The 131,785-nt window shown below is 37.4% G+C and overlaps 4 protein-coding genes and 1 long non-coding RNA gene across 5 annotated transcripts; 3 read left to right on the top strand and 2 right to left on the bottom strand.

Moving 5' to 3' along the window:
* Window positions 1–17,882: 17,882 nt before the first annotated feature.
* On the bottom strand, window positions 17,883–38,205 carry LOC106540727 (cytosolic phospholipase A2 gamma). The gene is made up of 17 exons (XM_087714470.1): window positions 38,188–38,205; window positions 35,619–35,653; window positions 34,640–34,748; window positions 33,407–33,549; window positions 32,579–32,786; window positions 31,531–31,651; window positions 30,564–30,704; window positions 27,963–28,040; window positions 27,159–27,197; window positions 26,011–26,160; window positions 24,947–25,072; window positions 24,537–24,578; window positions 23,174–23,245; window positions 22,617–22,709; window positions 21,243–21,397; window positions 18,690–18,861; window positions 17,883–18,091 (listed from the first exon to the last, which is right to left on the bottom strand). The coding sequence occupies exons 1-17, from the start codon at window positions 38,203–38,205 to the stop codon at window positions 17,937–17,939; spliced, it is 1,857 nt and encodes a 618-aa protein (XP_087570596.1). The 3' UTR covers window positions 17,883–17,936.
* A 15,641-nt stretch (window positions 38,206–53,846) lies between these two features.
* On the bottom strand, window positions 53,847–54,818 carry LOC106540728 (olfactory receptor 6B1-like). The gene has a single exon (XM_014055958.2). It carries the CDS (start codon window positions 54,816–54,818, stop codon window positions 53,847–53,849), a length of 972 nt encoding a protein of 323 aa, XP_013911433.2.
* A 5,058-nt stretch (window positions 54,819–59,876) lies between these two features.
* LOC106540733 (albumin) lies at window positions 59,877–79,350 on the top strand. Its single transcript, XM_087713713.1, has 15 exons — window positions 59,877–60,003; window positions 60,930–60,990; window positions 61,880–62,015; window positions 63,060–63,262; window positions 64,519–64,651; window positions 67,319–67,416; window positions 70,379–70,508; window positions 71,800–72,014; window positions 73,636–73,768; window positions 74,774–74,871; window positions 75,469–75,607; window positions 76,666–76,889; window positions 77,271–77,403; window positions 78,545–78,601; window positions 79,179–79,350. The coding sequence occupies exons 1-14, from the start codon at window positions 59,919–59,921 to the stop codon at window positions 78,590–78,592; spliced, it is 1,836 nt and encodes a 611-aa protein (XP_087569839.1). The 5' UTR covers window positions 59,877–59,918; the 3' UTR covers window positions 78,593–78,601; window positions 79,179–79,350.
* A 4,699-nt stretch (window positions 79,351–84,049) lies between these two features.
* LOC148046062 (serum albumin-like) lies at window positions 84,050–90,116 on the top strand. Its single transcript, XM_087714469.1, has 5 exons — window positions 84,050–84,089; window positions 84,698–84,776; window positions 86,385–86,517; window positions 89,205–89,302; window positions 89,900–90,116. The coding sequence occupies exons 1-5, from the start codon at window positions 84,050–84,052 to the stop codon at window positions 90,099–90,101; spliced, it is 552 nt and encodes a 183-aa protein (XP_087570595.1). The 3' UTR covers window positions 90,102–90,116.
* A 1,815-nt stretch (window positions 90,117–91,931) lies between these two features.
* LOC148046061 (uncharacterized) lies at window positions 91,932–93,329 on the top strand. The gene is made up of 2 exons (XR_015696267.1): window positions 91,932–92,577; window positions 93,158–93,329. It is a non-coding gene; the product is annotated as an uncharacterized LOC148046061 (long non-coding RNA).
* The last annotated feature ends 38,456 nt before the right edge of the window (window positions 93,330–131,785 follow it).

Below are 131,785 nucleotides of genomic sequence, written 5' to 3'. Positions count from 1 at the left end.
GGCTTGCTTTAGAGCTACAGAAAGGTCAAAAACTGATTCTCATGTTCAGCAATCATGATTACAGGAAACTCTGGAAGTTGCAAGAGGAAGTTACACACTTCACTTTCATTGTTCCATGCTGAAATTTACTTAGTTCTGTTATTGTTAACATCTTTTATTTCATTTTCATTTTCCCTTATACAATCACTTAAATAATGTGCAGTTAAAAAAAAGCAATAAGCACAACTCATAACACTTCTATCCTTCATACACTCTTTCTTCTACCCCTCCAACTTTCATTTCTCCCCTCCAACCATCCCCTCTTCTACTTCCCCTCCCCCTCAACCATTCATTTCTCCCCTTCCCACCATCTCACCCTCCTTACATTCCCTTCTCACTCCATCTTAATTCCTCCCTCTTCTTTCCCTCTACTCCTCACTTTGGTGTATTTTTACTATACATTGGTCTATTCGTTTTGTAATTTACACTAAAATTATAAGAAAAAATAATTTAAGGGAAAGGAAAAAAAAAGAAAGAAAAAAAAAGCAACAGTATCCAAGTGCATTCATTGTTTTAAAAATTGAATCTATATTTCCACCCTCCCTCCTCCCCCCCATGAACCCCCCTCCCAGACCCCCTTCCGACTTCCCAGATCCCATTCCCGACATCGTTCCTTATCAAGCAAAGTCTGGAGTATATTGAAACCAAATAGATTAGAAACTAAACAAAAAATAAAAAATAAAAAAATAGAAAAAATAAAAATAAAAAAAAGAAAGGGGAAAAGGACCCCTCCAAAAAGAGAAATCCATAAACTCTCTACCTTAAACTCAGCTTCCCATCATTATTAACACTTAAGCAATGTGCATCATTCCTAGTCTCAATTAATTTATTACTTGCAGGATTTCAAACTATGTTGAAACCAAGTGAGTTAATCAAATAAAATTCTACTCTAGCTAGGGACCTTATCTCTTTATCTAAATATGTATCCATTTCCAAACCTTTAATATATCCATTTTACCTCTTTCTCTATAAAGCAACTTAAACACCTCAAATATTTATCTCGGTTTCTGTTCCAACTCCTCTCATGCTGCCTCTACCCGTGTCCATATATATATATTATTATCATCCGTACACCTCCCCTATTTGCTCCGCCTTCCTTCAAGCTCCCTGAGTATGTTCTTCCAAACATTATGTTCAAATAAAAATTACTATAAAAGTCAACGTACTTTCTGGCTCATAATAAGCTCTAATTAAACCTTCACTACCCTCCCATCTGCGCCACCCTTCCCAACTCGATTCAACCTAAACCACAATCCGAAAGCATCACAATCTCCGCCTTCCTCACCCTAGAGAATAAAACATAAGCAGTTTATGTAAAAGTTCCAAGTTGTCCATCAAGTCTTTTTTTTAAAGTCCCATACAATATAATTTCCGAGGCGATCAGCATCATTTCTTACAACCTTAATGTCTCTTGATCGGTATATCGCTATGCCATTTTCTACAAGACATAGTCACAGAGTGTTATTCAAGTTGAGATTAAGCAAATATTTTGGAAGCATAACTAAACCCTTGTTCTCCACTCTGCTGCCCTTCCGAAGGGGAAAAACGATAGCTCCCGCCTTGTAGTTGTGTGATTGGTTGTTTCTCTTGTACTTCTCCTTGTATTTGTCCAAGTCCAGGTAATTCAGGAAGTCCCGCCTTTAAAATCTTATGATAAAAGTCTCGGGCTTCACAAGCTGAGTTGAGGCGATGTTTCTGATCGTCAAGTGTGACTGTAATACCAAATGGCGCCTCCCATCTGTACTGTATCTGATTATCTCTAAATTCTTTAGTTAAAAAAGCATAGTCTCTCCTGGCTTTTAACATCTGGGGTGGCACCTCTTTAAAAACGATCAAATCCTGTCCATCAATTCGCAGCCTGTTGTTGTAGAACTCTTGTAGTATCGCGTTTCTGGATTATTTTGTAGCAAAATATATAACCACATCTCTCGGAAGCTGTCTCTGTTTTGCTGTCCACGAATTATGGCGGTAAATTTTTTGAATCTGCCAATCAAAGTTGAGTCCCGGACCTCCCACCACACGACTGAAAGCCTCAAAAAAGGTCTGCCTCAAATTCTCCTGTTCGTTTTCACGCAATCCCCTAACTCTTATTGCAAACGCAGTCTTTTTATAATTTGTCATAACAAGTTGTCTCTCTGCCGTTTCAACTTCCTGTTGCAACTTTTCGATTTTAGATGTCAGATTAAAATTGTCTTGTTCCAAAAGTTCCAATTTATCCTCCATTCCTGCCATGTAATCTGTCATCACGGTTATAACTCTGATGGTATCCTCCCTTGTTTGGGCAATCTTGGCATCAAGTTTATCACATAGTTCTGAAATAAATTGCATTATTTCCTCTCTGAATTCTCTGAGAGTTTCAAAAAGAAATTCTTTCGTTAACAGATCTCCAGTAGGGGGCGTAGAAGGCAAAGACTGTGGCTTTATAGCAATTACTTGGGATGTATTGTTAAGCAAACGCTTAGAATTTTTTTGACTTGGGAGCCATTATAAAAGAACAAAAGCGAACAAACAAAGTCTCTGCACACCTTGATTTGCAATAAAATACTTTGAGTAAACTTTGGCAATTAGTAAAGAGAAGTCTTTAGAAAAACAGGGCTGATTAAATATATCAACTGCGAAGGCTATAAAATCGCCATATTGAAAAACAGTTAAACAAAGGAGTTTTTTGTAAACTTGAAGCTGGTATTTTAAATAATAATAAACAAAAAAGGTTTTCAGGAATGGTCGCTGCCCGGACCGATTTTAAATAGCTTAGATTTGTGCTGGGGGGGAGGACAACCTGCCTTGAGCTGAAAAAAAAACAGCTGAGAAGATCTGGCTGGAGTAAAAAAAAAAAAAGCTCAGCTTTGTGTTGAACCTCTTCTCCGTTCACAGCGAAAGACAAAAGGCTGTGAACTTCAAAGAGATTCTAACAACTGAGTTCCTCCCTGCCCCTTTCTGCCTAAAAGGGGAGATATCTATAGATCTTTTAGATATACAGACCAGAACTCTGAGGGGACTCCGTTGAGCCCCCGACGATGATAGGCTCCTCCCCCGGAAGTGTCGAAATTTACTTAGTTCTAACCAAGTAAACAATAACATATTTCCAGATAGAGAAATAAATCACACATGTTCTTACCATTTTTCTTCAACTAATCACAAAAAAAAATCATTATAATAGTAACAAAATGCCCTATGAATATCATTGTACCACAAATTCTTTATTCAAACTGTACTGAGACACTGATGAATGTATAATAATATTTGTTAGTGTGCCTAAATGTATTGTATGAACCAAATGTTATGCTTTGTAAACTATGGTTTATAGTTTAGCATGCTGTCTGAAACGAGCTATTATTACATCATCAACAAACTAATATGAAACAAGTCATGATATATTACCATATATGAATTCAGCACAAAAATACACTTTTCTCAAAGCTGCTGTTGAAATGGATTTCACATTAATTCAAATATTTTTCATTGTCTCCTATTTTTCCAATTCATTCTTCCTTCCAATCTCTCACATGGATCCATTTATTTGTACCCCACTATGGTCTATCTTCTTTCTTAGCTCTTTTCTTTTTTTTTAACCAGTTTTACTAAACCTTAATTCAACCAATAGCAGATTACCTCTCTTTTCCCTGGGCAGGTTATAGGTAAACACTGCTAGAAATTTCATTAACAATGGAGCCATTGCTTTCCTGCTTTCCCTAACAAAGAACCATCAAGTGTCGTAAATGCAAAAAGATACAATTGTATGGAAATAGAAGTTGGTTAGTTTTTTTCTTCTCTTGTATATTATCTTATTAAAAATTTAGAAACAAAGATTATATTTTTATTTTTTTTCTAAATGATTATATCTGCAATTTAAATTTAAAATTTTCAGAAAGCATATGTCAAGTCCATACAAAAATTTATATTGAAGCCTGGGAAAATTGAGGTTATTAGAACAATGTGTGAGAACATAGTGGTTTGTAAATTAAAAAGAAGAGGAAATATAATTGACAAATATCCTCTTTGGTCATCATCAAGAGCAGGTGTCAGCCAAGTAACAGAAGACAATATTAATTCTCACATGTTTGAAACAGGCATTAATATATCATGATACCGATTAATCAAAATTAATACAAATTATATTAATAAAATGTCAGTGACACTTTGTGAACATATTTTACTGAAACCAAAAGTTAAACTAATGGATAGAACTGCTTCTTATCTGACCAACCATATAAAAGCTAAATCTACTTTAGCAGATTCCTCTGAAATCTGGCTTGCTCCAGGATCAGCATTTACTGTGAATGACAGAGTTGTTCATTGTGAGTTAATTATGAAATTTTTATTCTTCCTTCTTGGCAAAATATTGATGTGATTGGATATATAATTCAAATGTTAGTAAGTTTAGGATTGCCACTTTGATGGGGCAAATTAGCATTAAGATTTATACCTACCATTTCAATGATTATAAATCAAGAAAGAAGATTATAGTATGTTCTTTACCTGGAAGCAGAAGCTGGCAGTTTAGAAAATCTGTCCATTATTGAAAGAAAGAGACAGCAACATCGTCAATATCATTCAATATGAAAAAGCAGAGGCTAAGTATCATTGAGTGGTCAGTCACACTGTCTAAATGTAAAGGTTTGACATTTGCATGAGGCCTCTTGGAATTCCTTTTTCCTTTGTAATATGCTTGCTTTAGAGCTACAGAAAGGTCAAAAACTGATTCTTCATGTTCAATTAAAATGGAAGATAAGCTTAGAGATCATAGAGAGGAGATAAAACAGGAGAGAAAAGAGGAAATGAAAGAAATGAAAGAAGAAATAAAAGATGAAATAAAAGGACTTAAACAGGAGTTGTATGAGAAAATCGATGCCAGGGTTGTTAAATTTAAAGATGAAATGCTGAGACTTGTAACTGTATTGACAGAACATGTTTCTGGAATTGAAGATAGTCTAGAGGATCTTAAGGATGCCAATACCAACTTGACATTGAAAACAGAGGCGGTGGAACAAAAAATGGAAAATGCTGAAAAAGAAATTATTATGATACAGTATCGACAAATGGAGTTTGCATTAAGAGTAAGGGGGCTGCGTGAGGAGAAACAGGAGAACCTGAAACAGATCCTATCAGAAGCTTTTGACCGCCTGATGGGAAGACCAGGGACCAATCTTGACTGGCAAATCAACAAAGCTTATCGTGTTAACTCTTGGCTGTCAAAGCAGAAGCAGCTTCCTCGAGAAAGATGAGTCACATACCTCTGCTTTACATTCTCGCCCTAACAGTTTCATATTTGTCCATATTCCATATATTTTAACCTTTATTTAATTATCTATCCATTATCATATTCAATTTAACTGATTTTATTAACAGATTATTTATTAGCAACTCAATTTTATTATCATGTATAGGAGGAAGCCACATATCTCAGCTTTATATTTCCCCATATAACAATTTCTAATTGTCTGATTTTTCCTAGTAAGTCTATTGTCCTACTTCTCTATCCCCCTCTTCAGTTTTCCCTATGCCACTGTTAACTTCAGTAAGATCTTTTGTCTGCCTTACTGAAGGAAGGAAAAGTAACGACTAGCACCTTGAAGCGTGTCCGGAGACCAATAGGCAGCCAGTGCAGCTCGCGGAGGATAGGTGTAATGTGGGTGTACTGAGGTGCACCCACAATCACTCACACGGCTGCGTTCTGGACAAGCTGAAGTCTCCGAATACTCTTCAAGGGCAGCCCCATGTAGAGCGCGTTACAGTATATACATAAAGATGTTTTATAAGAAGTAAGAGTATACAAACCTGAAATCACTCTCATCAGATGCTACAAGAGAAAGAAATAAAAATGTATACTCATACTTCTGTGTGTGTGTGTGTGTGTGTGTGTGTGTGTGTGTGTGTGTGTGTTTATTTTACTTAGTGATTCTTTGAATTATTATAATTCAGCTTTATTCAATTGGAAGATGAAGCAACAGAATGAAAGACAATGGAAGACAATGGTGCTGACTACAATGTCTGGAGCCTTACTGCTCTATTGCAAGGACTTTTCCTGCCTATGCAAAAGTAATTAAGTATTCAAGATTGTTAATGTACTTTTTCTATTTCCTATACAATCATTTGTCAATCAATTTTTGGAGTTCTCCATTAGCTGGCAACTAATATTTTATCATGTTTAGTGGCTGTGTGAAAAAGCTAGAAATTCCTACATTCAAAGGCAGGCACTGATTCAGAGCATAAATATGAATATACAATTGAATCCAGATGTTTTTCTTTTGGGATTGACAGGCAAACATTTGGAAAAAAAGGTCACAGAGCATACTTTGTAAATATGATAACTTCAGAAAAATTATGGAATGCATAAAGATGGATGGATTTAGTATGACTAATTGTGGAGGAATGGATAATGAAGATGATGTAAATTCCTGAGATGGTTAATTTACTTTTTTTATCAGCAAAAAGACATCTACTGCTGTTTGAAAAAGTTCTACATGCTTTCAGTTTTAAGCTGTATTTACATGTTTAATCAACTTTTCACTCATAGAAACCATGCAAAATTGCTACTTTAATGACATTTTCTGCAGTCGGATTGAGATGCATAATTTTTATTAATATAACCAAAGTCTTCTTAAGGTTTTGAGTGAGTTTATGTGCTAAAACACATGCGTGGGTTGTGTCGTGAACCTAGCTTTATGGGTATGGCATGCTGGTGCATGTCACCCCACCCCCTATGCTCCCTTTCCACTTTTGGCATGGCAGCAAAAAAAGGTTCACCATCACTGGTCTATGCCAAAGCGATGCCACCTGGTGATAAGCAATAAGGGCTGGCCAATTTCATATTAGTAACCATGTTTGGTTACCTAAACAGTCCTTTTCAGGGCCACAAAAAATAAAAATGTTAACAAAACACTAGCATCAGCTTTAGTAATTGCAGCACATACGCCATTGGTATGCATCAGTTAATCTGTTTCATAGTGATTGTAAGCATGCATTGTAAGCATGCAAGAAAATTCACAATCCCCATCCAAACAGCACCAAATTGCAAAAAAGCTTATGCTTTTCATTTAGAAACCACCAGTATTTATTTAAATATAATATTATTTGCAAAGCGCTTAGCATAAAATCAATGGCCTATCCAAAAAATGTCATAAACCGTAAACAGTAAACCATGCAGGACTTTTTCATACAGCTGTACACGTATTGATGACTAGAAATCTCTCACATATACTCTGCATGATAAAAATAGAAATAAACTTATGGTTTATGTTTTTGTTACTTTTACAGAATAGATTTTAGAAAAAGTAAATTGTTAAAATTAACAAGTAAGAACTAAATTTATAATTGTAGTTATAACTGTTGTAAAGAAGATCAGAAGTTACTTCATCATAGCTTTTTTCTTTCTTTTCAAGTTTGTTTGTGCTTTTAGTTTTTTCTTAACTTTGATTTTTCTTTTCTTTTTCTCCCTTTATATCAGCTTGCATCATGTCTTCCATTTGAAAAACTCTTTCAGTAAAATTATGTATGTATGTTATTAAACTAATATATGCTAATATTACTTATTCATTTATTTCATTAAATTTATTTGCTGCCAATCCATGGGGCTATTCTAGGTGACTTGCAACAGTAGATGGTAAAACTATAAACAATGCAAATAAAACAATGGTAAACAATGAAACAATAAAGATTGAATAATAAAAATATCTCAATATGAATTAATAGATGGGTGAGGACAGAACAAGATCTACAAAGGGGGAAACGGCATTTGCAATTACTTTAATAGACATCTCCAATGTGATACTCTTCCATTGGGCCCTGAGGCCAATCAGCAGAGCTAGGTCTGCAGGCCCTTATGATAGGACAAAAGAATAGGGACATGATGTTTCAGAGAAACAATGCTAAGCACAGAATCCACAAGTCAGAATTCCTTGACTGACAGGATCTGTATCAAGACTCCTTTGCCAGCACAAGTGGGACAAGCCAGTTCTAGCAACACGAGATGGTTCATCAAATAACCTGGACCCATGTTATGAATAGCAATAGCAGTTAGACTTATATACCACTTCATAGGGCGTTCAGCCCTCTCTAAGCGGTTTACAGAGTCAGCATATTGCCCCCAACAATCCGGGTACTCATTTTACCCACCTCGGAAGGATGGAAGGCTGAGTCAACCCTGAGCCGGTGAGATTTGAACAGCCGAACTGCAGAACTGCAGTCAGCTGAAGTAGCCTGCAGTGCTGCATTTAACCATTGTGCCACCTCGGCACAGGAGAGCTTCAAGGGTCATAACCAACATACTGATCTGCACCCAGAAACAAACCAGCACCCAGTGCAGCTCATGGAACAACAGAGTAACATGGGCCATTGAAGGAGACTGCTCATGCTGCCATACTGTACACAACTTGAAGTTTCCAAATGCATTTCAGAGGTAGTCCCATATAGCTTCCTATTACCTTTATCTTTCTGAGAATTGTGGTCCAGCGGATCCCAATGTGTACTTGTTAACTTGAACAGAGACCAGTCACAAATGATGTAACACAAGACTAGAGTTTTTCCTGTTTTCTGTGTTTGTAAGTGATACAACAGAAGGATTGCTAGGTAAAGTTTGTGTTTTTACTGATGATACAAAGGTGTGTAACATAATTGATGCTCCTGGGGCAATTTGTAACATGGAAAATGATGTGGCATTGCTGGAAAATGGGTCACAAATGTGAAAACTGCACTTCAATCTTTCTAAATGTAATATCATGCACTTAGGGGAAAAAAACTCTCTTGCAGTGTACACTATCTGGTGTACAGAGTTAGACAGAACAAAAGAAGAATTGAAGTGTATTCATAGCAGATGACTGCAAAATGAGTAAACAGTGTGGAAAGGCAGCTGTGAAGGAAAACAAATTTCTGGGGACACATCCATTGAGGGATAATCAGTTTGAAAAAGGAATTCCTAATCCGTGTGTGTGTGTGTGTGTGTGTGTGTGTGTGTGTGTGTGTGTGTGTACATGTATATACTTATATTTATATTTACTTAAAGTCACAACCCCTGGTATGCCCAAGTGTGGGAGGAAGGTCACACTTCCACTCTCTGTCATTAGGCTCGTCACAAGAGTCCATCCAGACAGAAACCCAATATTTTTACTGTTGCCTTTGTTATATTTGTGTTTTTATTTATATTATATACATATTTATATGTAGGGACACAGTGGCTCAGTGGCTAAGATGTTGAGCTTGTTGTTTGAAAGGTCAGCAGTTCAGTGGTATGAATCCCTAGTACCACATAACAGAGTTAGCTCCCATTACTTGTCCCAGCTTCTGCCAATTTAGCAGTTTGAAAGCATGTAAAACATGCAAGTAGAAAAATAGAAACCACCTTTGGCGGGAAGATAACAGCATTCTGTGTGCCTTTGACATTTAGTCAAAGGCACACATGACCACAGAGATGTCTTCGGACAGTGCTGGCTCTTTGGCTTTGAAATGGAGATGAGCACTGCCCCCTAGAGTCGGGAATGAGTAGGACATGTGTGCAAGGGGAACATTTATCTTTACCTAAGACTCCTATGTTGAATAATGTGCCCAGTTCTGGAGACATCACTTAAAAAATATTGATAAGTGTGAGAATTCAGAGATGGTTCAAAGTATGAAGGATATTTGGGTTGATTGGAGGAACTGATAGATATAGTTTACAATAGTGAATGGAGGCATGATTGAATTCTTTAAATATATTAAGGGTGGGAAAAAATTTCTAGAAGACAGTATTTTCAACATTAAGCAGAAATCTAGAACATGGATGAAAAACCTCTAATTGACAAGATGGAAGTTCAAAAATAATGTTACAAAGTTTTACTTCACAAAAAGAATAGTGGAAGTTTGGAAACAACTTCCAGCAGAGGTAGTGGATCAATCATCAGGAACTGAGTTTAAATATGATTGGAATAAACACATTTCTATCATCTTATAAAAATAATAAATAAAAATATAATAAATCATAATGAAATAAATCATAATAAATTAATTAAAAATAAAATAAAATAAAAACAAAAAAAATCAGTAAAACAATTAAGAGCTGAATTCTCATTTTGTCACATGTCAGTTGTATCCAGTCATTATAGTCAGGTACTAAAACCTTGAGATTTTATTTCTGAAAAAAACTTCACTTCTATTATGGTCCTTGCATGTTTGTGGGTAAATAAAATTTGAAATACTTTAAGTTGCCTTTTAGCTGTCCTGGCTGAAGAGATAAAAAAAATATTTTATTTTATTTTATGGTTTGGTTTATAATTACAAATTTGGTTTGGAATACATTTGAATTTCATTGTGGTTTTAATTATTTTCTTAGCTAACTCAACTTCATCTTTTACTGGAAACCTGGAAATTAACTCCATCAAATAAATAAAGGTTGCTTTAGGCTCACTATATTACACATGTAATAACTCTGCATATTTACCTGGAAGTAAAATTCTCTTCACAATCTCTTACTTCAAGAATGCATTAAATATATTTTCAATGACTGTGAAAGAAGCTTCTTGCTTATTTCTCTGAGAGGAGCATTTAAAGTGGCAGTTCTCTGCTGATTGACCAGTTATACTACAATAACTTGAAAACATACGGGCCAGGAAGAAATGACTTGGAAAACATATGGTTGGAATATAGGAACAAAGTAAGGAAGATTTGGTAACCCAAGGAATTTTTAGATGATTTGAGCAATGAAGATAGAAACCAAGAAGGGACAAGGAGCTTCCCAAATCTCAATCAGGAAAAAGTCCAAAAGCAGCCATGGACAGGTAAAGCCTTGGGCAATAAGAAGAAAGTAGAGCAATTGTGACAACAGGAGGAAGGGAAGGGGGAGGAAGGAAGGAGGAAAGGACAGGAAAGATAAATGTTTTAAATAAATGCCTCTAAATTAACCTTCAAAGATTACCAGATTAATTTTAACAAATGTCAAGGGATATTTTTCTACCTTTGGGCACAATATAACCAAACTTTTTATGGAGAAATAAAATTATACAGAATTGTTTTCTATTAGTACAGTACTATTAGTATTATTTTTAATAATACAGTGAATATTAAATTAACAAAAAAGCTTCAAAAGAACATTTCTAGGCATCATTTTCTAAGGAAATTAAATTGAATATTGAATTAAAATATTTTGAGAAAAGTACTTTTGTTCTGGTCAAATTTGAGCAGTTTCAAAAAAATTCTGCAACAGGAGTTTATACAGTTTATGACTTCTATGTTTGAAATAGAAAAGGGACTGTGCTGTTCTATCTACTAAGTTTTTTATCAGACTTCTGATCTTTACTTATGAAAAGAGTGTTTGAAATTGGAAGGAAAGTATCATAATTAAAGAGATTATTCAGGAGAAAAATAATTTTTCAGCAATGCGTAAATTATGTACCTCCCAGACTAAAATTAGGAAATCTTTTTGCTTCTTTCTCTTTCTTTCTTTCTTTCTTTCTTTCTTTCTTTCTTTCTTTCTTTCTTCATTCCTTCCTTCCTTCCTTCCTTCCTTTTTTTCTTTCTCTTTCTCTATTTCTGGATTTTTTGAAAAGACATGTTGACATGTTGACCAAACAATGAGGCTGTGAGGCTAAGGTCTTTGTCATTCTTTTATTTGGAGGAGGAAGCTTTTAGAGGGTTCCAGATGACATAGAAATTTGTAGGAGGGATACTGTGGATACAAAGAAAAAAAACCACTTCTGAGTAACCTGAGGACACATAAAAAATAAAAAGAACTGACTTTTTAAGTCACTGTAAGATATGTTGGGTAGCAAACAGCAGTAACACCTCCTCCCAAAGAATTGAATAAATGAAATAATAGGACATCATGAAATTGCTTTTTCTGGAGCCATATCTTTGAACTTCAGTTCAGTGCACAAATTTATATTTACATATTGGAATCTTTTTGGGTGACTAATAGTGGTTTTTGAAATTGACATCAATGGTGGAAGGAGTATGGGCAACACCGGATGTGACAAAAACTGTTCTAATTTCTACTTCTATGCAGTTCTCCAAAGAATGGATGAATCTTCACCATCTTTACAGACCATAAACCTCTGCTTGGTTTTTTCACAGCTGACAAACAGACACCGCAGATCCTGTCGCTGTGAACAATGGTCCATGGCTGCCTACTTATATCAGCTAGTCCACAAGCTGGGCAAGGAAATGGACAATGATGATGCTCTCAGCCAACTGCCTCTACCTTAGACTGAGCTGGATCCGGCTCTAGATTATCATATCCTGGCGCTCCAGGACCTGCCTGAAGCACCTCTACATGCAGGAGACATTGCAGCTGAAACCACCACAGACAGAACACTTAGCTGCATTCTCAACTGGGTGTTCAGGGGATTGCCAGGTCCTGAGTTCCAATACTACACTTCTCGAAAAAAATGAACTGTTGGTCCACAAGAGATGCGTGCTGTGGGGCAGCAGGTTCATCATTCCATCCTGTCTTTATCCCGAGGTGCTGGATCCGTACATGAGGAGCACCCAGGAATTGTTTGGATGAAAGCTCAAGCCAGGAGCTAATTGTGGTGGCGAGGCCTGGACAAAGACACTGGGAATCAAGTAAAGAGTTGCCAGGTCTGCCAAGAAACCTGGCCGAAGATTCCACAAGCACCAGTGCACTGCTTGGAGACCACACAGACACACCATGGTCTTGCATGCACATTGACAGGGGCAGGTGTTCCTGAAAGTAGTGGTCAGTTATTCCAAATTTTTGGAAGTGGCACCAGGGTTTCATGAATGACAACAACCAGGGTCATCTGAGAGTTGTGCCAGCTGTTTGCCATACATGGTCTGCCAGATATAATTGTGTCCAACAATGAGGCACAACTCATGGCAGAAGAGCTTCAGTCATTCCTCAACTCCAACATGATTCAGCATGTAACATCTGTTCCATTCCACCCCATGGCTGTTTGGCCAATGGTCAGGTCAAATGAGTGGTCAGGATCATGAAGAAGGTGCTCAAACAAATGACAAATGGGGACTGGAATCACTGCCTGATGAACTTCATCCTGGGCCAGCCCACAACTCCCAGTACAGCAACAGGTCACAGCCCAGCAGAACTGAGGTAGGGCTGCTGGTTTACAATGAAGCTTGATGAACCTGACCCAGACAAAGTAGCAGCAGACATGGCTCAGCCAACCCCCTCCCCAGAACTTGCAACTGGGTGAATTGGTCTGGGCCAGGAACTATCATAGTGAAGAACCTTGGGTGGCTGGTAGGGTAACTAAGGTAACAGGCCCATATCATATGAGGTTTCTCTGGGGAATAATTGTACAATCAGATGCCACATTGATCAGTTATGGTGTCGGTAGGCTGGGCCAGTTCCAGATGAGGATCCCAAGGCTTTATCAGGCCCACTAGAGAACTGTTTTCCTCCAGGTTTGCCTACATCACTTATGGCCGCCTCTGGATGTACCAAGGGCAGTAGAGCCACCTTCACTCATGGGTGACCAAAACGGCTATCATGACTCTGTCTAATTGGAGATGAACAATACTCCACTTAAATAGGACTCTCCAGTAACATTACGGTGGCCTGCCAGGATCCATGGACCCCCAGCCTATCTCAAAGTCTATGAGATGGGTAAGAACTATCCTGGGGGAGGGGTGTAAGACTGAGGGTAAGAACTATCCTTGGGGGGAGTGGTATTTTTTATTGAGGGGTAATAGATAGATAGATAGATAGATAGATAGATAGATAGATAGATAGATAGATAGATAGATAGATAGATAGATAGATAGATAGATAGATAGTTGTTTTAAGCCTGGCTAAAGTGAAACTAACTTTTAGATGACTCGAACTGCAACTGTTTTGGAAGGAAACTTAAAAGATTCATATTTGGGTGGGCTTTTTCAAATATTGTGATTGGTTAAAGCCCCGTGGGCCCTGAGTATAAATTACAGGGATTTGCCTGTTGTTTCACAGTTCCAGTTTTGAGTCAATAAATGCTGGCCTGTTCTTGCCTACTGTACCCACTACAGAATAGGTGAAATTCTGCTAATACCACCAAAATTAGCACAATACAAAGCAGAACATTTTACCTTTGACCACATATTCTTCGAAGATTGTGCCACCCCAAATCATCCTATTGTCTTCTACTGACATGAAGATGCTTCCCCATGATTGTCTTCATTACATCTATGATGCCAAACTACCCCACCCAACCTGAGCAACATATCCCTCACAAATCCAGACTTTAAACTTTTTGCAGATCAAGAAATACTTACTATGAAAATGTTTTTACATAAAATGATTTACAATCATAACTAGGATTAGAATTTATGTTTCTAAGCAAGGTGGCTGTTAAGTGAGTCACTGTAGTTGTCAGGTGAATCACACAGTCATTAATCAAATTTAACTTCTGTCATTGACTTTGCTTGCAAAGATCACACATTGTGAACATATGATGCTGAAATGCTGCAATAATCATAAATACATGGCTCTTACCAAGCACCCAAATTTTGATCTCAAGATCCCAGTGGCACTGAGCTTGACTTAAGTGTGAAGAACAGTTGTAAGTCAGTTTTTCAACTTTGAATAGTCACTAAACAAACAGTTGTAAATCTATACTATCTGTGTAACATTTATATTTTCAACTCGTTTAGAACCAATAAAATATTTTTTGAGTTTAAAAATAGAAAGAGTATTCCTAAATTAGGAAAAGAAAATGGGAGCAGTGGTCCAGGTGTTTCACTATTTTTTCAGCATGATTTATCATCCTTAAAGGGAAAGTAGATCCTTTTGAATTTGCTTGCTATTTTTTCTTCTTCTAGAACATTGTCAGATGTATTACTAAATAATAATAGTAATAGTGTACTGAAATATAATTATCATACTGGTTGTGACTTCAGACTCCCAAGTACATTTTCCTAGCAAACCTGGCTTTTATGGAAGCCTGCTGCAGCTCAACAGTTATATCTAAAATGTTAAAAGGAGATAATTGTATACTTTAAATCCTGTTTCATACAATTTTTATATATGCCTGTCTAGGAGCTGCAAAATGTTATCTGCTAGCAATGATGTCTTATGACAGATACCTAGCCATATGCAAGCCACTCCATTACGTCACTCTCATGAACTACAGATAAGTTTCTGCTTAGCATCTGTGTCTTGGTCAAATGGTTTGATGGTGAGCATAATCTTAACCTGGAATATGATATTGTTATCTTTTTTTGTTATGTTTTTTATGACATAAGAGAAATCTCCTGCAGTGACACCTACCTCACAGAACTATTTTCATTTATATTTACCTATATACTTACTCTGCCTCCATTTGTTCTCATTGTGACCTCTTACATTTCCATTCTTGTCACTAACCTGAGAATGACATTTGTTATTGGAAGGTGAAAAGCTTTCTCCACCTGTTCTTCTCATTACATAGTAATTGGCTTGTATTACGGAACACTGATGCTTGTCTTCTTCCAAGAAATTACATGTGTAAAGAAATTCTTCTCTCTTCTATACTACTTTGAGTCCCATGATTAAACCTCTTATATACAGTCTTAGAAATAGTGAAGTAAAGGATGCCTTGAGAAATGGGTTGGAAAGACTTTTACTGTATATCACACATCATAATGCCAATTATTAGCTAACTGGAAAGATACCGCAAACATCTTATCTTTGAAAGCTGAGATACATATAAATATACTACTCTTGTTTTTTAATGAATCTCTTTTTTGACATTGGTTTCAGAAGAATATAAGTTTTGGAAGGTGATTCCATAAGGACATATTGTTATTTGATGCTTATCTCTGTTTATATTCACACACAAATAATAGATCTCTATGTCTAGATCTAAAATGCATTTTATTATTTTGTCCTCCCTCTGCTTTTTGAAATACTAAACACTATAATTGGCTTGCATATGTGCTATAAATTAATATGCAAATATTTGTTTATTTCAATGTTTATTACTATTTTGTAAAAATTGTTCAATAGTATTACCATTATCATTGTTGAAATATGTGTCTATCATTTAGTATGTTTATCTAAATAATAATAATTGGATACACAAACAAGCTTCTATAGATACAGGAAAGTGGATAGATTGATGGGGAGATATGGGGAGGTAGAGAGAGAAAAAGAGGGAGAGATTGCAAGTGCATTTTTCCAAAGGATATTCTTTTCTGTTGTCCAATCTGCATAAAAATAAATTATTGTTATACTTCAGGGAACCTCTAAGTCAGTGATGGTGAACCTTTTCAGCATTAAGTGCCAAAAAGTTCACACAGAAACATCAAACACACATGTGCACACTCTTCAGGGCACCAGAAAAGCCAAACTTTCAGATTCTAGCGTGCATGTGCATTGTGCAACGGAAAATCATCTGGCTCGCATATATGCACAGGCCAGCTTTCAACACTGTTGTGCACACAAAGGAATCGTGCTCCAGAAAAGCCAAACTTCTGAGTTCTGACATGCATGCACACGTAACAATCAGATGGCTGGCGCACAAACGCACATTGGTTTTTGGAACTGCCGCCCACGTGAAGGACAGCTGATCGTTGCATGCCAGAAACACAGAAGACAAATAGGCAAGGCCGCACATGCCAGGCGACATGGTTTCCTGTGCCACTTTGGAAAACTCTGCCATAGGTTTGCCATCCTGTCTCTAAGTAGTAGGAGTAGTTAGACCAATAAATTCATTTAAGAATGAAGTATAAAAAGCAACAGTATACACCCTTTAATCTACATCTCCAAAATAGCTTTCCTACAGTAAATTCCACTTAAGTTTAACCAAAGGGGAGTTTTCCTGTTTTAATAGTACAAAGATATGTTTATTTATAAGATAGGAGATATATGTTTCTAGTAAATTTTATATTCTTTGGATCCTGTAGAAGAATATTTTTTGCAAAAAGAAATGAGCAAAATGTGTTAGTCACTTGTGAGTTTTATTTTGATCATTAACTAGCATAGAATAATAGTAGATGACAATTTAAAACCATCCTAATATGAACAGTTTTATGTACATGTTGTGGAAAAAGTAATTAAAATTTAAAATTACTGACACAAATGTATATGCAGATGTAAAAAGTGCAAGATCTTCTGATTATTGCTTTACCTAAAATAACCACTGATAAAAAAAACTAAGATTACAATGCATTTAGCCTAGCTAAATCAGGATTTTTTTTTGTATAAAGTAATTCCATATAATTGAAAATCCATTATTGATTATTTGATAATTCAATTCAATTACTGCTGCATTTTCTGTTTCATCAATTTCATAAAATAGATAACACAAAATAATTTGTTATAAGTTGCATGTACTACTGATATTGGAAATTATGCTAAATTATAAAATTGCTAAAGAGTATTAATGTATAAAAATAACAATTCAAATAATTTTTAAAGCATTTCACAATATATAGTTTCATTTATCAATGTATGCACCTATCTTGTCATTCGGATGGAAATAATACAATGATATACATTTTATTTTGTTGCATTCTGGTGAACTTTATTTTGTAACTTTGGAAGCAGACATTATATACTGATCCCCCCCCCCCCATGCTCTAGAATACTTTAGATGGGAGATGGCAAAAAACAAGCATTCTTCTAGTGATGAACACTCACAGCCTTTGTAAAAACAATAATCAAGTGAGAATTAATAATAATTTGATAATTCTGAGAATAGTTATTTTTTGCCAACCTATTATATCTACGGCACCCTCCAGCTACCTATGATAAAAATGAGTGTATAAATGCAAACTATATATTATAATAAGAAACATAATTTTAGTGATCCATATTCAGCATTTTTACCTAGAAAAGTATTTGCAAAATAAAAACAAACAAAGTAAAATATACTAATTATTAAACTACAAATTATAAGATTTCAATAAAACTATCCTTTAATTCTAGGATTCCTCAAGTTTTTTGCTTTTAAGATAAAGAGAATATCAACATTCACATCCACAATGTAGAGTTGTTAAGGATTTGCTACAGATTTCAATGTTTGCAGGATTTTTTCAGCATTATTTCGCACATTTATTTTTGCTGCTTCAAGAAGATTTTGGATGTCTTGCTTTGGGTAAGATGTCTTGTTGAAGGTTGTATACCTATTACACCAGTCCGATACGTGACCTTGGAAAACAAAAAGGACCAAATTCAGTAAGCAAACAAACATTTCCTATAATAACATGCTTTCAACTTAGAAGTAAATCTATACCTGTATTTTGTTTGGTACCCTTCAACATAAATTCAATAAAATATAAAAGGAGATTTAAAAAATCCTTTTAAACAATTAGGGCTTCTTTAAATACTTAGAAAAAAGTATTTTCTAAGCATTAGAAAACAATCTTTTCATACCAAAAAAACATAATATTGATTATATAAAATAGCAACATTTTAATGACTGAATTAAAATTATATCCATAATGCAATCCAATCCAATTTGTCAGTCCAGTTTGGGGAATTTATCTGAATGGGAAATTATCCACAACCAATCATGTTATAAGGCACAGAAATTAGAGGAAAGCTTTTCTAAGTTCAATGTTGCAAACAAAACTCAATGAAAAGGTATTAATTTTAATCTTCCTGCTCAGAAGGAATCAACTATCTGTCATGTCAAACTTATCCCAGAATATAGGAAATGAATATTTACAAAGTGTACTCCTTGTTTTGTCTATGAAAGACTGACTCCTATTCACTTTGAACTATTTATTAAGAACACGTGATATACCTTCACAGTTCACTTTGTTGAAAAGTGGAAAGTGCATGACAGTTGGACAACCATTGCTTCTGAAGATGTAACAGTCTTCAGGGTTGTCTTTATCCTTGTCTAAATTACGGACATCAATTTCAGGAAAGGGAAGCTTGTTTTCCTTACAGTATTGACTTGCTTCCTTGATAGTCTGTGGGAATAGAAGATGGAAAAGTGATACTTAATAAAATAAATTCAAACTGCAAACTCTATACTACAGATGAGGTGTCTACACTGAGAGGGATTGTATCTACATAGCAAATAATTAATTATGCTATGAATCAGTAAAAGTAAGATATCAATCAATCAAGTCGAAGTAAAGTAGATCAAAAGAGAAAATTGACATTTGAACTGGATTGAGCTGAAATAATGTCATATTTTAAATCATATATTAACTATGACACACTCAATAATCACATTGCAGTTTAATATATTATGTAAAACAAACTATTATGAAGTACTGCATCCTCATAAAAATATTGATCTCTGGCTAGTCTGTAAGAACACATATTGGTTTGTTTCACAGTTTTTGTATACCAGCCCTAATTTAGAATTCTGCATTGTACACTACAAAAACAAAACAAGACACTATTATTGAGAAGGCCTAACAGCTTGTCTATGTCTCCTGCACCTTGGGGAAGAGTCAATATACAGAATAAGCAAAAAGAGTCATGCATTGTGAGGTGTTTGTGATGTATTCCACCAAATAAGGCTTTATGATAATGGCTAGCATTTTGAATTAAAGCCAAAAGTCTATTGAAATTGATTATATAGAAATGTAATTGTACAACAGTGGGTTTTACTAGCTAACTTCTACCAGTTTCCACACCAGCTGCATATTATAAATTGTCTTCACAAGCAGCACCATGTATTTATTTGCAATACTTCAATCATAATAAAATCTTCCATTGCAGTCCAAGTATATACACACAATAGGTAGACTGACCATTCTCTATGCTCTTCCCCAAATATCTGATATCAAAAACCTCACAACTCAAACAGCAGCATGTCACTTTTTTAGACCCTTTCTCACTTACGACAAACTTGGAATAAGACTAATTTAGCAATAGCAATAGTACTTAGACTTATATACTACTTCACAGTGCTTTACAGCCCTCTCTAAGCAGTTTACAGAGTCAGCAAATTGCCCCCAATAATCTGGGTCCCCATTTTACAAATCTTGGAAGGATGGAAGACTGAGTCAATCTTGAGCCTGGTGAGTTCTGAACTGCAAAACTGCTGGCAGTTGGCAGTCAGCAGAATTAGCCTGTAATACTGCATTTTAAGAACTGCACCATCATGACTCTTTTAATTAAATTAACATTTAATTGTTAAACAGTTGAGCTAAAATACATGAAAATGTATACAAATTTCTCACCTAATTTCATTGCTATCAGCAACTTATCAGTGCAACAATATACTGTACAATTATGGATCCTATAAGTAAGACCTATTCCAGTTTCTTTTATTCCAATAACAGCAGTATATATGTATATATTTTCTTAGCACTATATTCTATGTACTTGATCCTCATACTATATTCTATGTACTATGATCCTCATGCAGTGGCGCAGTGGTTAAATGCAGCACTGCAGTCTACTGCTAGATCAGCAGTTCAGCGGTTCAAATCCCACCGGCTCAGGGTTGACTCAGCCTTCCATCCTTCCGAGGTGGGTAAAATGAGGACCCAGATTGTTGGGGCAATATGCTGACTCTCTGTAAACCGCTTAGAGAGGGCTGAAAGCCCTATGAAGCGGTATATAAGTCTACTGCTATTGCTATTGCTATAATACTCAAAAGTTTATGTCAAAATAAATTGCTCAGATATTCAGGAGTCATGGGACCTTTTTGTTTTTGTTTTTGCTATAAAAGACTAAATACAGTTAGCTTTTCATGTCTATTTTAGAATGGCCTTTGATCTATTTTTGTAATTTTTTAAAGGTGATTTGTTGTATTTCTATGTTTCCTATTACTTAACACAGACATGTTGAATGTACTTTTCAGTTCTCAGTTGCATCATGACATTTTGAAAAGTATAAATCTGGATATGGCTAAGAGGTCAATTCTACCAATAGGAATGGTATTCATACATTAGATAAATTTGTGTAAAGAGGAAGCCTTAACTGGTGTCCTTTCTATGATATGAAGAACTCGGACTGGGTGATTCATTTCATTCATCAGTCAAGTGATCTGCTGCTGATTTGAAATAGCTCTTGAAAACAATTATGTGCCCTGCTTTTAATTAGCAAGAGAGACAGGTTATGTCTTATCTAGCAATAACACAGGCATGATTCATATAAAGAAAGTACTGATCACAACTTGGGATGACCCTTCAAAGAAGATTGGCTATATCTTTTTCTATCAAGAAGTACTGGACTGTTACAAGAAATAATTTATGAAACTGAATTGCATGCCATGTGACAATTATTACGACTAACTCCTAAAATGTATCAATAAATTTCAGCTTGAACAATATGAGTATCTCAAAGTACATATATTTATTATTAAAAAATACCAATATGAAAAACCTACTTCAAAAGGATCTCCTTCACTAAAATCAAAAGACAGAATGAATTCCACTTTTCTTTCTGGACGCAAGATAAGCGGGTAAGCAGAATTTGTGACTAAGCCAGCATCTGCCAACTGAATATTTGTTTTATCAGTCAGGTTTTTGTCTTTCAGGTCAACTAAGGGGAGAAAACAAAATATTTTCTTCATTACTTAGCTGTATAAATCACTTTGAATGATGCATTTACACAATACAAACCTAATCTGGAGCTGTGAAAATGTCTTATGCTCCCATCTATCTAAATTCTTAGCTCTGATAAGCATTATCCTTTCTTCTCTGGGATAGAAAACAAAGTGATTCAAAATGATAGAGAAGTTATCATAATATTATTCTAGTATTGTCTTTACAATCACTTCAAAATATATTGTACCATATCCTAAGGCATCAAATGTCTACAATGAAATTTTTCTGGTTTTTAAGGTCACCTAATGAGCTCCTTTAGATAATTCAGGATAACTATCTAATCTAACTCAATGTTAGAAAGCACATAAAGCACAGATTTACCTCATTGCTACTGTTAGTAATTGACTTTTTAAGTACATCTTTGCTCTTGGCAGTAGAACACAGTTATCCAGTAGCCATTTTGTTAAAATTACTTCTTTTATCTGGCCTATACTTTAGGTGTCAGGGAACTATTAATCAGCATTTTAAACATGTTCTTCGAGTATTATGTTGCCAGTAGTTTGGTGTAGTTGTTAAGATGCTAGCCTAGAAACCAAGAAATTGTGAATTCTGTCCTGTTTTAGGCATAAAAACTAGCTGAGTGACTCTTGTCACTTTCTCTCAGCACAAGTAACTTCACATATTTGTTTAGTGGTGGGGAGGAGGAGTATGTTTACCACCTTGAATTACTAATAAAGCAATCAAATCAAATCAAATCAAATCAAATAAATAATAAATAAATAAATAAATAAATAAATAAGTAAATAAATAAATAAATAAATAAATAATAAATAAATAAATAAATAAGTAAATAAATAAATAAATATGATAGATAACATTTAATTTTGCTTGGCTTGCTGAGAAAGGTAAACATATACATTCACCTCCCAAATGTGGTAGCAATTTAAAGGATCTAAGTATTCTTGCTTGATTTTGCAAACTTATCAGGCTTAGGCATGTTTAGTATTTGGATGAGAACCATATAGAAATTACTAGGTTTCATAGGTAAGGCAACCATTTCTGTAACCCTGCCAAGAAATCTATATCGGTGTAATTAATAGGATTTAACTTAAAGATATATTTGTCCATTTTATTCTGATCATAAAAGACTATCACAACTGAAGAGAAATAAATGTAAATTCATATGCATTCATATATACTTAAGTTATCCTTACTGTATTTGTAAGTATAGTTAGAAATGTTTCCCCATTTCCATGTAAGGATGCAAGCAAGAGATTTGTGCATAAATGTAACGATGTCCCATATATCTGCAAAATAATAACAATATTACAATATTAATAATATGAAAATGTTTTTTTTTTCATTTAGTACTGATATCCTATATACATGATCATAATTTTCTAGGGAACTTGTGAAAAGCAGTCTTTCTATTGTGGCTTCACAAATAACAAGCCTGAAACCATGGTAAAAAATGTAAAATCAAAATTTGGTAAATACTTTGCATGTAAAAGAAAGGTGAAAGTATTAAAGTTATGTATTGAAAATAATAGTATTGAACATGTATTACTTATAAAAGGAAAATAATTTAGTTGTCCTGGTCTAATTCACTATTTTTTTGTGTCTGGCCTTTGACACATAATTCACATTAAATCACAGTCTTAGTTTAGAAAAAGCTATCACATCCCATAACTTGTTCATCCCATAAATTGGTAAACTTGATGGTTAAAGCTGAAGCTATTTATCATCCTAGAATATTAAATGGTGAACTCACCATGTACTAGGAACTCCCAATTTGACTCTTGCATAGTAATCTTCTCTGTATTCATTTTCAATTCACTTATGACTAATAGCAGAAGTTTGGAAACAAAGCAATGAGTGTTGTTTTAATGAACAGTTTTTTAACATTATAAAATGGTTAGTTCTGAAATACTGGTAATAACAACACTGAGGTTCATGTAACTTTTTCTGAAGTGAAGATTGCAGAAAAAGTAGTTTATTATTCTTGAGTTCAGTGGTGCCCCCAAAGGAAATGATGATAACCATACAATCTGATTTGATTTAATGTATATTTTAACTACATTTTAATTGCACACCAAATATGCAATGTATTTCCTTGTCTAGCTGTTCTGCAAAATGCAATTTAATAAAAAATATCAATAGTCTTTTTAAGGCTATAAATGTTTTGCAAATGAAAAGAAAAAACCTGTTTCAATAATTTATTTTCACAGCAGAATAAAACTGTAGATTAGAGGTTGAAGTTACATTTTATGAATTTATTTTAGCAGCTGAATGTGGTAAGGTCATCAGAATGGCAGAGCTGTGAATAATATTTTAAAAGAATAATTGGGATGTCTGAGATGGCGATGTTCTGTTTTTATTTTTATTTTCTTTAAACAAAGAAAAGAAATGATGCTTTCAATTTTAAATTTTGTTTATGTATTCTAGTAGTTCAATTATGGAAATACTAGAGGAACAGTGATCTGCAAGGAGGGGCAGGTAATAAATGTGCCTAGAAAGTAGCAAATTATAGAGCAGTGGTTGTGCATGTATATCTCTTGGAATTTATCTATTTATCTATTAAAGTTCTATATATCACTAAACAACCATGGGACTGTGCAAGAGTTTAATTTAAAGATTGAATCATGTCATTCAGATAGATTATTTAATATGATTTTAGATTGATTGGAGAGGGAAAAAAAACCTTGTACATCTAAAGGAAAATTCAAATGAATTCACTTTGGTTAATTAAACTAAATAGAGAATAGAATTAGATCTTCCCTGATCCATCCTAATAATTTTAACTCTCTTTTTCCAGATTTTCCAAGAAGATGTAGTTTTCACACATAAGCTATTCAGGCAGAAATCTTTATGAAAGTCTTTTCCGGACTTAAGGTGAATAGCTTACAGCTGTTATCTACAGTAGATATGGATTTAGAGAGTTCCAAGTTACTTTTTTTCTCATAATTTAAAACAAAGAATGAAAAATTTAAGGACACATACTCAAATAACAAATATCCAAATCACTGTGGCAAAAAAGCAAACAATATATATCTTAGAACTTCATTTTCATATTTCTAAATTTATTTCTAATAAAATAACAATGAGGATGACATTAATGTGCATATGATACTTACTTGTTGTAATTTCTTTGTGACCGATGAGTACTTTTTTTTCAGCTGTGCAAATACACATATAATTTTTAAAAATGTCAGTGATATGCAGTAAAATGATTTTGCAAGAAAACAATTTACCATAGTTCTTGTACAAAGAAAATATTCTAAGTATGTATAGTATATATGTATTGTGAACCACCCAAAAAAACTGGCTAGTTAAATGAGCAAGTCTCTCTGTCAGCCTAATTTTGCAGCTTTGTTTAAAAAGCAGTATTAGGTATTTCCATCATTTTGAGTTATTTATAAAGGGGAGAAAATATTATTACAATAATAACAACAGCAGTAAGAAGAACTTAAGAACCATCAAATAAAATGGAAGGAACTGGTCTATAGGAGAGTTTAAAAATATATACATTGTTAATCAAACTTACCTGTAAATTCTAACTGTAAGGTCTCCACCAATTTCAAAATGTGTTTTCCATTTTCAGTTAGGTCTAAAGAATAATCAATTTCCTTCAGGGTACAACAAAAGTTGTAGGTATCACTGGGCCCTTTGTCTTTTTAATATAATTGGAGATGGGAAGAATTCATTAAAACATTAAACTTAATATGCCATCAGTTCAAATCTTTGGAATATCTGCTATTCATATTTCTTAAATTGCACACTAGATTATATTTCCAAACATTCTTCCAAACTGAATTTAGTGAAATCTTAATGTATAAAACAGACTAGAACTAAAATAGGAAGGAACAATGCTAGCAGATTATTAGCTGGAGGATAGTGAGACTTATAAATCCAATAAAGATAACAACCAAATATGCAAGGCTTAAAGGTATCTGTGAGGAAAGTCCAAAAAGTCATGATTCCATCCATGATCAAAATCTCACTGGTTTTTTATAAGTTTATGAAATGGACCAACATCTTGCCTTTTGGGGATCTCCCCCACCCCAATACTTTGCAAGGGTTCAAACATATATAGTGAATGGTATTGGTGTTAGTCTGTTAGTCTGAACCATATTTTATTTTCTTCTTATCATGTGGATTTAATTTTTTGGATTACTATTTTTCTTCTGTTTTTCTATATAGAAAAACAACACACTGCACTTTGCACATTGCATAATGTTGCCTATTTCAAAAGAGAGAAACAGAATAGATAGGATTGTGGACATGTACATGTATACTTTAATTGCCAATTACTTTGGGTTTTATTTAGTAAAAACAGCTGGATTTTGAAAATCTAATAGGTATTCTGACCCAAAGCTCAATCTAAAGCTAAATGAAATGGACAAGAAAACTCCTTCTCTTAGATACAATTAGATACCCATGTCTAATTCTACAAGATAATTCACTACTGTATTCTTGCTAGTGGAATTTGTCTTCAGGCTATGAATCAGAAGAAGAAGCCACTAGTGAAATCATGATGAATTTCACAAAAACAGAAAAAAGCTAAAACATACCATTCTTTAATGTCAACTTGCTTTTTAGGAAACTTACTTTCTAGGATTTCTGTAATGGTTATGATATGCTTCTTAACATCTGCATGTGTTTTATTTTCCATCATACATGTTTGGCTTTCCATAGCATCTAGGAAGAACTTTATTATCGCTAAAGCAACTTTACAGTAGACACAGGAGCATCTGTATTCTTCAAAAATAGAATGACATTGTTAAATAATTTTTATATCTACAAAGTGAGTGCCCATTTCTTATGATACAGCATAAAAAAAAATCTTGCCCAATTCCACCCAGATTTTAAGCTACAGTTCAGTCACTCACAGAACATTCTTTTCTTAACAAGTTGTCCCTTGTTTGTTTTTAAGTATTATCATAGCACTATAATTGCCAGGTCATATTAGGCTATCACTTGAAGCAAAAAGAGAAGCTTTGCTTCTTGTGGAAAGAACAATTTGAAGTGTCATTAGTGAATTAAAGACTACTTGTATAGCCATCCTATGCCTAGCAGCTGTATGGTTCCTTGACAAGGTGCTTAAACCCTAACAATATGCCTATCTGTAAGGTAATGAGGCAAAATATTTGAACTTAACATGACATTGACATCATTTTGGAATCTTCTCCAGTGTTTGATTAACTGGATGAGATTTTTGTGCATGTAGAGCCGAGGTGGCACAGTGGTTAGAGTGCTGTACTGCAGCCACTTCAGCTGACTGTTATCTGCAGTTTGGCTGTTCAAATCTCACCGGCTCAGGGTTGACTCAGCCTTCCATCCTTTCGAGGTGGGTAAAATGAGGACCCAGACTGTGGGGGCGATATGCTGACTCTGTAAACCGCTTAGAGAGGGCTGAAAGCCCTATGAAGCGGTATATAAGTCTAACTGCTATTGCTATTGCTATCTCTTTTCTAGCATCTCCAGGTGGTGATAAAAAGTGGAGTTTGGAGAACATGTACTGAAAAAATCCTGTATCTTTTTGTTTTCTGTTGTCCTTACCAAACTTTTCTGGTAATATCATAGTATTCTAATTTTGGACTTGTGCTTTTTCACAAGCTGACATTTCTATTCTTTTGACAAAAAAGCTACTATCAATATTGCACAGTGCAAATACAGGGGTTTAGACGATAAAAAGAGAGTGGTTTTCTTTTGAAGAGATCTGATATTGTGTACTTCTAACAAGTTGGGGAACTTACCTGATGCTTCATAATGAAAAATCAACTTCTTAAGGATATCTAGAAATATAATAGAGTCAAACAGTTTCAGTTTATAAATATGTTCACAACCTCTTTAAAAACATGTCACATTTCAAAGAAAAACTTTGTCTATATATAAACCTTTCAATTATTTAACATCTTTTTAAGTTCATCTGGTCATATAAACACCTGAAAGTTATTATCTCCAAATTAAAGACTTGAAAATGTCTTCTTTGATCAATTGTCAAGTCATCCAGGACTGTTTTATTTGACAGTTTTAATTTTTTAATTAATTATATGTAAGTATACTTTTCTGAACTACCTTTATTTTCTGGGCAGTTTTAACATTTTTTTTCAATCTATTATATGGCCAGTTCTAAAATCTTTTAATCTAACAAATCTTAATTAGCAATCAAAATTCAATCCGATTTTATAGCTCAATGCTAAAGTATATGTTCTAACATTAAATGAAACAAAAATAAACAGCTGTGCTGTTATAGCTATCTCAGCATTTTCTAAACAATATTTATCTGGGAAAACAATCTGACTTTACATCAGCTAAAATTTCCATATAAGAGGTCATAAGAGTACATAAGTTTGAAATTCATTTATTCACTGGAAAGTAATTTTCTTCACTTTGCATGTGGCAAAATTTGTCCCACCAGTGCACATATCTTTTAAGGAATAATTTTTTTAAGATAAATATCTTTTTTTATCTAGCTTTTCTGGAATGCTGACGCTTTCTTTGCTCAATTGGGTCACAGTCCAATCTTGGATAACTTTTTGGGTCAATATGAAACATACCTTTTAAAATACCTATTAAAATACCCATTGAAGCTTTAATGTCTTTTTTCAAATCTGCAACAGCACTTCCCCATAATCCTGAAAGAAAAGGAATAGTTTTCTAGAAACTTAGTAAAATGAGCAAGCATATTTATTTAATAATTTGGCCCCTTGATCATATTGAAAATAACAATTTGGTCATTATTTGGAGAAACCTCAGGTGAGATATAGACTTGTATGTATCACCTCCATTATTTGTTATTTTGATCTTTCCCATCACCTCAAGACAACTGTTTTCCCTAAAAGCATTATGGGAACCACTCATAAAGATAGCGTCTTTCTTTGAAATCACAATATCTTATTTTCTCACTTTAAAAAGCACTGTGTGTGCTCATAGAAAATAAAAATCATAACAAATAAACAGGTATTTTGGATTTCTTATCCTAAAAAAGTTAAACTATCATTTTTAAATTACACAGTACTGTATTCTAGATCATGCAATAAATCATAGCTATAAATGTAAGATATTAGAGATAAAAACTATGTGTGTGTATAAAAATTGCAAAGGGAAGGGGTTTGTCACATTTAGACACCACATGCCTCAATGTTATAAATCTGGAAACATGTATAACATCTGTTCAGTGACGTGCAGTGAATTTTTTTAGACTTGTGGACTTCAACTCCCAGAATTCCACAGCCAGGCATGCTCAGTTCCGATTTAAAGTGACAACATTTGTTTTTCTCCTTTGCTAAATAAGCTTCCTTCTTTCTTTTTCTTTTTCTTCTCCCTTCCCCTCCTTCCTCCCTCTCTCCCGCCCTCTCCCCTCTCTCAAACTCAACCCCCCACACACAAACAAAGTTGCACCAGGAGGATGAAGTTTGAATTCCTCCTCCTCCCTCCGACCCACACGTGCCTTTTCCAACTGTTTCAGAGATGATTTCAACTCTGCTCTTGCCTGACATCATGAAAAGAAAAAAAAATGTAAAAGGAAAAAGGCAAGAGCTGAGGTCAGGCTGGACTAGTTGCTGCCAGAGTCACCGTGGATGGCTGTGCTTAACTGTTTAAAAAAGCCTCTAAAAAAGCACCCTCTACAGGAGGAGGCAGGAGAATGACATGCCTCATCTACGTCAGGAATTTTTTGGCTTTTAACCCTTGCTTAACTCTGCTTGAGTGATCATAAAAAGTCAGACTAGATAATGCACGTCGTTCTCCTGCCGTCTCCTGTAGAGGGCACTGTTTTAGAGGCTTTTTTAAACAGTTAAGCACTAAGCAGATGGCGCTCTGGCAGCAACTAGCTCAGCCTGACCTCAGCTCTTGCCTTTTTCCTTTTTTTTTTTTTTAATGATGACAGTGGTGAGGCTCTGCCTTCCCTGCCTGTCTTGACTGCACATCCCTGCATCTGTTATACCTCTGTTGATGCTGCAACAATAATGTATTTCATTATGGTTCATCATACGGTTGTTTGGATGTTTATCCACCTTTCAAATCCTTCTCTAACTGTGGGATAGACAGTTTTTGTTACTTAATAATATGTACTGTCCCAGGACTTTCCAAGTAAAGCTGCCTTTTGCAATTGATTAATGGACATTTTGTCAATGCTGAGAGTGTTTAAATGTTTTAAATGGTGCTCCAGATGTTGTGGAATTGTACCCAAATACCCATTACCACATTTACTCCTTTTTTCCACAGTCACTTTCCTTCTATTTGAAGATCTTTGTATTTTGTGATTTTTTTCCCTTTATCTTCTATTCTGCTGTCTACAAATATATTATTACCCAACAGAATCAGTAGGGTATGAGTGTTCCATGCAACAGAGTACAGATTAGGAAAGAGACCATTTCCCTTTGAACGTAGGTGATGGCAGCAGGTACGGTACTACCACATCACTACTTTAGATTCAGAGTGTGAAGAATGTAATATTTTATAGCAGATTATTGTGATTACTACCTGGCTAGCCTATAGGGGCAACCCTGCTCACTACAGTCACATATCTGGTTTTATATTTTACCTGTGCACTTGTAAACATATTACAGAATGTTAAAATAGGAGAAAAAAGAAAGAGAATAATAAAGTTGGTGACCTTATCTAATCCCTTAATGCTGTCATTCCCCATCCTTTAAATTTATAAAATTTGGGAGTTTTAGTGCAATTCTAGAAATATGTACTGCAAAGAAAATTTCTATGAGTCCATTATCACCCTAATTTATTCTCAGATATGTGCATATTGAATTGCAGACTTATTGCACTACAACTGCACAATAGTATGCCTTCTCTTGTATGAACCATTACATTCATTCCAGTGATGGGATTCATTTTATTTTACTATCAGTTCTGTGTGTGTGGCTTTGTGGTCATGATGTGGCTTTGTGGGTGTGTGAAAATTAGCTGGGAGGCAGCAGGAGCGGGGCCAGCCTATTTGCCAGTTCTCTGAACTATTCAAAATTTCCACTACTAGTTCTCCCAAAGATACTAACATGGCTGCAAACATATCAGTAACCTTGTACAATGTATGTATAGTAGTCTGTCCAATATTCCAATTGGAGTAAAGATTCTATGTAATTAAAAAACCCTGCCAGACTGCATATTCTATATCAGTATATGTCTATCAAAAGCAATGATACCTCTCAGATAAGTCATTTTCTTTTCATTCTTCTTTTCCTTCAGTTTGCCATTGTTGAACTTGCTTCCCAAATAAGTCACATCGACAAATGCTCCAGGGTTAAAGAATCCACTCTCATGTGGTGTAAATTCAAACCAGATATCTTTAAAGAGATTGAAAAATTACAGTTTGAACATGTAAGTACTACTGTTGCAAAGCAGGGTATTTCTTTTAATATCCTGCTATTGCATGAAGAGTGCCTCAAAGTTTGAAGTCATTTCTTACTGGTTATCTTCCTTTTCCAAAAATTCATTTAGCAACCAATTAAAACCAACCCTCAGGCTTATGACTCTCAGTAGATCCCTATGATTACATGATCAAAATTTGGGTGCTTGGCAACCAGCATTTATTTACAATAGTTGCAGCATCTCATGTGATCCACTCTTTGTTAACTTCTCAGCCAGCTTCTGACAAGAAAATGCAATAGTGGAAGCTGGATTTGCTTACTAACAGCATGATTCCCTTAATAACTGCAGTGATTCCCTTAACAACTATGGCAACTAGATCATAAAATTGGGCATGACTTATTTAGCAACCATAAATTGATGAGTATCTGTACCTGTATTAATGATATTGTTATACATAATATTATCAGAAAAAATATGCCTCAAAAGTGCAGATTAAAAAGATAATATATATTTGTGACTTCCCCAAACAATATCTATCTATCTATCTATCTATCTATCTATCTATCTATCTATCTATCTATCTATCTATCTATCTATCTATCGTATGTGTGTATACAGTGTGTGTGTGTGTGTGTGTGTGTGTGTGTGTGTGTGTGTGTGTGTATGGATAGATAGATAAATAGATAGAGAGAAAGAGAGAGAGAGACAGACAGACAGACAGACAGACAGACAGACAGAATCCAGCATGTGTTGATTTCAAAATGAAAGTTGTGATAAACATAGATAGATTTTAGTGTTTACCTGAGTGGAATCGATTTGCATCATCTAATTTGGTTGCATCCACTGCTGCATAGATTGGGTAAGGAACTATCCCATTCTTACAAATTGTCTGTTCATCAGACAGATGATGATCATCATCCAGCTGTTGAGAAAGAAACTCATAAGCAAATAATCCAAGCCAAGTTACATATCGTATATAAACTATATGGGTTTAATTAGCACTTGAATATATGTGAGTTCTGGGACACTGTGAGTCCTAATCCCGCTTTAGGAAGAAAGCCAGGTGGATAATTTCTCTTAGCCCTGGGAAGCAAGAGCAAACCATTTCCAAAATCTTGCCAACTTCAGGGCTTGTTAAATTACTTTAATATGGATACTTAGAAAATGTCATGACAAAATCTCTTCCACACAAAAATGAAGCACAGTCTGAAGGATACATTAGCTTTCCTATTAATATAAAAGTCTACTTCAGACAAAGGATTTTAATCAAGTGTACATCCATGTAGGTAAGTGTTACGTTTTATAAATGCTATTTTCCACTAATTAGTCCCCACAATTGAAGCTACTGTCTTAAAATAAGAAAAGGAAAAATTCTCTTTTATTTCATGTAACTTTACAAACAAATGATTTCTTTCTGAGAGTCCAATGAAAATTTCATATGCTTAAGGATACTCACTACTGATACTACTGAGGGGGAAAAATGCTGAGAAATTGGAATGGAATACAGTAGAGTGGAATGGAAGAGAATGAGTTGGAACATTCCACTCCTCAATATTAAATACAATCTCATGTGTTGTATTTTTACAATAATAATTTCCATTTTGTTTTTCTTCCATAAGAAAGTAGTTATCCATTATTCTCCTTTCCTCTCTCCCTTCCTATCTCCCTCCTTTTCTTCCTTCCTAAAGCAGTTGTGGCAGGGTAGAGTGAAAAAGTGCAAAAGATATAGCATTATTGTTTCGTGAGAACATTTGCATGTTTGTTTCTTAAATCACTTAAAACAGTTACAGCATCCATCATATTCTAGGGAACAATAAAATATTTATTAAAAGGAATTCTTTATACTCACTTCATTCAGTATTATGTAAGCTACAAAATAACCCCAGAAATCAGTCAAGGAGTATGTGTCATCTTTACTTGGCTCAATCAGGTTTTTTAATATTTTTAATATTTTCTTCCAGTCCTGGTGTGGATCTACCAGTCTTTCACACAACTTATCTTCCAAACTCTTTAGTTGTTTTCCCCATTCTTCATTTTCATAAATGTATGACATACACCTTGAAAATAGGTAAATGTTGGCACAGCAATAGTGGAGGATTACCCCAAACCTGAAAACTAAGGGTTAAAAAATGCACATTTCCCAACTTTTCTATTTTGCCTGAGATAGTAGCAGTCATGTTCCTGTCCATAAAATATGTCCCAGCAAATCCCAATAATTATTTTTAGTTCCTAATTCAGGAACAAAAAGTAGTGGTTGTCAGAATTCTGTGCAAAAAGCTAAAAAGAATGGCATGTGTGCTTTATTTATGACTCCTTGGAGAAAATAGGTCATGAAAGAGGGTTTTTCCCTATCTGGATGGCTGTGGGAGTGATTAATATATACATATAAAACTACTGGACAAATGTTTAAGGTTGACTTACTCGGAAGACTTGTTTAGTGAAAAAGCTATTTATTTTCAAGAATTGACATGTGATTTTAAATATCAAGACTTTTAAAACTCCTCTCTCCTTCCAGCTATGTCTCTATTCTTTCAAATGCCATCCCCATGTCATAGACTCATCCACCTACAGCCTGAAGAATTGATAGAGGTAATTTTATCAGATGTCTTGCCTTTTGTTCAGGTGCTATGTCTATAAATGTATAAGTCATCCACCAATATAGTTTGTTGCCACTTACCATGTTGAACCTGATACTCCACAAAGATACATCACTGTATCCAGCATATCATGTTCCTGCAGCTCTCTCAGGGTTCCCTGCAGTGCAATTAAAGCCCTCAGTCCCCCACCTGAACCCAGTACAGCAACAGTGGGGAAATTGTCCTGGGGGCAGAAAAAATAATTATTATTTTTGATAATATCCACTGGTCAAGTTGAACACTGAACTCTTAAATATTTGATGAATGGCGGGTGTGTGTTCGGAAATGTCATTTATCATAGCATTAAAAATCTGTCAATTAGAACCTTATTTTACACCTAAACTCGTAACATATAATGTGTCTTTTAAAATTTAGCATGTAATTCTCCCATGACTTCTTCTCTTCTGTTTCCAATTATGAACTTATCCTGTTCATGTACAATTAATTACAAAAACTTAAAATTTTCATTATAATAGTAACAAAATGCCCTATGAATATGATTGCTTTTTTGTACCACAAATTCTTTACTCATGTACTCAGGCATTTGTTAATATATAATAATATTTGTTAGTGTGGCTAAATGTATTGCATGAACCCAAATGTTATACTTTGTAAACTATGGTTTATAGCTTAGCATGCTGTGTGAAACCAGCTATTATTATATCATCAACAAACTACTATGAAACAAGTTATGATTTAGTACCATATATGAATTCAACACAAAAATACACTTTTCTTAATTATCAAGCTGCTGTTGAAATGAATTTGACATTCATTCAAATATTTTTCATTGTCTCCTATTTTTCCAATTCATTCTTCCTTCCAATCTCTCATGCAGATCCATTTATTTCTACCCCACTATGGTCTATCTTCTTTCTTAGATCTTTTCTTTTTTAAAAAATCAGCTTTACTAAACCTTAATTCAACCAATAGCAGATTACCCCTCTTTTTCCTGGGCAGGTTATAGGTAAACCACTGCTAGAAATTTCATCAACAATGGAGCCATTACTTTTCTGCTTTCCCTAAGAAAGAGCCATCTGCTGTATAGATCCACTCATGCCTTGAACCCTAGTTGTATCTCATAAGCCCCTTCAAATTTGCTTTTGTTTGAATGTGAAAAAGGGGTATCAATGATTTACTATATAGTATGTTATTATGCTGCTTATTAAGTTGTTTAATTTAAATTAAAGCAACCTTAAATTAAAGCAAATTCTGACTCTTCCCCTCCCCCAACACTCTTAACATGTTTTCCAATGTTATGTATGAATTTTTACCTTGGGACATTCAATGTGAAACTTCTGAAGACATTTTTGCACTATGCGTTTTCTTGCCTCTACATGCTGTTTTTCATGATTTGATAGATCTCTTGAAATCCTGATGTCACTATTTGGAAAGAAATGCAGAAAGGTAGAAATCACTCATCATTCAAACACTCCCTATCTACAATGCTTGAAATATTGAAGTAACCTGGTCACTTAATGATTTCAAGTGTAGATGCAAAAAGATACAATTGTATGCAAATAGAAGGTGGTTAGTTTTTTTTTCTTCTCTTGTATATTATGTTATTAAAAATTTAGAACCAAAGATTATATTTTTAATTTTTTTCTAAATGATTATATCTGCAATTTAAATTTAAAATTTTCAGAAAGCATACGTCAAGTCCATACAAAAATGTATACTGTAGCCTGGGGAAATTAAGGTTATTAGAACAATGTGTGAGTATATAGTGGTTTGTAAATTAAAAGGAAGAGGAAATATAATTGACAAATATCCTCTTTGCTCATCATCAAGAGTAGGTGTCAGCCAAGTAGCAGAAGACAATATTAATTTTTATATGTTTGATAACAGGCATCAATATATCATAATACTGATTACTCAAAATTAATACATATTATATTAATAAAATGTCAGTGACACTTTGTGAACATATTTTACTGAAACCAAAAGTTAAACTAATGGATAGAACTGCTTCTTATCTGACCAACCATATAAAAGCTAAATCTACTTTAGCAGATTCCTCTGAAATCTGGCTTGCTCCAGGATCAGCATTTACTGTGAATGACAGAGTTGTTCATTGTGAGTTATGAAATTTTTATTCTTCCTCCTTGGCAAAATATTGATGTGATTGGATATATAATTCAAATGTTAGTAAGTTTAGGATTGCCACTTTGATGGGGCAAATTAGCATTAAGATTTATACCTACCATTTCAATGACTATAAATCAAGAAAGAAGATTATAGTATGTTCTTTACCTGGAAGCAGAAGCTGGCAGTTTAGAAAATTTGTCCTTTATTGAAAGAAAGAAAGAGATTTTATAAATTTTGCATAGGCAACAAATTCGGTGAAATGAATTCAGTCAAATTTTATTCTGTTCAATTTAACTCTTGGCAGTGTACTTTTGGAAGACAGAAACATCTTCAATATCGTTCAACATGAAGAAGCAGATGCTAAGTATCACTGAGTGGTCAGTCACACTGTCTAAATGTAAAGGTTTGACATTTGCATAAGACCTTTTGGTGTTCCTTTTTCCTTTGTAATATGCTTGCTATAGGGCTACAGAAAGGTCAAAAACTGATTCTCATTTTCAGCAATCATGATTATAGGAAACTCTAGAAGTTGCAAAAAAAAAATCACACATGTCACTTTCATTGTTCCATGCTGAAATTTATTTAGTTCTAAAGGCAGTAAACAATGACATATTTCCAGTTATAGAGAAATAAATTACATATGTTCTTACCATTTTTCTTCTGTTTTTTTTTCTTTGAATAACCTAAAGATTTCAGATATTTCTGTGGGAAAGAAACATTTTCAGAAAATATCCCACTATCCCATTACACAATTGTTTGTTGCTGTTGTTATATTATTATTGTTTGTTGCACAATCAGCTACATTGTTAGAATGGATTTAATATTTTTAGCTACCTATTGAGTCCTTCCCTCGGATAGGGAGATGTTGTTCTATGAACTTAAAATATCAGTATGTAAGCTATCCATGTAAAGCTGCCTTTTGCAACTGGCTGGTTATGATTGTGTCAATGTGGATGGTGTTCAAGGAATGCCCCAGATATTTTGGGATTGTATCTAAGGTGGCTATTACTATTGGCACTATCTTTGTTTTATTTTGCCACAGATATTCCATCATTATCAGCAAAATACATTATATATTTTTTTATTTTTCTTCAGTTCTTTTTCTTCTATTTTGCCACAAGGAATTAATGTAGTCTAGTCCCTCACTATCTGGGAGCTAGAATAATAAAAAGAAAACTTTAAACCTAAAAGAAATGCAAATGAAGACATAAAATAAATAGCTGAATATTTGCTATTATTACTGATCAAAAATTTTTTCAATTAAAGGTTAATTAAATTAAACACTTTTCAAGTGGACATAAACTTTTATGATGTCCCTAGTACTCTTCCAACAGATTGGCTCAAGCAACCTAGTTAATTTGAAATTTGGGGAAATGAGAATTTTTCTCTTTCACAAAAGAAAAAGAAAAGTATGAAAGAAATTATTACAAGGAATGAAAACCTGTAGATCCAAGACTAGATTTATCTGTCATGTTCATATAAATTAATGTCTTCTAAAGTCATCAAGACAAAGGTTAAATATCTATCTAGTGTTGTATCACAGATGATACAGCTACAAATATGTGTGTATCTCTGATACTCCACTACTGTTCTGGTTGTATATGGTTTTATTTTTGCCAATGGCAAAGAATCCAATTAAATCCTATCTAGTGTGAGTCTTCTGAGTACGTTAGGTTCTCAATAATGAGGTAGTTATTTAAGGGATGAAAAATAAAGACATGCATGATAAAAATATTTTTATACATTATAAATTTATTCAAGGCCTTTGGAAAATAAATGTGCTTTGGAATTTTAGTATGCTACTTTTTTCTTTGCACATCTAAAAAGGTCAGCCTTCCTTTTGTACAAAACCTCAATGTAAGAATTAAACATATACATGTGCACGCTTGCATCTATGATTTATATGTGAAATATACATATGTACATAGCACAAGTTATGTCTTAGTATGTAGTTTCATATCCAGACACAAAATAAATTATGTAATTAGACTGAACTATAAACCCATCCAGTTATGGTAGCACATGATACACATGTCATGATTATACTCTAATTCTTTTTCTGTCATACATGTTTCTTTCAAGTACAATAAAGTCAGATTATCTATAGAACCATCTTCATCTCACTACTTTGGCCTGTCCCACTCAGTTAGTAAGGGAAGGTGTGTTGTGGCAATATCAGCTAAAGAATTCTGAATGGCAGAGTCCAAAAAGAAACCCTTCTTTGCCATTGCCCCTTGCTTTTTGGAACCTTCACCTCTCCCCAGTAGTTAAGTTGGTTCCGACTCTCCTGACTTTCAGGAGATGTATAAAGAACTGGCAAAGCTGAAGAAGCTGAAGAAGCTTCTTGAATCAAAAGTGAAATATCTTCAAAGAAAAACCAGAAAATCCAGTTTCTTCTTGAAAAACCTTTGGGACCTGACAAAGATGTATAAAGTCCTAGTATAAAGATCAGGATGACTAGCTTCCTGAAATCCCTCTGCCTTTTAATTAATTTTTAATGTTAAATTTTAACTATATTGTCTCTATTTAAAATTTTTATATTCAATTTTATGGCTTTCCATGTATTATAGGTACACCACCATTTTCCTGCTGTGAAGGAAATGGTCAGTTTCTAAATCTAATAAATAAAATAAAAATATAATCATCTTTATTATGTTATTTCTACCTCACATTCTTAGCCTTAAAACCCAATATAAGTAGAGAGTCTGGGAAAAAGCAAAAACCTTCAGCCTACCTTTTCAGGAACAAGCATAAGGTTAACTGAGTATACAGTCCTAATTCCTCTTTGAAAAGAAAATATTCGTAAAGAAAAATATTCTCCAAATAACCATACTCACATTAAGCTGAAAGAAATCACATTCATCTATTCAGTGAAAACTGAATTCAGTGGAAACTCTGCTTGTCTAGAATTGATGGAGGATAAAATATATAAGTAGGCTATATATACAGAGATATACAGGAACTGCATCATAAACCAATATCATTTTTCCTGATAATCAGGTGCATTTCGAAATCTTTTCAGAAGAAGTATGAGCTAATTCATTTACGATGCAAATTTCTGAAGAAAAACCACAGGGCATACAAACAATAAATGATAAATGATTATTAAAATGATAAAATACAGGAGGAAAGGGTAAATCTTGCCAAGAAAACTACAAGAACTAATCCAGGCAATCACAATCAGTCAATACTAACTCAAAAGCATATCTTGTCCTCCCCAAAAGGTAAACATAGCTATCATATATAATAAGACTGTTGAATAATCAAACCATATTTACTATTTGCAAATATGAACTGACAGTCCATATGGTGAACTTGATTACAGAGGCGAATAGTATAGCTGTGATATTTAATTGTATTCAGTTTTCAATTCTTCGGTGTATTGTTCTTATCACCATAAATATGTAAATATATGCATGGATATTTTCCAAACACACACATTTTTCTTTACAAATATTTTTAATCTATGAAATATCTGCAATTATTTTTTACCAAGAACAATGTATTCTCTATACATATATCCTGAACATGTGCTCCTTTTATGTACATTTAACATACAAATTGATTTTTTGGGGGTTAATTTGCACAATATATGGCCATAGATTGTTCTGGGGGGGGGGGGGGGGCGTTTGCCTTGGGATATTTCAGTGTAAAAATATTGAGGAATGTGGAATGAAATGACAATGCTACAATGACTTGCTTTTCTAGTACTATGGACAATAATATTATGAAATTGTTCTTTAAAAAGAGTTATAAGAGGAAAAAGAAATAAACTGAGAGTTTTTTTCTATGTTCATTTGGCAAAAATATTATGCTCAGTGTAGAAAAGATGTATCCTCTGTTATTTCATAACATGGTATCTTATGATGCTTTGTAAGTGTATATGAAATGCTGTTTTATTTATTTAAATATATTTCTTTAAAAAATTTCATATAATAAAAGATAAACAAAAGCAAAGAAAAATAAAATAAAAAGTAGAATAGAAAATGTTAATTTAATATTCTTAGCATGAATTCGTATCCAAAATTTCTTAGCTTTTTAACAAATCCACCATGCGTGAGAAACACATCCCTTCATGCTTTTTACATTTCCAACACTGTTTTGAAATATCTTCATATGTTGTTTCCTTATAGTTCCCTATACTATGCATCCAATGACATCCATTTTATAAAAGTTATAATTATGATACAGTGTAAATTTAATACCAATACTCACACTCTCTCCCACATGTCCATGTCTACATTATATCCAAACTTAGTAGCTCAATCTGTCATGCAATCTTTAACCTTTTCTTATTTTGTTTCACATCTTAACAAAAGTTTATTAGCATATGTACATCATTTGTACATAATTAAACCTTATATTCCATTTGGTGTTTTTCTATTCCCATGTTCTTTTAATATTCATTAAAACTTTCTTTTAACTAAGATATGAAAACCAATTATTTCTTAAATACTTTATGAGTAATAAACTATTTAAGAATATATTAGAGTATATCTCATCAATAGTATATGTGGAAGATAGATAGGTTGATAGGTAGGTAGATAGATAGATAAATAAGATAGATAAATAGATAGAAAATCATACATACATATGTACATACATACTGTGCTGACTGCATCAAAAGTAAGTCCTGTAACCCATCTTCTAATATCCAACCCCCCATCATCCAATGCTAGATATGCAGGCCCCTAACTTCCTCAATACCAACCATTACTGACCTTAAATTCAAGCTAATTAACACAAGAAGCCTCTTAAACAAAATGCTTGAATTTTGAATTCCTCTTACTACATACAGTTATATTTGACATGATATTTATCTGTGAAACATGGCTGAACGCATCCCTTCCTGACTCCATTATCACTACTGTGACTACTGTGATCGTGAAATCTGTAGAGGAGGAGGAGTTGCTATTTTCTATTAAAAATATCTAATCTAAAAAATCCAAATCTAAAAAATATTCAAGTTACACATGAATTCACTCTTCCTGAGACCATCATCTGTGAGCTGTCCTTAAACACCACACTTTGTATCTTACTTTGTTACAGAGCCCCTGATTACAACATTGTACATGCAAACAAATTAACTTCACTATTTATGTGTGCTGCCTCCTGCCCACGCCCTCTTACCTTTCTTTGATGACCTCAACCTACCTCTTATTAATTGGATCCTAAACGAATGTACAACTTAATCCATACATGAAACCATGTACAATGCTGTTACTAATCTGGGACTAGATCAACTAGTAACTAACAACACTAGACCCAACAACTGCTTTGATCTCATCTTCTGCAACAGTTTGAACTCCATGTATGTACTACAAATAAAAGAACCCTTTTCCAATAGTGACCGCAGCATGATTGACTTTTGTCTCAATATAAGTCCTTACAAAAATAATAATAATAATAATAGTATACCCAATTATAACTTTAAAAAAGCTAACTATGATGTCATAGACACCGACCTCTCACCTCTTGATTGGCACATTCTATTCACTGGCTGTAATATGCCGAAGACCATTATAATGGTCAAAAGAGCCATTGAACTATATATACCAGTAATAACCCCCAAAACCAGGAGAAACAAATTACCCATAACAATAAGAAAGCTCAAATCCTCCCCCCCCCCACAAATCTCTCTGACAAACAAAACAAAACTGCTAACTTTAAAAGCCACTACAAAAACCTATGCCACCGGATAAAGATTGAATGCACCAATTATCACATCAAACAAGAGGAAAACCTTCTGCACATGAAATCCAACCACACCTTTAAATTTTATTAACAACCAACTTAAAGACTCAAGATCCATCCCACCCCTGAAAGGACCTAACACAAAGACTGCAGCAATGAAGCTGTTAAAGCCAACCTCTCTTTAACACAATTTTTGGCTCTGTCTTAGTAAACAACAATGGCTCATGCCCAATAGTTCCTAGTAACACAAATCAATTTTACAGAAGATAATATTAAAAAGGCATTACGCAACCTAAAACCATCCCTATCTAATTGGACCTTATGGAGTATATGCTACTTCTTAAAAAAGCTTTCCATTGCCATAGCAGATCCTTTAAGCATAATCTTTGAAAAAGCTTTCAGAACAAGCTCCTTCCCCAGCCTATAGTCTCTAGCCACTGTCATCCCTATCTTCAAAAAGAGAGGCCCCAACCTAGTTGAAAAATACAGACCAATCTCTTTATGTTGCGTTACCTAAAAAGTCATGGAATCAATCATAAACCAATCCATTACCCTCCACTTAGAAATGAACCTACTCTCTAACAAAGAATTTAGTTTCAAGAAAAATGTATCCTGTAATCTACAACTCCTACACTGCAAAAACATATGGATATACCTCAATCAAGGCAAAGCAATTTACACAGGGTTCTGTAAAGCTTTTGATTCAGTGGTACACAATAAACTACTTCTAAAACCAAAATCTTATGGCATCTGGACCCCTCTGGACCACTCCATAATTGGATTGCTGTGTTCCTGTGAAACAGGCAACAAGTCATCAACATGGGGAGCCCCATATCAAATCCTGAACCTGTTAACAGCGGTGTCCCCCAAGGCAGTGCATTAGGACCAACATTCATTATACTTTACATAATTGACCTTTGTGATCATATTATCTCTTTGCTGATGATATAAAACTATTTAATACCACGACAATTCTGCTATCCTTCAAAAAGACCTTGACTATGTGTCAAAGTGGTCAAACAATTGGCAACTTCAAATCTCCACCAACAAATGATCTGTCTTAAACACTGGCCAAAAAAAATCAGAACACAAAATACAAGCTGGGTGGACACCACCTTGTATCCGGTTCCTATCAAGGGCTTTGGAGTACTCATATCTAATGATCTAAGTGGCAGAGCCCACTGTAATAACATTGCCAAAAAGGCATTGAGAGTTGTTAACCTAACCTTGCATAGTTTCTTCTCTGGTAACCAGAGTATATGAAACATTTGCTAGACCAAGTCTCAAATACACCTCATCTGTCTGGAACCTGCACTGCATATCTTACACATTAATATAATCAAGTGAGTTCAGAGATACTTCATGAGAAGAGTCCTCTGCTCCTCTGCTCACAACAGAATACCTCATGCCACTAGACTTGAAATTTTGAGCTTGGACAAGTTAGAATTACATCACCTTCGGTCTCACCTAAGCATAGTGCATAAAATTATCTGCTACAATGTCCTACCTTGAAGTTTCAACTTCAACCATAACAATACATGAGCACACAATAGATATAAAGTTAAGAAAAACCACTTCAAAATCGACTGCAGAAAATACGACTTTTGCAACAGAATGGTCAAGGCCAGAAATGCACTACCTGACTATATGGGTTTTTCCCCAAACCCCCATAACTTTAACCTTAGTCTACTGTCGATCTCACCCCATTCCTAAGAGGTCTGTAAGGGGTGTGCATAAGTGCACCAACATGCCTATCTATAAATAAATAAATAAATAAATAAATAAATAAATAAATAAATAAATAAATAAATAAATAAATAAATAAATAAATAAATAAATAAATAAATAAATAAATAAATAAATAAATAAATAAATAAATAAATAAATAAATAAATAAATAAATAAATAAATAAATAAATAAATAAATAAATAAATAAATAAATAGGTAAGTAAATAAGTAGGTAAGTAAATAAATAAATAAATAAGTAAATAAATAAGTAAATAAACAAACAAACAAACAAATAAAACACACCACATACATACAAGCAGACCTCTTTACAGTTACAATGTGAAAGCAATTTGAGATTCAGTATTAAATAGTGAAAGAACAGAAAACAATGTTGTAAAAGTCCAGTTTAAAAGTTATTAAATAGGTCAGAAGTCAGTTAGTCATAAATCAAGAAATTGTGAAGCTTTAAAAAAGCTTAAGGACACATAAAGCCCATGTGTCCTTAAGATTTCTCTCCCAAGATGGTGTCCTGAATGACAGGTGATTCTCTTTCTCCCACTGACAAACAGGTGATTTTGCAACTAAAGTTGGTTATTTAGTGGCTCCACTCCCTGGTTTTTGAAGGGCACACCAGGAAGAATCCAAGATGACATTTGGATGATCAGGCACCTATGAAAAAGAGGAGCTCTTGAGGGCTGCAATTCTTGATAATTGAAAGGTCTTGTCTCTTGCCACCTGCTGGTTTTTCTTAAGCATACCTGGATCATAGTATTTGTGATTTCTATTTGCACCCAATGATTGATCTAAATATGTAGTGGAATACAGGAGTAGATATTTCTCAGTACCAAATAGAAAACTATGCAAGGTAATTGTAGTCTCAACTAGGGGTTGAAAAAAGAGCTCTTTAAGAATCTTGTATGTTTTCTGATGTGGAAGCTTTCTCCAATTTTAATTGCCTTTTACAAAAGAAAATAAGGTTAAGAACACTTTTTCCCCAACTGTTTGTCATTTGCCAATTCAGATTGCAAATTGGATAAATAGTTTAGCATAATAAAACCAGAAACAAAAACAAACAAAACAACAATTCCTATTCATACATCTATATGTATAAGCATTTAGCTATCCTCTAATATGAATTTAGCATTTGTTATATTTTCAGTTTGTTTGCTTGTTTGTTTGTTTATGTTCTATGCACTGGAGCAATTGAGAAGTATTTTATATTTATTCATTTATTTATTTATTGCAATGAAGCACTGTAATATGTTTCTCTTTATCATTTCAAATGTTAAAAATGTTAGTACATATTTTTTTCTTGGATTGTACTTCCTGGAATATTGTGAATAACATATGTTTATTTCCAACACAGAATTTTTGTTCAATTATAACTTGTCTCAGCAACTTCTCTGCCTGTTCACTTACGCTAATACAGATAGTCCTCGACTTACAACCACAATTGAACCCAAAGTTTATGTTGTTAATTCAGACATTTGTTAAGTGAATTTTGCCCCATTTTTTACCTTTCTTGCCACAGTTGTTAAATTAATCACTGCAGTTGATAAGTTAGTATTCTGGCTGTTCAGTGAATATGGCTTCCCTATTGATTTTGCTTGTCAGAAGTTCACAAAAGGTGATTGCATGGCCTTGGGACACAGCAAGAGCCATAAGTGTGCCATAAGTCCCAAATTTGATCACATGATCACAGGGATTCTGCAAATATTGTAATTATGAAAAACAGTCATAAGTGACTTTTTTCATTTCTGTTGTAAATTTGAATTGTCACTAAATAAACTTTTGTTCAATGAACTGAGGACTACCTGTATATTATCACAATATGCAAAATTAACTGAAGAAGCCATTTAGACATGAGACAGAAAGAAAAGAGGAGAGGAGAGGAGAGAAGAGGAGAGGAGAGAGGAAAAAGAAAAGAAAACCCTCTAAAATCAAGACTGCCAAGATTCCAGAAGTATATGTAAAACTCAGAAAGGATATGTAGGGACTCAGTGTTCTCTCCCACCATCAGATCTAGCTTTGTACTGTGTGTGTGTGTGTGTGTGTGTGTGTGTGTGTGTGTGTGTGTATTTTCTTCAGCCAGGCCACATCTATTCCTGGTTCACAAAATTAACTTCCAGAGATGCTTAATCAGGAGAAGTCTATCAAACTTCCTAACACCAGTCTATTCTTGGCTTATAAGAATATCAGAAAGAGGATTTTCAAATGCTCTTTCCAGTGGTATTTTCAGTTGGAAATATGATTAGCAGGAAACAAATGTATAGAAGCTCTACTCTACACTAACATGAATGTAATCTGTTTCAAAGTTTCACCAGTTTCAAAAAGGCTTTAGATGTTTGAAAGAAAAATACCAAAAGTCTATTTACTCTGTTGTAAAATAAACTGAAGATTTGTAAATAGGTCCAGAGAGAGGTCAAGCCCCTGATACTTTTGTAACATCTGTAGGATACTTTCTCTCTCCTTATCTTTCTATTCACACAAATCTTTGTACCATCAAACATTCTTTCCCAATGGTGCTTTGACCTGTTCTTCAGCATATTAGGAAAAGCAGATTACATAGAGCCTACAGTACTTTTCCATTTCCTCGACAATTTGTATGTGATTACAGAATGGAAAATGAACCTGTAATAATATTTGAGCCTGAATTCTCTGAATATAATTCTGCAATTAATTCAGGAAAAGTCATTCTGAACATTTATGCTCTCAGGAATTCCAAATTAAACACATACAAATGATATAGAGTAACTTTCAATTTAAGATGTTCCTTTAGGGAATATTAGAACATAAAATCATAGGGCTAGAAAGAACCTTGGAGTTTTTCTAGGCCAACTCCCAGCTCAAGGTGGAAGTCTTATACCATTCCATAAAATGGTTGTCCAATCTATATCTTGAAAACTTCCAAGGATGGAGCACCATAATTCTGGAGGCAAGCTATTCCATTGATTAATAATTCTTATTGTCAGAAAATTTCTCCTTACTTTTAGGTAGGATTTCTCTTTAACAAACTTCCACCCATTACCTCTTTTCCTGTGCTCTGATACTTTCATGAATAAGTCAATCTCCTTTTCTGTACCGGAAGACAGTTTTGTCCCTTCCCCCAATCCTTCTCTTTTATAGGCTAGACATACTTAGCTCACTCATCTATTCATCAAACAATTTAATTCTAGATCATTTATCATCTTTGTTGCAACTTATATTTAAGTGGTTGTAAACTAGAATGCTTAGATATTTTCATAGTTATTACTGTTGAACCAGATACTGCCTATTCTAGAGGTAGGTTGCCAATTTATTTGCTACTGGTTTGGGTGCGCTCCTGTGCGGGTGTGGGTACGATGCTTCTGAGCATGCATGGAAGCTTCTGGGTGGGTGGGCAGAGCCTCCCATTGCCACTACTATTGCTTCGGCTGATCCAGGCTATACTGGCAGCAACCCAACTCTGGCCTATTCTATACCTATGCAAACTCCACTTTAAAAAAACTATGCTTTGTTTTTCTAGTTCTTTCCTCTGTTTAATTGAAGCAATGTTATTCATTTAACTTATATAAATTGCTTGTATAAAAATTTCAGTGATTAACAAGAAGTGAAAGAAAAAAATATATATTTTGTTCGATTTGCAAATTTTTCTCTAAAAAGCTACTCGGATAAGCAACAAAATATTTCAAAGAAAAAAAGATCCATTTGCCTTCCAGACAACTTCCAAACAACTCTACCTAGATGACTAAAAATCTTCATCAATATATTGCCATTTTCTGTTTTTTGTTTAGATTCTCCAAAAAGAATTGGATGAGCAATATGGTTAAAATATTAAAATATTTTAATACTTTACATTGTCCAGGGGAGATGGACAGTTTTAAATTTTGATAAATGAAAGGAAATGATCAGGGTAATTGAAAATGTTTCCTGATAGAGGAATGTTCCTTTGAAACATTGAAAGGATCAACTGATTCTGGCTGACTTGCAGTGGCAGTACTGAACCAGCCAGAAGTTCCCCAAAATTAATTCCCTCAGGAATGAAGGTTTGAGACAGTGCCACAACAACCAAGACTAAAGATGAAATTCTTCACAGATCCAAACACCCAAAGTCAATTAGTCTTTATAAAGCTATTGCTGTTACTGAGACTGAAATTTTAATTTAAAATTTAATTAAAACAATAATTTTACACATAGCATTTAAAATGTAATTAAAATAATTTTAATTTTATCATTGAAACTTTTAGATCCATGATGGTGAACCTATGGCATGCATGCCTCAGGTGACATATGGAGGCCTCTCTGCTGGCATGTGAGCTGGCACCCCAGCTGAACTCCACTGCGCATGCGCGCATGCCTCCTCTTCAAGAATAGAACTATATACTCCCAACAGGAACAGAAAGTGCCTTAGAGGAGCAGATAAAGGTAAATCCTAGAGATGCAGGAAATGCATCACTGAACAATGGAGATGAATGCTAGAGAACAATAAAGCTGCATACCAGGGGGACATAACACCCATAACAGCATAGGCATGCACCTTGATTTTTGGTCCCAGGAAGTTTCAGGGAGGCCTGCTAGGCCCAAAACGGGACACGGGGGGATCGCATGTGCATACATGGGGGAAGCATAGGGGGTTGTGTGCACATGCACAGGGGGCACATAGCAGGTTGCACACACATTGTATTGTGTGTGAGCACATGCACTATTGTGTGCACATGCACTTTCGGCAGGCAAGGACAAAAAGGTTAGCCATCACTGTTTTAGAGGAAGGCAGAATTTTAGAATGTTAGTTGTTTATTTTTCATATATATTGTAAATTCAAAAAAAGCTAGGCAGGTGAATTTTATATTGTAAACCACATTCGTACCATCTTCTATTATATTTTCTTTTCTAAAATAAATTTCCTAACATCTAAAAAAAAAAAAGATTTTTGGCAATCTACATACGAGGAGGAGATTGATGGAGGGATGCATTGGTTCCCCAAATACCAAAAAAGGAAGAGAAATCTAAAGACTACAAATGAATAAAATTTCTATAAAAAATGGGAGCAAGATTTTGTTTAAATACATAATCTGTTCCTGGATTGTTTGCTTTTCTTAGAAAACAGAGAGGATGATAATCTTGCAATATTTCTAAATGGAAATTTTAAGAGAGAAAAAATGTGCAGTTGACTTACTTTTTCTAGTATTTTGATAATCACATTGAAAACTTGTAGTTAAAAAAAAGATTAACATCCTTGGAGTAGGAAGGAATATTAATAAAATGAGAGTCTGCATCTATATTTATTTTCAAAACTTTTGTTCAGGACAAAATATTTTCTATTTCTTTGGCTTTTTGAAACAAAGGAAATAATTCTAAACCTAAATCCTTGAAAATCTCTGAGGGTTTTTGCTTTGACAAAAGTTGGTATGATGTACTGATGTATAGAAAGCACTGGCTTTCCTGCTCTTTAACAGAATAACAGAATTGGAAGGGATCTGGGAGGTCTTCCAGTTCAACCCCCAACAAAACAGGAGACCATATACTATTTCAGATAAGTGGCTGTCCAATCTCTTCTTAAAAGCCTTCAGTGATGGAGCACCCACAACTTCTGAAGACAAGCTATTCCACTAATTAATTGTCCTCACTATTGTAAAAGTTCTTCTTAGTTCTAGGTTGCTTCTCTCCTTGATTTGTTTCCAACCATTGATTTTTGTCTTGCCTTCTGGTGCTTTGGAAAATAGTACACTATCACTACAAATAAGTCAATATGGTTTCAGTTGATGTATCCTCAAGATAGTGTTTTCCTTCTCATCCTAGTTCAAACTCTTTCATTGTAAAACTCTACAAGTTGCATGAAAGAGAATCGAGGTGACATAGTTAGAAGTAGCAATATGCTGGCTCCCAGTTGGTTTGGTTCATCTACTATAACATCTTCCCTTCTTCCTGTAACTTGAATTGCACTGATTTGACTGTTAAAGAGATAGTAAGCCTGGTTTCCAGACAGCCTTAAACCCCCCTCCCCCCTTTAAACTAGTTGGTTGGTGGTTGATCTATGAAATTCAACAGTGCCTAAATACATGAAAATAAAAGTCCAGAGAGCTTAGCTCTTGTATTTCTGGAATCCATGCAGTATGGAATTCCCTTTCTAATGTCAGCTATGCGGAGAAAATCCCTAACTCACTCTTTTTCTCCGCAAGGTATAGAATTTCTCCAACAAAACCTTCTGAAATTTCAGCTCAACAATCAAGTAAGTGTGTCTTAGTTGGACAAATCCACACAACTGACAGGCAGCATCTTAGAGGTACCAAAAGCTCAATTAAGTGAACTAAAAATTATAAGAAAACAAAAGTAAAGCAATGATACAAGAAGGAAGAAGAAAGAATAACCTATTTCTTACATTGTCCATAGTGAAAGAAAAATGAATTACTGATTTTTTTAAAAAAAAAATGTTTAATTTAAATGACAATTATTTGTATATGCTGTCTTCCTCTGGTCAGACATGTCATACTCAATTTCATTGAAGGTTGTGTTGACCATGGGCAGCCAAGGTGGGCTTCTCCGGGGTGGGTGTGACCAGCTTGACATCACACATGTTGGAGGCGCCCATGGTGGCGAAGTGCTAAGGCAGAACTTCCCCCAGACCTTCCCTCACTCTCATTATAATCTCCTTCCTTCATTCCTTCCTTCTCTTATTTTTTTTCTTCCATCTTCATTCTCCTTTCTTCTTCCTTCCCATTTTTCCTTCCTTGATTTCTTCCCATCTTTCCTTTCTTTTCTTTATTTTCCCTCTTTTCCTTTCTCCTTCCCTGTCCCTTCTTGGATGCTCAAATTTGAAAGGGGAAACATTTCTCCTTTTGTTTTGTTTTGCTTTTAGTTTATTTTGCTAGCCCTCTGCCAGTGAAAACAACCCAGGGGGGCTCCTCAGTCCCCCTGGGCCCTGTTTTCAACTATGACAGCCTCCTTCATCCCTTTGCCAGAAAAAATGAAACCCATGGACCCACATGTGGACCCCCGGGCTCTGTTTCTGCTGGCAGAGGCACCATGGGGCAGTCCTTCACTGTTTCCAGGGTGGCCCATGTCCCAGAACTAAGCACCCTGCAGGGCTGGATCTGGCCCAGGGGTATTTCAAGAGTGTCAATATGTTCCTTAGTGCTCATGAATTCCTACACATATCTAATTATCTGTCAACTTTTTAATTATTTATTTTTAAATAATTTTTTTTCAATTTTGTTATTTTTTTCATATTATTTAATTAAAGAAAATGAATGGAAAGCTTGGATCCCTGCAAAACCAAGTGCTAGCTTCAATAGAATTCATGTTTCCTTCCTTATTTCTAATGAATATATCTACTGTGCCAAACATCATATAAGTATCTGTCTAATGGTCTCAACATTTTAAATTTGTTCATAGTCCAAAATTGTATAGAAAGCAGTCTTGCCATTTTGCATTATGGAAAACAATAGTCAAGTATAGGTAGTGTGGTTACATTTGTGAATATGTCACCTGTTCACCTTCCCTAATTTTAACTGTACTCAAGGTAGGTAACAGTGATAAAATAACAAAATACACACTCAACATGAAATCAAATATAATTCAATGAAAACATATAAATATAATAAAAATTAACACAAAATGAAAAGCTATGTCTCAAATTGATGTATTCTAATGTAGCAGAATTTATTAGTTCTTTTGTAATTTGTTAACCCTATCAAACAATAGTATAGACAAAATGATGATAAATAAATGCAATATCTTTTCTATTTTTCTGGTGTATGCAAACCTATTTTGAATTTTTCAGTTACATTATTCATGATCTCCAAAATTAGACAGAGTCGTGAAGCAAAGATCCCTCATTGTCATAATTTGTTTCATCATCCCCACCTTCTTTGAAAAAAATGGAACAAGGACAACCCAATGTGTCAACTATCTGTAGGCATTAGCTCATATCCAGAGGTCAATTGATGTAATTTTGCATTATCTTGCCAAATGTTTTCCCACTAATCAATCTGACATTGAACATTAGTACTTTCAACCCAAAAGATATTCATGGTCTCCAAAATTAGACAAGAGTCGTGAAGCAAAGATCCCTCATTGTCATAATTCTTTCCAGCCTGTACTATTAAAATGGCATATAATTTGTATAAATAATGTTCAGCCATTTTAATAGTAGAGGCCAGAAAGAATTATGACAATAAGGCAACTTTTTCCCGCATAAGCAAAAAGAAAAAGATCTATCATAAGCTCTGTAACATTCAATAAATAAATGATCTATCAAATGGCAAACCAGATTTGTTTTTATGATACATTTTAATGGTTCTTTTTGAGCTTTCCATTAATTGATTGGAAGACAAAAATTCAGTGCTATGTTTCAGGGAGCTGGATTTACATCAGCTTGAACCAAATAATAGAATAGCATGTCTGGCAGCAAATGGCTCATGAGAAGCAAAATATATATCCCATAAATTGTGTGTTTCTAATCCTTAAGCAACGGGTTTTCCATGCTGATGTTCCTATGAAATTAAGAAGGAAATCTTTGTTATACAATTAAAAAAATGTTAATTTGAAATGTTTGGGAGTAGAGGGAGATGTGATAATATACCTGTGATACAGATACTTATTAAGAGGTGGGTTCCTACCTATTCAGTCCAGTTCGGCCAAATAGGTAGTAACTCCAGTGGACACGTGACCGTACCAGTTCTACTCTCTGCAGTGCCATTTTGGTTTTCTGTTCTGCACATGCACAGAACAATCTTCATTGAAAAAATGTACTTTTTTCCCTTTTTTAATGTTGTGCGCATGCGCACAACATTTTAAGTGCAAATGCCACCCAGTCCTCACATCCCAGGTGGCTTCCCTGCCTAAGGTGCCTGCCCTACGCCTCAACTGAGCTGCCTCATCCTCCTGCCTACAGGTAAATCTCGCTAGTCCCCCCAGAGCTTGCACTCCCCCCATCCCCACTGTGCTCTCAACCTTCCCTTCCCCCACCCATTTTGGCTCCTGGCAGACTTCAGACAGGCCTGCTAGGCCCAAAATAGAGTGTGTGCAGGGGCTATCAAGCCTCCCTGCAAACCCCTGGGAGCAAAAGTGGGGGGGGGGGTCAAGAAAGAGAGAGAGAGAGAGAAAGAAAGAAATCCTCACTGTTTAGGGATCTCCAAGTGGATGGAGATGAGAGGTCTTCAAATTTGGGAACTTTAGGACTTGTGGACTTCAACTTCCAGAATTCAGCTCTGCTGCCTGGAGAGTTATGGGAGTTGAAGTCTACAAGTCTTAAAGTTTCCAAGTTGGAAAACCTCTGCTAGCTGCTATCCTTAAGATCAAGCTAAACTAATCAATAATGAAGCTCTAAGAATGACAGATGATCAATGACAGTTGTCAATTTCAAAATGTCTGGCTTTTCTTCCTCCTACCCAAAACCACCTGGGGTTCTTCACAGGATGGTGGAAGGAAGGAAGGAAGGAAGGAAGGAAGGAAGGAAGGAAGGAAGGAAGGAAGGAAGGAAGGAAGGAAGGAAGGAAGGAAGGAAGGAAGGAAGGAAGGAAGGAAGGGAGGAGCGAGAGGGAAATGGGGGAAGGAGGGAAGGGAGAAAAGGGAAGGGAAAGTGAATGAAATATGGATGGATGGATGGATGGATAGAGGGAGGGAGGGAAGGAGAGAGAAAGGAGAGGAAGGACCACAAACCTGTCAATAGACACAGCTTCAGAGGATGCTTTGTAACAGCACAGCAATCCATGGCTGGAAGGGATCTGAGAGGTTATCTAGTCCAACCCCTTGCTCCAGCAGGAGATCTTTATCATCTTGGTTATTTTAGTGCCTCTAATGCAGATGAGAAATTTCCAGAAATCCACAGGCATTGCCAACCTCCCCCCCCCCTAGTAAAAAAACCCAAAACCCTAGAGCAATAATTTTAGGCAGTATTAAAAAGAATAGAAAAGAGAGCTACTGTGTATTGTTTAATGGACTGCTAAATTGGCAAAATGGATGCTAAATTGGCCACACCCACACAGTCACATGGCTGCCAAGCCACTCCCACTCAGTCACATGGCTGCCAAGCCACTCACACCAAATAAGCCACATCCGCAGAACCGATAGTAAAAAATTTGAAACCCACCACTGTACTTATTATGTATCCTATTATTACATATCCATCTTCTACTATGGGTAGAAAAAAGATTTCATATTTGGAAAAGAATAAGACGCATGGGATAATCTTTTCTATTCTCTCACATAAGTGGATATTTTAATAAAATTTATACATTTTTATGCAATATCATTTAATCTAAATTCTTCTTGCTAGCTTTCTTTTTTTTTCAAACGTGCATTTTCCAAAACTTTTATTTCATTCAATCCAGTTCTTTGCCCTAAATTTTATTTGGGTTAGAAAATAATAAAATTCCTATGAATTTTACAATGCAGTATTTTTCTTTTTTTAAAGGAGTCCTATTTATCTTCCCCAGATCAAATTATTTGCAGCTTTCATCTCCACTTAAACAAGGACTAATCTGAACATGCCATGGGATTCAGAGATAAAGTATTTCCAAAACCACATAGAAAATGCCAAGAAGGAGGTCATGGTAGCTCTAATTTTGCCTTTTGGAGAGGAAAGTAAAGGAACATTTTGTGACAGATCACTGCTAGTTACCAATTCAGTTTGCAGATAGAATGGCAATAAATTTGGTATTAATGGAAGTTCCTCAGTGAAAGAACAGATAAAAATCTGCATGCCTTTTTCTAGAAAAAGTCTTAATGCTTCACATTCTCACACTTTCTATACTCTATATATGCATTTTAACCTGGAAGATAAATTAATGTTGTTGTGTATTATTGGACAGTCAGCCAGATATTTAGACAGGAGTTAGCATTTTTGTTCATCTCTTTCCAAGGCCCTGGATAGGCAATTGTTGTTTCTGTGATCATATCATCATCATCATCATCATCATCAATGAAGCAGAGAAATGGAATTTCTATTTACATTTCAAATATCACAATCCCTGCTACTATCTCGGGATATTTTATTTGAATTGTATACCAAATGATATTCTCAATAATGCAAGTTTGCCAATAGTTTTCCCAATAGCCTTTTTAAATTCTTCATTCCTCAGAGTATAAATAAAGGGATTGATCATGGGAGTCAGGATTGTGTAGAAAACCGAGAATACTTTGTTCAGATTCCTGAGTTTGCTTTCCTTGGGTAATAAATACACAATTATGAGAGTTCCATAGAAAATTGTCACCACAATAAGATGAGAGGAGCAAGTGGAAAATGCTTTGCTTCTGCCAATGGTTGAAGGTATTCCTAAAATGGTTCTGATAATAAAGATATAAGAGGTCATAGTCAGCAACAAAGGTGGTAATGTGCATGCCGAACCCAAGACTAACATTGCCATTTCAGTCTCCTCAGTGGGACTACATGAAAGCATTAACAATGGTGCATAATCACAAAAGAAATGATCAATTGTGTTGGCGCCACAGAAAGTTAACTGAGAAGTGAAGAAGGTGGTGACTGCAGCAGCCATAAGGCCAATCATCCAAGAACCAAGGGATAATTGAATACAAGACCTGTTTTTCATTATAGTTATATAATGCAGGGCTTTACATATAGCTATATATCGATCATAAGACATTACAGATAAGAGGTAACTCTCAGCTCCAGCCAGAAAAGCAAAGAAATAAAATTGGAGGAAACACCCATTAAAAGAAATTATATGATAGTCAGTTACAAAACTAGTCAAAATCCTAGGGAGAATTGTTGAAATATAGCAGGTTTCCAGAACAGACAAGTTTCCCAGGAAGAAATACATGGGTTTGTGAAGACTACGATTAACTATTATTACTACAACTATAAGAATGTTTCCAGTAATTGTCATCATGTATATTATTAAACATATAACAAAAAAGATGATCTGCAAATGAGGAAGAGTTCTGAATCCTAGGAGAATAAATTCTGCAACCATTGTTTGATTATCCTTCTCCTCTTTAGCCATGGAGTGTTTCATCAAATGGTTATGTATTCTGTAAAAACAATATTGCAGTGTAAAATAAAAGTTCTGATTTAAAGTGTTGACTGCAATAATCAGGTGTCTTGCTTGGCAGAGTTTTTTTCTCTCCCTCATGTACTCATGAAAGATGATCACCAACTTTATGGGCAATCTTAGACATTTTATGCTAAAATAATTGACAATAATGCTGAGGCACATATTTAAATAAAGGGAATTTAGTTATGATTACTTTTGTTTCTTTTCTCATTAAAATTGCCCGGGTAACTTAATTTTATCTTACATTACTTTAAAATTTAGAATTGAAAGGGGATACTCCTAAATACTATTAGCACAATTCTTTTTACATAGTAGGGTTAATACACTGCCCAAATCTATTTTAAAAAGTCCCCCAAATGTGTGAAAAAACCATGTAAGGATGCATAAGTAGGTTGCTTAAATGAAGAAGAATATAGAAGTTGCCTCTTGAAAAAAGCACCTTTGGAACAACCATGACCTGAATGACTGAGAATTTATATAGAGAAAGAATATATGTATTTGAGCTATTATTAAGAAAGCAGAATGTCCTGAAATTAGAATAAATCTAAATATGCTAATTTTGTAAAATATCTCTCTCCCCGTTCCCTCCCTCTTTCACACACACACACACACACACACACACACACAGAGAGAGAGAGAGAGAGACAGACAGACAGACAGAGAGAGAGACAGAGAGACAGAGACAGAGACAGAGACAGAGACAGACAAGCAGGCAGGCAGACAGAGACAGAGACCTTTGTATGTTCAAACTGAGGTCATTCATTGTTGCTTTGACTTCTCATCTCAATTTATCAGATATACCGGATGTATTGTTATTCATTTGAATTTCCTCTGCAATGCACATGACCCTTAAAGAAATATAATATGGCATGGATAAACCTAGTAATTTTCAAGCTTATATCTGTTGCTTATTTACCTTTCTTCTCAGAAGATCTAATATCTCTGGACACATCTTCCACAGGGAATTATGTTACGTGTTCAGAGTACTTTTTTTCCCAATAGAGAATACAGAAGAAATGTGAAATAAATAACTTCCTTCTTAAAATAAACATGAAAGTATCTATAAAAATAAATACAAATACAAAAAATAAATAAGCTTTGGGGAAAGAAGTCATTGAGAGTGGAAGAGATTGTTATAATGGATTTTAAATGTAATAGTATATTTATATAATAGCAATAGCATTTAGACTTGTATATTGCTTCACAGTGCTTTACAGCCCCCTCTAAACAGTTTAGAGTCAGCATATTGCCCCCAGCATTCTGGATCCTCATTTTACCAATCTTGGAAGGATGGAAGGCTTGAGCCAGTGAGACTCAAACTGCTAAACAGCTGGTAGTTAGCTGACAGCAGAATTAGCTTGCTATACTACATTCTACCCACTGTGTCATCATGGATCTAAATCCCTGGATATGTACCATGTGAGTACATATCAGCACAAAATGACCATACTAAATATAAACTTGAGACTCACATTACTTTTATAATCAGTTTTTCTTCTGATGTGAGTGTTTTAATTGAGTCTAATATCTAAAAATATGGGGATTAATGTAACAATTCATATGTATACAATGGTAGGGTTCAGCCAACTCGCACCTATTCAGGAGAACCGGTTGTTAACTTTCTAAGCAGCTCAGAGAACCGGTTGTTGGAAGAAATCTCATTTTGTTTTTGTTTTTGTTTTTCATTTTACAGGGCTAATCCTATAAGGAAGGCAGGAAGGAAACATTCTGGTGTTGTTTCTAGCCTAATCTTTATTGCCCTGCTTACAGAAACTGCCTCTCCGGTTAACCCTTATTACATTGTAACAACTAAGGCAAAGCTCCCATCAACCTGAGTAGCATTGAATTGGCCACGCCCACATCAAGATCATGACCAATGAGCTATGCCTACCCAACTGGTCATTAGGGCAGAGAACCAGTTGTTAAATTATTTGAATCCCACCACTGTATGTATACGAAAGGAACTATGTGCAGGAAAATGCAGTAGTAAATGAGTTATACCTAACATGCCACAAACATAAAGCAGAACTACTTCCTCCTACTTTGGTTCAACCTTCTCTAATAAAAGGGATTTTTTTCCACCAAGCGATTATGAAGAACAAATGGTTGAAACTTAGACACTGATAGAAACATAGTCAAGGGATGCCTAATTACTTTGAATGTGCTGAAATTTCTAATGCTGGATTCAATGAATCACGAGGAACTTGCTGAAAATCTGATTGAACTTTTTTTCATGGTATCTCTGAGTAATTGAAGAGAATAGACCAAACAACTGGAAGAAAACAAATGTTGCTGAATAATTCTTATTCTATTTTTTAATCTCATCTCTTTCTAATCTTTAGTTTTTCTGACCCCATTTCTAAGTATTTGAGCTACCATTTTGCAAATTCAGCAAATGAATCTAGTAACTGCTTGTTGAATAGATAACCTTCTCTTAATCAAAAGTCACCATCTCCAAAATTCAGTCACATGTTACCTCCTGGGAAGGTACTTTTCATCAGAATCACCTCCGAACTGTAATGAGCATTCCTTCCTCCCTTATCGACCACATTTTAGGCTACTCATTCTCAGGAAACAACGCTGAACTGTGTGATGTTGCCTTAAAAGTATTCTCTCTGGCTTCCTCCCACACCTCTTCCCTCTTTTTATGTCTTGCAGGCACATCTGGTTTATTAATCAGCTTCATTTGTTGTTTTGATCTTTCTTGGTGTCTCAATGCTTGGTAAGCAGGTAGTTAGTCGATGTGCCTATTGATGGAGTTGCTATCGGAAAACCAGGCTTCTTTCAGTAAATGTCCCCCTTTTGTTATATCATGAGCAACAACTTTTGCCTCTTGAAATTGAATATGTGATTGTGTTCTTTCATATGTGTCCAGATCTGAGAGCCGTGTTCTTTGCGCCGGACAGCCAGTTCATGTTCATGCATTCTTTTGCCCTCTGAAGATGTTAGCAGTTGCTAACTAAAGCTAAGTGAGAAATATATTTTTAAAGTTCCGGAGATCACAATGTCTGTTTCTTTTATAACTACACCTGGAACTCACATTTTAAAGACAATTCGTGCTATACACACAAACACACACACGTATGTACGTATGCATGCATGCATGCATGCATGATGCATGCATACATACACACATACATATACATATACATACACATATGCATATGCATATACATATGTTATTCATCAATAATAATTATTAATGTGAACAATAGATTTAAGTTGCAAAAGAAAAATAGAATCAATTCAGTGTTTCAGACTGTTTAATCAAATAACTCAGTTTTAGAGAAATTTAAGAATTTAAAAGACTTTAATGTCAGCTTTTTAACCAAAATGCCAAATCAAATTGAATTTGTTTTATAAATGGTTTGAAGGCAATGCTTCCATACACACTCATATACAAGGTTCACCAAGTGTCCATTAAATTATTGATTAAGCCATGTGTATATTTTGGACTTCTCAAAAAACTGCATTTTATAACACCAAATTGTTATTTAATAACTTCTAGCTTTGTTATTTTAAAATTTATCAAACTTACAAAACGTAATAATAACAAACAAGTCCCTTTAATTTTGAGCATATGTGTGCGTGCGTGTGTGCGTGTGTGCGTGTGTATAGCGCGATAGTATGTATAGTATGTACATCAGTGTGTTTTTAAGTCAGTTTTAATCCATAGTGGAATAGATCATCAACAATACATCCTGTTTTTAATGGGTTTGGATAGTAAAAGTTGAGAAATAGATGACCTCCATTAAGCTTCATATTTGTGAAAGCATCTGGGTAACTTTGGGCAAGCCTTTCTCTTTCAGTCCAAGGGATTTTTCCTATATATAATTAGATGTATTATTATTTCCTTAATTTCCTTTATAAATTAAGAACTTGAAAATTATTGATCTAATAGCCATAGAAGATTGATTTGGGATGATGATGATGATAATGATAACAAAAATATCCTGTTTTCCCCAAAATAAGACATCCCCAGATAATAAACCTTACTCAAAAATATTTAAATGCATGCGCATCTGTAGGAGGGGGAAGGGAGAGGGAATATTCCCTATACACCTCACATACCCTTACCTAACAGCTACTCCCACAACCCTAGCCACCATGTCCTTTCTGTCACACTAATGGTCATCGCAAAAAGGGCAGCAGGCCACCGATGCACAACATAGCAGCAGCCATGCGGTGACAACACTCACCACCTCTTGCACCTCAAAAATAATAAGACCTCCTCAAAAATAAGACCAAGAGTTTATTTGAGGGGACAAAAGAAAATAAAACCCTGTCTTATTTTCAGGGAAACACAGTATATACATACATAGAAAGAGCTCTGGATTAGCAACAGAGAGATATGCAAGTTTAATTTCTCTTTTATGCATGATAAGCCAGATGTATGAGTCTGCATCTATTGCCTTCTCTCAGCCTTAGACTGAAAATTTCTTTATCACCCAGTACTAGATCAGCATGATAAATTAAGGGTTCTTAAATCTTAATGAAGAGATCACACATACACAGGCACACTTCATGTGGTGATGTGCATGGACTAATAATGATTGCTATTCTATTACTGTAGATTCTAGCCCAGATTTTCAGAGTCAGTTGCAAAAGTTAAATATTTGCTCAGATGTGTAATCTTGAAAATTAACATCATGGACATTTGCTCTGAACCTGACGAAAAACTGCTACTCCATCCACATCAATTTGATTCACCTTTGGACAAAATTTCCAAAGGTCTAAGGTTATAGGGCAAGAGAGATAACAGTTTACTTTAGTTTTTTGAAGTGTGATAAGCGAAAAGTCTATTTATCCATGTTCTGAGGGGGGAAAAATGCAGACATTTCTTGAGCCAATACTTGTCTTTAACAAACAAAATGGGAAAATATTTTATTACAGTAATTATTAACAAATGTTTTTCTTTTGACCTTCCATGGGTACAGGATAAGGTGGGTGGTGATTACCCTGAGATCCAGGGCGATATACTATAAAAGTTCCATCTGCCCATGTGTTCTTCCTACCTTGTCCACTCTAGCCCCCAAACAATTTGGAAACATGAAGTGGGTAATATTCATTTCTTTGGTATGCTTGGTAAGCTTTACTGAATTGAAAAACTTACCCAGAAGATATCGGCATACTGGTATGATGTTTTCTATTTCTCATTCTCTTTTTTTTAAAAAAATCAGTTTTTCATGTCTTCAATTGATTTCTCAGATTTTTATTGAGGTTATACTGCTACTTTGGAAACACAGAGGAAAGGCATATGGGAATTGTGTGTTCCTTCAGTCGAGTTTCCAGACTATCCCTTTCTATTTCTATTCAAATTGTATAAATCTTACATATTTTCAAATGAATTTTTATCCAAGAATTTTCTAATAGATTATATTTGTTTTGTTATTATTAACTATAAAATATAGCATTTGATGGTTATGATTTGTCTATATCATTATCTACAAATCTGATTGCATTTTATGGTTATGGTTAGCAATACTTAGAGGGCAAGAAATTCCACACAATACTTCCAAAATCGTATTTATGTGCTACTGATCTTGAATGTCTAAATATTTTTCATGCCCCAAAACATAGCATTCTTTATTCCAGATCCTGATATCTCTTGCAATAAAATATAATACTATAAATATTTACTGGATATTACTAAGATGTTTCTTGTTCAATTAACTTCAGCTTATTTCAAAATGCTAAGCAGAGTCGTATCAAGTTAGTAGAAATATAGTGTACCACTAAGAAATATCAGACAGAAGGCATCTAAACAACTTGTGATAAGAAATGGTAAAACCAATTTGTTTTATTGCCAAAAAGATCACTTAAAATGTTTTCAAATGGGAATTCGTAGGAATTGCATTACATGTATTACTATTTTCTATCATTATAAGGCAAATGGAATTCAAACCACAGTTTTTGTAATCATTTTATTTATATTATTGGCCCAATTTGCAAAATTATTAGTGTATATTCTGAAGATTACATGGTCTTTTTGCAATATTTGCAATAATGTAGTAATAGTGACTTTTAGTGATTAAAATGTGTTCACTACCCTCTTTATAGAACATGAACACGGGACCATCAATCTTGCCTCTCAAGTATCAGCAGATGATTTTGCTGCCATGTAAGTATTCCAGAAAATTGTGCTATAAATTACACATTTAAATAATAAAAGATGCACAAGAGATTGAAAATTAAAGTGATAGTTTGCAATAAAAGTAGTATAAAAACATCATAAAATGTCTCTTCTTCTTCCCATAAAAAGAAATAAAAATCTTCACAATTCAGCATTTGTTAATATATCTAATTTAAACAGACTGAGAAGGCAGACCTAGTGTAAATCTTAGGTCACAGGGTTTATTAGATTTTTGTTTTCACCTTAAGAAGGGAGAATATCTCTCTTGCTCTAGTCATTTTCTTTCCTAATGCTGGAGAATCCTGAGCATGAAACTGTCAAGGTCAAAACAAGATGAACTTAGAGTCCAGCAACTTCCCAGAGCTTTTATACATTTTCCACCTGCTTGTAGAAAATGTCCCCAGTAAAAGAAAATATTCATTGTTCAGGCTGAATTATGGAGCCCTTTGGTGCTCTGATGATGTTATCTAATTGGGCAATCAAGCAACCAAATTCAGAGTGCACCAAAAACTTCACTGTAGAGGTGATAGTGAGCAAGTTCTGACCAGTTTTAGAGAACCTGTAGCAGAAATTTTGAGTAGTTCAGAGAATTGGTAAATAACACCTCTGATTGGCCCCTGCTCCCATCTATTCTCTGCGTCTCAAGTCCCAGCTGATCGGGAGGAAATGGCGATTTTAAAGTAACCGTTATGTGGAGTGGGGTGGGAATGGAGATTTTACAGTATCCTTCCCGTGCCATGCCCACCAAGCCATGTCCACCAAGCTATGCCACGCCCACCAAACTATGCCCACAGAACTAGTAGTTATTTTTTTAAAAATCCCACCACTGGTTGCTATTCACAAACTGTTTTCTTAATCACTTGTGCTTTTTCCCCAGTACCTTAGTTTTATTCGCTCAAAGTGTACCAAATGCCACACTTGAGGAGGTGAAAAAATTATCAGCAGATGTTATAGCACTTCACCAGAAATGTGTTGCTAATGAATTTTCTGACCCAGAATGTACAAAGGATTTGGTAAGTGTTTGGAAGCTAAATTGGAGTACATATAGACATATACATTAATTAAGTACTTATAAAATCCTAAATGAGTTAGTCATCAGAATCAAAAGTTTATTCTTTCAAACTTTTGGGCTTGAAATGGAGCCCATCATCAGTATTTACAGTTCTGTTCAGCTATAGTTATTTGGCATATATTTAAGAGTAAAATAAGTGTATTAGCTTCATTCCTAAGAAACCAATTTCCCTCCAAATCAAAATACTTAACATTTCTGTCCTTCAAACTTTCAGAGAGACTGCAATATCTGGCTTGCCATTCTAATGATATTGCTTACCAGTGCTCTAAACTACATTTTATTAACTTGGGTTATCAGACAAGTTACAGCTGGCAGGATCATATATATATATGTATATGTGTACGTATAAATGTACATATACATATTGCAAGTTAGAGGTGTAGTTATAAAAGAAGAAACTTCTTTTTTGGAGCTTTGGAACTTTAAAATATATTGCTCACTTAGCTTTCGTTAGCCTCTGCTAACATCGTCTGAGTGTAAAAACCATTAGAGAGCTATCTGCCTATATACATTATTAAGCAATTTGGCCACTGCACATATGATAAGCCCATCCACCCATCTCCCACCTGTGATTAGCTTTGTTGTTTTTACATCAGGCATGTTAATCGATGCTCCGATTCCTTCCTCCCCTATTGAGCACAGCTTGGGCTGTTCATCCCCAGCTGTCTGATGTTGCTTTAAAAGCATGGATGGGCCTATCACACATGCAATGGACAAATTGATTAATAGTGTATAAAGGCAGATATCTCTTTAATGGTTTTTACACTGTAAAGATGTTAGCAGTTACTAACGAAAGCTAAGTGAGCAATATATTTTAAAGTTCCGAAAATCACAATGTCTGTTTCTTCTTTTACATATACATATGCATATGCAAATGTGTGTGTGTGCATGTGTGCGGCGTGCGCACACACACACACACACACACACACACATACACACACACTAAGCAATGCTTATTTAACAGCCATATTTTTTTGCTCTTTAGGGTAAAGTTTATCTGGATATACTCTGCCATGATGAAGAATTTTCCCACAAATATGGAATTGATGACTGTTGTGCTAAGGCTGATCCAGAAAGAAATGAATGTGTTTTATCCCATAAAGTTTCACCAATAGGACGTGTTGATCATCCTAGTGCAGAAAAAACTTGCCAAGCATATCACAATGACAAAAGTGCTGTTATAGTCCAGTAAGTCAATTGGCTAAAGGTTTTAGCTTAGACTCATTAGATCTTGTTTAAATGAATGAAACAAATGTAAAATTGCCTACATTGCTTCTTAATTTCATTTATCAAATGCAAACAATACATGCTCTTCATTGATCTTCCTACTTATGAGTTCATTCAACTACCCTTCACTTCTTCCAGTTAGTCTCATTCTATAACATTCCAAAAGGGACACATCTGTTGATGCAGTGCAGTTAGATAATTTTGGAAAGGTAAATCATGCTAAGAAAGGAATAATTTAGATAGTAATGCCTATGTTAATGTCTTTCATTAAAGTGAAAAGAAGAACATATACACAGACATGCATATAAGCTGAAATGAGGAGCTTCAACCATGCATATTCTCAATAATAGCATTTTCTTTAAAAAAATATATGCTGCAATGCAACCATAACTCTCAGTGGTCTCAGACCACTTAGCCACATGGCCCAACTTTGATAATCTTCTTATTTCAGATCTTGTTGTTGCATAATTAATCTTCATTAGGCTATTACAGAACTGTGGTTTTGGCTAACTTTAAAAAAATGCTTATCTGCCTTATTTTTTATGTAACATAAATACTCTTTTTTAAGATTCTAAAAGGGAACTGATACAGACTTTGGATATGAGTTGCATAAAAGTATGGTAGTGATTGATCCAATTTCTCTGCTGAAAATCCAGTGAGAAATGGATCTAAAATACATGCTGGTGAAATTTGAGTAATAAATTTAAGAAGAGGAAATTTTGAGATTTTGATTAGATTTATTTTATTAAAATAAATTGCATTGTAATAAAACTAATGGATTTGTCTGGAGATTTAATATTTTTATCCTTTTTTTGTAATTCTCCCTAAACATTTCCCTTTCCAATGAAAATAATTTCAAAGTAAGAAATGAAAGAGTTCTTTGACATCTCTCTCTCTCTCTCTCTCTCTCTCTCTCTCTCTCTCTCTCTCTCTCTCTCTCTCTCTCTCTCTCTCTCTCTCTCTCTCTCTCTCTCTATATCTATATATATATCTATATATATATATCTATATATATATATCTATATATATATATCTATATATATATATATATATATATATATATATATATATATATATATATATATATATATATATATATATATATATATATATATATATATATATATCCCCCTCTCTTTCCTCCTCCTCCTCTCCCTCTATCTCAAACACACACACATATATTCATGTTTTGCCCACATATATGTTTTGCTTTTCAGATATATTTATGAGCTCTCCAGAAGATATCCCAAAGCACTAGTTGTTGTAATCCTCCTTGGAACTCACAACTATGACAATATCCTGGAAACTTGCTGTGCAGCAACTGATAAAGATGCTTGTATCAATGAAAAGGTATTTCACTTTGCATCTTGAAATTTTGTAGAAATAATTTTTAGCATCTATTAACATTGACATTATATCTACATTTTCCCACAGTCATTCTACTTTTATTTGCATGTCTTTTTTCATTATTTTCTCCAGTTCTTTTTTTTTTTATTCTGTTGCCTCCAGGAACTGCAACCTGCACTGTTGGGACATATTTGTCTTTCTTATCAATGATTGTTAAAAGAGGTCTGATTGTTAAAACAGGTGCCTAATTTTAAATTCCCAGAACAATTTAGTTTCTCCATGTTCTATTACTTCATCTATTTTATAGCCCCACCAGTTCTTGCTATTGATATTTTTTGCAGATCTTCCAATGCACCATTGTTTTACTTTGTCACATCATTGCTTATAATCAGTCTTATTGCAACAATTAATTAGGTGGTCCATGGTTTCTTCAGCTTCCTTGTGGGGATGGCATTTGTTATCTGCTGTTGTCTTTTCAATTCTGACTTGTGTACAAATGTATGTGTTTCTCCTAAAGGCTTGATTTTGTGTAGCCACAATGAATCCTTCCATCTCTTCAATTTTTCCACACCTAGCCACAAAGCATATACTCTAAACTATATGCTTTGCCTACTATTCTTGAAGATCTAAAAAAAATGGACATGTAATATTTTGCTTTGCTATGTTTCATTTCTATTCTTCATTTGGTCATGTCCCCACCCCACCTCGTAAGCCAGTTCAGTCTTTCCAGTACTTAGTAACTCTTCCCAGTATAGTAACTTCAGTGTTTCTTATTCATTGCCTTCAGATATACTTCTAATTCTCTATTTTATTGTTCAACCATCCAATGTACTTACAACATTCAACCCTCACCTATTTTCTTTCGTAAGTAGAATTGGTCAACGTCACTACAAGAATGATAAGCATGATTCACTGTCATTATTTTTCTGGTCTTTCTATCCAGGACTATTGTCCTGTTTGAGTCCAGACTACTATTCCAGATGTGTAGATGTGGTCTTTAACTTATGACCACAATTGAGGCCAAGATTTCTGTTGCTAACTGAAACAGTTAAGTAAGCTTTCTCCCATTTATGAATTTTCTTGACATTGTTGTTAAGTGAATCACTGCAATTATTAAGTTAGTAATATTGTTGTTAAGTGAATCTGGCTTTTCCATTGATTTTGCTTGTAAACTGTGATCACATGATCACTACAACCATTATAAATATGAGTCAGTTGCCAAGCAGCTGAATTTTGACCATATGCTGCAATGGCCATAAGTATGAAAAACAGTCATGAGCAATTTTTGTGTGTAGTGTTGTAACTTCAATACTATATCACTTAATGAACAGTTGTAAGTCAAGAACTATCTTTATTTCCTCCACTGAATTTGTACTTTAAGAATTTCTTTACTCTCTTGATGTATCCACTTCTAATATTTTTCTTGAGTTCAATGTGCTTGATGCTGTCAGCTTGAAAAATGCCAGGAGTTTGTAAGATTATCTTCATCCATTCATTTGATCAGTGGACTCTTGATGTTATTTTTGTAGGGCATCTTAATTTCAGTTTTCATTATTTTTCTACCTCTGATGGTGAGACTTTGGTCCAGTCCAAACTTAACTGCAATATCTTGCTGTATATATGGACAGTGTTGAGGAGCAATTCTATTTCAGATGATGTTTTTCCATACAGCTACAAATCTTCCATGAAAAGGAGGTGGAACAACCTGGCATATGCTTTGGATGTTTGATAACCACCACCTGAGTTATTCAATATTGTTGACAGAGAAATCACTGCAATGACAAACAATACAAGTGAAAGTGAGATTTCTCTTTTGATATTAACTTATCCCAGTCTATCCCCATTGACCTATAACTATGTCTCCCATTGTTCTGTGAATCTTTGCACAAAACCCCTGATGTTTCCACTAACTCCAGTTATTGCTGGCACTTGATTATCAAATTAGTGGTAGAGAGTCTGTGCTACATTCAAGTGGGTCTTCCTTCTCTTGCAGTTTTCCAGAATCATCTTGTCAATTAGAAGTTGCTCTTTTGCTCCTCTACTATTTGGACCGTTTTCTTTCAGCTCAGATGCAAAGAGCTTGAGGGGTTTTCTTGGCTGTTTTCTTGCAATAGTTGTTTCATTACCCAAACTAGGTAATATAATCAGAGCTAGCAATGTTACCTATTTTGGGTAATTAAATTTCTGAAAGAAAAAAACCACACCCAGAGCTCCAATGACTCCTCATTTTGATGTTGAACTGCAAATATTCTTATTTATTGGCAAAGAACATTTTTTTCAACTAAATGCTGTTGGATTGCATCAGCTATCACACCAATTAGTAATTTGAAGTTTTGATTTGTTGCACAGTCAGCCAGAGGTTCAGATTGAATTTGGCATTTTTAGCTACCTGTTAAATTTTTTTCCAAGGATCTGGGGTTCACAGATGTGGAATATATTTTTTTTAGTGTTAGAGGTATCGTTGCAAGATGTTATCTGTTCTGAGTAAGGCTGCCTTTTGCAATTGGCTGGGGGTAATTTGTCAAAGTCAATGATTTTCAAATGTTGCTCTAGTTGTTACATTTACATTATTTTGTCATTCTATTTCTATTTGTTATCATTATTTTCTTATCTCTCTCTTCTCAGACTGAGTAAAAATGTTTTCTTCTTTTCTTTTTTGGTTTGTAACAGGCAACAGAAGCCACAAAGAAATTCAGAGAAATAATTGAGGATCAGGAATATACTTGTTTTAATCTGAAGCATTATGGAAAAGATGATTTGCGTGCATTGTAAGTCTACTTTATTTGGAATGTTGTACAAAATGAACTCATAGGAATGTGTATCAAATATGACTAAAATGATTTATATATGAAACAAATTAAATAATGTAATAGTTTGTATGGATGATCTTGTGGGAAAGGGAAAATAATTGCTGCCTAGAAATAATCAGATGAGAGAAGTGGGTATTCCCAGCAGCTTAACATTCAGAGGAAAAGTTTAAGAATGGCCCAACCTAATTGATCAGAGATTAAAAGCAGTGGTAGAAAGTTTGTACCTTCAGACTTGTAAAATTCTGTATGTAGCCTTATAATGAAGAAGAATTAGCTTATCTAGTCATGTTTGCTGTTTGGTTTACCTGGAAGGGCTGACAACCAGGATATTCAGAAGAGACTGTGGTACTGAAAACTGAAAATAAGTAGACAATGTGTCTATAATAATAGCTAAACCAATTTAGCATTTATCCATGGAATATCTTAAAAGGAAAATAGGATAGAAGCAATGAAGTCATTTAATTGATAAGAGAAAGTTTCAGTGACTATATTCAGTTTTTTATAATTCAGGATTTATTTACCCAGAGACTCAAGGCATGTCAAAATAGTATGAATAACCTAGTCTGGGAGTAACAATTTTGTCTTTTGACCACTTGAGAAAGACTCACATATGTTTAATAGATTATTACTTTTCTATAATCAGCCCTTTTAGGTAGTTAAAATAAGAAGCACAAACTTGCAACTTACAAATTCTATTTTTAAATAATAGAATCTTACCAGTCTGACAGGACTACTGTCAGTGGAGGACTATTCCACTCCTTTATTTTTACTTTCAAGGAAACTGCAGATGACTCCTTCTGACATGCTTCACACACCCCTTCTCTTTCTATGGGCTGAGGTAGTTGTCTAGGCTGCTGTCTCCCAAAATAGTTTTAACATACCATTTATTTACTTTTTGAAATAAATAAAAGATCCCAAATAAGAAACCTACATTAATAATGGAGGAGGGAAGGAGGGAGGGAGGAAGGGAGGGCGGAAAGGAAGGAAGGAAGGAGGGAAGGAAGGAAGGAAGGAAGGAAGGAAGGAAGGAAGGAAGGAAGGCAGGCAGGCAGGCAGGCAGGCAGGCATGCAGGCAGACAGGCACCTTCAGGAAAATTTACACAAACACAAATATTGTATAAAATATTTTACAAAATACAGTAGAAATATTTTACAAAATGCAATACAAATATTTTACAAAATACAAAAATCAGATTAGGAACATAAGTTGAAATAGGGAAGAAAATGATAAGTGAGCACCTGTCTACATTAGATGAGTTCAAATCACCAGGACCAGATGGATTACACCACAGGGTTCTGAAGGAACTGGCAGAGGAGATATCAGAACCACTGAACTATATCTATTAGAGATCCTGGAGCACCGGGGAACTACCAGAAGACTGGAAAAGAGCTGATGTGGTTCCCATCTTCAAAAAAGGGGGAAAAACAGATCCAGGAAACTACAGACCTATCAGTCTGATTTCAATATCAGGAAAGATTCTAGAAAAGATAATCAAGCAATGAATTAGCGAACATCTAGAAGCAAACGAAGTAATAGCCAAAAGCCATCATGGGTTTGTCAAAAACAGATCATGCCAGACTAATCTTAATTCATTCTTTGATAAAGTGACAAAATTAGTGGATCAGAGGAATGCCATTGATATAGTTTACTTGGACTTCAGTAAGATATTTGATAAGCTGGACCATAACCTACTACTAGATAAAGTAGAATAATGTGGGTTAGACAACATCACCATCAGATGGATTCATAACTGGCTAACCAACCACACTCAATGTGTAGTCCTCAGTGGAACTGCATCTACATGGAGGGAAGTATGCAGTGGAGTACCCCAAGGCTCTGTTTCGGGCCCAGTACTCTTCAACATCTTCATCAATGATTTGGATGCGGGAATAAATGAGGAACTCATCAAATTTGCAGATGACACCAAACTGGCAGGAATAGCCAACACTCCAGAATATAAGCTTAGGATACAGAAGGATCTTGACAAAATTGGGCACTATCTGATAAAATGAAATTCAATGGTGAAAAGAGTAAGGTTTTACATTTAGGCAACAAAAATGAAATGCATAGGTACAGTATAGATGGTACTTTACTCAACAAGAGTAACTGTCAAAGGTATCTTGGAGTCCTAGTCATCATTTATGATTTAAATATGAGCCAGCAGTGTGCAGCAACTGCCAAAAAAGCCAACACAGTTCTAGGCTGCATAAACAGAGGGATATAATCAAGATCACGTGAAGTGTTAATACCACTTTATAATGCCTTGGTAAGGCCACACTTGGAATACTGCATTCAATTTTGGTCGCCATGATATAGAAAAGATATGGAAACTATGGAAAGAGTGCAGAGAAGAGCAACAAAGATGATTAGGGGACTGGAGACTAAAACATATGAAAAATGGTTGCAGGAACTGTGTATGTCTAGTTTAACAGAAAGAAGAACTAGGGGAGACATGATAGCAGTGTTGCAATATCTTAGGGGTTGCCAAAAAGAAGAGGGAGTCAAACTATTCTCCAGGGCACCTGAGTGTAGAACAAGAAGCAATGGGTGGAAACTAATCAAGGAGAGAAGCAACTTAGAACTGAGGAGAAATCTCCTGATACTTAGAACAATTAATGAGTGGAACAGCTTGCCTCCAGAAGTTGTGAATGCCACACTGGCAGACTCTAAGAAGATGTTGTCTGAAACAGTATAGGGTTTCCTGCCTAGGCAGGGGTTGGACTAGAAGACCTCCAAGGTCCCTTCCAGTTCTGCTATTGTATTGTATTATAGTACCTTGTGTAATTACGGGGATCAGATTTTAAAATGGAAGATTACATGATTATATGATATTGCAATTGTTTGTGGAAATACAATGTAGAAATTATTTAGAAACTGCTTTGTAATAATCCTAATGCTCTTCTTTGCTTTTCTTTCTAGGAAATTTATTGAGACCCATGAGAAGTTCATAAATGCTAATCAGGAAACTCTATCCCATATTGTTGGCCATGTTGTGCACATCTATGAAGAAATCTGTAAAGGGGATTCCCTGGAGGCTTTACTTGACAGAGTAAGATATACTCATGTCTGCTGCTTCAAACCTAAAATATATAGATATGAAAAATCCTAGAAAGAGGCTCTTTTTTTAACCTGATTGACTTTCTTAAGATGTTTTCTTTTTAAAAACTAGTCTTTCAAAGCACTTAATCAAGCTTTTGAGTGGATAAGACATTTGCTCAATTAACTTTTACTCAATGTAGTATAGAAAGTCAAGAAGTAGCTTCTTAAATGATCTGTCTCAACCCCAAGGATTTTTTTTTAAAAAAGTGATCTTTTTTTCCAGTATCATCTTTTGACATTTTCACATTTCTCTGGTGATTTTTCAAATTAAATTTTCTAAATTCATGAAAACGAAATTCAACACACATATATGCAAACAGATATATTTTATTATTTTGTTTTCACAACTAAAGATTGATAATGTAAATAGATAATATATAACATGCAGATTCAGGTTCTGGTCCTCTTTAGGCATTGAGGTTGGCTAGCTGATCTTGGGCAAGTCAACCATTCTCAATCCCAAACCATCACAATCTAACTCTTTATAAGTTAGCTTTCGTTTTGCTGTGTGAAGTAGGCCAGCACCTTGTAAACAAGAAAGTCTACAACCATGTAAGCAAGCAAAAAAAAAAAAAAGGAATGGGAAGAGAAGTAAGAGATAGCTGTGATACCACTTTATACAATTACAGAGGGTCAGGTGATGAGATAAAATGAATTTATTTAGATTTGAGTGGTTCTGTTTGCTTTAAAAAAAAAACCTTTGACAACCAACCTTAGATGGACAGTTATGTAATTCCCAAAGACACAAGCAAACAAATATGAACTATATTTAACATTGTCTTCTTAAAAACACAGAAAAGATCTAATAAACTAGATTACCCTTTGTATGTAAATGACATATAGCAGTTTCAGGAATGAACTCAGATCCTACCTTTTTGAATCTCTCTAGTGTTTTTACCTAGTCATTTTTTCTAGTAACATCAGCAATAACTAGAAAGGCTAGTTATTCTCTGCAGGATTGAACACTTGCAAATAAAAATAAATAAACATTGCACATTGTGTAGAAAAGGTTTATTTTAAGAATTATGTCACATTCTCTAAACATTTGAAATAGATTATACCTAATGTATTGTGTGGTTCCACAGATTCAGTGACTTCAGCCAAATCTTTTGAAAATTTACTTGTTTGCCATTATTAATTTTATTGGTAAAGAAGCATTGAAAGGGTTTTGTAGTAGTCCATAGTTCCTCCAACTATAACTTGCCTTTCTTCAAAGGACTAATTTCTCCCTCTTCTTACAGGCAGACCTGTCAAAATATGTCTGTGAGCACAAAGATGCTATATCTTCTAACGTTGGTGCTTGCTGTGAAAAGCCTCTGGTGGAAAGGCCAAACTGCCTTGCTGCTTTGGAAAATGATGCAAGATCTCCGGATCTTCCCCCACCATCTGGAGAAATCTTAAAAGAGGCAGAAGCATGTAAATTGTTGGCTGAACAAGGAGATGGACACTGGGAAAGGTATGGCTTAAATATTTTTACACTATTTCACACTAAATGAATGGGGCTAGATTATATAAAAATGGAAGAACATATAGTCTTCTGCTCTGAATGTATGCAAGAGATTCTACTCCAAGTTTAGATGCAATAAAGCAATGGGTATTGGAGAAGAGTATTGGCAGTTTCCTCAGTATTACTTCAAAACCTTAAAGCAATGGTCCCCAACCTTTCTGGCTTTGAGGATCGGCGGGGTGAGGAGAAGAGGGGATGGTTCCACCATTCACACAAATGGATCTTCATGTATGCACATATATGGGGCTGTGCCCATATTTCCCTGCTGCTTTTACGGCCTACTTCCAAACAGGCCAGGGCCCAGTATTGGGCCAGGGCCAAGGTGGTTGAGGATTTTCTTCTCAAAGAAGATAAAATTATTTGGTCTTTTTTTAGTTTTTAATTTTATTTACAAACATGTAAAATACACACACACACACAAAACTTAGACGTACACCACATTTACACAATACAATATGATCAGGAGCTTCCTGTTCTTTCTAATAGCAATTGCCAATCGATACCACTCACCTTATATTGTTTCTCCTTCTATTATATTTCATTTGTATTTCACAATTCTTAACCCTCTTATCTTACTCCTCTGTTTGCTATATTGGCTGATTACCTCTAGTAAGTTTAAACCACTTGGATACATATTTATGTGTTAATTCTTCTTAACTACTATTTTTAGGCTTTGTTGTCTTCCTTCATTGATCCTTGTTTCTTTCCTCCATCCACCTATACCATTTATCCCATATCTGGTAGTATTCTGTGTCTTCTTTTCCCTGGATTTCTTTTGTTAATGTGTCCATTTCAGCACAGTCCATAACCTTTCTTATTATTTCATCTTCACTTGGAATTAATTTGTTTTTCAATTTCTGGGCAAAGGCGATCCTCGCTGCTATAATTATATATAATATTAAATACTGAATTTCTTTTTTTATATTTCACAGTCATTATTCCTAATAAAAAAACTTCAGGTTTCCATTCTATTTTAATACCTGTTATTACCTCTAGCCACTTTTTGATCCCTTTCCAAAAAAATTTAGCCTCCTCACAGGTCCACCATAAGTGGTAGTATGTTCCATGCATTGATTCACATTTCCAGCATTTTGGGGAGGTATTTGTTGAGATAAAATTATTTGTATGTCATAAATTTATCTCAGCTCTTAAACTACTTGTCTGGAAGGATTTAATTGCATTGCCTGCACTAAAACAGGATTCAGTTGCCAGTCCAGTTGGAATTTTTAGATTGAATGGAGAAAATTTCATTATCCTTTGTTTCAAATAGTAAAAGGTTCAGGCAGATGGAGGGCACAAAAGTAGGATGATCTAGAGATAACACATTGGAATTAAAAAAGTTAATGAATCTCTCTAATGTAGGACAGAAATAAGAGGAAAAAAGAAAATGTCAAATTAGTAATTAAAGAGCAAAACAATCTAGCAAATTAAACCTGAAAGGGAGAAGCATGGAATCACAATTAATATTGGAAAAGATATGTGTTTGGGTAATTCCAACTAATATCAAAAGAAACAAATTCTCCTTTCTGTAGCTAACAATGTTTTCTGATCCCATTTTCTCCTGTTTTAGCTTCCTCTTTACATTAACAAGAAACCATCCTGAACTTTCTAAACTGATTGATGTGGAAATTTTGCATAAATATAAATCATTGGCGACCAAATGCTGCGTACTAGAAGACAAAGTACAGTGTTTGCATGCAGGGGTGAGTTCAGGGCACTTCCTGTTGATTCTCTGTCACCTAGCCCAGCCCAGCCCAACCCAGCCCCATTGTAACACTATTAATAGTTATTCAGAAACTGAAGGACAAATTCTGAGTTAAGATTAGACTTTATTAAAGGTCATGTCTAGAATGGAAAGTTTCAGCCTCAGCCAATGTGTAAGGCTGTTTTTTTTTTAACTATTTGTTTTTGATTCTTTTGTTTTGCTATGTTTTATTTTCCTTGGAAAGATGGAACATTCATTACACTAGAAGTCATTACAATGTGTACTGGGTGGAGCAGCTCTTAAAAATATTTGAAAGTCGTAACTGTTGTAAAGTGTACTATCCAAATAGTTTTCTGGTAAATGCTTTTCTTTCTATATCACACAGGTGTTATGTATAACACCTGTTTAAATTTTCATGTCAGTTTGTAATGTCTCTAATCTACAAAATGAGTTCAGATGATAGGAACATGTCATGTGGCATTTTCTATGGCAGCACTCTATACAAAGGGAATATTTTTATATACTATTTATTTACTATAAATGACTTTGGGGCCCTTCTTCAGAATGGAATGAAGCATAAAGACATTGTATGATATTTTTAAAAAGTGAATCACTCAGTATAGATTTATTCTAAAATTATAATTACCAATGAAGGTTTCTAAAGATTTCTGAATTATGAACAGAGGTTGCAGGAAAACAAACGTGGAAAGAAAAATTAGATATAAAAGGAATATATAGCATTAGCCAGAGTCACATTTGCATATTTAATGATTACAACAAAATTGTTTTTAACAAATCATGATCTTTCCATTCACATTTGCCTCTAACATGGGGGAAAGCCAAAGTTGCTAATCCCATCTTCAACTGTCTTTAATATGCCTTGTCTTCTCCAGAGTAAGAATTATTTACATATTTCTGCAACATTGTCCCAGCATTATTTATATTGATTCTTCCGAGGTGCGCTTGTTATTGCAGATTTTTTTAAAAGTGTTTCCTTTTTCAGGAAGAACAGCTCAAATTATATATTACTAAGATTACTGAAGTTGTGAAGAATAATTGCAATAATTATAAAGAAATAGGAGCCTACTTCTTCCAAAATGAGTAAGTTTTTCTTTGAATGATACATTTGTAAATTTTCGATAAGCAGAACCATTTGCAAAATTGCCTATAATTTAGGGAGATGAAAGAAACTAAGATTCCACCAAATATTTAAAATATCTTGAGATTCTCTTGCATCTGTAGTGATTTTTAGTTTTTTATAGATGAATATTCAGGAAATTAATTTCTAAATGTTTTGCTGCCTATGAGTAGACTAGAGAATTCAGTTGTAACTATGAATCTAATTTTTATAATATTAAAATAATGTTTTCTAGGCATAAAAGAATTTTAAAATGCACCAAAGGAGTGTAATAAAATATCATAGAGCTTGTGGCCACGTGTATAATCATTTAAATCAACATAAAAGTTAATATTTACTCAAGTGCTTCACTGATATCCCAAAGAGAAGGCAATGTCTCAGATGTGTTTGCAGAGTCAGGATCTTTTGATTTTGTAGAAAGGGGAAGATGGTATAGATTTTACTAACACTCTCTAAATCAACCCTCAGCAGTTCTTTTTTTTTCCTAGCATCCTTTAGTGCATTTACAAACTTGCCTTATTCAACAGCATACAACTTTTCTAATTGGCCTTTTCTTTCAGATATTTGATCAAGTATAGTAAAATTATACCACAGGTTCCAAATTCTAATCTGATTGAGCTCGCCAAAAAATTGGAACACGTTGCTGAGAAATGCTGTAATTTAGATGGTGATCACCAAGTCTCATGTGCTTTAGAAAATGTGAGTACTGTTTCTTCCATATATTCTGCTCCTTTGCTTCTATTCCATTTCCTCTGTAAGTGACACATAGCTATAAAATGTTTGTAGATTGTCTCAGTGGAAGGAAGGGCTATGTGCAGAGGTAGATTGCTGCCAGTTCAGTTCGAATCAGCCGAACCAGTAGTAGCAGCAGTGGGAGGCTCCACTCACCCACCCAGATGCTTCTGCTCATATGCAGAAGCATTGCACACGTCACGTGTCTGTATGGGGGAGTGCACCCGAACCAGTAGTAAAAAGATTAGCAAACCTCCTTTGGCTATATGGGATTCCAAAGCTAAGTACTTCCCCTGGGCCAATATCCTCCACACTCTATCTTCAAATGAACTCGGGCACCGAATCTTTCACAAATATCTCAGCAAGCAGCAAATTTCTATTAAAAGCTATAACACCATAAAACTGAACTGAAAACAGGAAAAAAAACATTTAATCAAATATAAACTACCAAAGGATTAGTTTCACATATTTTTAGACAGTAATCTAATCCATATATAATCAAAATATTTTATGCCATTATTTGAAGCTATGTATTTCCAGTGGGCAAATAATAGTTTTCATTGTCAAAATTATTTTTTAATATTTAATTTATGAATAAAAGTCATATTGTAAGTTTATAAACTGGAAACATTAAAATATCCTGCCACCAAAAAATAAATCAACAGATAAAACCTTTCTGTAAAGCAATTTATTAGTAGTAGTATCAGTAGTAGTAATTTGATTTCTTGTTACTATGTTGGGATACATGGAGACAGATAGACAGACAGACAGATAGACAGACAGAAAGAATCAGCAGTTATCTATGGCACATCTCAATGAAGTTTTTGTCCTGGGAAGGAAAGTGTGATTTTGAACATTCTGAGAAAACAGCTATTAATTTAGCCAGACTTGCTTTTGACTTTCCCTTCATGCAACCCTATTACCATTGAATAAAGGCTAATTCTTGAAATATTATTTTCATAGCATATAGTAGTGATATCATGTAACTGAAGAAGTTCACTGGATTCCCCCCTATCTCCTCTCAGACAGATAAAGTGATAGGATCTGTATGTAGATATCATGATGAACATTTCACAAACAAACAAGTTGGCGACTGCTGTGATTCCTCCTTTATCAGCCGTTGGGAATGTATCAGTAACTTAGGACCAGATCCATCCTATAATCCTCCTCCATTCAAACCTAAAGCACTGGAAGCCCCTGAGAAATTGTGCTCACCTAATGAAGCGACTGTACAGGAAAGTAAGCAAGGGTAAGGAAATAGTCATTTTAATCTAATATATTATTGCAGGTTTTACATGAAACAAGACATGATATACACATGTAGTTCCTGAATGCATCTTATTGTATGCTAGGTATGAATTTATTTAGATATCTCCCATATCTTAGGATACCTGCCTTCTCAAAATGTCTTTGGTGATTTATCTTGCAGCATTTGTTTTCATCCTCTTTTCATCTTTTCTTCTGCTAAAAATTTCTAGTTTCATCATTGGGAATTTACACTAAGAAAGTACATATTAAAAATGTGTATATATGCATGAACATATTACTCAATTTTGGGATCTAGAAAAGAGTGAAATTGTGAAGGTCTTAGTTTCAACAGAGGATTTAATAGTTATTGTTTGTCTTGCAGTTTGCTAAGTGACTTGATAAAATCCAAACCTAATATCGAAGATGGAGAGCTTGCCGTTGGAATCCTAGCTTTCCGTGAACTTCAGACAGATTGCTGTGCAGCTGCAAACCAAAAGGAATGCTTTGACACAAAGGTATACCTTAAATAGGAGAATGGATGGGGAAAGTTTAATAAAGTGTTCTGGCTTATTGCTGCCTCCAAATGTACATTTCCTTTCATCAAATAAGTTCCAGTTTGGTGCATTAAGCTGTTACTATTACAGTGTACAGTTGGCATGCCCATATGTAAAAGAGATAGGAACATATGTAAGGATTCCAGCCTTAATTTCCTGATTCTTTAATATACAGAAAAATGTTTAATCTGATATTTTACATACATTCTCCTAGAATTCATTCAACCATTCATTATTAAGAACTCTGTAACATCCATATTGTGAAAAAGTGTAGCTTATATTATGTTTATATTATCCCATATGTTTATGGGACAGGAACACTTTATTTCCAGGTAATCCATTTTAGTGATGATTTTTAATTCATACACAAACTGCATGCATTTGAATGAAATGTAGCTATTAGAAACCAGTCTTTAGAAAAATCTAAAATTTGATAGTAAAATGTGATTTATCTATTGGAAGATAATTCTGCAAATCTGCAGCACAAAAAGAAAAACTGAAATTTTGTCACCTCTGTACTATGGCATGCACAAAGATATCTGTTATAAAAATTTGCCAGCATCTTCGAAGTAAATGAATTGTGTGTTTTATTGCAAAAACGGTGCGGAACAAAAGTCCACATTGTACTAGTTATATCTTTTTCTACCTTGGTTTTGGTAATACCTTGTACGTAGCCAGTTTGGTCTAGTGATTAAGGCACCAGAATAGAAACCACAAAATTAAGAGTTCTAATCCTGCCTTAGGTATGAAAGCTGGATGTTTGACTTTGGATCAGTTGTCCTCTTAGCAGCCAAACACTCACAGGGTTTTTATTGTGGGGAAAATAGGAGGAGGAAGAATATTAGGTAAACAACGTTAAGTTGTTTATAAAAACAATAAAATGTATGTGAGTGATTACACATCTTTTGTGTCTTGTGTAATGAGAAGCTGACAAATCTAAGAATGCTCAAGTGAATATGAACATGGAGGGTTTTAGTTGCAGAAGCAGCCTTCTGTGCATAATAATGTGTTAGGAAGAACACGATTAATTTATTCAACTGGGTGAAGATTTGTGTTTGTTACTTTGTTCAGCAAAGCCTTGTAAACTTTTTTTTTTTTTCAGGGTCAAAAACTGGTTGAACAGATCCAAAGTGGTCAAATATCCGTGTAACTATCTTAGGTGAGTTAATATAGAGATATAAATATTGAGTTTGTATATCAATGTCTTAGTGATTTTATGCTGATGATGCTTGAATGGGATAATAAGCCATTGCTGCACACCAATGATACCAATGTGTATCTATCCAGTCATGACGTTCTTTGGATTAATATAACATGACTCTTCAGTCTCTTCAAACAATACCTTCCTTATTTTGAAAAAACCCAAGGTGAATTAATTTTTCTTTATTATCAAAATCCTTTAAACTAATATTTTCTCTTTGAATATAAAACAGTCCCTGACAAAAAAACCATCTTGAATTATTTATTTATCCAGTTGTCCTAATTTACGTTGATAATTTGAAACACATAGGTTCTTATGCAGTGCCATGGTTATTTTAAGCTCCATTGCCTTTTACATTGTTGCCCCCAATATATGTTTAATGTAAAATGTTAGCAATGACATTGTCACCAAAATGTATTTCTTCCATAATGTCTCTCTCAAAATTCATTTTTCCCCTTAATTCTTGATTACTGAGTTTAAATATTACATATGTATAAATAATAAATTGAACCTTTTCTTTCTTTCTTTTTTGTAGCTTCCACAATGGAATAATGCTGGAGATAAAGAATCCAAACATCCCCAAGTATACTTGGTTGCTGTTTTCATGTCAGCCTTTTAATCCCAATTTGATTCTTGGTGAAACAATTATTTCTTATGAGAGTGTGACTATCTTTAAAATGAAAATGAATAAAAGCTTTAAAAGGAAAGTTTGGCTGATTAATTAATGCTAAAAAGATATGACATCAACATGTGTTTGATTATTTGTTTCCATGTATGGATCTCTCTCTCTCTCTCTCTCTCTCTCTCTCTCTCTCTCTCTCTCTCTCTCTCTCTCTCTCTCTCTCTCTCTGTGTGTGTGTGTGTGTGTGTGTTTGTGTGTGTGTGTGTGTGTGTGTCTGTACAAGAGATAATGTAAAAAAGAGAGAATGAAAAGAATGAAATTCTGGGTACATTGAGAGGATTCAATAACCAAGACATCAAAATTCAAGTAATAGTTTCTGCTCATTGTTACCTAAAGTATATTCTGATCATTTAGTGTCTCCTTCTTCCTAAAAGAGGCTGTGTGGGCGTATACATAAACATTATGCATATATACATTTCTTTAATATCAGAAATGTTTTATATGGCAGAGACATAACATTTTTTCATAGTTATGTTTAATATATATATGTGTGTGTGTGTGTGTGTATTCAACCAAATATTCATGTTTCAGTAACTGTAATTGTATGTGTTTTTTATGTGTATGTGTATGTGTATGTGTATGTGTATGTGTATGTGTATGTGTATGTGTATGTGTATGTGTATGTGTATGTGTATGTGTATGTGTATGTGTATGTGTATGTGTATGTGTATGTGTATGTGCGTGACCACAATTAAGCTTTTGGCTTTTCTTCAAACAAAAACATATCCTGATAATTTCACAGAGAACTCCCAGTAGCTTTATTGGCCAGAATGTGGAAATACTTTGTCAAAACCTTTGGATAATTTAGTTATAAGTATCATGAAAATCCTTTTAAATGAATGGTTCCAATACATATTTTTGTAAAAAAGGAAATAATATATTTGGTGAAAAGTCATCCATATCCCTAAATTACACACGCGCGCGCGCGCGCACACACACACACACACACACACAAACCAAAAAATCTCTTCTAATATGATTCATACTTTGGTACCCATGGTTAGCTAAGACTGTCATTAACTGCTTGCAATGGCTGAGCAGAACAAGCTGTCCATTTAGCCAAAGAGGCCCTGGGGAGGATAGGTCCTGGGAGTTGGCATAATAAATTGGTCTCCTACCTGCTGGGGCAACATTCAACACCCTGCCCAGACACAAACGATAGTCCTGCAGAGCTATTAATGGGTTGGCAGTTCTACATGATGCTAGAACAGCTGCACCCAAATTATGCAGCTGACCATTCCTATAGCAGGGCCCTGACACCAGAGAATTTCAGGTGGGGGACCGGATCTACATCTAAAATTATTCTGGGGACTCTAGGCCTTTCCACAACTACAATTCTGCCTGACACCGCCTATTGCCAAACCAGCTAGCTACCGGCAGACTTCAGCTATCTCAATCTGCAACGCTCTCAGTGGAGGACTTACCAGTAGAACTGGGCCAGCCTCCTTGGATGGAGCCTCGTGATGAAATCAATGCCCATTCCCAGGTCAGGGCGGAGCAGGAGGCAATGATTACACACCAGAATTCTGAAGAAACTGGCAAATATCATCTCGGAACCATTGTACCATATCTTTGAAGTTCTTGGAGCACTGGGGAACTAACATATTTTTCGGAGTATAAGATGTACCTTTTTTCCTCCAAAAAGAGGCTGAAAAGCTGGGTGTGTTTTGTACACTGAATACAGCATTTTTTTGCCTCACAAAGCCCCTCCCCCTTCACCAAAATAGCTGTACATAGCCTTATGGAGGCTTCCAGAGAGCTCCTGGGGGCTGGGAAGGGCAGAAATGAGCAAAAAAACCCATTCTGTTTGTGGCCTCCCCATCAGCACTCTATAAGCCTCCATTAGGCTATGCATGCATTTATTTATTTTTTACAAAAAGGGCCCATTTTCACTAACAGCAGGCCATTTTTGCTCATTTTTGCCCCCCCCCGGAGAACTTTGTAAGCCCCCCCCCCAGGTTATTCATGCCTTTTTTTAAAAAATGAGCCCGCTTTTGTGAAAAATGGGCCATTTTGGGGAGGTTTGCAGAGTGCAAAAACTTTTTTTTCCTTTTGGAAAGCTCTTTAACTGATTGATGAGAATTACATTGATCAAGTGCTGTGCCAGCAGAAACACCTACTTATCTACTATATTTTTCTCTTTCTCTCTATTTCTCTCTCTCTATCCCTCTACCTACCTACCTTCTCTCTCTCTCTCTCTCCCCTACCTAGCTACCTACCTACCTACTGTAGTTCTCTATCTCTATTTCTCTCTCTCTATCTCTTTATTTACCTACCTACCTACACACACTCTCTCTCCCCACCTATGTATTGTATTTCTCTCTCTATTTCTCTCTCTTTATCCCTCTACCTATCAACCTATCAATCTAACAATTCTCTCTTTCCCCCTACCTATCTATTGTATTTCTTTCTCTATCTGTTTCTATTTCTCTCTATATCCCTCTATGTACCTATCTACACTTCTCTCTCTTTCTACCTACCATATTTCTCTATCTCTCTCTATTATTTCTCTCTATATATCCCTTCATCTACCTAACTACTCACTCTCTCTACCTACCTACTGTATTTCTCTCTCTTTCTCTCCCTCTCTATCCCTCTATCTACCTATATACTTTTTTAAAAATTTGCCTCTTCAAAACCTTGGTGCATCTTATACTCCAGTGTGTCTTATACTCCGAAAAATACAGTACCTGGGTGTAGGAAAAGAGTTTTTGGTTCATTTTTGGTAACTTTTGACAAATTATTGATTTGATTGTATAAAAAGATAGTTAAAGCCACCTACTGGAGAGAAAAAGTATAACACTCTGAAACAAAGCTGTTGAAGAAGGGCATGTTCCAGAAGTGGGTTTCAATCAGTTTGGACCAGTAAGGACAGACCGGTAGTGGAAATCAGTTGTACCTTTTGATACCATTGCCGATGGTGGCACGGCCATGCCCCCATACCAGTACAGTTCCCTGGCCTGTCTCCACTTGCTCCCCTGCCAACCCCCCCCCCAGTCGCCGCTCAATCACTTGCCCCATCCATCTGCACCATGCCCACCCATTTCTTTTGCCTGCCCAAGCGGTGGGGCTGCAGCCGGTGAGCCAAAGGGGGATTGGTGGTGAGTGGTAAGTGAAGCGAGCACCAGCCAGCATCCCTGCCTAAAAGCCTTTGGAAGCTGTGGCTGCCCCCTCCCCCTCCCTTTTGCAGAAACTCCTCTTGTGGCAAAATTTGGATCATTCCATCTTTCCTGTCTTTCAGCTTCTCTTGTCCAATTATCTTCTCCTACCCCCCTCATCCCCCTGCACAATCTCAGTTGCTGCTTGGAAGGGAGGTTTCTGGTACTACAGGGCTGAGAAGAAAAGGGAATGGTGAACATGCCCTCCAAGGCTGCCCACCCCTTGGTGTTTTTGCAACCAAATTCTCCCACTCCCAAACAGAGGATCCGTCCACCTGAATATGGCATGGCAGAGTATGCTGGGGCCATAATTAGGGAGTGTGTGTGGCAGAGGCTGCAGCAGCTCTGCTCTGAACAGAATGAGAAGAAAAAAAGTTCATATTCTCTCTGTGGCTGCACTTAGCATTGAATGCTGTGGCAGACAGAAGCCAAACTTTTCCTCTCCCTCCATTCACAGAGGAGCTACTGCTCTCTTTATGGCCCCCTCTGGCCCCCTCCATCCTGGGGGACAAAGTACCAGAAAGGGACAGGAGGCTGCCCCAGCTCCCTTCCAAGCAGACTCCCAGTCCCCTTCTTTCTTTCTTTCTTTCTTTCTTTCTTTCTTTCTTTCTTTCTTTCTTTCTTTCTTTCTTTCTTTCTTTCTTTCTTTCTTTCTGCAGTGAGAGAAGAGAAAGTGCTCTGGTTCAGCTGTGCCTGATTGGTGGAGCGCCTGCCCACTCAGAGCAACCATGTGGCTCACCTGCAATCACTGTCTCTCTGGTGACGGATGGGTGGTTGGGGTGCTCAGCTCAAGTGCAGCTGCACCACAGATCCATCCAAGGAAACCCCCTGGTCAATTTTCTTTAAGGCACTCACCTGCAGACTTTCGAGATGGCAGTGTGTGTGTTTTCCCCAAAAGGCTGCAGGATGCCTATCTCTGCCTGTGCATTTTTACAGAAGCTGCAGTGGAACAAGAGAGAGAGAAGGGAAAAAAAGAGGAAGGGCAGTTGTCCTCTTATCAGGCTTGTGCATGAGGAAGGAGAAGCTGCTTTTCTCTTCCAAACTGGCTGTTAATTTGAAAATGAGCAATAAAAGAGAAGCACATTTCTGTACATAACAGACAGGAAAACATTGAGAAGTGTTGAGGAGCTGAGGTGTGTGTGTGTGAGTCAGGGAATTCTGACTGGAAACAAGACAGGCTCCCAAAGCCCCAGATGGACTGCCTAGGGAGTGCAATAGAGCAACTGAAGGAGGATCTTGACCGGGCCACTCTTACTGATGAGGGGCCATCATGCCGCCCAAAAGAGAGAGGAGGGACATCTGATCCTGTTGAGGGGAGGAGATGCAGACTAGAGCCCCCCATCCAGATAGAAGGAGAAAAAGCCCAAAGGGGCAAAGTGCCACTCCCATGCAGCAGGTAGGCTGCCAAAAACAGGCAACCCCCTCCCTCTCTCTGAACTAGGGGTGAAAAAGATGGACAGCCATATCAGGCACAGGCATACAGAGGCCAACAGGAGGTTGGAGGAGTAGGACTGAACGACCCACCCCAATTCAGGGAAAAGTTTGATGGAGACTCATAAATTAATTATGTCAGCTCTTGGAAACTTCACAGTAAGATTTTACACAGGTGAGACGGATCTGTAAGATGGAAACTTTCCAACTTAGAAATAAGAAATTTCTTGACAGAACAATTAGAGAAATGGGATGCCTCCAGAAATTGCGGGTATACCATAACTGGAGGTTTTTAAGAAGAAATTTGTTCATAATTGTATAGAATGTCATCCAGTGTTGTGTTTCAATTTTTTTTAGAACCTATTCTGTAGGTGTGGCCTGTTTTGTGGGAGTGGCTCGGCGATCATGTGACTGGGTGGGCATAGCCAATTTGGAAAATGTGATGAAACTCACTTAACAATGCTCTTGCTTAGCAACCAATATTTTGGGCTCAATTGTGATCATAAGTTCCTGTTAAGACTCATCAGTTCTGCTGAGAGTCTTTTGGAGATACAAGATTCAGTATGCAGTTGGGGCTTGTGGGAGGAAGTTTGGAGATAAAAGGACGGATGCTGCCATGCCCCAGTTGCTGGAGTCAACGTCGCTCCTTCGTGCGTGCCTTGATTTGTACAACATTGCTTGCTTATTAATCGGGATTTATGCCTGTTACACTTGGATAAGTGCTTTGGTGTTTCATGTAAACCTGATCTGTGAAGACTGTGAAAGAATTGAAGTGCTTCTAAGTGTTTTTTTGTTTTGAATTCTTAAAAGAGGCAGAAGCATGTAAATTGTTGGCTGAACAAGGAGATGGACACTGGGAAAGGTATGGCTTAAATGTTTTTACACTATTTCACACTAAATGAATGGGGCAAGATTATACAAAAATGGAAGAACATATAGTCTTCTGCTCTGAATGTATGCAAGAGATTCTACTCCAAGTTTAGATGCAATAAAGCAATGGGTATTGGAGAAGAGTATTGGCAGTTTCCCCAGTATTACTTCAAAACCTTAAAGCAATGGTCCCCAACCTTTCTGGCTTTGAGGATCGGCGGGGTGAGGAGAAGAGGGGATGGTTCCACCATTCACACAAATGGATCTTCATGTATGCACATATATGGGGCTGTGCCCATATTTCCCTGCTGCTTTTACGGCCTACTTCCAAACAGGCCAGGGCCCAGTATTGGGCCAGGGCCAAGGTGGTTGAGGATTTTCTTCTCAAAGAAGATAAAATTATTTGGTCTTTTTTAAGTTTTTAATTTTATTTACAAACATGTAAAATACACACACACACACAAAACTTAGACGTACACCACATTTACACAATACATTATGATCAGGAGCTTCCTGTTCTTTCTAATAGCAATTGCCAATCGATACCACTCACCTTATATTGTTTCTCCTTCTATTATATTTCATTTGTATTTCACAATTCTTAACCCTCTTATCTTACTCCTCTGTTTGCTATATTGGCTGATTACCTCTAGTAAGTTTAAACCACTTGGATACATATTTATGTGTTAATTCTTCTTAACTACTATTTTTAGGCTTTGATGTCTTCCTTCATTGATCCTTGTTTCTTTCCTCCATCCACCTATACCATTTATCCCATATCTGGTAGTATTCTGTGTCTTCTTTTCCCTGGATTTCTTTTGTTAATGTGTCCATTTCAGCACAGTCCATAACCTTTCTTATTATTTCATCTTCACTTGGAATTAATTTGTTTTTCAATTTCTGGGCAAAGGCAATCCTCGCTGCTATAATTATATATAATATTAAATACTGAATTTCTTTTTTTATATTTCACAGTCATTATTCCTAATAAAAAAACTTCAGGTTTCCATTCTATTTTAATACCTGTTATTACCTCTAGCCACTTTTTGATCCTTTTCCCAAAAAATTTAGCCTCATCACAGGTCCACCATAAGTGGTAGTATGTTCCATGCATTGATTCACATTTCCAGCATTTTGGGGAGGTATTTGTTGAGATAAAATTATTTGTATGTCATAAATTTATCTCAGCTCTTAAACTACTTGTCTGGAAGGATTTAATTGCATTGCCTGCACTAAAACAGGATTCAGTTGCCAGTCCAGTTGGAATTTTTAGATTGAATGGAGAAAAATTCATTATCCTTTGTTTCAAATAGTAAAAGGTTCAGGCAGATGGAGGGTGATCTAGAGATAACACATTGGAATTAAAAAAGTTAATGAATCTCTCTAATGTAGGACAGAAATAAGAGGAAAAAAGAAAATGTCAAATTAGTAATTAAAGAGCAAAACAATCTAGCAAATTAAACCTGAAAGGGAGAAGCATGGAATCACAATTAATATTGGAAAAGATATGTGTTTGGGTAATTCCAACTAATATCAAAAGAAACAAATTCTCCTTTCTGTAGCTAACAATGTTTTCTGATCCCATTTTCTCCTGTTTTAGCTTCCTCTTTACATTAACAAGAAACCATCCTGAACTTTCTAAACTGATTGATGTGGAAATTTTGCATAAATATAAATCATTGGCGACCAAATGCTGCGTACTAGAAGACAAAGTACAGTGTTTGCATGCAGGGATGAGTTCAGGGCACTTCCTGTTGATTCTCTGTCACCTAGCCCAGCCCAGCCCAACCCAGCCCCATTGTAACACTATTAATAGTTATTCAGAAACTGAAGGACAAATTCTGAGTTAAGATGTTATCTTTATTAAAGGTCATGTCTAGAATGGAAAGTTTCAGCCTCAGCCAATGTGTAAGGCTGGACCCGTGCCCCTCCTGGCTGGTTGCTAACAGCAGGGAGGTGACACGGGGCTGGATCCAGGTAGTCGTTGCCGCCACCCTTCGGGAGGGGGTCTTTCCCCCCGCACTAAAGGCGGCAGTGGTGAGACCCCTCCTGAAGAAGCCATCTTTGGATCCAGCCGTCCTAAACAACTATCGTCCAGTCTCCAACCTCCCCTTTGTGGGGAAGGTTGTTGAGAAGGTGGTAGCCTTTCAGCTCCAGCGGTCCTTGGAGGAAACCGATTATCTAGATCCCTTCCAGTCGTGTTTTAGGCCTGGCTACAGCACCGCTTTGGTCGCATTGATCGATGATCTCTGGAGAGCCAGGGATGGAGGTCATGCCTCCATCCTAGTGCTCCTTGACCTCTCAGCGACTTTCGATACCATCGACCATGGTATCCTTCTGCGACGACTGCGGGAGGTGGGTGTGGGAGGCACTGTTCTACGGTGGTTTTCCTCTTACCTCTCGGACAGGTCGCAATCGGTGTTGGTCGGAGGGCAGAGATCGACCCCTAGGCCCCTAACGTGTGGGGTGCCGCAGGGTTCGGTCCTGTCCCCCCTCCTATTTAATATCTACATGAAACCACTGGGTGAGATCATTCGACGGCACAGGATAAAATACCACCAGTATGCGGAGCATACGCAGCTGTATCTGTCCGCCCCGTGCCAACTCAATGAAGTGATTGACGTGATGTGCCAGGGCCTCGAGGCTGTTAGGGACTGGATGGGGGTTAACAAGCTTGTACTCAATCCAGATAAGACCGAGTGGCTGCTTTGCTTCCCTCCTACTAATTGGCCAAGTGTTCCATCTCTCAGGCTGGGGGGTCAAACAGTACTCCCCTCAGACAGGGTCCGCAACTTGGGAGTCCTCCTGGACCCACAGCTGACTTTTGAACACCACTTGTCGGCTGTGACTAGGGGGGCATTTGCCCAGGTTCGCCTGGTGCACCAGTTGCGTCCCTACCTGAACCGGGAGGCTCTCACAACAGTCACTCGTGTCCTTGTGACCTCCAGACTGGACTACTGCAACATGCTCTACATGGGGCAGCCCTTAAAGAGTATTCGGCGACTTCAGCTTGTCCAGAATGCAGCCGCGCGAGCAATTGTGGGTGCACCTCGGTTCACCCACGTAACACCTATCCTCCGCGAGCTGCACTGGCTGCCTATTGGTCTCCGGATACGCTTCAAGGCACTAGTCGTCACTTATAAAGCCCTTCATAGTATTGGACCTGGGTACTTGAGAGACCGCCTACTGCCAATTACCTCCACTAGACCAATTAGATCCCACAGACTAGGCCTCCTCCGAATTCCATCCGCCGGCCAGTGTCGACTGGCGACTACCCGGAGGAGAGCCTTCTCTGTGGCTGCTCCGACCCTCTGGAATGAACTCCCCATGGAGATTCGTACCCTCACCACCCTCCAGGCCTTCCGCATAGCCCTTAAAACCTGGCTATTCCGACAGGCCTGGGGCTAAAGATTCGCTGCCCCTATCTCGAATGGTATGATTGTTGTGCTTTTTAACTATGTATAGTTTTGTGTTCTTGTTAAACTGTTTGTATCCCCCCCTTCCCTTTTTGAATTGTGAGCCGCCCTGAGTCCCCTTAGGGAAAAGGGCGGCATACAAATGAAATAAAACTCATAAACTCATAAACTCATAAGGCTGGTTTTTTTTTTAATTATTTGTTTTTGCTTCTTTTGTTTTGCTATGTTTTATTTTCCTTGGAAAGATGGAACATTCATTACACTAGAAGTCATTACAATGTGTACTGGGAGGAGCAGCTCTTAAAAGTATTTGAAAGTCATAACTGTTGTAAAGTATAATATCCAAATAGTTTTCTGGTAAATGCTTTTCTTTCTATATCACACAGGTGTTATGTATAACACCTGTTTAAATTTTCATGTCAGTTTGTAATGTCTCTAATCTACAAAATGAGTTCAGATGATAGGAACATGTCATGTGGCATTTTCTATGGCAGCACTCTATACAAAGGGAATATTTTTATATACTATTTATTTACTATAAATGACTTTGGGGCCCTTCTTCAGAATGGAATGAAGCATAAAGACATTGTATGATATTTTTAAAAAGTGAATCACTCAGTATAGATTTATTCTAAAATTATAATTACCAATGAAGGTTTCTAAAGATTTCTGAATTATGAATAGAGGTTGCAGGAAAACAAACGTGGAAAGAAAAATTAGATATAAAAGGAATATATAGCATTAGCCAGAGTTACATTTGCATATTTAATGATTACAACAAAATTGTTTTTAACAAATCATGATCTTTCCATTCACATTTGCCTCTAACATAGGGGAAAGCCACAGTTGCTAATCCCATCTTCAACTGTCTTTAATATGCCTTGTCTTCTCCAGAGTAAGAATTATTTACATATTTCTGCAACATTGTCCCAGCATTATTTATATTGATTCTTCCGAGGTGCGCTTGTTATTGCAGATTTTTTTAAAAGTGTTTCCTTTTTCAGGAAGAACAGCTCAAATTATATATTACTAAGATTACTGAAGTTGTGAAGAATAATTGCAATAATTATAAAGAAATAGGAGCCTACTTCTTCCAAAATGAGTAAGTTTTTCTTTGAATGATACATTTGTAAATTTTCGATAAGCAGAACCATTTGCAAAATTGCCTATAATTTAGGGAGATGAAAGAAACTAAGATTCCACCAAATATTTAAAATATCTTGAGATTCTCTTGCATCTGTAGTGATTTTTAGTTTTTTATAGATGAATATTCAGGAAATTAATTTCTAAATGTTTTGCTGCCTATGAGTAGACTAGAGAATTCAGTTGTAACTATGAATCTAATTTTTATAATATTAAAATAATGTTTTCTAGGCATAAAAGAATTTTAAAATGCACCAAAGGAGTGTAATAAAATATCATAGAGCTTGTGGCCACGTGTATAATCATTTAAATCAACATAAAAGTTAATATTTACTCAAGTGCTTCACTGATATCCCAAAGAGAAGGCAATGTCTCAGATGTGTTTGCAGAGTCAGGATCTTTTGATTTTGTAGAAAGGGGAAGATGGTATAGATTTTACTAACACTCTCTAAATCAACCCTCAGCAGTTCTTTTTTTTTCCTAGCATCCTTTAGTGCATTTACAAACTTGCCTTATTCAACAGCATACAACTTTTCTAATTGGCCTTTTCTTTCAGATATTTGATCAAGTATAGTAAAATTATACCACAGGTTCCAAATTCTAATCTGATTGAGCTCGCCAAAAAATTGGAACACGTTGCTGAGAAATGCTGTAATTTAGATGGTGATCACCAAGTCTCATGTGCTTTAGAAAATGTGAGTACTGTTTCTTCCATATATTCTGCTCCTTTGCTTCTATTCCATTTCCTCCGTAAGTGACACATAGCTATAAAATGTTTGTAGATTGTCTCAGTGGAAGGAAGGGCTATGTGCAGAGGTAGATTGCTGCCGGTTCAGTTCGAATCAGCCGAACCAGTAGTAGCAGCAGTGGGAGGCTCCACTCATCCACCCAGATGCTTCTGCTCATATGCAGAAGCATTGCACACGTCACGTGTCTGTATGGGGGAGTGCACCCGAACCAGTAGTAAAAAGATTAGCAAACCTCCTTTGGCTATATGGGATTCCAAAGCTAAGTACTTCCCCTGGGCCAATATCCTCCACACTCTATCTTCAAATGAACTCGGGCACCGAATCTTTCACAAATATCTCAGCAAGCAGCAAATTTCTATTAAAAACTATAGCACCATAAAACTGAACTGAAAACAGGAAAAAAAACATTTAATCAAATATAAACTACTAAGGGATTAGTTTCACATATTTTTAGACAGTAATCTAATCCATATATAATCAAAATATTTTATGTCATTATTTGAAGCTGTGTATTCTCAGTGGGCAAATAATAGTTTTCATTGTCAAAATTATTTTTTAATATTTAATTCATGAATAAAAGTCATATTGTAAGTTTATAAACTGGAAACATTAAAATATCCTGCCCCCCAAAATAAATCAACAGATAAAACCTTTCTGTAAAGCAATTTATTAAGCCAACTCAGTAGTAGTAATTTGATTTCTTGTTACTATGTTGGGATACATGGAGACAGATAGACAGACAGACAGATAGACAGACAGAAAGAATCAGCAGTTATCTATGGCACATCTCAATGAAGTTTTTGTCCTGGGAAGGAAAGTGTGATTTTGAACATTCTGAGAAAACAGCTATTAATTTAGCCAGACTTGCTTTTGACTTTCCCTTCATGCAACCCTATTACCATCGAATAAAGGCTAATTCTTGAAATATTATTTTCATAACATATTGTAGTGATATCATGTAACTGAAGAAGTTCACTGGATTCCCCCCCTGTCTCCTCTCAGACAGGTAAAGTGATAGGATCTGTATGTAAATATCATGATGAACATTTCACAAACAAACAAGTTGGCGACTGCTGTGATTCCTCCTTTATCAGCCGTTGGGAATGTGTCAGTAACTTAGGAATAGATCCATCCTATAATCCTCCTCCATTCAAACCTGAAGCACTGGAAGCCCCTGAGAATTTGTGCTCATCTAATGAAGCGACTGTACAGGAAAGTAAGCAAGGGTAAGGAAATAGTCATTTTAATCTAATATATTATTGCAGGTTTTACATCAAACAAGACATGATATACACATCTGTAGTTTTTGGATGCATCTTATTGTATGCTAGGTATGAATTTATGAATTTACTCCAAATGTACATTTCCTTTCATCAAATAAGTTCCAGTTTGGTGCATTAAGCTGTTACTCTTACAGTGTACAGTTGGCATGGCCATATGTAAAAGAGATAGGAACATATGTAAGGATTCCAGCCTTAATTTCCTGATTCTTTAATATGCAGAAAAATGTTTAATCTGATATTTTACGTACATTCTCCTAGAATTCATTCAACCATTCATCCATTTATTATTAAGAACTCTGTAACATCCATATTGTGAAAAAGTGGAGCTTATATTATATTTATATTATCCCATATGTTTATGGGACAGGAACACTTTATTTCCAGGTAATCCATTTTAGTGATGATTTTTAATTCATGCACAATATGCATGCATTTGAATGGAATGTAGCTATTAGAATCCAGTCTTTAGAAAAATCTAAAATTTGATAGTAAAATGTAATTTATCTATTAGAAGATAATTCTGCAAATCTGCAGCACAAAAAGAAAAACTGAAATTTTGTCACCTCTGTACTATGGCATGCACAAAGATATCTCTTATAAAAATTTGCCAGCATCTTCGAAGTAAATGAATTGTGTGTTTTATTGCAAAAACGGTGCGGAACAAAAGTCCACATTATACTAGTTATATCTTTTTCTACCTTGGTTTTGGTAATACCTTGTACGAAGCCAGTTTGGTCTAGTGATTAAGGCACCAGAATAGAAACCACAAAATTAAGAGTTCTAATCCTGCCTTAGGTATGAAAGCTGGATGTTTGACTTTGGATCAGTTGTCCTCTTAGCAGCCAAACACTCACAGGGTTTTTATTGTGGGAAAAATAGGAGGAGGAAGAATATTAGGTAAACAATGTTAAGTTGTTTATAAAAACAATAAAATGTATGTGAGTGATTACACATCTTTTGTGCCTTGTGTAATGAGAAGCTGACAAATCTAAGAAGAATGCTCAAGTGAATATGAACATTAGTTGCAGAAGCAGCCTTCTGTGCATAATAATGTGTTAGGAAGAACACGATTAATTTATTCAACTGGGTGAAGATTTGTGTTTGTTACTTTGTTCAGCAAAGCCTCGTAAACTTTTTTTTTTCAGGGTCAAAAACTGGTTGAACAGATCCAAAGTGGTCAAATATCCGTGTAACTATCTTAGGTGAGTTAATATAGAGATATAAATATTGAGTTTGTATATCAATGTCTTAGTGATTTTACGCTGATGATGCTTGAATGGGATAGTAAGCCATTGCTGCACACCAATGATACCAATGTGTGAATAAGCCTCTATCCAGTCATGACGTTCTTTGGATTAATATAACTCTTCAGTCTCTTCAAACAATACCTTCCTTATTTTGAAAAAACCCAAGGTGAATTAATTTTTCTTTATTATCAAAATCCTTTAAACTAATATTTTCTCTTTGAATTTAAAACAGTCCCTGACAAAAAAACCATCTTGAATTATTTATTTATCCAGTTGTCCTAATTTATGTTGATAATTTGAAACACATAGGTTCTTATGCAGTGCCATGGTTATTTTAAGCTCCATTGTCTTTTACATTGTTGCCCCCAAAATATGTTTAATGTAAAATGTTAGCAATGACATTGTCACCAAAATGCATTTCTTCCATAATGTCTCTCTCAAAATTCATTTTTCCCCTTAATTCTTGATTACTGAGCTTAAATATTACATATGTATAAATAATAAATTGAACCTTTTCTTTCTTTCTTTTTTGTAGCTTCCACAATGGAATAATGCTGGCGATAAAGAATCCAAACATCCCCAAGCATACTTGGTTGCTGTTTTCATGTCAGCCTTTTAATCCCAATTTGATTCTTGGTGAAACAATTATTTCTTATGAGAGTGTGACTATCTTTAAAATGAAAATGAATAAAAGCTTTAAAAGGAAAGTTTGGCTGATTAATTAATGCTAAAAAGATATGACATCAACATGTGTTTGATTATTTGTTTCCATGTATGGATCTCTCTCTCTCTCTCTCTCTCTCTCTCTCTCTCTCTCTCTCTCTCTCTCTCTCTGTGTGTGTGTGTGTGTGTGTGTGTGTGTGTGTGTGTGTGTGTGTGTGTGTACACAAGAGATAATATAAAAAAGAGAGAATGAAAAGAATGAAATTCTGGGTACATTGAGAGGAATCAATAACAAAGATATCAAAATTCAAGTAATAGTTTCTGCTCATTGTTACCTAAAGTATATTCTGATCATTTTCTTCCTAAAAGAGGCTATGTATACATACACGTTATGCATATATACATCTCTTTAATATCAGAAATGTTTTATATGGCAGAGACATAACATTTTTTTCATAGTTATGTTTAGTGTGTGTGTGTGTGTGTGTGTGTGTGTGTGTGTGTGTGTGTGTGTGTGTGTGTGTGTGTGTATGCAACCAAATATTCATGTTTCAGTAACTGTAATTGTATGTATTTTTGAATGGGTATGTGTATGGGTATGTGCGTGACCACAATTAAGCTTTTGGCTTTTCTTCAAAGAAAAATATATCCTGATACTTTCACAGAGAACTCCCAGTAGCTTTATTGACCAGAATGTGGAAATACTTTGTCAAAACCTTTGGATAATTTAGTTATAAGTATCATGAAAATCCTTTTAAATGAATGGTTCCAATACATATTTTTGAAAAAAAGGAAATAATATATTTGGTGAAAAGTCATCCATATCCCTAAATTATATGCACGCGCGCGCGCGCGCACACACACACACACACACACACACACACACACACCAAAAAATCTCTTCTAATATGATTCATACTTTGGTACCCATGGTTAGCTAAGACTGTCATTTTTACATGGAGAAAAACAAAGATAAAAACCTTGTTTTTAAAGTAAAGTAAAGCTACATATGTAATATATATATTCTCATCAACCAACTTATTTTGGGGATAAACAGATGCTTCAAAATGAAATTAAATGTAAGCAAAAGAAACTGGAAATAGGACAATTAAAATGGAATCTTGTAACTAAAGTATTATAAGTTTATACCAAAACTACTTAATTAAAATCTTTTAAATTACTTAATAATTAAATTAATTAATTTATTAATTTAATTAAATTTAATTTAATCAAGTAATCAAGTAATCAAGATTTTAATTTTTCCATTGACCAGGTTTTTGCCCAATCAGGCCTTGCCTATCCTGCCACCACCTACCGGCAGCCACAATTGGACGCACCTCCTCGCCCTGTCATACCTTTTCTACTGGATCCGCCTTCGGGGGTAGGCCAGGATGACATCGCCCAGAGCTACACTTACTTCAGGGAGGAGCTAACACAGGGACCTCTTAGCGTGTCAATGACGCCACTGTAACTGAGGTGTTCAGGGTGGGTCCGATGCCGGCCAGCCTACTTAAGTGATTACGAATGTGCAACCTTAATGCATGCGGCCTCTCTAAGGAGGAAGATGTACTAAGTCCTTGACTTGCGACTGGCCACAAGTCTTCAACTTACAATTGACAGCCGGCAACAGCTTAGCCATGCCTGATTGGCTAAGCCGCAGCTGGCTGACTGCGGGCTGCCAGAGGCACTCCTATTGGTCGCTATGCTTGACAGCTCCAGATAAATAACTTTCAAGCTGGGTGAGGTGCTGAATTCTCTCTGTATATAGTTAACTGTTGCTGTTAATCAATAAATAGCTGTTCGCTTACCTCAGCTGCCTCACGCCTCATCTGTTCAACACCGGGGACCCTGATCCAGAGTCCATGTGGACTTTGCAGGTCCTTTCCATGGTCAAACCATAATGGTGGTGGTAGATGCCTTCTCCAACAGGGTAGAGCTGGTACTCATCGTGTCTACCATCACCAAGGCCACCATCAAGGGGTTGAAAAAGATTTTTGCAATCCATGGTCTGCCAGATACTCTGGTGTTCGACAATGAGCCTCAATTGACAGTGGCCAGGTTCCAGGCATTCTTGGCCAGCCTGAGCATCCAGCATGCATTAACAGCCCCGTATCACCCTGCTTGCAATGGCTGAGCAGAACAAGCTGTCCATTCAGCCAAAGAGGCCCTGGGGAGGATAGGTCCTGGGAGTTGGCGTAATAAATTGGTCTCCTACCTGCTGGGGCAACATTCAACACTCTGCCCAGAACACAAACGATAGTCCTGCAGAGCTATTAATGGGGTGGCAGCTCCACATGACGCTAGAACAGCTGCACCCAAATTATGCAGCTGACCATTCCTATAGCGGGGCAGTGACACCAGAGAATTTCAAGTGGGGGACGGATCTACACCTAAAATTATTCTGGGGACTCTAGGTGGGTGCTGGCTCTGGTCACTCACATAACAGGACCCTGCTCTTACTGGGTCCTCCTCCAAGATGGCTGACAATGGCAGTGCCATGTCAATCAAGTGAGGCACCATGAAACCAGCAAGGCCTTTCCTCAAACAGGCCTTTCCGCAACTACAATTCTGCCTGACACCGCCTACTGCCAAACCAGCTAGCTACCAGCAGACTTCAGCTATCTCAATCTGCAACGCTCTCAGTGGAGGACTTACCAGTAGAACTGGGCCAGCCTCCTTGGATGGAGCCTCGTGATGAAATCAATGCCCATTCCCAGGTCAGGGAGGAGCAGGAGGCAATGATTACACACCAGAATTCTGAAGAAACTGGCAAATATCATCTCGGAACCATTGTACCATATCTTTGAAGTTCTTGGAGCAATGGAGAACTAGCATATTTTTCGGAGTATAAGATGCACCTTTTTTCCTCAAAAAAGAGGCTGAATACAGCACTTTTTTGCCTCACAAAGCCCCTCCCCCTTCACCAAAATGGCTGTGCATAGCCTTATGGAGGCTTCCAGAGAGCTCCTGGGGGCTGGGAAGGGCAGAAATGAGCAAAAAAAAAAGTCTGTTTGTGGCCTCCCCAGCAACACTCTATAAGCCTCCATTAGGCTATGCATGCAATTTATTTTTTTTACAAAAAGGGCCCATTTTCACAAAAAGCGCACCATTTTTTGCTCATTTTTGCCGCCCCAGGAGCACTCTGTAAGCCCCCCCCCAGGTTATTCATGCCTTTTTTAAAAAATATGAGCCCGTTTTTATGAAAAATGGGCCATTTTTCAGAGGTTTGCAGAGTGCAAAAACTTTTTCTTCCTTTTGGAAAGCTCTTTAACTGATTGATGAGAATTACATTGATCAAGTGCTGTGCCAGCAGAAACACCTACTTATCTACTATATTTTTTTCTTTCTCTCTATTTCTCTCTCTCTCTCTCTCTCCCTACCTACCTACCTACTTACCTACCTACCTACCTACTGTAGTTCTCTATCTCTATTTCTCTCTCTCTATCTCTTTATCTACCTACCTACCTACACACACTCTCTCCCCCCACCTAACTATTGTATTTCTCTCTCTCTATTTCTCTCTCTTTATCCCTCTACCTATCAACCTATCAATCTAACAATTCTCTTTCCCCCTACCTATCTATTGTATTTCTTTCTCTATCTGTTTCTATTTCTCTCTATATCCCTCTATGTACCTATCTACACTTCTCTCTCTTTCTATCTACCTACCATATTTCTCTATCTCTCTCTATTATTTCTCTCTATATATCCCTTCATCTACCTAACTACTCACTCTCTCTACCTACCTACTGTATTTCTCTCTCTTTCTCTCCCTCTCTATCCCTCTATCTACCTATATACTTTTTTAAAAATTTGCCTCTGCAAAACCTTGGTGCATCATATACTCCAGTGTGTCTTATACTCCGAAAAATAGAGTACCTGGGTGTAGGAAAAGAGTTTTTGGTTCATTTTTGGTAACTTTTGACAAATTATCGATTTTTTAAAAGTAATCTTTATTAGTTATACATTTTTAAAGAGTAAAACATACAAATACAAATACAATTTTAAACATACAACCCCCCTCCCCTCCCCCCCCCCATGGTGACAGTCATTCACAGGCCAACTTTTTTTTCCTTCCTCATTGTTAGGTCTCTAAGCCACATCTTCTCATTACAAAATTCAGGGATCTATTACAATACCCATGTTCACTTTTAACTTTCCCCGTTTTAAGTCCCTGCTGTTCTCCTTGTCGCCCACATATACCATAAGTTCCAGCTAAGGTAATGTTCCGTTTCTCCTTTGTCCCTCAGCCAACCCGTCATTCTGTCCATTTCTGCACATTCATAGATCTTTTTAATTATAGCATCTTCCAACGGTATGGTAGTGGATTTCCAAAATTGTGCATAAGTTATTCTTACGGCCACAATTATATGTAGGCTCAAATGCCATATTGAATTGCTCATGTTTTCTGGTTTAATGCTTAGTAGAAGGTTCTCGGGTCTCCATTCCATGCTTGCCCTGGTAACCTCTTTTAGCCATTTTTTAAAATCCTTTTCCAGTATTTCGTGGCCTCAGTACAGGACCACCAAATATGGTAGAATGTGCCATCCTTTCTTCCACATTTCCAACACAGTGGAGATAATCCAGGAAACATTTTGGCTAACCTCGTTGGGGAAGTGCCACCTATAAACCATCTTGTATATGTTTTCTTTGAATGCTGTAGATATTGTAAGTTTAATGGTCTTACTCCATAGATCCCACCATTTGCCCATTTCAATCTCATAGCCAAAGTTTCTCTCCCATGCTATTAGAAGGCTTTTATCCATCTCTTCATTAGCATCTTGGCAGGTCAAAAATTGATAAATCTTCGATAACATTTTCTTGTCTCCGCCAAACAAAATCTTATCTAGCCCCTGAGGGTTTGGGTAAATCCCAAACCGTACCTTATCGCTTTTAAACCTGTTTTTAACCTGTAAATATTCCCACCATTCCAGATTCCTGCCCTGCTGCTCTAATTCCATCTTTGTTTTCATGTTGCCATCTTCTGTCATGATGTCTTTATATGTTATGTTTCTTGTCCAATTAAATACACTGGGATGCGTTAAGGCCTCTAACGGTGCCAACCAGCACGGAACCCTAAGATAGTATTTTTTCCTCATCTTTTCCCAGACCCCATCAAAATCTTCCAAATATAATGTCCCATGAAGTACCTATGTGGGGTGTCCCTTTCTTGCCAGAGGGAGGCATGCCATCCCTGAGGGAGGTCATGTCCCTCTACAGCCAATAGACGCCTTCTATTCAACATCACCCAATCCTTCACCCATGTCATAATTGCTGCATTATAATATGCTTCCCAGTTGGGTACTCCAAAGCCTCCCAGTTCTCTACATTTTTGCAATATTTGGGCTTTAATTCGTGCTTTCTTGCCTTGCCATATAAATCGAGCCACTATTGTCTCCAAAGATTAAAAAAAAAAAATTGTCCAATTAGTTGGTGCCATTTGAAACAGAAACAAAAATTTTGGTAATACATATGTCTTAACTGTTGCAATCCTGCCCATCAAAGACAGTTTTTTACCACTCCAATTAGTCATATCTTTAGATACCTGCTGTAGCAATTTCATATAGTTATCTACCTTGATAGAGGAACATCTCTCCGTGAGCCAAATTCCCAAGTATTGTATTTTATGGGCCACGTTAATCCCTAACAGGCTTTGTACTTCCCTTTTCTGGTTCAGATTCATATTCTTAATTAACAGTTTTGTCTTCTCTTTGTTTATACATAGCCCCGCTATCCTACCGTATTCCTCTACTTTACGTAAAAGTTGTATCCCAGAAGCCATAGGATCCTCCAGGATAAAAACAAGGTCATCGGCAAAAGCCTGGACCTTAAATTCCTGAGCTTTAGCTCGTAACCCTTTAATTTGTGTGTCACTCCTCACTATTCTAAGAAGGGGTTCAAATGTGAGGATAAACAGTAGAGGGGATAACGGGCATCCTTGTCTTGTGCCTTTACCAATCTCAATATCACCCGCCTCTTCTCCATTTACCAATAATGTTGCGGTTTGTCGTACATAAATTGCCCGAATTGCATTTAAGAAGTTTTCTCCAAACTTCATATCTTCTAATTGTGACAACATAAACTTCCAATTTACCCAATCAAAAGACTTTTGTGCGTCAAGAAACATAAAGGCCACTTGTTTATCCGGCCTAGCTTCATAATATTCTAAGGCATCCAAAATAATTCTAACATTATCTTTCAAATGCCTTGACGGCAGGAAGCCGTTCTGATCAGGGTGTATAAATTTATTAAGGAAGAATTTAAGTCTATCTGCCAGTATAGCTGCAAAGATTTGATTGTATAAAAAGATAGTTAAAGCCACCTACTGGAGAGAAAAAGTATAATAACTCTGAAACAAAGCTGTTGAAGAAGGGCATGTTCCAGAGGTGGGTTTCAATCAGTATGGACCAGTAAGGACAGACCGGTAGTGGAAATCAGTTGTACCTTTTGATACCATTGCTGATGGTGGCACGGCCATGCCCCCATACCGGTACAGTTCCCTGGCCTGTCTCCACTTGCTCCCCCGCCAACCCCCCCAGTCGCCGCTCAATCACTTGCCCCACCCATCTGCACCATGCCCACCCAGTTGAGTTCCCCAGGCTTATAGTTCTGGGGGACTTTAATTTGCCATCGCTCGGTGAATGCTCTGATGGGGCGCAGGAGTTCATGGCTTCCATGACAGCCATGGGCTTGACCCAGGTAATTCGGGGCCCAACTCATGCAGCGGGTCACATGCTCGACCTCGTATTCCTCTCGGAGCAGTGGATGTGTGATCTTGGTCTGAGGGGTAATGAGATCATACCCCTGTCGTGGTCAGACCACTGCCTACTGAGGCTTGACTTCCGGAGGCCAAACCCCCACCATAGGGAGGAGGAACCGACCAGGTGGTTCCGCCCCAGGCGACTTATGGACCCTTTGAGGTTCCAGACGGAGCTTGGGGTTATTCCTGATACTCTCGCCCACAGTTCGATGGAGGCTCTGGTTGCAGCCTGGCATTTGGCGGCGTCGGAGTCTCTTGATCGGATTGCGCCACTACGGCCCCTCCGGGTCAGCGGATCCCAGAAACCTCCTTGGTTCACCGAGGAGCTCCGGGAGAAGAAGCGCCGGAGGAGACGCCTAGAGCACCTGTGGAGGTCCGATAAGTCCGAGGCGAACCGAGCACTTTTGACTACCTGCACCAAGGATTACGTCCGGGCACTAAGAGCTGCCAAAAGAACACACATCTCCGCCTTGGTAGCGTCTGCGAGTCATGCCCAGCCGCCCTGTTTAGGATCACCCGCTACCTCCTCAATAGGAGGGATGCGGGAGACCCCCTGCAGGGTAGGGCTGAGGACTATGCTCAGTTCTTGGCGGACAAAGTGGCTCGGTTTCAGTCGGACTTGGCCTCCACCACAGTAGATCCAGCCGAGACACAGGAGGATTACTTGGCAAACCATCACTGGGTTGAGTTCCAGGATGTTGCCTCTGGGGATGTGGACAAGGCCATTCGAGCTGTAAGTGCCTCCACCTGCATTCTGGACCCATGTCCCTCCTGGCTGGTTGCCAACAGCAGTGAGGTGACACATGGCTGGATCCAGGCAGTCGTGACCGCCTCCCTTCGGGAGGGGCACTTCCCCGCCGCACTCAAAACGGCGGTGGTGAGACCCCTCCTGAAGAAACCATCCTTGGATCCAGCCATTTTAAACAACTATCGTCCTGTCTCCAACCTCCCCTTTATTGGGAAGGTTGTGGAGAAGGTGGTGGCCTTCCAGCTTCAACGGGCCTTGGAGGAAGCTAGTTATCTTGACCCCTTCCAGTCCGGCTTCAGACCTGGTTACAGCACAGAAACCGCTTTGGTTGCATTGACCGATGATCTCTGGAGGGCCAGAGATGGAGGCCATGCGTCCATCCTGGTTCTCCTTGACCTCTCAGCGGCTTTCAATACCATCGACCATGGTATCCTTCTGCGACGACTGCGGGAGGTGGGGGTGGGAGGCACTGTTTTGCAGTGGTTCTCCTCCTACCTCTCGGACAGTTCGCAGTCGGTGTTGGTCGGGGGGCAGAGATCGTCCCTGAGCCCCCTAACATGCGGGGTGCCGCAGGGTTCGGTCCCCCCTACTATTTAACACAGTCGTCCCCAACCCCCGGTCCACGGACCGGTGCCGGGCCGTGGAGTACCTGGCACTGGGCCGCGCAGCGGCCGGGGGCCATGATCGCTGCAGGGGCCGGGGGCCATGCAACGGCCGACTCTTCACTCATGCAGCGCCGTCGCCGGAGGGGGGAGCTGCACGGAAGCACAGGAGCAAGTGAGGCGAGGAGGAAGAATCCCCCGCTACTACACCACCTCCGCCCCCTCCCCGAGTCAGCCGTCCCCTCAGTGAACGCCTCCGCCTCTTTCTCCTTTCTCGCCTCAGTCGGCTCGCCTGGAAGCGAGGAGGGGGCGGACCATGCGCTGGAAACGGAGCCCTTGGAGGCCCTGGCGGCTTCCCCGCCCGGCCTTGGCTTGTGAGAAGGAACGGCGTGAGAGGTAGAGAGAGAGAGAGAACGTCGGGCAGCCGAGGGCGGGGGGGTCTTTTGAGGGGAGATGGGGGGCAGCGCACGGTGGAAAAGCGGCGGTCTTCCCCACCCCTTCCCTGCCTCCCGCCCGCTCCAGTTGCCGCAGCCAGGGGTGGGGGCTCGGTGCCTGAAGTCTCTTGCCTCTCTTCCAAAATTTTGCCAATGGGCATTGGTGAAGCGCGCTCTTTCTCTTCCTCACAAAACACATTTCCTTTCCCCCCACGCGTAGTTATTGGCGATATGGACTCTTGGAGGCTGCGCTCCCGGGTCGCGTTTCCTTTTTGCAGCCCACGAGAATGCCTGGTTCTGAGCCTCAAAAAACGAGAGTTCTCTTAAGGCTGCAAAAAAGGAATATACTTTCGTCCTTGAAGCGCTTTTCCTGTTATTTGGACATTATATATATACGTACGTACATACGTACGGTATGTATATATGCATGTATGTATGTGTGTGTGTGTGTGTGTGTATATATCGTCTACAGTCGTTCTCTGTAGCTCAAATGGTTAACTCCCTGCCTGGGAGGCAATAGAGCACAGGTTCGAATCCCAGTAAGGATATGGCTAGCTGATGAGAGCTAAATAGCTTGAAATAGATCTATACTAGTCTTCCTTTATTTATTTATCAGCACAAATAAAAAAACATATATATATATATATATATATATATATATATATATATATATATATATATATATATATATATATATATATATATATATATATATATATATATATATATATATATATATATATATATATATATATATATATATGTCTGTAGTCCATAATATAGTGATGATTTAAAAAAAAAATAGTTGAGCACATGGAATCTTTTTTCTTTTAGTATATTTTGGAGGTGGGGGCCCACTTTGTTATTTAAGATAGTATCTCCTTTTATATATGGTAGTGAAGATACCTAATACTCCCACCCCCTATTTCCCCCACAACAATCAATGTGTCGTCGCGAACAACGTCCCCCCACCCCTGCGCGCGCTCAGCGGGCCATGGTAAAATTATCAAAGGCTGACTGGTCCGCGGCGATAAAAAGGTTGGGGACCACTGATTTAACATATACATGAAACCGCTTGGCGAGATCATTCGGAGGCACGGGATAAAATACCACCAATATGTGGACAATACGCAACTGTATCTGTCCGCCCCGTGCCAACTCAATGAAGCGGTGGAGGTGATGAACCAGGGTCTTGAGGCCGTTAAGAACTGGATGAGCGCTAACAAACTGGTACTCAACCCGGACAAGACCGAGTGGCTGTTGTGTTTCCCTCCCAAAAATTTGGCCAATGTTCCAACACTTAGGCTGGGGGGTCAAATTTTATACCCCTCAGATAGTGTCCGCAACTTAGGAGTCCTCCTGGATCCACAGCTGACTTTTGACCACCAGTTGTCGGCTGTGACCAGGGGGGCATTTGCCCAGGTTCGCCTGGTCCGTCAGTTGCGGCCCTACCTAAACCGGGAGGCCCTCGCAACAGTCACTCGAGCCCTTGTGATCTCTAGGCTGGAATACTGCAATGGGCTCTACATGGGGTTGCCCTTAAAGTGCATCCGGCGACTGCAGTTAGTCCAGAATGCAGCCGCGCGAGTGATAGTGGGCGCACCGTGGTTCGCCCACGTTACACCCATCCTCCACGAGCTGCACTGGCTACCTGTCGATCTCCGGGTGCGCTTCAGGGTATTGATGACCACCTTTAAAGCACTCCATGGTAGTGGATCTGGGTACTTGAGAGACCACCTTCTGCCGATCACCTCCCTCCGACCGATTAGATCGCACAGACTGGGCCTCCTCCGCACTCCATCTGCCAGTCAATGTCGACTGGCGACTACACGGAGGAGAGCCTTTTCTGTTGCAGCTCCGACCCTGTGGAACGACCTCCCCGTCGAGATCCGTACCCTCACCACCATCCAGACCTTCCGCACAGCCCTCAAGACCTGGCTCTCCCATCAGGTCTGGGGATAGGTTCCCAATTTACCCGCCCGAGTGTTGACTGTTGAATGCAAGTTGTGTTTTTATTATTATTTTTCTTTTGTTCACATATTGTTTGTCTTTGAAATTGCACCCCCTTCCCTTTGATTGTAAGCCGCCCTGAGTCCCCTCAGGGAAAAGGGCGGCCTATAAATCTTAATAAAATGACTAAAAAAATGACTAAATGACTAAAAATTTCTTTTGCCTGCCCAAGCGGTGGGGCTGCAGCCAGTGAGCCAAAGGGGGATTGATGGTGAGTGGTAAGTGAAGCAAGCACCAGCCAGCATCTCTGCCTAAAAGCCTTTGGAAGCTGTGGCTGCCCCCTCCCTCTCCCTTTTGCAGAAACTCCTCTTGCAGCAAAATTTGGATCACTCCATCTTTCCTGTCTTTCAGCTTCTCTTGTCCAATTATCTTCTCCTACCCCCCTCATCCCCCTGCACAATCTCAGTTGCTGCTTGGAAGGGAGGTTTCTGGTATTACAGGGCTGAGAACAAAAGGGGAATCTGAACTTTACCCCTGTGTCACTTCCCCTCTGCCTGAAGTCATCAATCACATTCTCCAACAGGATGTTACAGCAGAGGTATATTCTTTGAGCTTTAATGCAGTTTGCAAAAATCATTGTAGTAAACTGAATACCACTGTAGAACATCATTTCTCAAGAAAAATGCAATTTAATGGAAAGTAAAGTATGTATCAACGTCTAAAGCATTTCCATGATTACTATCAACTTGAGAAGTTGGGAAAATGCCATGCATACTTTTGGCCAGTGTAAAAAGTCTCGTATTTCTGTAACTGGGATGTGAATGCGCATGTCCAGAACCCTGCTGTAACGTCCTGGTGGAGAATGAGACTGATGACTTCAGGCAGAGGGGAGGCATCACAGGGGTAAAGTTCAGATGCCATTAAGTGGGATTTAGTTTCGGCTCCACAGAAGTCTGTGCCAAGAAGTTAGTCCTAATTAAATGAATGGGTTTTTTAAAACTTTATCTCAAGGCTCGTAAATTAATTAGATCAGCTCCTGGAAACTTCAAAGAGAGCCGAAACTGACTTTTAAACATCTATTAAGATTTTCGGGTCTCCTGAATCCCAGGCTCTCCATCCACTCCCCCAATATTTGGGGTGCTTAGAGGGAAAATCAGGCAACAGGAGGCTGAAAAAAAAGACTTATTACAACTGGAGGTATGCGGCAATGCCATGCAGTGATGTCTTCCCCAGTAGCAGAACCGAAAAAAGATGAGTACTTTTGGAAATCAACCCCTAAAGTAGTTAAAGTGAAATTCCCTTGCCCTAGTCTCCAGATACAGGAAAGCTGGTAAGGATGAACAGGGGGATGGGATTGGAAACAAGCCATGCTCCCAAAGACCCAGATGGACTGCCTAGGGAGGGCAATAGAGCAACTGAAGGAGGATCTTGACCGGTCCACCCTTACTGATGAGGGGCCATCATGCCGCCCAAAAGAGAGAGGAGGGACATCTGATCCTGTTGATGGGAGGAGATGCAGACTAGAACCCCCCCCTCCAGATAGAAGGAGAAAAAGCCCAAAGGGGCAAAGTGCCTCTCCCATGCAGCAGGTAGGCTGCCAAAAACAGGCAACCCCTCCCTCCCTCTGAACTAGGGGTGAAAAAGATGGCCAGCCATATCAGGCACAGGCATACAGAGGCCAATAGGAGATTGGAGGAGTAGGACTGAACGACCCATCCCAATTCAGGGGAAAGTTTGACCGAGACTCATAAATTAATTATGTCAGCTCTTGGAAACTTCACAGTAAGATTTTACACAGGTGAGACGGATCTGTAAGATGGAAACTTTCCAACTTAGAAATAAGAAATTTCTTGACAGAACAATTAGAGAAATGGGATGCCTCCAGAAATTGCGGGTATACCATAACTGGAGGTTTTTAAGAAGAAATTTGTCCATAATTGTATAGAATGTCATCCAGTGTTGTGTTTCATTTTTTTTAGAACCTATTCTGTAGGTGTGGCCTGTTTTGTGGGAGTGGCTCGGCGATCATGTGACTGGGTGGGCATGGCCAATTTGGAAAATGTGGTGAAACTCACTTAACAACGCTCTTGCTTAGCAACCAATATTTGGGGCTCAATTGTGATCATAAGTTCCTGTTAAGACTCAGCAGTTTTGCTGAGAGTCTTTTCGGGATACAAGATTCAGTATGCAGCTGGGGCTTGTGGGAGGAAGTTTGGAGATAAAAGGACGGATGCTGCCACGCCCCAGTCACTGGAGTCAACGTCATTCCTTCGTTCGTGCCTTGGTTTGTACAACATTGCTTGCTTATTAATCGTGATTTATGCCTGTTATACTTGGATAAGTGCTTTGGTGTTTCATGTAAACCTGATCTGTGAGGACTGTGAAAGAATTGAAGTGCTTGAAAGAGTTTTTTGTTTTGAATTCTTGCCGGAGACTGGTATTTATGTTATTTCTGGGCTCGAAGCCAGTTTGAACTGTGAACTGATAAAGAAAACTTCCTTTTAAGTTGCCTGCCTGCATTTGTTAATGAGCCGTGAAGAGGGGGACAGAACAGATTGACTCCAGCCTGATAAGCCTCCATTTCATTAACTATGGAGCAATTACATGCTACACAGAGGCAAGTCGTGCAGCAAATGGCTGTCCTGTCGGACCAAATTCAACAGTTGCAGAGAGCTGCAAACCCCCCCCCCCAGCCAAGGAGTAAGTGCCCAGTTGCCATGCCAGATAAATATGATGGGAGTTTGGCTATGTTTGCCACGTTTCTGGGACAATGCCAGCTGTTCCTGATCCTGAGAACGGAGGACTTTCCCACTGACTGGACGAAGATGGGATTCATTATCAGCTTGCTCTCAGGCATGGATGCCCGTTGGGCCATGCCCTTGTTAGTGCAGCAGAGCCCTTTGTTGGATGACTTCCAGGGCTTCTGCAGCATTTCAAACGGATGTTTGAAGATCCGATAAAAGGGGAAACAGCTGCCAGAAGTTTGAAATCACTGCAGCAGGGGACTGGGTCATTGCAGAATGTGTCTGAATTCAAGCTACGTAGCCAGGATTCCACATGGAATGAACCAGCTCCAATGGACACATTCCAAGATGGATTGTCTGAGGCCTTGCAGGATGAACTGGTGAGGGTGGATAGGCCACAGACGTTTGACACGTTGGTCCACCTATGTCTCCAGATAGATGCCCAGCTGCAGAGGCGAAGGCCTTGCCATGTATTCCAGGAGACCACCAGCATGCCAGTTCAGCAAGAGACTGCAGTGGACTGGGAAGAGCCCATGGAGTTGGGTGCTGTCCGACCTCGGGTGTCATGGACAGAGATGGACAGACAATGTGCGGAGGGATTATGTTTTACTGCAGGGATCTTGGACACTTGGCAGGGAGCTGCCCCAAGAAGAACAGAAGGGTTGTGTGGACTACAGCCATCCCTCAGCAATGCACGATCAAGTCGGACAACCAGCACATTGGTGCGACCGTGTTACCCCGTTCGCACAGGATAGCATGCGTTCGGGGTGTCTGAAGTCCCAGGGCGGATGGATGCCCTGCCAAGTAAAGTAAAGAACTCCAACCCTGCGAACTCGCTTCCACCTCGGACTGTTCTACCCATTGCAACCTGCGCTGCCATTTGTCATCCCGGGAGCATGCAGTCTCTGGTACGGGATGTGCAGCAGGGTAACGACTGGGTGGAGCGACAAAAGGTGGAAGTGAGGCCGGCGTCCCCATGGACTTTGGAAGGGAATCTGTTGAAATGTTGGGGCTGGCTCTATGTTCCCACAGGGGACATCCGTCAACGGGTGCTTGCGCAGATTCATTGTGCATCTGCATCAAAACATTGGGGGTTTGTTCGGATGTTGCCAAAGAGCCAAGATGGCGCAGTGGTTAAAATGCAGCACTGCAGGCTACTGCTAGATCAGCAGGTCAGCGGTTCAAATCTCACCGGCTCAGGGTTGACTCAGCCTTCCATCCTTCCGAGGTGGGTAAAATGAGGACCCAGATTGTTGGGGGCAATATGCTGACTCTCTGTAAACCGCTTAGAGAGGCCTGGAAGGCCTATGAAGCGGTATATAAGTCTACTGCTATTGCTATTGCTATTGCTATTGTTGCGCCTGGTCTCCCATCAATTTTGGTGGCCCCATCTGAAAAATGATGTACGGAGGTGCGTGAAGTCCTGTGACCAGTGTCATTGGGCCAGGTCTACAAAGAGAACTCTGCCAAAATTCCAGCCGTTGTCAACTCCGGTCCCTGCAGCACTGGACTTTGTCTTTAGGGTCCCTGAGGGGTACAAGGGTCTTAGACCATGCTCCAGGGAGGCCGTCACCAACTCTTCTGGGCCGCACCCCAATCATCAAAACCGGGGGAAGGGCTCTGTGAGAGGAGATTGCGTGGTGGCTCAGCCAAAGCTGGTAGAGGTGCCATCAACCTCCGATGGAAAGGGGGTTAGTGGGTTGGCCTTGCAGAAGGTGGAGGACCCTGGACAGGGTGTTAAGCTCGGCTGAAGTCGGTAGAGCTGCCGTCAACCTCCGACAGAAAGGGGTTTGGTGGGTCGGCCTTGCAGAGGGTGGAGGATCCTAGACAGGGAGTTAAGGCTCAGCCGAAGTCGGTAGAGCTGCCATCAACCTCTGACGGAAAGGGGGTTGGTGGGTCGGCCTTGCAGAGGGTGGAGGACCCTAGGCAGGGAGTGAAGGCTCAGCCACAGTCGGTAGAGCTGCCATCAACCTCCGATGGTAGGGGGGTTGGTGGGTTGGCCTTGTAAAGGGTGGATGACCCTGGGTGCGGTGTTGACGCTGGGAAGGGCGGAAGGAAACATGGTGGCCACCGGATACCGAAAGAGTTCCAATTCAAGGGGGCTATGCCTCCAGAGGTTTGGGATTCATGAAAAAGGGACCAAGGGAAATGGGTGCGGGTCATCTTGGGGACACGTTATCCTGACCATCGGACCCCGGGGAAAGGGCCATGTGGTGGGGGATAGGGTTGTGACTCAGCAGTTCTGCTGAGAGTCTTTTCGGGATGCAAGATTCAGTATGCAGCTGGGGCTTGTGGGAGGAAGTTTGGAGATAAAAGGACGGATGCTGCCACGCCCCAGTCGCTGGAATCAATGTCGTTCCTTTGTGCGTGCCTTGGTTTGTACAACATTGCTTGCTTATTAATCATGATTTATGCCTGTTACACTTGGATAAGTGCTTTGGTGTTTCATATAAACCTGATCTGTGAAGACTGTGAAAGAATTGAAGTGCTTGAAAGAGTTTTTTGTTTTGAATTCTTGCCGGAGACTGGTATTTATGTTATTTCTGGGCTCGAAGCGAGTTTGAACTGTGAACTGATAAAGAAAGCTTCCTTTTAAGTTGCCTGCCTGCGTTTGTTAATGAGCTGTGAAGTGGGGAACAGAACAAGTTCCCTCCCTTCCTTCCTTCCTTCCTTCCTTCCTTCCTTCCTTCCTTCCTTCCTTCCTTCCTTCCTTCCTTCCTTCCTTCTTGTGTCTCTGTGTCTCTCTCTACCACTTATATTCTTTCTTTCACTTCCTTCCTTCCTTCTTTCCTTCTTGTGGCTCTCTCCACCACTTATTTTCTTTCTTTCTTTTCCTTCCTTCCTTCCTTCCTTCCTTCCTTCCTTCCTTCCTTCCTTCCTTCCTTCTTTCTTTCTTTCTTTCTTTCTTTCTTATCTCTCTCCAACTTTCTTTTTTTCTCTTTCTCATTCTTTCTCTCTGTTTCTCATACTCACACACACACACACACCATTTCCCTCATGTCTGCCACTAACAGCTCTCAAAGAGAAGGAAGGACTCCTGCCTTAGGAAGAGGTTGAACTAGATTATCTCTATGTTCCCTTACATCCTTCTATGTTCTGATCCCCCCCCTCTTCTCCATCCAGGAACGAAAGCCAAAACAGACATATGAAAGAATGTTTTAATCAGTCCAGACTCTTGCTGGCTGAAAGACCAAAATAAACAAATAGATCCTCTAAACAAACACAGCACTGCATACAGGCTTCTTCCAGCAAACCTATTTCTCCAAGTTGGTTTCTCTGAATCATGAATCTGAATGAAAACATTGACTCCTGCAACCAGGGTGTGGCACAAACAGTCCCTTTTATAATCAGGAGAGGATCTTAATCAGCATCAGCTGCTCGTAATCACCTCCTGTAGTTACTCCGTTGTTCTTTACACCAAGTAGCCCTGCACCTGCGTGCATCCTGAAACAACTCCCAAATGTTTTCCTGAACACTCCCTCTGATCCAATGCTCTGCCACCACCTGGTGGTCAATCAATCTCTCCTCGCCCTGCTTGGAGTTGACACCTTGTCCAGGGTCCTCCACCTCCTCCAAGGCCGACTCATAAGCCCCCTCTCTGTCAGAGTCTGGCGGCACCTCCAACGGCTCCTGCCAGGCCACAGCAGTTCTCTATCCCATTTAGTCTCAAACAGCTCCATTCACTTTAAAGTTGGTCGCAAACTCCACTCACCCTGTGGGTGCCGTGGTCCCACCCAAGGAGGCAAGCTGTGGGGCAGGGAAAAGCAGTGAGTCTGTGGCTCTCTCAATCTTCTTCTTCCCCACCTCGGTTCTGCGGGCAAGAGGTGCTGCTGCTGAGGTGGCGCAGCAGTGGTGGCTGCGTCGGGGGAGTCGGGGCGCTGCTTGCTAAGCAATGCAAATCACAGCTAACCCAGCAGCAATAGTTGCCGGTGGCACCAGCTGCCCTGTGCTGCTATCTCTTGCTACCACTCAGGCCAGAGGCCCAGCATGCAGAGGGAGTGTAGCGGCAGGAAGGGCAGCTGAGTGGGGACAGCTCTTCGGTGGGTCCTTGGTTTTCAAATGAGATGCAAAAGTTGCTCTCATCAAAAAAGAGGACTTTGGACCACTGAGCAACAGACCAGGTCTGTTTTACTTTATCCCAGGTAAGATGCTTCTGACGTTGTTTGTTCTTCAGGAGCGACTTTACAAGAGGAACATGACATTTGAAGCCTATGTCCAGGATCCATCTGTTTTTCGTGGCTCTTGATGCACTGACTCCAGCCTCCTTCCTTATGAAAGTCCCCAACACTTTTTTTAAATATATTTTTTTAAAAAATTAATTTAAAAAAAAGTGGCATCCTTCTTTACATTCTATAGAAAATGTATCAGTTGGTTACAAAAAAAAAAACTTCTATGCATCTCTTCCACAGTCAACAAACATAATTAATATTAACTTAAGTATTTTAACTCAAATATTTATACATGTCACCATCATTATATCTCCATTTTTGTTTGAATATAATTGTGTAAGTGTCCTTCATCGAAAATATACCAAAATTTAATACATAACCACATACTGGCCTTTCAATTACTGTTTCTAAAATCCTCCACTAACACTAAATCCTTATGTCCTGTTCTAGCTAAACATCAATAATATTTAATAACAAAGTTTTCTAATTCTCCTTTCCAAATCACTGTTTAAAGTTTACATCCAGTTTCCCTATGTTATACCCATATCTATATATGTATTGTTTTTCTTATCCCTCCTTTATTTGACTATATCCTGTATCATAACATTTCCCCCCTAAATTTAATTGTATCTAACTTAGTTCTATTATTATTATTATACAATTCTATCACAGAGGCCAGTTGTTTCACCGGATTTGGCATTGGTTACTAGTCGGGCCCCACCCAGGGGCCTAGGACGTCGTAACGTATTTTTGTAATATGCGTGCAGATCCAAGCAGTGCGGCTTTTTGCTTTTGACTGATGGTGATTTTGTCAATTTTTAACTGTTTTAAATGTAATTCCAGTGCTTTTGGAATAGCACCCAGTGTGCCAATTACCACTGGAATTACCACTGCTGGTTTGTGCCATAGTCATTTAATTTCAATTTTTAAGTCCTGGTATTTTGCAATTTTTTCATGTTCCTTCTCAGCGACCCTGCTATCACCTGGTATTGCGATGTCTATGATTGTGACTTTATTTTTCTCAACCAATGTGATGTCTGGTGTATTATGCGCCAGTATTTTGTCGGTTTGTATGCGAAAATCCCACAAGATCTTGACCATCTGATTTTCGGTGACTTTTTCAGGCTTATGTTCCCACCAGTTTGTTGCTGTTTTAATATTATAATTTTTATATCTCCTGATTAGCCGATCTATGATTTTGTTGTTTTTAAGCCGTTGCTCATGCATGTTCTTTAAGTTACTAGCATCTGCCCTTAATTTTTTGATTTTTTGTTCTAAACGGATTTTCCACTTTGGCTTTGATGCTTTTTCTGTTGTGTGACTAGGTACTTTAATTTTAATGCCTAGTTCATTAGTGACTATTACAGCTGCACTGTACATTAACTGGTTTGTTTCCAAGATGGATCCCGGTTCAATTGTTGAAAACACTGCATTAACCATTTTCATGATAGGGGCCAAAATTTTCTTAGGCACAGTTTTTAGTGATGGTAAACGTTGCCTTTCCTCATTAAGCAGAAAATGCTCCATGATCTTATCCTTCAATTCTTTTTGTTTTTGAGTTAGTTCATCAGTTGGTTCAGTGATAACTGGTTCTAGTGGTGGTGGTGTTATTTCCTCCCCGAGAGCTTCTTCTGGGAGTTCTACTATAATGTCTTTAGTTGTGTCTTGAATATCAGTTATTTCCGCTTGTGATATTGTTTTTTGGGTTTTGCAATTTGCCTGAATTTCCTCATGTTCAACTTCACTAAACACTTTATTTCGTATAATAAATCGCCTTTGATCTGCTAGTCGTTGTTCACTAACATTTGAATCTGGATATTGTTGTTTCCATAATTCATACATTCGCTTTAAATAGCCTCTTTTTTCTGGCTCTGAGTTGTAGTAACAGGCCATTATGGCACGGTTTTCATCTGCACTATATTTTTGTCGTTTTGTTGTCTGGTCCACTTGTAGCCCACTTGTCGACGGATGTCCAGGGACCCCAACATCCGCCGCGGCCCTTGTTAACCCGCGCGACGACTGATGCGGTATGGAATTCTTATTTGTTTTTTTCACCATATTGTATGGGTTGGCGGGTTTTTTTTTACGGGACCAGATGCCAACCTGACCCCAACCTTCCTCCTTTCTCATCCGGGCTTGGGACCGGCAACGGCGGAGTTTCGGACCGGCAACGGCGGAGTTTCGGACCGGCAACGGCGGAGTTATTATTATTATTATTATTATTATTATTATACAATTGTACCACAGCGGCCAGTTGTTTCGCCGGATTTGGCATTGGTTACTAGTCGGGCCCCACCCAGGGGCCTAGGACGTCGTAACGTATTTTCGTAATATGCGTGCAGATCCAAGCAGTGCGGCTTTTTGCATTTGACTGATGGTGATTTTGTCAATTTTTAACTGTTTTAAATGTAATTCCAGTGCTTTTGGAATAGCACCCAGTGTGCCAATTACCACTGGAATTACCACTGCTGGTTTGTGCCATAGTCGTTGAATTTCGATTTTTAAGTCCTGGTATCTTGCGATTTTTTCACATTCCTTCTCGGCGACCCTGCTATCACCTGGTATTGCGATGTCTATGATTGTGACCTTATTTTTCTCAACCAGTGTGATGTCTGGTGTATTATGCGCCAGTATTTTGTCGGTTTGTATACGGAAATCCCACAAAATCTTGACCATCTGATTTTCTGTGACTTTTTCAGGCTGATGTTCCCACCAGTTTGTTGCTGTTTTAATATTATAATTTTTGCACAAATTCCAATGGATCATTTGTGCTACTGAATTGTGCCGCAATTTATAATCAGTCTGCGCGATTTTTTTACAGCAGCTGAGTATGTGATCAACAGTTTCGTCAGCTTCTTTGCAAAGTCTGCATTTGGCATCATCAGAGGATTTTTCGATTTTGGCCTTAATGGCATTTGTGCGGATAGCTTGTTCTTGCGCAGCCAGGATTAGTGACTCTGTTTCTTTCTTTAATGTACCTGTTTTTAACCATAACCAAGTTTGTTCACTGTCCACTTTATCTTTTATTTTTTCCAGAAATTGACCATGCAGTGCTTTGTTCTGCCAACTCTCCATTCTTAATTTAACACATCTTTTCTGTATTCTTGTTTTGTCTGTTGGGCCTTCAGTAGATTTTTGTTCTTTACTTCGATTAATAGATGTTCTTGACTTTCTTTTAAATAATCAGCCAGTGCATGTTTTTCTTCTTCAACTGTTTGCTTCACTTGTAATAATCCTCTGCCACCTGATTTTCGGGGCAGGTACAGTCTATCAGTATCACCACGTGGATGTAAACTGTAGTGCATTGTCATTAGTTTCCTGGTTTTACGGTCCAAAAGGTCCAAATCAGTTTGTGTCCAGTTAACTATGCCAGCTGTGTATCTTATAACTGGTATTGCCCAGGTATTTATGGCCTTGATTGTATTTCCACCATTCAATTTAGATTTCAAAATTTTCCTAACTCTGTTGGTGTACTCTCGTCTGACAATAGTTTTTACTTCTCCATGCTTGATGTTATCCAACTGCAGAATGCCTAAGTATTTGTAGGCTTCATTTTCTTTGCATTTAATTAGTTGGCCATTGGGCATTTCAATTCCCTCACATGCAGTGATTTTGCCCCTTTTTATGGATACAGTGGCGCATTTTTCCATGCCAAACTGCATTGAAATATCGGTGCTGAATACTCGGACTGTATTTGTCAATGATTGGATTTCTATTTCTGACTTTCCATAGAGTTTCAAATCATCCATATATAGTAAATGCGAAATTTTTTCAGCTTTTTTGGCTGTTTGGTAGCCTAATTTCATTTTTTTTAAGATTACTGATAGTGGGATCATTGCGATGATGAAGAGAAGAGGTGAAAGTGAATCACCCTGGAAAATTCCTCGCTTGATATTAACCATTCCGTAGCTCTCATTCCCTACTGCCAACTCAGTTCTCCATTGTTTCATTGCCTTTTCAGTAAAGGATGTAATATTTTTGCTAATGCCAGTTGTTTCTAAGCATTTTATGATCCAACTATGTGGCAGTGAGTCAAATGCCTTTTTGTAATCAATCCAGAACATATTCAAGTTCGTTTTTCTGTTCTTACAATTTTCTAATATCATTTTATCAATTAGAAGCTGATCTTTTGTGCCCCTGCTCCTTCTTTTGTTGCCTTTTTGCTCTACTGGCAAGATGTTGTTTGTTTCCAAATAATCCATCATGTTATCTGCAATAATGCCTGTGAGTAATTTGAAGGTTGTTGGCAAGCATGTTATTGGTCTATAGTTTTGGTCATACAGTGAAGCATTTTTCCATGCCAAACTGCATTGAAATATCGGTGCTGAATACTCGGACTGTGTTTGTCAATGATTGGATTTCTATTTCTGACTTTCCATAGAGTATTATTATTATTATCATTATTATTATTGTACAATTGTATCACAGCGGCCAGTTGTTTCGCCGGATTTGGCATTGGTTACTAGTCGGGCCCCACCCAGGGGTCTAGGACGTCGTAACGTATTTTCGTAATATGCGTGCAGATCCAAGCAGTGCGGCTTTTTGCATTTGACTGATGGTGATTTTGTCAATATTTAACTGTTTTAAATGTAATTCCAGTGCTTTTGGAATAGCACCCAGTGTGCCAATTACCACTGGAATTACCACTGCTGGTTTGTGCCATAATACATTCGCTTTAAATAGCCTCTTTTTTCTGGCTCTGAGTTGTAGTAACAGGCCATTATGGCACGGTTTTCATCTGCACTATATTTTTGTCGTTTTGTTGGCTGGTCCACTTGTAGCCCACTTGTCGACGGATGTCCAGGGACCCCAACATCCGCCGCAGCCCTTGTTAACCCGCGCGACGACCGATGCGGTATGGAATTCTTATTTGTTTTTTTCACCATATTGTATGGGTTGGCGGGGGTTTTTTTACGGGACCAGATGCCAACCTGATCCCAACCTTCCTCCTTTCTCATCCGGGCTTGGGACCGGCAATGGCGGAGTTGTTATTATTATTATTATTATTATTATTATTATTATTATTATTATTATTATTATTATTATTATACAATTGTATCACAGCGGCCAGTTGTTTCACCGGATTTGGCATTGGTTACTAGTCGGGCCCCACCCAGGGGCCTAGGACGTCGTAACGTATTTTCTTAATATGCGTGCAGATCCAAGCAGTGCGGCTTTTTGCATTTGACTGATGGTGATTTTGTCAATTTTTAACTGTTTTAAATGTAATTCCAGTGCTTTTGGAATAGCACCCAGTGTGCCAATTACCACTGGAATTACCACTGCTGGTTTGTGCCATAGTCGTTGAATTTCGATTTTTAAGTCCTGGTATCTTGCGATTTTTTCATGTTCCTTCTCGGCGACCCTGCTATCACCTGGTATTGCGATGTCTATGATTGTGACCTTATTTTTCTCAACCAGTGTGATGTCTGGTGTATTATGCGCCAGTATTTTGTCGGTTTGTATACGGAAATCCCACAAGATCTTGACCATCTGATTTTCGGTGACTTTTTCAGGCTGATGTTCCCACCAGTTTGTTGCTGTTTTAATATTATAATTTTTGCACAAATTCCAATGGATCATTTGTGCTACTGAATTGTGCCGCAATTTATAATCAGTCTGCGCGATTTTTTTACAGCAGCTGAGTATGTGATCAACAGTTTCATCAGCTTCTTTGCAAAGTCTGCATTTGGCATCATCAGAGGATTTTTCGATTTTGGCCTTAATGGCATTTGTGCGGATAGCTTGTTCTTGCGCAGCCAGGATTAGTGACTCTGTTTCTTTCTTTAATGTACCTGTTGTTAACCATAACCAAGTTTGTTCACTGTCCACTTTGTCTTTTATTTTTTCCAGAAATTGGCCATGCAGTGCTTTGTTCTGCCAACTCTCCATTCTTGATTTTATCACATCTTTTCTGTATTCTTGTTTCGTCTGTTGGGCCTTCAGTAGATTTTTGTTCTTTACTTCGATTAATAGATGTTCTTGACTTTCTTTTAAATAATCAGCCAGTGCATGTTTTTCTTCTTCAACTGTTTGCTTCACTTGTAATAATCCTCTGCCACCTGATTTTCGGGGCAGGTACAGTCTATCAGTATCACCACGTGGATGTAAACTGTAGTGCATTGTCATTAGTTTCCTGGTTTTTCGGTCCAAAAGGTCCAAATCAGCTTGTGTCCAGTTAACTATACCAGCTGTGTATCTTATAACTGGTATTGCCCAGGTATTTATGGCCTTGATTGTATTTCCACCATTCAATTTAGATTTCAAAATTTTCCTAACTCTGTTGGTGTACTCTCGCCTGACAATAGTTTTTACTTCTCCATGCTTGATGTTATCCAACTGCAGAATGCCTAAGTATTTGTAGGCTTCATTTTCTTTGCATTTAATTAATTGGCCATTGGGCATTTCAATTCCCTCACATGCAGTGATTTTGCCCCTTTTTATGGATACAGTGGCGCATTTTTCCATGCCAAACTGCATTGAAATATCGGTGCTGAATACTCGGACTGTGTTTGTCAATGATTGGATTTCTATTTCTGACTTTCCATAGAGTTTCAAATCATCCATATATAGTAAATGTGAAATTTTTTCAGCTCCTTTGGCTGTTTGGTAGCCTAATTTCATTTTTTTTTAAGATTATTGATAGTGGGATCATTGCGATGATGAAGAGAAGAGGTGAAAGTGAATCACCCTGGAAAATTCCTCGCTTGATATTAACTATTCCGTAGATCTCATTCCCTACTGCCAACTCAGTTCTCCATTGTTTCATCGCCTTTTCAGTAAAGGATGTAATATTTTTGCTAATGCCAATTGTTTCTAAGCATTTTATGATCCAACTATGTGGCAGTGAGTCAAATGCCTTTTTGTAATCAATCCAGACCATATTCAAGTTCGTTTTTCTGTTCTTACAATTTTCTAATATCATTTTATCAATTAGAAGCTGATCTTTGGTGCCCCTGCTCCTTCTTTTGTTGCCTTTTTGCTCTACTGGCAAGATGTTGTTTGTTTCCAAATAATCCATCATGTTATCTGCAATAATGCCTGTGAGTAATTTGAAGGTTGTTGGCAAGCATGTTATTGGTCTGTAGTTTTCAGGTGTTGTTCCTTTAGTTGCATCTTTCTGAATCAAGTATGTTTTTCCAGTTGTCAACCATTCATCAATTTGGCCCTTTTGTAAAATTTCATTCAGTTGCCTGGCCAATATTGCATGTAAACTGGTCAGATATTTGAGCCAGAAACCATGTAATTGGTCCTTTCCAGGTGATGTCCAATTCTTTACCTTTTTAACTCGATTTTTGACCATCTCAGTTGTTATTTCTAATACTTGCATTTGCTTGTTGCCAATGCTTTTCTCAAAGTCATGTATCCACTTTGCTTCCTTGTTGTAGTCCTTTGCATTTTCCCACAATTCTTTCCAGAATTCAACTGTGGCCTGTTTTTCTGGTTTTTCACTTTTGGTGTCACCATTTACATTAAGACTTTGATAAAAACGCCGTTGGTCTGATCGAAATTGCTGATTTTGTTTATATTGGATGATTCGTGCCTCATATCTTTCAATTTTTCTAGCTGTTGCTGTTATCTGCTGTTTTACAATCTCTACAGCTTCATTGATGTTTCTTGTATCCAATCTATATCGTCTGATTAGCCGATCTATGATTTTGTTGTTTTTAAGCCGTTGCTCATGCATGTTCTTTAAGTTACTAGCATCTGCCCTTAATTTTTTGATTTTTTGTTCTAAACGGATTTTCCACTTTGGCTTTGATGCTTTTTCTGTTGTGTGACTAGGTACTTTAATTTTAATGCCTAGTTCATTAGTGACTATTACAGCTGCGCTGTACATTAACTGGTTTGTTTCCAAGATGGATCCCGGTTCAATTGTTGAAAACACTGCATTAACCATTTTCATGATAGGGGCCAAAATTTTCTTAGGCACAGTTTTTAGTGATGGTAAACGTTGCCTTTCCTCATTAAGCAGAAAATGCTCCATGATCTTATCCTTCATTTCTTTTTGTTTTTGAGTTAGTTCATCAGTTGGTTCAGTGATAACTGGTTCTAGTGGTGGTGATGTTATTTCCTCCCCGAGAGCTTCTTCTGGGAGTTCTACTATAATGTCTTTAGTTGTGTCTTGAATATCAGTTATTTCCGCTTGTGATATTGTTTTTTGGGTATTGCAATTTGCCTGAATTTCCTCATGTTCAACTTCACTAAACACTTTATTCCGTATAATAAATCGCCTTTGATCTGCTAGTCGTTGTTCACTAACATTTGAATCTGGATATTGTTGTTTCCATAATTCATACATTCGCTTTAAATAGCCTCTTTTTTCTGGCTCTGAGTTGTAGTAACAGGCCATTATGGCACGGTTTTCATCTGCACTATATTTTTGTCGTTTTGTTGGCTGGTCCACTTGTAGCCCACTTGTCGACGGATGTCCAGGGACCCCAACATCCGCCGCGGCCCTTGTTAACCCGCGCGACGACCGATGCGGTATGGAATTCTTATTTGTTTTTTTCACCATATTGTATGGGTTGGCCGGGGGTTTTTTACGGGACCAGATGCCAACCTGACCCCAACCCTCCTCCTTTCTCATCCGGGCTTGGGACCGGCAACGGCGGAGTTATTATTATTATTATTATTATTATTATTATTATTATTATTATTATTATTATTATTGTACAATTGTATCACAGCGGCCAGTTGTTTCGCCGGATTTGGCATTGGTTACTAGTCGGGCCCCACCCAGGGGCCTAGGACGTCATAACGTATTTTCGTAATATACGTGCAGATCCAAGCAGTGCAGCTTTTTGCATTTGACTGATGGTGATTTTGTCAATTTTTAACTGTTTTAAATGTAATTCCAGTGCTTTTGGAATAGCACCCAGTGTGCCAATTACCACTGGAATTACCACTGCTGCTTTGTGCCATAGTCGTTGAATTTCGATTTTTAAGTCCTGGTATCTTGCGATTTTTTCATGTTCCTTCTCGGCGACCCTGCTATCATCTGGTATTGCGATGTCTATGATTGTGACCTTATTTTTCTCAACCAGTGTGATGTCTGGTGTATTATGTGCCAGTATTTTGTCGGTTTGTATACGGAAATCCGTATTCTGATAAAAACGCCGTTGGTCTGATCGAAATTGCTGATTTTGTTTATATTGGATGATTCGTGCCTCATATCTTTCAATTTTTCTAGCTGTTGCTGTTATCTGCTGTTTTACAATCTCTACAGCTTCATTGATGTTTCTTGTATCCAATCTATATCTTCTGATTAGCCGATCTATGATTTTGTTGTTTTTAAGCCGTTGCTCATGCATGTTCTTTAAGTTACTAGCATCTGCCCTTAATTTTTTGATTTTTTGTTGTTGTTGTTGTTGTTGTTATTATTATTATTATTATTATTATTATTATTATTATTATTATTATTATTATTATTATTATTATTATACAATTGTATCACAGCGGCCAGTTGTTTCGCCGGATTTGGCATTGGTTACTAGTCGGGCCCCACCCAGGGGCCTAGGACGTCATAACGTATTTTCGTAATATGCGTGCAGATCCAAGCAGTGCGGCTTTTTGCATTTGACTGATGGCGATTTTGTCAATTTTTAACTGTTTTAAATGTAATTCCAGTGCTTTTGGAATAGCACCCAGTGTGCCAATTACCACTGGAATTACCACTGCTGGTTTGTGCCATAGTCGTTGAATTTCGATTTTTAAGTCCTGGTATCTTGCGATTTTTTCATGTTCCTTCTCGATGACCCTGCTATCACCTGGTATTGCGATGTCTATGATTGTGACCTTATTTTTCTCAACCAGTGTGATGTCTGGTGTATTATGCGCCAGTATTTTGTCGGTTTGTATACGGAAATCCCACAAGATCTTGACCATCTGATTTTCGGTGACTTTTTCAGGCTGATGTTCCCACCAGTTTGTTGCTGTTTTAATATTATAATTTTTGCACAAATTCCAATGGATCATTTGTGCTACTGAATTGTGCCGCAATTTATAATCAGTCTGCGCGATTTTTTTACAGCAGCTGAGTATGTGATCAACAGTTTCATCAGCTTCTTTGCAAAGTCTGCATTTGGCATCATCAGAGGATTTTTCGATTTTGGCCTTAATGGCATTTGTGCGGATAGCTTGTTCTTGCGCAGCCAGGATTAGTGACTCTGTTTCTTTCTTTAATGTACCTGTTTTTAACCATAACCAAGTTTGTTCACTGTCCACTTTATCTTTTATTTTTTCCAGAAATTGACCATGCAGTGCTTTGTTCTGCCAACTCTCCATTCTTGATTTTATCACATCTTTTCTGTATTCTTGTTTTGTCTGTTGGGCCTTCAGTAGATTTTTGTTCTTTACTTCGATTAATAGATGTTCTTGACTTTCTTTTAAATAATCAGCCAGTGCATGTTTTTCTTCTTCAACTGTTTGCTTCACTTGTAATAATCCTCTGCCACCTGATTTTCGGGGCAGGTACAGTCTATCAGTATCACCACGTGGATGTAAACTGTAGTGCATTGTCATTAGTTTCCTGGTTTTTCGGTCCAAAAGGTCCAAATCAGCTTGTGTCCAGTTAACTATGCCAGCTGTGTATCTTATAACTGGTATTGCCCAGGTATTTATGGCCTTGATTGTATTTCCACCATTCAATTTAGATTTCAAAATTTTCCTAACTCTGTTGGTGTACTCTCGCCTGACAATAGTTTTTACTTCTCCATGCTTGATGTTATCCAACTGCAGAATGCCTAAGTATTTGTAGGCTTCATTTTCTTTGCATTTAATTAGTTGGCCATTGGGCATTTCAATTCCCTCACATGCAGTGATTTTGCCCCTTTTTATGGATACAGTGGCGCATTTTTCCATGCCAAACTGCATTGAAATATCGGTGCTGAATACTCGGACTGTATTTGTCAATGATTGGATTTCTATTTCTGACTTTCCATAGAGTTTCAAATCATCCATATATAGTAAATGCGAAATTTTTTCAGCTTTTTTGGCTGTTTGATAGCCTAATTTCATTTTTTTTAAGATTACTGATAGTGGGATCATTGCGATGATGAAGAGAAAAGGTGAAAGTGAATCACCCTGGAAAATTCCTCGCTTGATATTAACCATTCCGTAGCTCTCATTCCCTACTGCCAACTCAGTTCTCCATTGTTTCATTGCCTTTTCAGTAAACAATGGAGATTATTATTATTATTATTATTATTATTATTATTATTATTATTATTATTATTATTATTATTATTATTATTATTATTATTATTATTATTATTATACAATTGTATCACAGAGGCCAGTTGTTTCTCCGGATTTGGCATTGAGAGCCGAGGTGGCTCAGTGGTTAAATGCAGCACTGCAGGCTACCTCAGCTTACTGCAGTTCAGCAGTTCAGCTGTTCAAATCTCACCAGCTCAGGGTTGACTCAGCCTTCTATCCTTCTGAGGTGGGTAAAATGAGGACCCGGATTGTTGTTGGGGGCAATATGCTGACTCTGTAAACCGCTTAGAGAGGGCTGAAAGCCCTATGAAGCGGTATATAAGTCTAACTGCTATTGCTATTGCTATTGGTTACTAGTCGGGCCCCACCCAGTGCCCTAGGACGTCATAACATATTTTCGTAATATGCGTGCAGATCCAAGCAGTGCGGCTTTTTGCATTTGACTGATGGTGATTTTGTCAATTTTTAACTGTTTTAAATGTAATTCCAGTACTTTTGGAATAGCACCCAGTGTGCCAATTACCACTGGAATTATCACTGCTGGTTTGTGCCATAGTCTTTGAATTTCGATTTTTAAGTCCTGGTATTTTGCAATTTTTTCATGTTCCTTCTTGGCGACCCTGCTATCACCTGGTATTGCGATGTCTATGATTGTAACCTTATTTTTCTTAACCAGTGTGATGTCCGGTGTATTATGCATCACTATTTTGTCCATTTGTATACGGAAATGCCACAAGATCTTGACCATCTGATTTTTGGTGACCTTTTCAGGCTTATGTTCCCACCAGTTTGTTGGTGTTTTAATATTATAATTTTTGCACAAATTCCAATGGATCATTTGTGCTACTGAATTGTGCCACAATTTATAATCTGTCTGCACGATTTTTTTTACAGCAGCTGAGTATGTGATCAACAGTTTCATCAGCTTCTTTGCAAAGTCTGCAAATTTGGCATTATCAGAGGTTTGTTGTTGTTGTTGTTGTTGTTGTTGTTGTTGTTGTTGTTATGAGATTCACAGCCTTTTGGGCTGGTTGGTAGGTCAACAGCTCAAGTCCTAACCAAGAATCTAGGAACTGTTAAGGTCACATTGGAGGATATAAGCTGTTCCAAGTAGGATGTTTTTTTGTAGAATCAGAATGTTCAAGTCTGATCAATTTAAAATTTCCAAATATCGAGGTAGCCCTTTAGGTATTGCTCCAAGGGCTCCAATTACAATCTGGACAACATATGATTTCTTTTTCCACAGTCACTCAATTTCAATGTGCAAGTCCCGGTACTTTGTGATCATTATTTTTTGCTGTTTATCTTCAATTCGTGCATCTCCAGATATTGCAATGTCAATGAACCATTTTTTTTTCTTTCCAACTATTATTATGTCAGGTGTATTTTGCGCCAAATGATTTTCAGTCTGAATTCTGAAGTCCCACAAGATCTTGACTTTCTCATTCTCTAAAACCTTCTGAACCTGATGTTCCCAGTGGTTTTTGCTGTACTCAATATCCAAACTTTTGGCACAATTTCCAGTGAATGATCTTAGCAACGCGATAATGGCATTGTAGCAGAGGTGGGTTCCTACCAGTTCACATGTATTTGATAGAACTGATTCGTCAAATCTACTGAACTGGTTAGAAGAGGTTCCACCAGTGGACCTGGAAAGCAGGCCACACCTACAGAAGAGGTTCCAAAAATTTTTGAAACCCACCACTGCATTGTAAGTAGTCAGTTTGTAAAATTTTGCTGCACCCACTGATCAAGTGGTTGATTGTCTCGTCTTTCTCATTACAGAGGCGGCATTTGCTGTTGGTGGTAACATGTTGAATTTTTGCCTTTGTGGCTAAGTCTTGTTCTTCAGCTGCCAAAATAAAGTCTTCTGTTTCTTTTTCAGTGCTCCTGATCTTAACCAGTTCCAAGTTAGCTTTTGATCAGTTTTGCCTTCAATACTTTTCAAGTATTGGCTATGCATAGCTTTGTTTTTCAGCTCACTTCTCAATTACGTCTTTCTTATATTCAGCTTTTGACTTAGTTGTCTTTAAAAGGCCTCCTTTATTTTTATAGACTTCCGGGGAGGGACTTTGCCGTCATCGTCGGCTCAAGTGAGCCGCCCCCAGATTTCTGGTTCGTTATCTACTTAATATCCAGTAGATATCTGTTTCTTCAGGCAAGAAGATAACAGTGAGAGACCCAGCTGGTAAAAGCTTTCTTTAAAGTTTGCAGGTTTTTTGTTTTTTTTGCTGCGAACAGAAGGGGAGAGATGGCCAAAGCTGAGTCATACCTCTGGCCAGAAAATCTCAGCTGTTTTTTGTAGCACAAGGCAAGGAAACCCCCCCCCTCCTTAGGACAATTTTTGAAACTATTTTATCTGAAATTAATACAAGTAGAGCCCGGACCTGAGAACTTTATTTGCTTTTTCTAGGGAAAATCCTAGCTTCAATGCTATAAAAGCTCCTTTGTGTAATTGTTTTCAAGATGGCGATTTTGTAGCTTCTGCATTTGCTATAATGGTATATCTCTAATTCCCTGGCACGACTGACAGAGAGAAAGATCAAAGGAACAGCCAGATAGCATTTTCTGACTAATTAGATTTGTTTCCTTGAAGACCTACCAAGAATTCCTTTTTCTCTCTTATCAATTTTTAAAAGCTCCAAAGCCTCCTTGTCAATAAAGGGACACTCTAAACACAGACGAATATGAACTGTTTCATTACAATGCTAATCTTTTGAAACTTGCCTTGTTATAACGCTTTTTTCTGACATCTTTTGAAAAACTTCTACGAACAAATTAGGGGGGACATAATACTTTCTTCCCTTGTAAGCTAAATAACGGGCCAGCCGAGTTTGAATAATTGTTGAATAATTGTTTGAAGAAAAGAAATAATGGCACCAAAATCAAAGTCGGGGAGACGTCCTTTTAGCAATACACCTCATGCATTTGGCACAAAGTCGCAGATTTTACCTTCTACGTGTGATTTCTCCGTGGGTGGTTCATGAAGCCAATGAGGAAAGAAGACTCGGACACGAATTTCCTTCGGGACGAAACCGACCCAGAACGAAGTCTGGGGGTCCTTTTTTATTGAGCATACACAAGGGAGGGGTGGATTCACATAGCCAATGGGGACCAATCATGATTGTGCAAGTTTACAGTATATGGTAACTCATTTACTCTCATGTAGACTCGAAGAACACTCATAGTCAATAAACCTTTTATCATCATGCAAACATCCAATGCTTAATTAATGTTTGAGAGTTAAACAGTTGTAACCCCTGATTTAATCAACGCTTAGTACAAGTCTGTGGTTGCTGATCTGCTTAGTGTTAAGAGTACTGATTTAATCAACGCTTGGAGTTGGACAGTTTGTCTTACTGATCTAATCATAAGGCCAATTATTGCTTTTAGTTTACTGATTTAATCATATGGTTAATTATTGCTTCTGTTCTATACGTGTTACAGTATGGCTGAATGCATACCTGCACGTATATCACAACATCTCCTCCTTTTGTTTTAAATTTTGAGGAGTCGGAAGGGAGTATCGTTTTTCTCTGGGTCTTCATCAGAGAATGCTGTTAGTAGGGCTTTGTGTTGCGAATCAAAGATTGCTGTGTTAATGTTTTTGCCCTGTGTCATACTTTCTACTGTGGACTGAATGATGATTCGGAGCACTGGGATTAAACAGGGTAAAAGGAGAAACCCTAGGAGTGCCATGCCTGCCATGAAGGCGGTTTGTTTCCAATTGCGAAAAATTCCTCCCAGGAAGCCTGCATCATCCATTAATCCTGTCCATTTTTGCACGGGTACGTGTACCAATTTCCGCAACTGAGATCGGCCACTACCTTGCCAATTTCATCAATTTGAAGACAGCAATTTGTAAGATTAAATTTCCCACATACTCCCCCTTCCTTTTGTTTTTTCTTCAAAACATGTGAGTGGAATGCACATGTGTTTGACAAATGATTAAAATTGGTCAGATCAGGGAGATCTGATGAAAAAGCATTGAGAGAGACACCAGAAGGATCTCTTCAGTGGCTCCCAGATGGCTTTCAACCATGAAGGTCTAGCAATGAGGGCACAAATTTCTGGAAAGAAATTTACAGTGTTCAATTTTCCATGCCAATTAGTATCAGATATCATTTTCTGTGAGCTTTCAGACAAGCAGAAATCCCAAAAATTATCCACAGCCATGCTTTCCCTTTAAGTTATAGGCTGCCCATTTTAAAAGGGATGGTTCTTCAACCTGCCCTGGCTTTTATTTTAGTGAGGCCAAATTGAGTTTAGCTAATGTGCAAAAACTGTGTGTGGAGGAGATAGTTTCAATCTAATTCTGAATAGGCTCTTCTCTCTCTCTCCCTCTCTTGGTGTGTGTGTGTGTGTGCTTCTACAATACAGAAAATACAGACATTTTGGACAAACTTTCCCTCCCACCAGACATAAATCTAAGGTGTTCAAAATTGCTGTGCTAGTCATTCTCAAAATACAATTCTTACATGAATACATTAAACTGATTACAATATAAATGAGACAAGAAAGAAATCTTACAATGAATTTCTGTGAAGGAAGCAAAGAAAGAAAACTTTAGGATCAATTTTCACCCTCCCCTATAGTCTTCTGGGGATAAAAGAAAGTCCTTTGGTCTTTTACTTCTCCATCTCAGAGTCCATTCTTTCATATCTGCTGGATGGCATTAGGCTTAGCTTGCTGATAAGAGTGGTCAGTCAGGTAGAGTCTGTCCCAGGCTTGGCTAAGTTTTTTTCTCCTCATATCAAGTTTTATCAGGATGCAATCACCAGCATCCAATTAGCAGTCCTTTGTGTCTTAGGTGAAGAAAAAGAGAGGCCAAGTATACAGTTCTTTACAGACATAACTTTAGTCCCATGTTGTGGAATCTCACCCATTCTGTCCAAATGTGGAAATCCAAACATTATTCCAGAAGGCAGACAATGTAAATGATGTAAATTTCATGGAACAGGACATTCCCACTGCTTCTATGATTGAAACACTTTTGCAGTAAGATGAGTAAATTTTCAAGAGACAACAACTTGTATTGCAAACAAACAAACAAAATATCATAGGGTAGAGTACCTTGACTCACAAGCTTTTAAAAATGCACTCAGATGTAAAAGAGAAAGGGAAGAAAAATAGCTTTAAAAAAAAAATGCAAGTAAAAAAAGAGGTACTTTGAATCAATGCTCCAAAATATTAGATTCCATTCAGATGGAAGCAAATTCTCATCAAGTATGTTAGAACATTTACAAATGTAAGCAAAATATCTCAAAATCATTTCTGTTTATAGGTTTAATTAAGCATTTTAAACCTCAAAAAGTTCCAGAAGGAAAAGAGAAAAACCAAAATTGCATTCAGAGCAGAAAAGGAAATGTAATTGCATAACTTTTATAGATGAAAAGATAACAGTGAAAGGTAAAGGTGAAGGAGCAAGTCACCCATTTACTCCAAATTTCTCAGAAGAGAGAGGAAATAAAAAAATACTTAAAATGAGCAAAAAACTTCAGCCGCCCTTCAATGACTCAAAAAGGAATGAGGGAAAGAAGGGGGGGGGATGCAGAGGCCACACACGCTCACTGAAAAAATGAGCAGACACACACTCTCCCCACCTTTCTTGCTTCCTTCCAAAGAATGACCCAGAGGGGAAAAAGCAGGGGGGGGGGCGGTTCACGTAGGCAATCACAGATCTTTGGATCTCTTCAGCTACCACTTTCTGGGGCATTGGGGACATATACATTCATACTGCAATCATGCTTGCTCATGCTTGCTCATGCTCGCTCATGCCAACCAATCATTATAATTATTTCAGGAAGCTTTCTCACAAGCCACCAAGCTTCATTTTATTTATTAGAGGATCTCACCCTCCCTTCAGGTTTGGAAATGATAACACACAAGCATACACACACATACCATTAAACAATCTTGCAGCTTACTGTACATTTGCACTGCAATCAGACTGCTTGTGTAAATTAATTTCACACACAAAAATATCCCATTTCATTCTTCTTTCATACAAAGCAGTTATTACAATTATTTCAGGGAGCTGTACATAAGCCAATGAGCTCCATTTTCTATTATTAAGAGATCTCAACTTCCCTCCAGGTCTGAAAATGATTACACACACACATGCACACATACCATGAAACAACACTTTCAGGCCTGCGGGAGGTTCTGTCACTTTAAATCTTCAAATGTCTTTCCTTGGAGAACTTATGGCTCATTCTCCAAGCAGTGGGGAAACTCAGAAAGCAGTTTAAATCCCAACTACTCTTCCCTCCCCACAGCTTCAAGCCCAAGCTTATTTATTTATTTAGCTAGCTGATCAAACATCAATTCAATTCAATTCTACATGTTATTAGATGCACACCTAAGAATTTTTTTTTAACAGACATTACATCAAAGTAATCAAGTCCAATTACCTAGGTCTTCCCATTCAGTCAGGCTTTAATCGCTTTGGGGAAGAAACTCAGTTAGAATTTCTCTTCAGTTCATCTGATGGTGGCCAGAAAATCAGCGAACTTGTTACAAAATCTAAATGAAAACTGTCTTCTAGGGGCCAGGTTTCGAGTAGGTTGGCCAGATAAATGTGCAGAGGGTTTTTACATGCACACACAAGGCTACACTCTCCTTCTCCCCCAAAAGAAAAAATCTTTACTCACCTGAAGAGTAAATCTTCCAGGCCTGAAAAACATGAAAACAAGGTTCCCTCCCCCACAGAAAAGGCATTGTTGGGGGATTAAGGGTAAGGGAGGGGCTTGGGGCTGGGTGGGTAGAAAGCTTGCAGGCAGAGTAAAAAAAAAGGTAAAATCATCAGTTACTAAACAGATAAACTTGGTAACATTATGGGGATATCATAGATGCAAAGTGGGGTTTGGATTCACATGCTTCAGGAAGGAAATAAACAGGTAAAATCATTTAAACACACGATAGAAGCAAGGATGAAACTTTTTACTGTAAATGAACTTAAAACATTTCCTAGGTTGTTACTTTAAGGCAAAGGGATGGAAGGAAGGGACTTAGGCACACATTTACACAAGAACAAGGAGAAAATAAGAAGGGAAAAAAACAAAACTCTCAGGTTTTCACATCCTACATTCCCAGCACAAATCTGTTAAATTAGGGAAGGCACAAATCTTAAACAAACCACATAGAAGACAAAGAGACAAAGAGACAGGAGAAAAAAAGAAACCTCAACATTTTTCCCTTTTCTTTTAAGTACCTTTATGTAGCCAAATTAGTTTTCCTGTATTATCACAGAACAACAGAAACAACAACAAAAAATTAAACTTTAGAGAATTAAAATTTAAAGGTACTCACCTTCTTTCCAGGCAGCCTTTGAGCTCAAACTCAAAACCCCTTTAAAACCTAGATCCAATGGTTAAGGCCAAGATAGAGTCCACCCACAGACTCAATGGGGTCTGTGCAGGCATGGGAGGCTTACCTGGGCCATATCCATTTGTTAGGCTAGCTTGGAGTCCCATCTGTGGGTCGCCAATTGTTGAGAGAAATGTCCTTCTGGGTTCAGCTCCAAGTGGGGAAGAAGACACTGGAGACATGGAGGCTGCTTGGAAAGATGGTTTACTGTTGGACAGGGCCACATGGCTTGAGCCCTGACCAGAAAAGGTGATCACATGTTTCAATGTTGATGGAGAAGAAGAGAGAAGGGAAGAGGAAGGGGCTTGCTAGGCTTTTTTGATAAGTAAACGCCATGTTGTTAAAACGCCCGGAGGGGCTCGGGGTTCCTCATGGAAGTAGGTGCCCAATTTTATCCATAAGGAGAGCTTTAAAGACCCCTTTTTCCAGGTAGATTGGACAATGTTTTTAGACATCAGTCAATAAGTCAATTAAATGCTTTTGAGGGGAAAACGGGAAGCGACTTGCCCATTGCTTGAATAATTACACTAGAAAATTTAGATATCCCGAAGCTCATGAAGGTGCGCTTCCTGTTCTTTCGAGAAACCCAACCCCATACTCACGAATTGAGAGGGTGCTCCGTTCGCAGACGGCCGGCCCTGGGTGCGAGGCTTTTCCCGGCCAGGGGTGAGATGAGATGGGCAGCACGGATCACGTTGGGGTCACCAGATGCGATTTCTCCGTGGGTGGTTCATGAAGCCAATGAGGAAAGAAGACTCGGACACGAATTTCCTTCGGGACGAAACCGACCCAGAACAAAGTCTGGGGGTCCTTTTTTATTGAGCATACACAAGGGAGGGGTGGATTCACATAGCCAATGGGGACCAATCATGATTGTGCAAGTTTACAGTATATGGTAACTCATTTACTCTCATGTAGACTCGAAGAACACTCATAGTCAATAAACCTTTTATCATCATGCAAACATCCAATGCTTAATTAATGTTTGAGAGTTAAACAGTTGTAACCCCTGATTTAATCAACGCTTAGTACAAGTCTGTGGTTGCTGATCTGCTTAGTGTTAAGAGTACTGATTTAATCAACGCTTGGAGTTGGACAGTTTGTCTTACTGATCTAATCATAAGGCCAATTATTGCTTTTAGTTTACTGATTTAATCATATGGTTAATTATTGCTTCTGTTCTATACGTGTTACAGTATGGCTGAATGCATACCTGCATGTATATCGCAACATCTACGCCCCCTACTGGAGATTTGCTAACGAAAGAATTTCTTTTTGAGACTCTTAGAGAATTTAGTGAGGAGATGAAGCAACTTATTACAGACTTATGTGATAAGCTTGATACCAGGATTGCTAAAACAAAGGATGATATGGTAGGACTTGTAACTGTACTGACAGAGTATGTTGCTGGAATGGAAGATAAGCTAGAGCTTCTGGAGGAAGCCAACACCAACCTGACATCCAAAATTGAAGTGATGCAACAAAAAGTTGAAAATGCAGAAAAACAAATTGTTATGATAAATTATAAACAGATGGAGCTTGTATTAAGAGTTAGGGGACTGTGTGAAAACGAACAGGAGAACTTGAAACAGATTTTTTCAGAGGCCTTCAGTTGTCTGGTGGGAAGACCGGGAATCAACTTTGACTGGCAGATCGAAAAAATTTATCGTCATAACTCGTGGGCGGCAAAACAGAGACAGCTTCCCAGAGATGTAATTATATACTTTGCTACAAGAGAGTCTAGAAATGCAATACTACAAGAGTCTTATAATACCAAGCTACAAATTGGCGGACAGGACTTGATTGTCTTCAAAGAAATACCACCCCAAATGTTAAGAGCCAGGAGAGATTACGCCTTTCTAGTCAAAGAACTCAGAAACCGTCAGATACAGTATAGATGGGATGTGCCATTTGGTATTATAATTACATTAGGTGAGCAAAAATATCGTCTCAACTCTGTATGGGAAGCCCAAGATTTCTATCATAAGACCCTGAAGGTGGGACACCCTGAATCATCTGGACCTGGAGAAAGACAACGAGAAGGACAAGATAAACAACAAGTCACACAACTACAAGACAGAAAGCATCATTTTCCCCTTCCGGAAGGGCAGGAGACCAGAGAACAAGGATCTAGCCGTATGACTACCAGACGAATGGGAAAACAAGGCAGACTGCAACATCCTTAATAATCATCGACCATTGATTAAGGAGTTATGTCTGAACTCATTATAAAAGAGAAAGAAAATATTTTGCTATTTCAAACAGCTCAAAAACAATATAACTTATCTGTAAGAGAACTATATTAAACTAACTGATCTAAAATATTTGCTCAATCTCGAATTTGGTCAATATTTTGGGACTTTTGCTATGCAAAAGAAAAATGGTATAGTTGTATACTGAAGAAGAGACATTAAGGCAGATGCAGATCTCTTTGGAAGATATATTGCATTGGATTTAAAAAGACTTGATGGACAACTTTGAATTTTTATACAAATCACTAATGAT

Source organism: Thamnophis sirtalis, unplaced genomic scaffold (assembly GCF_051295495.1).
Source record: "Thamnophis sirtalis isolate CommonGarterSnake01/CBP01778 unplaced genomic scaffold, rThaSir2_p1.2 scaffold_4, whole genome shotgun sequence".
Taxonomy (NCBI): Eukaryota; Metazoa; Chordata; class Lepidosauria; order Squamata; family Natricidae; genus Thamnophis; species Thamnophis sirtalis.
Note: the sequence above shows the minus strand (reverse complement) of the source record. Positions and strands in the feature narration are given on the sequence as shown.

Coding starts and splice junctions, on each gene's coding strand:
- LOC106540727 (XM_087714470.1), bottom strand. Junction 34,749..35,618: donor CTGCCAGCTTCTGCTTCCAG/GTAAAGAACATA, acceptor CTTTCCAAATAG/TGACATCAGGATTTCAAGAG. Junction 22,710..23,173: donor TTGGGAGTTCCTAGTACATG/GTGAGTTCACCA, acceptor ATTATTTTGCAG/ATATATGGGACATCGTTACA.
- LOC106540728 (XM_014055958.2), bottom strand. CDS start 54,818: ATGGCTAAAGAGGAGAAGGATAATCAAACAATGGTTGCAGAATTTATT.
- LOC106540733 (XM_087713713.1), top strand. CDS start 59,919: ATGAAGTGGGTAATATTCATTTCTTTGGTATGCTTGGTAAGCTTTACT. Junction 75,608..76,665: donor TCTCATGTGCTTTAGAAAAT/GTGAGTACTGTT, acceptor ATCTCCTCTCAG/ACAGATAAAGTGATAGGATC. Junction 77,404..78,544: donor AGGAATGCTTTGACACAAAG/GTATACCTTAAA, acceptor TTTTTTTTTCAG/GGTCAAAAACTGGTTGAACA.
- LOC148046062 (XM_087714469.1), top strand. CDS start 84,050: ATGTCAGCTCTTGGAAACTTCACAGTAAGATTTTACACAG. Junction 84,777..86,384: donor GGAGATGGACACTGGGAAAG/GTATGGCTTAAA, acceptor CTCCTGTTTTAG/CTTCCTCTTTACATTAACAA. Junction 86,518..89,204: donor TACAGTGTTTGCATGCAGGG/ATGAGTTCAGGG, acceptor TTCCTTTTTCAG/GAAGAACAGCTCAAATTATA.